Here is a 117,847-nt window from a genome sequence, read left to right as displayed (position 1 = left end):
GGCTGGGACCCGCAGCTATAAAAGAGCAATAGTCGGTCCCAGGCACAGAGAGGGAACTACAGCTCACCCAGACACACTGGGCTCCCTACACCATCTGATTTCTCCACTGAACACTCTAGTGCTTTGGTGCAGTATGTCAGGCTTCCAACTGCTTTAGCCATGAGAGGTTTCTCTCCTGGGCACTGGCAGTGCTTTGAACTAGTTATGTGGTTTGGAAGTGCCAAGCGTTGCTATTGGGGGCATGCAGCGGTGGGCCTAGGGGTCCTTTGGGCAGCACAGGGAGGGGATGTGTCGGGATGCAGCGAGAAGGAGAAACTGAAGAAGAGAGGATGATTCAAATATTCTTAGAGGTAAGGAAGCTTCAGCTGGGTCCTGCCTGCCAGGTGGGACTGTGTGTGGTGGGTTGGAAGAAGACCCACTCCCCTTTGCCATACAACTGGCATGTGCGTGCATAAGCTGGGCCAGGTGCTGACAAGCCTAAGGGGCAGCACAGGCACTGGGCAGGGGGGCTGAGAGAGCACGGAAAAGCAACAATAGCCATCCTCCCTCTATAGCCAGAGAGGAGACACTGGGCTGTTGAGAGCACACACAAAGAGTGGGTAACAGACACCAGCCATGCACACCACATTCCCCAGAGACCTCAGTTCCCTTCCGTCTCCCTACAGGAAAGGCTGAGATATTGGAGACAGGCCACAGCTAGCAGGGGAGGCCTAGGAGCTGAGGCTGGGAGGTGCCCCCGCAGCACTGGTTATTGGACTGTTACCCCACCAGCACACCCTCCTAACTCAGACAGACAGAGAGGACCCCCCGTCACATGCTGCCACCAAAGGGCTCTCACTACAGGCCGCACCTTGGGGCTGTTGAAGCTTACAAGAGCTGCTTCCAGCCTCTGCCACCAGTGGGGGGGGGAGGTAGGGGCAAATGCCACCCCACACCTGTGTGCTCTCAGGCAAAAAGCCCTATGGGAGCTAACGGGCAGAGTGGGCTTGAGAGAAGCAGCAGGCAGCACCTCGGGTGAGGCGGGGCGGGACTCAGTGTGTGGCAACCAGGAGCCCAGGCTGGGTTCTGGGCAGGTGAGTCTGAGTCTATCCTGGATGCAGAAAGAAAGATGGTTAGGGGGCCTGGAACACATGTGGCTCCAGGCCTGTCAGCACACTAACCAGGGGGAAAGGGTTGTGTTCAAGGCTGGGCAGAGTCCCCCACCCCCAATGGTGCCCGAGGTCCGGCTCCCAGCTCTAGGCAGAGCCTCCCCCCCTACCTCCCCCCTCATGGTACCCATGGCTTAGGGTGCCAGCCCCAGGCAGAGCCCACCCGCACTCCCCCTGCCTGAAGCACTGGGTTCCGACTCCAGGCAGAAGTCCCCTCCCCACAGTACCTGAGGCTCTGGAGTTAGGTTCCAGGCATGGCCTAGCTCACACACAGTGCCCAAGGATCTGGGCACTGCTCTCCCCACATGTGGTACCTGAGGCTCTGCGGTTAGGCTCCAGGCAGAACCCACCACCACCCATTGGTGCCTGTGGCTCTGCATCCGCCAGCTCGAACCCATTCAACACAGAGAGGCTGGCAATCTGATAAGTTCCATTTTTTCTTTTTTACACAAATATATACAGGGTATTATACACAGCTCAACACAGACACGGTGCCAGTTAGAACACAGCTCCCTCCCCCGGCAGTGCCCCGGGACCGCGCCCAGCAGCCGCACATACAGAGCAACCACAGCCTGCCTGCCACACTGGGGTGAAGGGGGTGGTGCAGATGGGAATAGGCAGCCAAGGGGCCAGCATCCCCACTGCTCCTTAGTCTGGACACAAGCACTTAAGAGCCCTGTGCTTCATTTCTAGCCCGTCCTGGGGGAAATCAATCAAAAGTAAACAATGTGCATTTCAACAGGGAGCTTGGGAGGGGAGGGGAGGGGAGGGGAAGTCTGCCCGAGGAACCCATCGGGCCCACCCTGTCCCAGCCACTACTACAGAAGAACATGATCCAGCCATCAGCTAGCTGCTAAGAATGAGCCAGCATTTGAGCCCTTCATCACTTTGTCTTCCCACATGAAGGAGCAAGTCCTGCTATTGCCTCTGACTCTGGCATTCCTATTAGAGGGGCAGGGTAAAGGAAGGACATCCGGTCTCGGTTCCAAACTGCCTTGGACTTGCTGTGTGACCTTGGGCAAGTCTCTTCCCTGCTGTGCCTCAGTTTCCCCCTCTGTACCATGGGGATGACGATTTTGACTGCCCTCCTGGGAGCAGAGATGGGGAAGGTTGAGGCTTGACTCTTTAGGGTCTATAAAGTGCTTTGAGCTCCCAGCTGGAAGTTGCTAGCAAAGGACCAAGGCAGATTATTACTGCCCTCCCCGGAGCCAGCTCCGACTGGTTCTGATACACTCACTGGGTTCCCAGCGCTGCTCTGGCTGCAGTTAATTGGAGCAGTGTCCACGTAGGGTGTGCAGTCAGGGCTGTGGCCAGCAGTGGCCAATGAATAGAGCAGCAGGGTAAGGGAGGCAAGGGAAAATAAATACAGCTCACCATCAGGGAGGTTTATTTTGTGCTCCTGCTGCTCACTCTGCCTGGCATGCAGCCCCCTGTGCAAATCCAGCCTAGCGTGGGTGTGATGCTAAGGGTCGGGGGGGGGCAGCGTTAGAAATACGCTCAGCAGGCAGTGATGTCCCATGAGAGTCCCACAGCAGCATGTTACACTCACCCATGGGACCAAGTTCACAAGAGGGACCCAACTCTCTCAGGAGCTGGGAGAAGCGGGGTGCCAGAGGCTGCTTCTCACACTGCCTGAGCAATGGGGACGGGGAGCCGCAGCCCTACGCTGGCAGGAACCAAACACACAGGAGGGGCCAGCCAGGGCTCTGTACCTGGGCCAGGGAATCAGGGTCAGCCCCAGCGCCTGTTGGTAGCTGATTCAGTGCCCAGCGCCACTCCATAGCAGTCAAGGAAAGCTGACCCCAGTCCTCCCCCTTGTTGGCCCCGCTGCGCAGACACAGGACAGCATGGGGGGGCGGCGGCAGCTGGGTGTCAGTTTTTTATTTTTAAGGGGGGGGGGTAAAATGTACAAAATAACGCCACTTAAAACAATGCCACAAGCCCCATGGTGAGCTCCCACCACGGCCTGGCTGGGCTCCAGCTACCACAGACGTGAAAAGGCCGTGTGGGCTGGATAGGATATGCGCCCGTGCTAGCCCCTACACTCCCCTCGCCCTGCGAGGGGTCCTCCCACTATCCTTGCCACCCGGATGTGCTCTCCAGCCATTGCTGAGCCAGCGCGGTTTTCACTGGGCGACACCCGCTCTCCGAACTCAGCTAGGTGCTGCCACCAGCATTGGGCTGCGTGGGGGGAAGAGCAGGAGCAGGCCCAGGTTGTTACACTTCCCCCAAACCAGACCGTGGCCCTCACATCCCACAGAGCCAGGGGCTGGGGAAGGGCACTCACAGACTGATGCACATGCGTGTGCGCGACACAGCCATGGGGCAAAGGGCAGCGCAGCGCAAGGGCACTGCTCCTCCTGCAGCTAGGACCAGTGCTGGGTGCTGGGCTCCCAGCTGCCCGCTACTAGCTGGGGTTGCAATACCTTGATTAAAGCTTTTCTTCTTTTAAATCTAATAAATTATTAGTGTTCAAGATTCCAGATGTGGGGGGCACAGAGGAGGCCACTGGAGACCGGAGATTCCCCCCAACATTTGCTGCCTCAAAGCATCCAGGCTTCTACTGTCCCTGGGTCCTCTTCCCCCCAGAATGGGAGCAGCAAGGGTCAAAGTCATCTTCCTCCTCCTCTTCCTTCCCCCTTCCCAGGGTCTCGTTGTCTCAGTAGGTGTTAGAGAAGGTAACTAGTAAGAGCAGGTCCCTTCTCACCCACCCAGACGGGAGTGAGAGGGAGCGGGGCAGGGGCGGAAGCAGGGAATGGAGAATTTGATGCACGGCCCCTTCCCACCCTTGGAATGGGCGTTAGGGCAGTGGCCCGGGCAGGTGGGAGGGGGCAGGGGCTGACATCCTCCTTGCCACACTCCCGGCTCCATTTGGTTCTCTCTCTGTTCAGAGCGGCCGCCCCAGCTCCCGGGACCGCCCTGCCCCTCCTGCCCTCTGGGGTCGCTACTGGTGGATCTCGTTCTCTATCAGGCTGTCCTCACACGACTGGAAATCCGTGTCATTCATGCCATCTGGGTTGATGAGCTCTTCGTCCTGGGACCCCTGCTCCTCGGACTCGGCAGCATCACCCTCTGGAGAGGAATCCTGCAGCACTTGGGCGATGTACTTTTGCTGCGGAGGGGAGACAAGAGACCTGTTAGCGCTGTGCAGGCTGCTGGAAAGCCACAGCAGCACAGTATGGTGGTAAACGCCATGCAGACAGGAGGCTGAGTGCAGGGCATGGTGGGGCTGAAAGGAACTCCTACTGCATGGAATGCACAGGTTTCAGCATGGCATGGGGGCAGAGAGAGGAACTGGATGATTTCAGGGACGCCGCTTGGATGGGAAATGCTAGCAGCAGGGCCCAGGGTGCAGCTCTTGATGTCCCATTACAGGTAACTCCCAGACCTCAGGAAACATCTGAACCCTCCAGGGAGCCAGGGGTGGGAGTAGTGGCGGTCAGGGCTCCTACAAGACTGGAGAGCCTGATATTCAAGTGGTCTGATTTCTTCCCCCACCCCAAGAAGACAGGTGCCCAGCACTTCCTGGCAATCTACCCCTCTAAGATAGCTCAAGCTGGGCACTCACATATTGAGGCCCTTTGGAAAAAAACTTCCCTGCTGTGGGGATGGAGAGCAGCAGGGGATCTAACCTGGAGGGACAAAGCCACCCCATCAGGTGGCTGGAGTTCAGCATAGGGTACGGACACCTGTCTGGCTGCAGGGCCAATGGGAGCAGTCAGAATTCTGCCCTCCTCCGCTTCCCCAATCTGCAGATCAGCCATGTCACCGCAGAACTTTAACAAACAGGGCCTTTGGTAACTGGAGAGTGCGTGGCAGCAAGACTGCGTGGGCTTGGGAAAGGGTGACAAGGCCACGTTAGCTGCAGTGGCCTCTACACATGCACACAGCCATTCCGATGAGGCCTCATCAGGCCTCCCCCGTACACTGGGGTGAATCAGGAGTCAGTGGTCACTCTGCTGGAGGGGAATCCAGCCCTTCCTTTACTAGTCACACACTGTTTGCTCTCAGGACAAATCTCGACAATCAAAGGATTCACAGCCCCACTTCCTTGTCCCCTTTGTGCCATTCAGAGCACCCTGGCATGGGGAAGTCCCCAGTGGGTACAGGACTGGTGTAGCCAGCTCCCGTAGGAGGTGCAGAGAGCCCTGGTATAGGAGATGAAGGAATGAAGGGCATGGCTGGGATGTGTTGCAGACCGACTATCCCCAGGTGGCAAATGCCCTCTTGGAGATCACTGCCAGCTGTCACAGGTCAGAGCAAGTGGCTCTAACTTACGGTTAACTAACTCTAACTTACGGTGGAGATGAGGGCAGAGTCAGGCAGATGTAACCAGCTCCTTGAGGCTCCTTCCCCCGACCCCTGGCAGATCTTAGCTGCAGCAGAGTATCTGGCCTTGGAAATAACTTGATTATACCAGAGCTGGTTTGCTCTGGAGAGATTTAAAGGGGCACCCTCAGGGACTCCAGACCCCAGAGAGCTGGGCAGGAGGGGCAGGGGTTACCCCAAAGTGTTTTCATTCCATTGGATTGCAATGAAAACAGCTGGCGCTGGGATGTGGCGTTCCAGCCCTGCAGCGTTTGCAGCGTGCACTGATGGGCGAGAGCCAGAAAGTGAAATAAAAAGGGGAACTGACCAGTCTGGTTTCATTTTGCCTCTCTCTCAGCTGGGATAAAGGGAACAAACAGCATCAGGGGCACGAAGGGGGAGGGAGAAGACGGACAGTGCAATTCCTCATTTCAACTAGGCGAGGGACATGCGGAAGGGCATTCTCTTCTGAGCCCCGCCTGCACCCCACGGATGCCAGCTGGGCCAGGCCCGGAGTGAGGCCCTCAGACAGAAAGAGACGTGTGCAGCCCCCTTGCCCTGTCCCAAACCGAGAGACGCAGGGCAGCGGGAGAGCTGGTGACTTACAGCGGATTTGGGAGCTGGCGGCACAGCGGCAGGTTGCCCGTTCACTCTCCCGTCCACGGCGTCCACCTCCGTGTGGTCAATCTAGAGGTCAACAGAGTGAAATGGAGACATGGCATGGGGATGGCGGGGCAGCTGGTCCACTGACCCCGTCAAGCCTTCCCTGGGAGCCTTATCTGATCAGGGAACCTGGGCGCACAGGTGATGGCTGGGCTGCGGGGGGCTGAGCGCCCAGCTCAGGGGCAGCTCCATGAGGCTCCTTTTCCAGGAGGCTGGAGAGGGAACAGGCTCATGGGCCAAAGATGAGGCGTGGCAAGGGAGTGTGCCTCCCACTAAGCTTTCCTGCTGCCCACGAGACCAGAGGCGGTGGCCCTGAGATGGGGGAAAGAGCCCTGTCCCAACGACACCCACCTACATGTGAGTGGGGAGGCAGGAGGTACTAGACAAGGCAGCCCATAATGAAGGGGAAAGGCCCTGTGAGGAGCTTCCCTACCAGCCCAACTTGAGGTAACCCCTCATCACATCAGCCACGGTTCCCTCCAACCGGACACTCCCCACCCCCAGTGCCTCCTGGGGCCTCACCTTGTAGTTGTGAGCACTGAGGTATTTGAAGTGTCCGAAGCAGACGTGACACAGGCAGATCACAATGGTGATCACGAGAACCACAAAGGTGAACATGGAGGTGGGGGCCAGGAACCCTGGGCAAGGCAAAGGGTCACAGTCACAGCAGTCGCACACCCAGCATGCAGCTCCGCTGGCTTCACCACCCTCAGAGGCCTCTGGCCCTTTGCCCGATACCCAGGGGGGAAAGGGAGCCCAAACACGTACTCAGCCTGGCTGAGGAGTGCTATCATTCGGCGCCCGCCACTCGCCCCATTAGCTCCCTCCCCTCGCCCCAGGCTTACCTGTGCGCATGGTGGAGAAGAAGAGGAGCCAGAAAAGGCAGAGAATGGGGGCTGCCACCACCTGGTTCACGGCCCCCGAATGGATCTTCTTGTCCAGCTTGGCTGGCAGGTAAGCGTAGTACAGGTTGTACCTGTCAACCAGGTGCTTGAGTAGCATGTACATCAGCCCTGAGAGAGAGAGAGAGAGAGAGACTGAGCGAGAGCAGGGAGGAGCCACTAGGCTCCAGGGTCAGCAGCAGGGGATAGTGGGAGATCAGGGAACGGCTCACAGGTGCCAGCATGCTCTCTCCGCAAGGCTGCTCAGGGCTGGACTTTAGGGAGACGACTCTGAACTCAAGGTGCTGGGACGCTGGAGTGAGTTAGCCAATACTCACATGAAGCCCTCATAATTCTTCCTACCACGCCTACTGGGAAGGCCCTTCTCCAGTGTCCATCCCATCGCTGAAAAGAGTGGTCAGAGTGATGGGAGGAGTTTCACTCCACACAGAGCCACACTTTCCATAAAAGAAAGGATTCATTCAATGGGGCTAAGGGAGGACTTCCCAGCGTGATCTATTTCCATCCTATTTCACACTCCCCATCCCCTCTCTGCCAGGCTGAGCTGCTGTGCCAGGCAGCTGAGCACCCACAGTGACACATGTACTTGCTGTACATGTCATTATTTGTGCCCCTTAGTGCCAGCAGAAGCCAGGGCCACCTAAATATGGCAAAGCATCGAGTGCCACACCAAATAGACTCAGACTCATAGACTTTAGGGTCAGAAGGGACCAATATGATCATCTAGTCTGACCTCCTGCACAAAGCAGGCCACAGAACCCTACCCATTCACTTCTATAACAAACCCCTAACCTATGTCCGAGTTATTGAAGTCTTCAAATTGTGGTTTGAAGACCTCAAGCTGCAGAGAATCCACCAGCAAGTGACCCATGCCCCACGCTGCAGAGGAAGGCGAAAAACCTCCAGGGCCTCTGCCAATCTGCCCCAGAGGAAAATTCCTTCCTGACCCCAAATATGGCGATCAGCTAAACGCTGAGCATGTGGGCAAGACTCACCAGCCAGCACTCAGGAAAGAATTCTCTGCAGTAACTCAGATCCCATCCCATCCAACATCCCATCACAGACCACTGGGCATACTTATCTGCTGATAGTCAAAGATCAATTGCCAAAATTAAGCTATCCCATCATACCATCCCTTCCATAAACTTATCAAGCTTAGTCTTAAAGCCAGATATGTCTTTTGCCCCCACTACTCCCCTTGGAAGGCTGTTCCAGAACTTCACTCCTCTAATGGTTAAGAAACCTTCATCTAATTTCAAGTCTAAACTTCCTAGTGTCCAGTTTATACCCATTTGTTCTTGTGTCTACATTGGTACTAAGCTTAAATAATTCCTCTCCCTCCCTAATATTAATCCCTCTGATATATTTATAAAGAGCAAGCATATCCTCCCTCAGCCTTCTTTTGGCTAGGCTAAACAAGCCAAGCTCTTTGTGACTCCTTTCATAAGGCAGGTTTTCCATTCCTTGGATCATCCTAGTAGCCCGTCTCTGAACCTGTTCCAGTTTGAATTCATCCTTCTTAAACATGGGAGACCAGAACTGCACACAATATTCCAGATGAGGTCTCACCAGTGCCTTATATAATGACACTAACACCTCTTTATCTTTGCTGGAAATACCTTGCCTGATGCATCCTAAAACTGCATTAGCTTTTTTAACGGCCATATCACATTGGCGGCTCATAGTCATCCTGTGATCAACCAATACTCCAAGGTCCTTCTCCTCCTCTGTTGCTTCCAACTGATGTGTCCCCAATGTATATCTAAAATTCTTATTATTAATCCCTAAATGCATGACCTTGCACTTATTACTATTACTCCAGTTTACAAGGTCATCAAGATCTTCCTGTATGATATCCTGGTCCTTCTCTGTGTTAGCAATACCCCCTAGCTTTGTGTCATCCGCAAACTTTATTAGCACATTCCCGCTTTTTGTGCCAAGCTCAGTAATAAAAAGGTTAAATAAGATTGGTCCCAAAACTGATCCTTGAGGAACTCCACTAGTAACCTCCTTCCAGCCTGACAGTTCACCCTTCAGTACGACCCGTTGGAGTCTCCCCTTTAACCAGTTCCTTATCCACCTTTCAATTTTCATATTGATCCCCATCTTTTCCAATTTATCTAATAATTCCCCATGTGGAACCGTGTGAAATGCCTTACTGAAATCGAGGTAAATTAGATCTACTGCATTTCCTTTGTCTAAATAATCTGTCACCTTCTCAAAGAAGGAGATCAGATTGGTTTGGCACGATCTACCTTTAGTAAAACCATGTTGTAATTTGTCCCAATTACCATTGACCTCAATGTCCTTAACTACTTTCTCCTTCAAAAATTTTTCCAAGACCGTCAAACTAACAGGCCTATAGTTACTCGGATCACTTTTTTTCCCTTTCTTAAAGATAGGAACTACGTTAGCAATTCTCCAGTCGTACAGTACAACCCCTGAGTTTACCGATTCATTACAAATTCTTGCTAATGGGCTTGAAATTTCATGTGCCAGTTCCTTTAATATTCTTGGATGAAGATTATCTGGGCCCTCCAATTTTGTCCTATTAAACTGTTCAAGTTTGGCTTCTACCTCAGATGTGGTAATCTCCACCTCCATATCCTCATTCCCGTTTGTCATCCTTCAATTATCCCTAAGCTCCTCATTAGCCTTATTAAAGACTGAGGCAAAGTACTTATTTAGATATTGGGCCATGCCTAGGTTATCTGTAACCCCCATTCCATCCTCCGTGTTTAGCGGTCCCACTTCTTCTTTCGTTGTTTTCTTCTTATTTATATGGCTATAGAACCTTTTACTATTGGTTTTAATTCCCTTTGCAAGGTCCAACTCTACATGGCTTTTAGCCTTTCTCACTTTATCCCTACATGTTCTGACATCACTAAGGTAGCTTTCCTTGCTAATCCCACCCTTCTTCCACTCCGTGTAGGCTTTCTGCTTTTTCTTAATCACCTCTCTGAGATGCTTGCTCATCCAGCTTGGTCTACAACTCCTGCCTATGGTTTTTTTCCCCTTTCTTGGGATGCAGGCTTCTGATAGTTTCTGCAGCTGCGACTTAAAGTAATTCCAGGCCTCCTCCGCATTTAGATCCACAAGTTCTTCAGTCCAATCCACTTCCCTAACTAATTTCCTTAATTCTTTAAAGTTAGCCCTTGAAAAGTCAAAAAGCCTAGTCCCAGATCTATTTTTGTTTATCCTTCCATTTAGTTTGAACTGAATTAGCTCATGATCACTCGAACCAAGGTTGTCCCCTACAACCATTTCTTCTAAGACGTCCTCACTACTCACCAAAACCAGATCTAAAATGGCATCCCCTCTTGTTGGTTCTTCAACTACTTGGTGAAGAAATCCATCTGCTATCACATCCAGAAAAATCTGAGCCCTATTATTCTTGCTAGCACTTGTCCTCCAGTCTATATCTGGGAAGTTAAAGTCTCCCTTGATCACACAATTCCCATTAGTGTTTACTTCATTAAAAACATTAAAGAGGTCTCTATCCATATCCAAATCAGATCACAGCGGTCTGTAGCACACCCCAAGCACTATCTCAGGGGAGGCTCTAGTAGCTTTCTTTCCCAGTGTGATTTTTGCCCAGACAGACTCTGTCTTGTCCATTCCATCACTTCTTATTTCTTTACAGTTAACCTCATCATTGATATACAATGCTACTCCACCACCTTTGCCTTTATTTGTGTCTTTCCTAAACAGCACATAGCCTTCAATACCTGTACTCCAGTCATGACTACTATTCAACCATGTTTCTGTTATCCCTATAATATCCGGTTTCACTTCCTGCACCAGTAGCTCTAGTTCCTCCATTTTGTTACCTAGGCTCCTCGCATTAGTGTACAGACACCTTAATTTTTGCCGTTTGGCTTCACTGACATTCTTTACCCTGTTAGGAACAGACGTTCTATCACCAGCATCACCTGTTAGTCTGGTATCTACACTACCCTTCCTCCTTATGTCAATTCTTCTGTCCACGGCTGTATCCCCTCTTACTTTGTTTTCTTCACTCTCAAGGTTAAATTCAGGCATGGTGATCACCTGGACATCTCCCAACTATCTCCCCCAAATGCCTAGTTTAAAGCTGTCTTAATATTCAACCTCCTGGAACATTAGTATCAGGCAAACCATTAGCACTGACCACTGTCAAGAGGGTCGCACTTGGTTGGCTGAGAACTTCTGGCCTGGCACACCCTTCTAGGCATGAGCTCTGCAAACATGGCCTCACCAAGAAGGTTTCAGGGACCAGAAGACAAGGCCCATGATAATATTGGACAGAGAAGCTTCTCAACCAGCCAAGCGTGGAGCAATATGTAGCTAGATCACCGCTCTCCACCCTCCTCCGCAGACTATGATCTGCCAGCAAACAGAGTGGTTCAGGGACTCCAGCATTAGCTGGACTGGGAAATAGGTCTATTCGCTGCCCCCCACACACATGCACTTGTCACCCCACAGGGACTGCTGCCAGGGCAGCAGGGGGGACATACTGCCAGTTGGGAAAGCGTTCTTTGGGACAAAAGGGTTTTTTGGGCAAGAGACAGAGCAAAAACAGCTGTTATGCAAAGACGACCGAGGCCCTTTCTCTTCCAGCTGGGAAATCTACAGCTCACTGCCCAGCCTGGCAGATGTTCTCACTGCAGTTACCAGGGGCAGCCATCCCCTGAAATAGGGGGAACAGAGAGCCTCCTGGTAGGGAGCAGGGGGATCATCTTGCTTACCTGGTCTGTGCAATACATGGCCAGGTGAAAAACAGCAGCAGGTATGTGGGTGGAGCTTCCAGCTGGTAACTCACTTGTCTCTTCATTGGGAATGCTGGGCACCAAGGAGGTGCGAGATCCATTGTGTGTCTATGTACAGACTGGCTCTCTGAAGGGTCTCATTCACACATACACTCAAATACCAGACCCAGGTGACTGAAACCATGCCACACTAGGACTCTGGGGGTACCATCAACAACTAAATATCAAGGCCCTAAATCTAAGAAATCCCTCAAAATGTATTCAGAGGGACATTTCTAATGACGTTTCTTTGTAATGGTTCACAAAACGGGCTTGGAATGTAAACCCCGGTTAAAGAAGATAAGAAATTGTGTCATAAAAGAATTGTAGCCCTGCTTTCCAAACTCCCCTCCCCAAACAGATTAAGGGATAACATCTACTGACTTATAACAATGAAATGCAAGTATGCAGGATGGCTAACTGGTCACATTAAAAGCGTGGCTAGTTCTAGGTTAAGGATTTGTAACTCTGGACAGTGAATGAGCACAGACGAGGTAACACTTAGGCCAAGACCTTGGTGGCATAAGTGTGGTTTTGCCAGTTCTTCTTTTACATAGAATTGCTGATCTGCTTAAAATGATGTTACTGCTGACAGAACACAGGTACGTACTGTGCTGGAAGTTTTGAGGTAAAAAGAGAGAAACCTGTGACAACAAAAAAAATGTCTTCATGGGAAGACACAGGGCAGGATGACATAAAATGACATGACCCAGAAACGGCAAAACCAAACAGGAAAAATGCTGAAGCTGGGTAATTAAGGCCTGTGCAGAAGTAACGTCTGGGTTATCCCAAACCCAAAGGGCTAATGTGTTAAAAGCCAACTGAATAAAAATTGAAGTGATCTGTAACGTAGAAATGTATGAAAGACCTACGAGAACATGGGTCCACCCTGGAGAAACACCGTGGCAGAAACTAAAGGAGGGAACTGAAGGACCCCTCCAAGGGATGAGCAAAGGCAATGACTACCATGGAAGGTGGCAGGATTTCCCAGTGCCCCACAATGTGGTAACTTGGGCCCATTTACCAATTCTGTCTTGTCTGTTATTAATTGTCTGGCATAAATGTATATTGACGCTATAAGTGACAATAATTGTCTGAAATTGTACAAATAAAGGTGAAAATTGATTAAGTCTAAGTCGGGTGGACTCGTGACTCAGTTTCCCAACTTTTTACCCTCACTAGGATAATGCCTCCAATCCCACCCTGCAGATGGGGCTCCCCCACTGGAGGCAATGAAAGACACCACCTCCCTCCTGCCTTTGGCTGCAAGGCCTTCCATGCGCAGCGAGGCAGAGGGGCTCTGGAGCACGTACCAAATGGGACGATGATGGGGCACGTGATGCTGTAGGTCATGACCACGGTGAAGACGCACATCATCCAGGCATAGGCGGCTCCAAACTGGAATTCATACGCTTGGTGCTATGGGAGGAAGCAGAGAGCGCATCAGTATGACACAGAGAGCTCCCCACTGCCCTGGTAGTGGAAAGCATGTGTGTATGCACGGGAGCGTGTGTACTGCTCTGTCCGCGTGCATGTCTGTTCAGGCTCTCTGCGGATGGGCCTGTCTGTGAGTGCACACATGGCAGCACCACATGGACTTGCCTTAAGGAGAGCTGTGGGAATCCCCCGCTCTCCCCAGGCTCTCCGGCTACAGCTCTGATCTTCCTGATGCGATACCTGCTAGCAGGCTGTTTCCTTAATCACTAGTCAATGTACACCTATGCGTGAGCATGTGTCTGAATGTGCAGCTTGCACAGGTACAGACTCACGGGTGCACGCTTGCACAAACCTACAACTACAAGAACACACCCAGTTTGTTCACCAGGGGCCTGTCGTGCATCGGGTGCTTGGGGCAGGTCTCCGAGCTTGGCAGCAAACATGCCCAGGATCTGCTAGGGGAGATGGGGTTGGCTCCACCACGTACCCGCTTGACGTTCCTCCGCTCAGCGGCTGAGCGGGCCAGGCAGAGGCGGATCATGTACATGAGCAGGCCGGGGATGCGCAGTAGGTCCATGGCGTTCCCGATGAAGGCAGAGGCGATGACATAGTTCACAAAAAAGGCCCCGTTATCAGGCAAGAAGACACACCTGGAGGGGGGAGGAGAGCAAGACAGGCAGGTAATGCTTCTTAACCTGGCCACAGACATGGAAGGGCATAAGGGCAGAGAGGAAGCTGGCCAGGGCTGGCACCGCCACGGTCACTGTTCCGCCTCTTCCTCCTAACATTCTAATTTCTAGGAAGCTGGTGTGTTTTACCACTAACAGGCCAGTCTCACCACGTTTCCCACCAGAAATAAATCTGGCTAGGAAGAACCAGTTCAACATCTCTAGAAGCAGCTTTGGCTTCGGAAGACCTCCCAGGTGCTTAGGCCCCCTCTTTCAGCAGGAGGCACTGGATGGAACGGGGCAGGAGCACTGGCTGTCTGGGGAACTCTCCAGCTATGCCAGTCCCAGGCGCTCCCAGCAGGAGGTACTGGATGGAACAGGGCAGGAGCACAGGCTGTGAGGCGAGTTCCCCCCAAACTCCAGTCCCAGCAGGAGTCACAATTACAAAAACAGGCTTTCCCCACTCCCTGGTTTCAGATACCACTTACTCAAATCGCACTGCGGCCTCAGCCAGGAATTTTTTGTCAAACAGCCAGCGGAAAAACACATCCAGACTAGGGAGAACAATTAAAAACAAAGAGTCTAGTGTGAATATATAAACGTTTGGAGATCAAGGAGCACAAGCTGTATGCACACATGGTCATGACCCATCTCAGGAGCTGGAACAACAGCTGCTGTGAATACACAGTAATCTTGGAACACTGCTGCACTCAGACACGTGTATCTGTGAGAGAGTGCTGCCGTCCTCCCCTTTCTAGTCTTCAGGACAGTATGTATAGAGAAGGAAATCTTTAGTATATGGTGCAACTACTGGGAAAGAGGGCTCAGACTGTGCTGGGCTGTCTGTGTCTGCCATCCATCCCATGTGCATCACTGTACCTGTACTTCCTCACTCAATTCTGCAGGGGAGTTAGCAGAAACATCTGCTGCAATTCTCTGCTGACCCTGGGGGGAATTATGCCGGGGCCTTAAATGTTTGCTTTAAAGGAAAACTGCACTAAAATAGGAAGTAGTTTCCACTCATTTGAACCAATATAAAAAATGACTAAAACATTTGACATTATATTATGTATATAAAAATGAAAGATGAAATAAGGACACAGTGATATTGTCAGTCTGAGGATTCATATCAAGACTGGAAGAGCAGAATGGTAGGGAACGGCAGACAATTTCTACAGCTCTTTTTAGTGCAAACACAGAGAGAGAGAGAGAGAGAGAGAGAGAGAGAGAGAGAGAAGAAAAAAAAAACATATAAAATGTGCCCTAACAAGAGCTGTGGGAATATTTTGCTGTCTCTGGCTGCAGCGCTGATCTTCCTGCCCCCTGACACATCAGTGGCTTGTGTCTTATGACCCTGAAGTCTAATTAATTTTTTTTAAAAATGGATTTAAAGTAGTTTCAGGCCCCACTCCCTGCATCACAATTTTCTTGTTTTTTAAAACATTTCTCTCTCTGCTGGATGAAAGAGCCACACAAACAGGTGAACCCCGCCTATGCAACGGAAACAGTGAAACTGACTAGCTCCAAAGGCCCAGATCCTAACATCAGTGAGAGTTCGGTGCCCTAATCCCTTTGAGGACCTGAACCAGCATGCCCTCAAACACACACAATAAACAAGCAGAGAAAAAAATCCTTGTTCTTTCTTTTAATTCTATTAGGTTTAAGCCCAAATTTTGCAGCCTATGACCTTGTATGCGCTTATTTGCAGAGCCAGTAAAGGATTCTCAGTCAGAAGCATGATTATTTTAACTGATAGGCTCCTTTTCAAGTGGGAGCCCCCTGGGGTCACACAGCTACTCAGCTGGTATCAGTGGAGACTCAGATACAGCATCAGATATTTTCAGATACTCCTGGGGCACTTCACACTCTCCCTCATTCCCTCTTCATGTCAGTGCAGCCTGGGCTCTGAGGCCTCCAGTGCGGAGGACCTGTCCTAGCAGCAGACAGCTGGTGGGACACCATTAGGGGTGGCTTTGTGAGTGCTGCCATGGAACACTGGCATGAGGATTTGGGAAGTGGGTTCAGGAGAAAGGCTGAAAGAGTGACGCCTCATTGCAACATGTGGGGAGGCTGGCTGCATCCTGCCCCCACCTGGCTAAAATGGGGAATTGGCTGGTTTCGTACAAATGTGCTTATTTAATAGGTTTGTTGTAAGGGGCCAACTGAACAGGATCTAAGCCCTGTTCAACCGGAGAGAGATTACAAAGCTTCCACAGAATTAAAAGGGCCAACCCCATTGCTCCTCAGGCAACTGCCACCATTCCAAGCTCCAGGGCAACAATTCCCTACGTGCAGAGGGAAGGAAACAGAGAAGAGCCAGATGGGTGTGAGGGCTGTCTCCCCAGTGATACAGGACAATGCACTTGGCCAAGGCCATCCTCAGCCCAGTGCTTCATGTGGTGCTGGGTCTCCAGACCTGCCTTCGTTTCCTCCTCACTCACCTGCTCAGGCCCAGCGAAGGCAGCAGCAAGACCATGAAGATGAGGAAGGTGTAGCACTTGTGCATGGTAGTCCTGTTCTCTCCAGACCTGTGGGCACAGGGGAGGCCATTAGCAAGTGGACTGGGAGCCTCCCGGTGGGCGATCACACCAGTCTAGCGATCAATCTCAAGTACTTACAATGCACCTTCTAGGCCCCTTTGGTACTGATTTGTCCATTGTACTTTACTATTATTATTGTTAATTATGTGTATTGCAGTAGCACCTAGGAGCCCATCAAGGACCAGCCCCTCGCTGTGCTGGGCATTGAACAAACACAGAAGAAAAAGATGGTCCCAGGACATGTGAAGAGCAAATGAGTACAACAGATAGATAAGTGGAGGATTGCTGGCATATCTGAGGGCTCATAAGCTGTAATGTCTTTACCCTCGGCAGTGCTGTTATCCCCATGCTCCAGAGGGGGACAGACTTGCCTAAGGTCACACAGGAAATCTGTAACAGAGCAGGGAATTGACCATGGTTCCCTAAACCGCAGGCAGGCACTCTAACCACTGAATAATCCTTCCCCTCACCTAGTATATCCCCTTCAGCCCCAGCACCTCCAACCCTCCAGGGGCTCCTCCTGAATCAGCACAGGAGTGAATGCAGACACCATCATGCCTGGTGCTTTACAGACAGTCACTGAGGCCTAGTCTACACCAGAAAAGATTTGCTGGTGTAGTTGTAATGGTAAAGCTCTCCCCTAGGGTAGACACATCTTATACTGGCTAAAACGTGCTTTTGTCTGTATAGCTTATACTGGTTCACCTTATTTCACACTTTTGTCACTATAGAACCATCACCCCCAGCCAACGCTGCACTACTGGCACATACTTCGAGTGTAGACTTGGGTCTAACTCACCATCACAGATCTCCAGCGGGGGCTGGGATCATTCTCCGATTTGGACAGTTGAGGAAAGTGAGGCCCAGGGAAGGGATATGACTTGCCCAAAGTCACACCCGGCTGCAATTAGACCTCTGGATTTCCAGGCTGCCAGCCCTATGCTCAGACCACTAGAGATGCTGATCGCAGGACTGCAGCTCGAACAGGCTGAGCCATGTGACCTAACAACATGCGATCAGGGCAGCAGGGTCTGACACAGCAAATATTTTGGCTCATGAATACATAATGGTAACAATCATATGCATAAACACACAATGCCTGCCAACCATCTGGAGCCCACAGAGCTTAACAGACTGTGCATATTGCAATCAGTTCATCCACTCACTGAAGTGCAGCCACCTCTGAGGTGGGGTCCAGCATCTGATTAACAGCTGCAAAGCACAGCACCCCTACAGTTTATGCCAGGAAATGAAATTACAGGTGGATCTTAGGTGGAAGGAATGGGACAAGCAGGCCAAAGATGACTGCTCTTGTGCAGGGTGTTGAGAGCACACAGCTGGCAGTAGTGCTCAGGCTGAGAGCGGGTGCTGACTGTCCTTACCTGGTCCAGTGAGCTTCGAAGAAGGCGGAGTAATACACGATGGTTGGCAGCAGAGCAGAGAAGCACCACAACAGCAGGGTGGGGAAGAACTGGGTGATGATGGGGTTCTGGGAAGGCAAAGGACACATTGTTCACTGCAGTCAATGCAAATCTGGAGGCTGGGCACATGGGGGAGGGCAGCGGGCTAACCTGCTGCATCACCAGTGGCAGAGGACAAGAGCAGCCAGCAGAACTGAGCATGACTCCGCCCCTTTGGGGACTGTATCAATAGGGGCACTTTCCTCAACCTGGGAATCCTGGATGGGAAACTGCAGCACCTCTGCCTTATCCCCTGGTGAGAAGCGAAAGTCTGGGAGTTGTACAGGGCGGGGAAATGAGGCACCAGCCCAGGCCCTGCTCTGGGACTCATTTGTCTCCATGTAGGGATCTGTCAGGGTGCAGCTACTCCGATTGTCGGGCTGGGGATTTTCCTAAGTGTAGAGGCAGCCTAATGCAATCACTGTATGCCCTATAGTTTTCCTTCGCTCTCATAACTCTTTGGTCCCTTGGCACATCAGCTGAGTGTTTTCTTGCTCTCCATTATGGTAGGGACAGCCAGGATTTCCTCCCACTTGCCATGCATGCAAAACTGAGCGCTGGCTGCTGGCTGAAGAGCCTGGTAGTCCCTGGGGAGAGTGGGGATTGCCTGTTTGCCCAGGTTCTGACAAGAGAGGGATTCTCAAGGCCTCTTGTAGGGTCCCAGGCAGAATCCTTGGCCACTCACGTCTCTCCTGCAAATGCAGCCACCTCCAACACTCTGGCTCCAACAACATGTTCTCCGTTCTACTCCAACAGGCTCTGTAGTGCCGCAGCTCAGGAGGTGGGACAGGGAGTCTGGCAGCTTTCTGCCCTCATGTAACAGAGCAGTGCCCACACTGCAGTGATGTAGACAAGGCTCTCCCCTCCCCACATAGGAGCACTTGAGACATGTAGGGACCTTGCTCAGCCTGATGGGGCCAGGCCTAGCCCGTCTAGATAGGTGAGGTGGAGGGACCAGTGCACATTCGTGACCCACCCCCACCTCCCCAGGGCTGTTCCATTCTGTGCCACAGGATGGGACAGGAGGAAGCGGAGGGCTCCTCATTCTTGCACTTGTCCCCCTGGCAGGCCTTACATTCAGATACTCCACGGGCTTGGTGACGTTGAATTTATCCATGGTGGTGATGATGATGGCGGGAGTGGTTAGGAAGAAGAGGAGGAGGAAGAGGATGACGTTGATAACCAGGCAGCGGATCCACCAGATGAAACCCCGGATGGAGAGGTGTTCCCTGGGGGGAGACAGGGTGCGGAAGCCAGTCAGGAGGGGATCATGGGGGAGGCAGAGGGGAGCCAGAGACATTGGTCTGTGCTGGGCAGAGCCCAGGACATTAACTCTTCAAAGGCTTGAATCCCCTTTAGAGCCACCCAGATCCCACTGCTCCCCATTCTGAGTCAGACCCATGGTCCAGCTAAGCTGTGACCCTACACCTAGATGTTTCAGAGGAAGCTAATCCCTCCAGCCAGCTGTCTGGGCCTGTCACTGGGGATGCTCCCTCTTCTGAGCCCCCAGCTGCCAAGGGCACTCCTGGACTAGGCCCACAGCCCTGACGGTACCTTCCCTTTACCAGGCTGTTCGTGCCTCTCTAGCCCTGCTGCGCGGCCTGCTCACCAGTAAATGTTCTGTGGGTCGGGGGCATAGGTCACGGTCCAGTTGGAGATATGGAGGGACTCGCTGCAGGAAGAGGCCCGGGGCTCCCCATGGCACACACACCCCTGGCACTTGCACACGTTGAAGTCTTTGAGGATTCTGGAAGCAACAGGAAGAGGGAGAGAGAGAGAGAGAGAGAACAGGGAGGCTGAGCCCAGGCTATCAGGAGGGGATCCTGGGCATTGTTTCTAGCCCCTCACATGCCTGCTTGCAAATGACAGTGACTCTCCCTCCCATCCCCTCCCTAGTCCCATGGTGGGCCCCTTGTGCTCACATGGCCGTAATGGTCTCGTTGTGGAAGGTGACAAAGGCCATCCCCAGAGGCTTCTCGTTCACCTTCTCCTTCTCCCGCTTGTAGTCATCCTTCAGCTTCTCCTCCAGCTTGGTGTAATACTCGATGGCCTCCACCTGGACACACGGACGCGGATCAGAGTCGAGAGCCATGCAACCCCACCAGGCTGCTGCCCTCTCGGGCCCCAGGCCGGTCGCGCCCCCAGAGGGCATGGTGACACCGCTCCTCCCCTGTGCTATGGCCAGCGGTGGAGGGCACAACCGGGCTAATCCGGACCAACCGCTTGGTGCATCAACTCCACTTGGTATTAGGATTGCAAGAATCAGAGTTAAAGAGGCAAACAGGTGGGAGCTGGGATTAGGGGGCTGTTTAGCAAGGAGCAGCAGGGACAGTAACAACGGAGGAAAATGAGCTTCCTCTCCTTGGAGGTCCCCAGAGATGCTAAGGGCAGACAAGAGGACAGCAACATGCTGGTAAGCCAGGATTTGGTGGCCGAGCCCTCCTCTATATGGCGGCTGGGAGCAGCATGGGGGCAGTCTCCCAGCACCCCCAAGCCACTCATGCTACTGCCTAGTGCCCTTCCACCCCTGCCCCCGCACCTCCTCACAGCCCTTGATGACACAGCAGCACAGGTGGCCACAGGGCTTGGGGTTGATCATCGACGAGGCGTTCTCCTTGGTCTTCAGGTTGGTGAAATAGATTTTCCCACGTTCTGCTTTTTTCCTGCAAGAGGAGGAGGCGGGAGGGGAAGCAGAGGCTCAGACAGGCCCTTCCCCCTGCAGTGACTACCACGGGGCAACAAGCAGGGAGAGAGTGTGTGAGAATGCAGGGAGGGTGCTGGCAGAGAGCCCAGGGAGTCTGGGGGACGGATCAGACATGAGCGTGGGGGGCAGGGGTTCTCTCTGCGTATGTGAATCTCGTATATATATATTTTTTAAGAAGGTTCCCACTCGGCTGAAGCAGAGGCTGCTGGGATTTCATTACACCAGGGTGAATAATCAGGGCCTCTAGGAGTGTGTAACTAATTCCCCTCCCTCGCCGGGTGGAAGCACAGCTGCACAGTCCAAAGGTGGGGTTACATCACTAATGACGTCACGGACACTTAAGGCACCACGCTGGGGTGTGGGACAATCCCAGGTTCACTGTGTGACTACAGCAAGTCACTGCCCCTGGGCCTCAGTTCTGATCCTTCCTGGCCTCACAGAGCGGCTGAGAGTCAAATCCGTTATGATCTATGCGGTTCAGACACTGTGGTTGTGGTGCGGGCCATACAAGCAGATTGATAACCCCAGAGCAGCCCAGGTAATTCAGCTCTGCCCTACTCCACTCTTCCATGCCCCCAATACCAATGCTTAATGTTTCCTCAAAGTCCTGGGCTTCTCACACACAGCTCTGCCGAAACCCCCTTTGCCCTGACCTGCAGCCCCCCAGCTATCCCAGCCCTGGACTCCTCAAGCAGAGTCTATCACTTGAGTCAAACAGTCCCCAATTCCTTAGCTGTTCAGTGGTGCAGACAGGGCCTAGGTAAGGACTAGCCCGAGACCACCCCATGCATTTTTTTGGTGACCTGTTCTCTGTAACCCTCCTGTTGCAGAGTCTCACCCTAGATGCATCCCGTGTGCTATCTGCAACACTCCTGGTCTAGGCCTGTTGGAGGGCCCCCCATCTATACCCACCCCTGACTTTACCTCTCTGTATCAAGGAACATCAACCTGGCCACGTTGTAGCAGGGCCGCGCCTCCAGCACAGTGCAGTTGGAATACGCCTCCCTGTGGACAGGAAACAACCCCACGCTCATTAGCGATGAGGTGGAAAGCAGCACTTCAAACAAATCCTCCAGCAGCTGGTGGGATTGGTGGGTGGGAGCTGTGCTGGGTGGGTGGAGGGAAATCGCCCACGCACTCTGCTCTTATGGAGGAATGAGGTGGGAAGGAGAGTGCCTGCTTGTAAAGCCGTGCTCTTGGGCTCCTCTTCAGTCCTTTGCCCCTAGAAGAACCAGGGTCTCATTGTGGGGCTTCTAAAATCAGATGGTGGTGGGAGTCCTCTACTGTCGGAGAGGGTCTGGGTGTACCTCGGCCACCCCCCCCCCCACTCCATCGTCTCCCTTGACATCCCTTGGCTTGGTTCTGCCTAGAGGGATCTCTGCAGGGGAAGAGTTGGCACTGAAGGGTTCAGCATTCCCTCTCCCCTAAGAGCTGGGACTAGGGCTGCTTTCCGTATTGATTTTTTGACAAAAACCCAAAACATCTGAAACCCAAAACCACTCAATTCAGAAATGCCCTTATAGTGCCTCACGGGAGTTGTAGTTTTGGTGCCTTATGCCCACATTCTCGTCTACGAACCAGGCTCCCCGTTGGACTACATCACTCACGATGCATCATGGGAGATGTAGTCAAGCCCATGTAAAAGATTGTAGGTATGAGGCACTTGAACTACAACTCCCATGAAACAATGCTTAAAAAAATTTATTAAATTTTTATAGTTTTTAATTGTTTGCCAAAAAGTTCAATTTTTCTGCAGAGTAAAAATAGTAGCTCAAGCTGGGACCCAGCATGCATGTACAGACTCACTCAAAATGCTTCTTGATCTTCTCCGACTCAGCATATTTTGAGATCCCGTTAATGAACAGAGTTCGCTTCACCTGGAAGAGACAAAGGGGCCAGGGGAGGGGAGGGCAGTATGGGAACCCAAACTAGGGCAGCACAGGACACCAGGCTGTGACCAAGGGGTAAAGCCACATCAGGGTTAATGTCAGGCGACTGGCTCACTTTTTCCTGGCAGTGCCCAGGATCCCACATTTACCAGGTGGTCTCCCATCCCCCACTGGCTGGCATGGGTGCAACCCGACACATAGCCAACATTGGCTCCAGCCCAGGTTCTGTCCTGGTGAGACGGTTCTAACAACAGCTGCCCGAGCAGAGATGGGGTGGGGGCATTAACCGTAGGTGGCGAGGTGGCTTTCAGTGGGGGAACCTAGAACATACCAAGCAGAGGCAGTGCCTAGTGGGAAGGGACAGGAGATTGCATACTCGCCGCTGCAGCTCAACTCACCCAGTGGGGGCCCTGGAGACCCTCGGACTGTTACAGTTGTGTCACGGGTGAGGTGCGGGCAAGAACCCTGCATGGGGAGTCACTCCCAGCATGAACGGGGAGGCATGGCTGGGGTGGCAGAGAGAGGGAGGCTGGAAGAGCAAAGAACCCTGGTCGGAGGCCACGCCAGCCTTACCAAGTCATCCTCTTTGTAGCGCATCTTGGAGGTGTGCCGACGCATGCTGTACACCGTCAGCAACAAGTACAGGAAGGCAAAGGACGTGTGCAACCACAGCAGGTTATTTCTGTTACCAGAGAGACACCACTCAGCTAAGGCCACCTGGTCGGTGCAGTGAACCCACCCTCATCTTGTGCCTGGCCAGTCAGCCAACGTGAGTTACCCTGCTCCCTCCAGGGCCAGGCTGCCAGCCAAGGGCACTGCACCTGGGGACAGTCCAACTGGCTGGCATGGTACATGCATGCTGAAAGGCTGTTACCCAGCGCAGGGCTCAGTGGTGGCATCCCAGAGGCTGCTCCGGGGTTTTTGTTCTGGAGACAGTGGCTGGGAGCTAGCTCTGCAGAGTGAATGAGCTGGGACAGCCTCCCGAGCCTTCCTGGGGCAGCTCCCCTCTGTGGCTCCACCTGAAACACTCCAAGGGCCCCGCTCCGCTCCCTCCTCGACGTACCCAGAATTCAGGTTAGCAATCGTCGTTCTCCCAAAGCTGTAGGGGTTGTTCTCTGCAGAGAGAGAGACAGACAGACACCTTTAATTCAGTCCAGAGGCTAATGGTTTGGGGTGCCTGGGCTGGGGAGACATCGGGCAGGGCAGGGCTGCTCTGGAAAATAGAGTCACCCTGCAAGCCCCGTGAAATGCTAAAGGGTCAAAGGTTAAGTTTCTGGGCTCCAGTTTTCCTGGCTGAGTTGCAAGGGGGAGAGGGCTCAGCAAAACTCACCTCCTCACCAAGAGTAAAGCCACTCCCTCTCCCCACAACAACCTCCCTGCCAGCAGGCACTTCCAGCTGCTACTGTAAGGCCAGGGCAGGAAGCGATGCTCCCTCACCTCAAGAGACCATGGGCTGACCAGCCCCTGCCGCCAGGACTCTTGCTCGGCTGCTGTGAGCAGGGCTGGCTAATTCTCTTCCAAAGGTGGGAAGGGAAGAGGGCCAGCAAGAGCCCACCCTCCCCCCACTCACCTAGCAGGTCCCCTGAGAAGTTCACGGGCAGCACGATGCCCACGGAGAGCACGCCCACAGCCACCAGCAGCCCTATGATGTGCCGCTGGAAGGAGAGATAATGGACTGCGTCGGCCCCGCACTTATCCCGGATCTCATCGTCCCTGGCAAGGACACAAAGGCGGTGAGGCATTACCTAATAAGGGCACGGGGCCAAATCCCAATAGCCCTTCGGTGCCCAGCGCCAGGGGCACCCGTATAGGTCACGCTCGGCGACTTAAGCACCCGGAGCACTAGCCCCTCACACCAGAGCTTAAGGAGTTCTAATGACACTATCGCTTAGAGGAGCTGCGGAGCCCTCAGTCCTAGCCCAGGGAGCGGCCAGTTAGGGACCTCAGCACCTTGCAGTCTGGCCTTGCACACGAATCCACTAGCCAACATCCACCTGCTGCAACTGCTCCCAGCACCTGCAGGATGAGGATGCGAGGCTCACTTGTGGCAGCCTGCCAGGCAGCTGTGCCCACGCAATCCACTATCACCTAAACCCCTGCGAGATCCCTATCTGCCAGAGGGGGTAATGGCGCCAACCCCACAGACTTTAAGACAGCCGTTGGGAGGCGCAGTTCCCAGATGTGCGCTAGCTCGGCTCCAGCGAGCGTGTGGCCGCAGCGGGCTAGCGGCATGTGTACATTCCCAGGGGCCAGGTGAGCTAGCACTTGGGTGGCTGGTCCAAGCCACTGCCCGTGCTGTTGCAGCCACACTCCTGTTTTTAGGCACTAGCTCAAGCAGATCTCATGCATCCATCTAGCCGCAATGGGGACCATGCCTGCATAGACGTACTCTTAGTCTCTTTGTGTACCAATTCCTCAGCTGTAAAACAGAACAGTCCTTCCTTTGTCTGCCTTTTCTAGCTGGCCTGTAAGCTCTGTGGGGCGGGGGCTGTCTCCTACTGCACGCTTGTACAGCACCTAGTGCAAGGGGGCTTTGAGCCCAGGTGGGGCTTCCAGATGCTATGGCAAGCAACGAACAACCACACAGTGACAGGTCTCCACTGCCCGCACTGGTCTCTGGGCCCTGGCAGTGGCTAAGCTCTAGAACCAACACTTGGATTCAAGGGCCACTTACTTTATCCTGAAGATGGCTGTCAGCCAGGAGCAGAAGCCCTGTGTGGAGAGACAATGGGAGCCCCAGGTTACTGAGGGTTCTCTCAGTCCTACTCCCCCTTGGTAGAGCCCAAGGAGACCAGCCTTACTGCTCTCTTCTCCCCAGACAATATAAGGCTCCTCTTCCCTGTTTTCCCCAGGCCCAGTGGTTACCCCTGCCACGAAAGGGAAGCTAAAAGGGCACACAGACCACAAATGCCCAGGTATGTAGGACCCCGTCACAAGTTCTCCCGACACATCAGTCGCTCGCTTGCATATGACACGGGCCAGGCTCAATACCAGCACCAACTGGCTGGTCATCCTCCCAGTTGAATCATGAGGTCAAAGCAGCCATTTTGCTACATTACAGTGGGCGGTGGGGACAGTGTAGACTCCAATGTTAGCACAGGAGCTCTGCCAGGAAGTCAGCTGTCCCAGTGCAGGGTCACATCCCCAGGGGCCACCTCAGCCATCAAACAGGAGAGAAGAAACACATGATGGACTAGAGAGGCAGCAGGAACCAGACCAGGGCTTCTCATGATATGGTGCACACCTGGACAGAGAGCATGTCTCTCAGGAACCACCCTCCTATTTGTCGGCCTACCCAGACCCATCCCATTTCACCAGAGCTGCTTCTGACAGGAAAAGGGGCAGTAGGGAAACATTCAGTAGATATATAGCTTGTAATGGGGTTTAGCAGCTGGATGTGAAGAGGAGCCAGCACCATGTGACCAGTCACCTCTCCATGGATCTACAGTTTGCTAGCTAGACATCTAATCACTGGTTGGAGGGATGAGGCTGGGAGCCTGGACTCCTGGGTTCCCTTCCCAGCTCTAGGAGGGGAGTATTGTCTAGTGGTTAGAGAATGGGACTAGAAGCCAGGACTCCTGGGTTCTATTCCCTCACTCATTTACATGTGGTTTTGGGCAAATGGCTTCCCTTCCTGTGCCTCAGTTTCCCTTCTGCAAAACAGGGATGATGACACTGCTCCATTTCTCCAGGGGCTGGGAGACTTGGCTAACATGTGATGGCCTATCAGCTGCTCAGCTGGCAGGCAGTGGATTAGTTTTTGCTGCTACTCACGTTGTCCCTCTGGTCGAAGTCCACGGAGCTGGAGACGGAGGTGAGGCGCTCATAGCGGTCATGGCTGTCGGAGTGCAGAGCGGATGCCACGCTGAAATTGCAGAGGGGGGACAATCAAAGGGTTAACGAAGGAGGAGAGAGAAGCTCAGCCAGGCAGCAGCACCCAGGAGGTCAGAGGTTAATTCAGGTCAGTTTGCCCCAGGTGAGATGGAGTGAGAAGAGCCTCAGAGAGCAGAAAGGACAGCAGTTAGTGGAAAGCCCCTCCTCAGACAGCACTGTTCAGACTGGAGTACAGGGTGTGTGCTGCAGTGCACAGGGCCAGTCTCACGGACACCCAGCTCTGCCGGCCTTCGCAGGGACAGACAGAGGGAAGTAGGTGTGAGCAGCTTCCCTGTCCTTCCACTCTCCCTGCTAACCCCTCGCTCCAAGGCCTGGCTGGAGACACCCTGCAGCAGCTCAGACACAGTCTCAGAGAACATGACGAGTCTGTGCATATGCACAGGAGAGAGTGAGGACACAATAGATTACAGCCATACCCACCAGTGAAGAGGGGCCTGAAAAGACTGCCACAGGAGGAGAGGTCAGGACTGTTTAGTTTAGAGAGGTGATGAATAAGAGGTGACCCAATAAAGGGACACACAATAACCAATGGTAGGTCAGTAGCACGTAGGTCGGTTGGGAGCTCCAGTTTTCCCCTTTAAAACCCAACAGCAGGGAGGTGCCCCAGGAAATTAAGAGGCAAACTTTAAAACTTATGAAAGGAAGAAATACCCCACACAATGTGAACAGTACCCTCTGGAACTCTCTGCCACAGGATATTATTGAGGACAAGAGCCAAGCAAGGTTAAAAGACAGTAAGAAACAGACATTTATAGGAATAAATATAAACTCACAGTTACTAGCTAGGATAGAAATGTTTAAGGGCTAGAAACACTTCAGCTGATCGTCAATTGCCAGGGCTTCCTATACAGGGAGGTTATTCTAAAACAGTGGTTCCCAAACTTTAACAACCTGTGAACTCCTTTCACCATAATGTCAAGTCTCGCAAACCCCCTCCTAAAAATGAGTATTTCCAGGGATTTTCTCTTTTACCTGAGTATAAGTTATAAAAGCAGTGATCTTGGAAATATAAAATTTGTTTTTATGACATGCTTATTACACACTATTAATTATTAATCATTACACTATTTTTTACTACATTATGAAAATGGCAACACTCTTCCAAGATCTCACTTTCGTAGCTTGTATTACTTTGAATAAGCCTGTTATAAGACAAGGCTCCTATGTTTCATCAAGAAGTATCAGATGTGAAACAGCATGAAGGTATCTAAGAAGCCAACTCTTCTTACACAAGCATTCAGGTCTTGAGCAGTTCAGGTAAACAACACACATTACAACAAAGCTTAAACTTGTTCTTCATAATAATTTTAAAAACAACACTAGCTGCCTATTTCATTTTAAAAACAGCAAAAAATATCCACCTCCCTTTCCATTTCTTATAAGGAGGCTTGAAGTTTAAATCTCCTCAGTGTGATAGAGATGCTTGCTTTGATCTGCTTAGTTCTTGGAAGTCCAGGGGCTTCCAAGCTGCTGGTCCTGTGCTGCCTGGGGTCCCTAGGGACAGCTCTGTCTGCCATTAGGGAATTTTTTCCTGAGAACCCCCTGTAACATTTCGTGAACCCCCGTTTGGGAACCACTGTTCTAGAATTATCCCCTAGAGAGGTTCTCGAACCTTCTTCTGAAGCACTTGGCATTAGTGAACAATGTCAGAGATAGGATCCTGGAAAAGATGGACCACTGTGATGGTTCAATTCCTATGTCCTTCTGGATGAATAAGTGGTTTGGTGTGAGAGTGAATTAAAAAAAAAAGTAGTAGTATGTATGTTAAACACACACAGTGTAGCAAATATATTAATGCAAAATATTATAAAATATTTCATTTCCAAGATCATTCCAAATGGCAGATGAAATTCAATGTTGCTAAGTGCAAAGTAACACTCATTAGGAGAAAAAAATCTCAACTATACATATACAGTGATGGGTTCTAAGTTACCTGTTACTCCCCAAGAAAGAGATCTTGGAGTAAACGTAGATAGTTCTCTGAAAACCACTGCTCAATGCACAGCAGCAGTCAAGAAGGCTAACAGTATGTTAGGAACTATTGGGAAAGGGACAGATGATAAGACAGAAAATACCATAGTGCCATGGTATGCCCACACATTGAATACTGTGTTCAGTTCTGGTCACCCCATCTCAAAAAGCTCATAGCGGAACTGGAAAAGGTTCAGAGAAAGGCACTGAGGTCCCTAACTGGCCACTCTTGGGGGTACCCTAAACCTCTACGAGAAGCTGGGAATGGAAGACTGCATGCATCACTCCATAAATTCTTCCATGATTTCCCCAACTCCTCATGCTGAGTGTCTCTTCCCGTTTTCTCTGATCCTGCCTGCACACCTCCATCATGACTCCCTCTCATCCTCTGCAAGCTGGTTCAAGAGCAGGGGGGCTTGTGCACAGTGGGAGTAGCAGCTTGCCCCCCATTCAAACTGGAAACCCTAGAGCTGGGAAACACAGAGGCAGGTTAAAGGAGAAGTCTGGCTGAGGTTCCTTCCCTGCTCCTCAAAGCCAGGCCCGGCAGGGTTTGCTGCATAGCCTCAGCCGGGTCCGTACTGCAGAGTCTGGCTGGAAACCCCTTCTCAAAGGGCTAGGAAAACAGAGGGAAGACAGTGTATGTAGGGGGCTGGGTTAATAAGAACATAAGAGTGGCAATACTAGGTCAGAGAAATGGTTGATCTAGTCCAGTATCCTCTCTCTGACAATGGCCCTTGCCAGATACTTCTGGCAGCTGAAGGTTTAGTGTCCCTAATCATCTTTGTGTCCCTAACCATCTTTGGCTAATAGCCATTGATGGACCTACACTCCATGAACTTATCTAATTCTTTTCTGAATCAGTTATAGGTTTGGCCTTCACAACATCCCCTGGCAAGGAGTTCCACAGATTGACTGTGTGAAGAAAACTTGCTGTCTATTAATTTCATTGGCTGATTCCTTGTTCTTATGTTATGTGAAGAGGTAAATAACACTTCTTTAGTCACTTTCCCCACACCAGTCATGATTTTATAGACCTTTATCATATCCTCCCATAGTTGTCTCTTTTCTAAGCTGAAGCGTGCAAGTCTTTTTAATCTCTCCTCATGTGGAAGCTGTTCTATGCCCCTAATTATTTCTGTTGCCCTTCTCAGTACCGTTTTGAATTCTAATGTATCTTTTTTGAGATGGAGCGACCAGAACTGCACACAGTATTCAAGATGTGGGCGTATCATGGATTTATACAGTGGCATTATGATATTTTCTGTTTTATTATCTATCCCTTTCCCAATGGTTCCTAACTTTGTAAACTTTTTTTTGACTCAGCTGCACACTGAATAGATGTTTTCAGATAACTATTCACAAGGACTCCAAGGTCTCTTTCTTGAGTGGTAGCAGCTAATTTAGACCCCATCATTTTATATGTATAGTTGGGATTATGTTTTCCAATGTGCACCACTCTGCACTTCGCAATACTGAATTTCATTTGCTATTTCCCACCCCCCTAGTTTAGTGAGATTGCTTTGGCACTTTGCAGTCAGCTTTGGACTAAACTATCTTGAGTTATTTCGCATACTCGGCAAATGTTGCCACCTTTCTGTTCACCCCTTTTCCACACCAATTATCTGGATTAAGCAAATTGTTCAGGGAGTAATAGAAGAGGAAGAGGTAATTTCTGTCCAGAGGAGGTGGTGATGATGGAAGTCAGGATCCTGGAATGCTTTGCAGTAGTAGCATCACAGCTGAGAAGGAAACGAGGCCAAAGAACAAAGTGGGGGACCTGACCATGCACTTGGAGCTTGAGAAAGTGGGAGTTAGGCTGCTGAGGAAGCAAAGGTGGAGCATGTGATTACCTGGGGTGGGACTTAAAAACAGCAGGACACTCAGAGAGTTCTATCAGTGAAGAGGGGAGGTCTGGAGATGGCTAAGCCCTGAAAGCCTCCAGTAGGCAGAGACCTGCTTCAAGGAGTACACAATGGCTGGGATACAGCATACCCTGTGGCAGCTGGGCCTCAGCTCTGCAGCACTGGCCCTGAACCACATAGCAGTTGGGTATGGCAGATTCTGGGGCAGCTTGCTGCTGAAGCATTCAAGGCTGGCTGATGTGGGACATACAGAAGGCCTCTCTTTATGAGCAAAGACCAAGAGGGCTGTTCACAAATAAGCCAGAAGCTGGTTGCTGTTCTGGACAAGATTGGAGCTGTGGGCCAAAGGAGCAGCTGAAGTCACCAAGAAGAGAAACAGTGGGAGAGTCCCAGCAGGCTAAAACTCTGGAAGGGGAAAGGAGGGATGAATTGAAGGAAGTGGGAAAACCTGGCAGCAATAGGAACAGAGAGAAACATAGAGCCATTCAAACTGGACCCTCGTAACAGGCACTACCAGGCAGAGGATCAGATGGAGAAGAGCCCAAGGGAGGTCAGGGGCCCAGCAAGTGAGAAAGAGGCAAATGGTCCTCATTAGCGATTCCCTGGTAAGGCCTATGATGATACGTGTTGCCTGCCAAGTGTCCTGAGAGGAGACTGGAGAAGAGCAAAGCAGCTCTGAAAGAACTTGGCTCTCCCTCCATCCCAGCTGCCACCTACATAGGAATTAATGCCATGAGCGAAGGGTGATTAAAAAAGCTTCAAGGGATATGGGAAGAAATGAGAGCGAAGAGCTGATGAGACAGATGCTTGCAGGTCTTAGGCTGCATATGCAGACACACCCCTCCACAAGGGAGAGTCATTCTCTCCATTGCCCTGGGAGACTTACACTGGGATCCCACGTTCAGCTCTGGGCCCCTCAGTTCCACATGCCTTATGGCCTGGAGCAGGGAGGGGCTAGCTCCTCTCTCTGGCTCCGTAGCTCGGTGACTGTGTTCTGTTCTGAGTTCCTCAGTACCAGAAAGACGACAAACCGAGGGTGTGCAGAGAAAGGCAGCGAGGGACCAATTTAGAGAAAAGAGTAAGGAGGGTTAAATCTGACGAGCTTGGCTCGGCAATGAGAGAGTGGGAACTGAGTGGGGGGAGGAGGAGGAGAGGAGGGTCTGTTTAGGGGGATGCAGAGGCATAACTAGGAGTAATGCTGCAATATTAACAAAAAGGATTATTCCGAATGACACTTGGGAGACACCTCCTGAAATGAGATACACTGGGCTCCCACGGGGCACTGGCAGCCCCGGCAACTAGGACCTTTAACGCCAGGCTGGGCAAAGCTCTAGCAAAATTTGCTGTAGGGCCTGATCCTGCCTGGTCTCCAAGAGACCGTCGAGATGGGACCAGGCAGGCCTTCCCCGCATCTGCATCGTCCAGAATTCGCTTTCTGCGCAGCTATGACTCACTGGAGGAGTGAAAATCCTGTGCACAGGGAAATGAACACATACAGCACCCACCAGGGGGAGCCAGTGGGCAACGTGTTGCCAGGCAGATGAGGAGGTTTGCAGCGGTGTGATGTCGATGTGATGCAGGCAGCGGAGTGGGTGGGGAGTCATGCAGGGCTGTGAGCTCCCAACTCCTACCTGAGAGATGCGGGCTGGTCTCGTTATGGTATGCAGCGGCCTTCTCCTTTGCTTCAGCTGACTCACTGATTGTGCGGGGACTCCCCGGGAGCCAGATGACCGAGAGGCCCAGGGCGGAAGCAGACAGACTGGAGTGTGCAGGGACAGACTGACACAAAAACACACCACATGAAGCTGCCAGATATTTGCTAGCAAGGAGCAATGTGCCAGCGGGAACCTACCAGGCTCACTGTGGCTGGCACTGCCTCTCCGTGGGTGCGATGTCCCAGCCCAGCTTATAACTGGGGGAGGGAAGCTGCTGTCAGCCATGGAAGAGGAGGGGTCTGGACAGGGTTTCCTCCCTCAGCTCCATGACTTGGAGGTGAGCCTCACATCAAGGTTCAAACAGCAGGTTGGGGAGACCCCCTCCAGAGACCACCCACGAGGCCTGTGCCTGCTACTGGCTGAGAAAGAGGGAGGAAGAACTGGGAGAAGCCGCGGAGTCTCTTTGGACGTGTTTGCTCTAGGCCCCGGTAGTGGGTGGTGTGAAAGGTCTGTCCCATCTCTGCTGCCTCGCTCACACTGAGTGGACTCAAAGAGCAACCAGTACCTGCTTGCATCTCCCTGGGCAGCACCCACAGTTAGATCTGCGCCTCCCCCCAGCCAGCACTGTGGCTAGGAGAGATGGGGCCTCTCTCTAGATGGGGCCCAGCACCCACATTGTTGGCAAAAAGGCAGATAAGTTAGTCTGGGAACAGTTCATCACACAGCCTCACCAAGATTCAAACACAAGAAAAGCTGCAGGATTTGGGACCAGCATGAGATGCTCTCTCCCTGCATAGGCGCACATGGCTACAGGCAGCAGGCCTCTCCTCCTGAGTCCTCACGCTGGCAGCGCAGCATTGGCCTGAGTCCCATCAGCCAGCCAGGGCCCACATGCAGGAGGATGAGTGACTGGGCACTGGTGCTTCCTGCATCACCCCAAGTGAGCCAGACACACAGAACGAGGGCCAGACGCTTTCTCAAGCCAAAGACTCAGCTATCAGACCTAAGCCTCTGACCGCCGAACGACTGAGGCTGGATCACTTGATGATCGCCTGTTCTGTTCATTCCCTCTGAAGCATCTGCTACCAGTCACTGCCGGAAGACAGGATACTGGGCTAGCTGGACCTTGGGTCTGACCCAGCGTGACTGTTCTTATGTTCTAGACTGCTGTTCTGTTGGAGATGGAACATTTTTAAGAAAAAGTCAAAATGCAAAGGGACATCCCCAGTGGGGAAACAAGAAGAACGTGTGGCTGTACAAGGGGCTACTCAGAGTCTGGCTGACCAGCCCACATACTTGCTGCTGGGGTCTACAATGCGCAGTGCCAAGCCAAGGTACCAAATGGTGCTGGCAATGGTTCTGTAATAGGAAGCTCATGTCTGCATTATTGGCTGAGCTGGAGGGAGGGATTGGGAAGATGGGACAGTGCACCAGTGCATTATTCACAGCTGCTTATTCTTCGGGTGTGGTAGTTGAATTCTGGCTTCCTTAAAGCTTATATCATCAAAGCCTAGCTCTGAACAGGGGGTGAGAGAAACCCCTTTCCCTACTCACCCCAATAAAACAGCAATAATGACAGGTAGTCTGTATCCAGGGTTCCCAAGTATCCCTGTTGCCTCACTAGCCATAGACACAGGGGAAGGGTGGAGGAAAAGATCTAGGGGTAAGCAGTGTGGGGACCCAGCCAGCCTTTGGAAACGGGCACGATTTTGTCCCTGTCCCAGAACACATATGAATTTGTGGTGAAGCAGGGTAAGTGCTGTGGTACCCTCCCAGGATCACAGTGGCATTGTTGTTGTTTGAGAGGGACCAGAACGAGCCCCGTCCCTTCCCAGCTTTGACGTATGGCTGAAGAATCTGCATTGATCAGGAGACACTAATCCCTGCCCTGAACCCCTAGCCATTTCCAAAGGAAAAAAACAGGAGAGAGAGGGAAGGAAAATACCCTGAAAAAACAACAACATACTATTCCCGCTCCTCTCGCTCCATCTGCCAGCGCCGCCGCCTGGGGGCAGAGAAACAAAAAGGGAGGGTTACAACAATGGGAACTTTGCAGCACCCACAGGGAGCCTCCTCAGCCCTAGCAGACAGTGCCGGGTTGCTCCTCACCATCCTGGGGAGAAACCTGTCAACAAATCAGATCAGAGAGAGAAAATAACGGAAAAACTTCCTTGCAGCACTCAGTTTCCCAGCATGCTGCAGGAACCTCAGGGCAAGGCTCTTCATGTTTGTCTGGAAATCTCATGCACATCTCGTCATAAATACAGAGAGAAAGGTAACAACCTTTATGTATGCAGTAGCATAAAATCCCTCCTTGACAGCTGTACTGAATCGCCTTACCTGTAAAGGGGTAAGCAGTTCAAATAATCTAGTTGGCACCTGACCAGAAGGACCAAGGAGGAAAGAAGATAATTTCAAATCTGAGTGGGGGCGGAGGATTTGTTTGTTGTTCTCTTTGTTTGTTCCCTCTCCGGATGGAGGAAGAAGCCAAGCAGGTACAACATTCCTGAAAATATACCTGGAATAATCAATCTAAAACTACAGAACTTGTAAGTAGGGTAAGGAAATGCGTTAGGTTATCTTTTGTTTTAGCTTGTGAATTTCTGTGATACAGAGGTAGTTTTATTCCTATTTTTGTAACGGTGAAGCTGAGCCTGGAGGGGAGTCCTCTGTGTTTTAAATCTTTGTATTACCCTGTAAAGTTACCTTCCATCCTGATTTTGCAGGTGTGATTCTTTTACTTTTTTCTTTATTATAAAGTTCTTCTTTTAAGAACCTGGTTGATTTCAGTGTCCTGATGACAAAGGGTCTGATCTGTGCTCACACTGCTAACCAATTAGTTGGCATATTATTCTCAAGCCTCCCCAGGAAAGGGGATGAAAGGGCTTGGGGGGATATTTTGGGGGAATAGGGATTCCAAGTGATCCTTCCCTGAATTTTTGTGTAAATCACTTCGTGGTGGCAGCAATACCATCCAAGGACAAGGAAAGGAATTTGTGCCTGGGGGAAGTTTTAACCTAAGCTGGTAGAATATAAAAACTTTGGGGAGTCTTTCATGCGGGTCCCCACATCTGTACCCCAGAATTCAGAGTAGGAGGAGAACCCTGATACCTCTGGTGCTGGCTCCGTCTGTAACACACACCAATGAGATCTGCACTGCAGTAGAGGCAGTCTAGAGAAGGGTCTTTAGTTTGGAGTGGGAGACCCTAGGATGCGCTGGGCTCTGGGAACCTCTCAGATTCTACTTGGGTTTGCATCTAAATCTGGGGTTTTGCAGAACATTTGCCCCATCACTTAAACTACTGCTTCCCCAAACGGAATGAAACAAACATTGTTTTCCCCTCCTGAGCCAGTGCAAACACTGTCTTCAAGGACAGATTAGCTTGCCTGGCCTCAGGGAATTAAATAAGGAAATACACAGCAGCCCAGAACTCAGGGAACCCCCAAAACTCCAGGTTCTGTCCCAAATCTAGAACCAACAATATACAAGTGGCTCCTAAATCTGGTGAAATGAGTTCTCCACTCCCTAGTGTAAGGAGTGTAACGAGTGTAAGGCCCAGGGAACTCACGCGTATCCCATGATGCACAGCTCTTTACAAATGTGCTGAGTAATCTGTCCTGCCATTCCAGCAGAGGGGGCCACCACAACTAGGTGGGACCCTCCTATGGCAGCTAAAAAAGAAAGAGAAAACACCAGCTGATCTTCAGGAACTGTTCTCCCTGGGAATGTCAGCCCAGCTCCAGCCCAGACTGGGCCAGCTGCTGAAGAATCGAGCCTGGTGAGCTGAGAGAACTGCCCTGACTGGGGCCTCTGATCTGGTGCTGCCGTTCCAGGCTAGGCCAAGATCCCTGCAGGGCTAAGTCAGAGGAACCCGCTGGTTCAGCTTCCCTTCCCGTCTCTCTTTTGTTCCTTCCCTTGAGCAGTTCTTGTGCATGGAGGCCTCTCCCTACAGTGCTGTCCGGCCAGCCCAGACTGACAGAGAGGGAAGGAGGCCCTGTGTTTTATGTTAGGAGAGGGGACAGTTTAGGGCAAGCAGCTCTGCCTTTCCTAGAGGCAGAGATCACTGAAGATGATGGTAAAACCCCACTGACTCCCAGGGATGCAGGATTTGACCCAGGTTCCATTGTCTGGTGCATCCTGAATGGGCTGCATGAAAGTGTCACATCACAGAACTCCCTCCTCCCTGGCAGGGGCCAAAGAGTCAGCAGTGACATGAGAGAAGACCAGGAGCGCTGGCGCCAGGGAACCACCTATCTGGGAGAGCCTCAGATCGCGGGTGCTGCCCTCTGGCCCTGGTCCTCAATGCAGCCTTTCCCGCCACACACTGATGCAGCTGACCGAGCTTCCACCAGCAGAAGTGGAGACAAATCAGGGCCACCCACACACAGTGTGCACGGTGCAGCCTATAGGATGGTTTAGATTAAGAAATTAGTGGGAGTTACATTTAGGGCCTAAGTCTGGAGGAGACAGGGGAATGGAGGTTGCGAGTTAGCGAGAAGCCGCAGACAGTAAGATGGGAAAACTGCATTTAGCAAGGACGTGAGCCAGGGTTACGGTGCCGTTATGTTTTGAGCAGGGTTTCTAATGGGTGTTTTTGAGAAATGTGAATGTTTATTATAATTCTGTCTGTTGATAGTATGGGAAGGACATTGGGTCAGATGTTCGTTTACATAATGTGTAATGTAAAGAGCCAATGAGGAGGAGGAGGAAATGTAATTATGGTAAGGGGCAGTGTAATGTTAAGTAGTATGATAATAGATTATAAAATAAAAGGAGTCGATTTGTTAATTTGGAAGGAGCGCCAATAAACATCCAAAGGGCCCCGTTCGGTTCCGGGATCATCAGGCTGCTGTCAGTGGACTGATCGCTCATTGATTACGTAGTAATTGCACCCCTGTTTGCTTAGCGATGCAGTTTGCTTTTGAATAAAGTTGAGTTTTATCATTTTAAAGTGATGCCTACTGGTCCTCTGCTAAATGCATTTTCTGTGTCCCATCTAAAGGCTCACAGCTGAAGATTATGTTGGGCTTTTTTGCACCTTCATCTTTAACAACTCTATGTTAACTGGAAACTTTTCACCCTATGGCTCCCAAGGATCCAGTTGCAGAGATCTCCCATCCCCACTCCTGCCGCTAGACGAATCGGCCCTATGGGACCATTTACTGATGGGGCAGAGCAATTTGCGTTCCCTTGTGATGCGACAGGACTCTGGCTGCCTCCTCTCAGCCCCAGATTTCTTCTTTAACCTGAGGGATGTAATCTCTTCCCATCCACATCAGTAGCAAACATAGGACCTGAAAGAATGGCCCTGGCCTCTGCACCAGCTCCCCACAATTATCTGCACAGGACTGGAAGAGGCATTCTCATCTTCTCCCTGCCTCAGTCAGGAACAGGAGGTGGCCAGAAAAACCCTCACACAGATAATGTTGTTGTTCCAGCTCCTATCTGTTCTGCATGGAGTGTGTCCGTGCTGCGGGTTACCCGAGGGGCAAAAGGTTTGTCTGTTTAATTGAGACGGCAGGCCCCCTGGGGCAGGGGCTGTGTCTCCGTACATGGATCGTACATCAGTGCACAGACACAGAGTGTCTTTGGGCTCTGGCCAGCTGTCACCTTTAGGATCCCATGGGGGCTGGGTTTTTTGTACCAACCCAAAGCTAGCAGCATTTGGGCATCACATTTCATGGGAAAATCCAAAGTGTTCTCCAGGGAAGCAGCATCCCAGTCGCCTTTTCCCTGCTGCCTGCCCCGGGATGGATAGGAGAACCTGGTTGTCTGCTAGAAGGCCAGCATGAAATAGCTGGAAACTGGCACAGTTCTCAAACTAGTGCCCCCCTCAACTCCCCTGCCGGGATCATGGCTTCCTGCAAACTCTCCCATGTAGCCCTTCCCTGCCAGTTCACACGAGCCCCCACCAATGGCTGTGCTACTGAGGCTATGTGCAAACAGATGGGGATGCTCTGCTGCCAATACCTGCTGCTGTCTCAGCGACTCTCCTCCGGGCCTCCTAGTGCCCTAGTTTGCCAGCTGGGCATTTTTTGTTCCGTGTTAGCTGCAGCTCTTCTTCCAGTTGGCAGCACCCTGACATAATGCCAGACATAATGCGGTTATTCACGGATAGGTGCTAGCAAGTGCAGCAGGCTGTCTGAGCATAGGGTGAGGATTCACCTGCTAGCCAAGCTGTGCCAGTGTAATGCCAACAGACCCTGGTTCTCGGCAGATGGGATTGAACTTGGGACCTCCGAAGCTTAATGCATAAGCTGAAAGGCACATGTCTCTTAGCTGAGGCTGCAGCAGACTCATTAATTTCTAAGTGGTCTAAGTGTCATTACAGGAGGACAGAGCACTACACCCAGCAGGCACAGGTTGCACCAGGATTGAATAGGACCTCGCCTGTCGTGTGAGGCGGGGCCCATCCCACACAGAAGGAGGCTCTGAGTGGTCTGGAGGGCACCCAGGTCTGAGGGAGCTAAGTTTGGAGGAAAGATGTGTTGGTGAATGGGTGGGAGGAGAGGACCAGGCAGGGAGATTTGAAGTTTGCACAGTTCTCAAAGGGACTGAGCAAGTCAACAGAGAAAAAATGTCCCCCCTAAAGCTGAAGAACAAATGGGGAACCTGGGAAGAGCAGACCGGGCCAGTTACAAGGGCAGGCAGTTGGTGCTGGGTGTACGAGATGGGCAGCACGACCCAGGCCAGTGTCTCTCACCCTTTTCAGGCTGGTGACCCCTTATTTCTTGTCAAAAAATGTCACAATCCCCCCTGTATAAAAAGGAAGAGGAGGAGATGTATCAATGCAAACAGCGCAAAGCCTGGATAGTTTCATTTGTGGGTGTGGTTGGCGGAGAACACTGGACCCTGAAGTGTAAGGGCATGTGAGATTTCCTGTGCTTTACAGCGTAATAACTCTTCCAATTCCTTGTCATGATCCCGACTGCCTTTGATGCCCCCCTGGGGTTGTGAGCCACTGGTTGAGAAACACTGGTCTAAAGGCCTGAGCTTGGCACTGGAATTAACGTACATGGGTGCAATGACCCAGAGAGCATGGAACCCATTCTAAAGGCCCTCTCTGCCAGAGCTGAGCAGCATCTCAACACACGATCATCTAGCAGTTGGGATTTGAAACAAGGAACATCATGGAATAAGGAGAACAGCGCAGCCCCTGAACCTACTCTGCCTCTTGTTGCTTCACTGTCAAGCTGGAGTCCTGCAACAGACTCATTAACATTCACATACTCTTCTGCCATTTCAGTAAAGAAGGTCCTAACCAGCGCGGATCTTTAGACACCTCCTCCAGCTGATACACTGCACTTCATCATCGGAACCCTTGGCTCAGTCCTTCAGCCAGTTTTCAGTTCACGTGGCAGTGTCTTAGCCTAGCCATGTTCAATTATATTTTAAGACTAAGATTCCACTAGCAGTTAGGGGGAAAGCTTTCCCTTCAGCCACTAACACAGCCATCAATAACTTCCCTGGGATCTCTTCTCCGGACTCCCTTTGCTCACACTTCCAGCTCAGAGCCCTGCTTCTGAGCCATTCACGCTTGGCTATCTTTGCTTCCTCAGATTTAGTGCCATGACCTGTACAGTTAAGAGCTACAGTATCTGAAATCCCAGCCCGTGACTCCCAATCTACTTAAAAAGAAATCAGTACAGAAAAGAAAAGGTACAATCTCCTCCAGCTAACAAAGTTGTTATTGCGTCAGACCTTGCCCTCCCATAGCCTCTTCCCCACCACACCCTCTTCCTTGCCCATCCCTTGCTGGGCTATTGCTGTTCCCACAAGGCAGGGAGCTGTCCTGTGTTGTAGAGCCTGCAAAGTATTGTGCACACTGTTGCTGTAGGAATCATAAACCATACATTACAATCCTACCTTCAGAGCCACCAGAGTTTGCTCCTGCACAGGGATGAAGTCGGAATGACAAAGGACTGGCATGTTGGGCTGCAGGGACTCCTGTTCCTGGGATTCATTGGGTTAGACCAACCTGAGCACTACTCCTTCCCCACCCCCGCTGCCATCTGGGCACAGAGCAGAGGGTTTAACCTTGTACCCCGTTTTCTTCAAGCCCACCCCCATCCTGACCTTACCTGTCAGCATCAGTCACCAAGGCCAGACGTCCATAGTCCCAGGCTACTTTACGCAAGATCGAAAAGACAAACAACAGTGCCTGCAAAAGTGCAAAGGGGAAGCTATGAGACAAAGCCCCTCTGGCTGTGGAAGCAGCCCTCCCTGATCCCGCTCTTCCCCACCGCCCATCTGCCTGGCATGGAGGGAACAATGGCAGGGGACAGAGGAAGCAGCTGGATCTGTGCTTGGCTTGCTTGTATGGCATAAGGAATTGGACTCTTGTCACTCAGGTGCCGCAGCAAGACCTGGAAAGAGAGGAGCTGACAGGGAAGTGGGATCCAACATCACAAGCACGAGATCCTCCCAGTGACCACGTTTGCGCTATCACAGCTTGACCTGCTGTCAGAGGTGGCAGCACTACAGAGCGAGTGTCAGGCTCTGCTTGGGTGTCTCAGCTACTGCAGCTGAATGGATGGCAGCATACGATAGGAGAGCAAAAGCTTCCCTGAGGCCCGCTCTTGGTGGGGTGGGGAAAAGATACAGCGCAGAGGAGAGGGGTGCACTGCAGAACTCCTGGACTCCAAGGGGGCTGCAATCTGCTCTGTTCTGGCTGTGCTGGGTGCAGCCCTGCAGTTCCTGGCAAGGCACCAACATGGCCCTTGTTTGGGCATCCAGACCCAGAAAACGGGAGGGATGCAGGATTGCCCACATCTGTTCCCTGGAGTGAGTCTGTAGCATTCTCCCACCAGAGCCCAGAGCTCCAGTACCTTCCCCAGCTGCTATCCTGCTCCAAGAGTGGCTGGGAACTACACTGCTTGCATATTACAGCTCCTTCTTCTGAAAGCACCCCACAGCAGGGCGTGGCAGCATTCGCCCGCAGCTGATCCTGTCCCAGCCCGGAAATGCATCCGAGCAGGACAGGGGCTGAGAGGAGACAAGCCAGCCATGAGCAGCGTGTGCCCACAGCTTACAGCTGACACAGGCCACGCCAGAGATGTGGATCCAACACAGAGACCCCAGATGAAGAAGCTCTGTGAATTGGGGGGGAGCGAGGGCATTGTTAGCTTCAGGGCCCCACAGGAGCGGCTGCTGGCTGATGCACAGGCAGAGCGGAAGCATGCTGGGTCATCCATTCTGCCAGCAATGCACACAGATCAAGGCTGCGTTTGTCCAACACCTAGCACATGACTAGGGCTCCTAGGCACTATGGTAATACAAACCAATAATAATAGGTGGCGACCTGGCCAGTTCTCCAGAGCACAAACAGATGACCCCCTGCTGCGTCCCAAGCCCCGATATCACTAGCGGAGATTGAGCCATCTGTTCTCGGACTACGCAGTAAGCAGCAGAAGAATCAGAGGGGGGCTGGCAAGGCAGGAAAGCCCATTGCCTTGGCATTAGGTTGGCCCTAGTCGCATAAATCGCCCTAGTGGCCACCCCAAATCTCCATGTTCCCAGCCCCGACACTCTCCCCATCCCTGTCTTCCTGCCTCTCAAGTTCAGGCCACTCCTTAGCGTGACATGAGCTAGGGCTGGAGGGATGTGGCACGAAGCCGGGCTTGGGAGGCCTGAATCCGAGTCTGCTCATCACGATAGTCTCAGCTGGCCCTAACCGGCCCTTTCGTCAGCAGCCCAGCTAGAGAAACCAAAGGACTGAATAGACCATGGAGACTGAACGCCCTGGCACTGTTTCTTCTGGCAGGGCTGCCAGGCAAGCTCGCCCTGCCCGCAATGCGCCGCGTCATTTCAGCAGGGACACAGCCGTGGCATTTTTTTCTTAAAACTATTAAAAAAAAACCTCATTGTGCTTTGATGACTGAGAGCCGGGGTTCCCCAGCTGGCCAGCTACCGCTGCCAGGGGAGGGGGCTGCGTTAGAGCAGCACACGGGTGGGGAAGGAGAGAACAATATTGTGCTTTCTAGGGCTTTGTCAAAGCGCTTGGCAAGTGCTAATTCTTTGAGCTTCAGAACCGCACCACCTCTGGGAGGTCATAATCCCTGCCTCATCGAGGGGAAACCGAGGCACAGAGCAGTCATGTGACCTGCCCAAGATCACAAAAGGTGAGAGGAGAATTCAGGAGTCCTAGCTCTAACCACTCTCTCTCCTGAGCAGGCAACCAGGGCTGGGAGTCCTGACTCCCACGTGCCCCAGCTCTAATCAGTGGATTACACTCCTCCTCCCACATCATGGGATAGAACCCAGGAGTCCTGACTAGTTGTGTCCATCCTTCATCCTCACAGCCGTACACCTCCCTTCCCCCGCCGGCAAACAGCAACAGCACAGTGGTGCGGGAGACTTACCAGAAAGCACATGAAGTCCAGGGCTAGAACGGTGGGCACTCCCCCAAAGGGCAAGCCCTGCAGCACAGTGCTGCGGATGCGGGCACTGTAGCAGTAATCCTTGGTGCTGTTACAGTCGGGGACCTTGCAGGTGGCTCCTGCTGAGCCCAGGGTGGCAAACAGGAAGGGAAGCATCTCTACTGCCTCATCGTCTTACCTGGAGGAGGGGGGAAAAGACACAGTTAGAAACACACCCGACCAACTAGTCTGCAGCCCGCTTAACAGGAGGTAGTGCCAGGTGAGGAGATCCCAAGGCCAGCTCAGCCGTTGCCATCTCCCACAACCTCCATCCAACCTCCTCCGCATAGCGGCCTCTTGCGTTACAGTCTCAAAGGGAGCTGGCTAATGAAGTTACTAACTGGCCAGCGATCACGTGTGGGAAGTCCTGGAGAGCCAGGGAGGTACCAAAGGACTGGGGAAGACGAGACCTACTTTGCTTCAGAATTCTCTCAAAAAATAACATGTGACCAGACGACTAGTGAAGTTACCACAGACAATAAAGGGGAAGGGATGCAGCTCAGAATAAATAAAGAACATGTCAGGGATCTTCTAACCAATTTGAATACATTCAAATCAGCAGGGCCTGATGCTATTCACCCCAGGGTGCTGAAAGACTTAGCTGAAGAAACTCAGAGCCATTGACAATAATATCTGCAAACCCATGGATGAGAGGAGAGGTCCCGGAAGACTGGAGAAGGGCTAATGTAGTGCCCATCTTTTAAAAGGGGGAAAAGGAGCTGGGATCACAGTGGATCACAGTTTCAGAAGCAGTGACGAGAAACAGCATTAGGGTGGTTTATAAAGGACCAAGCACCACACTGGGACATTGGTTCATTACTGACCAAGAGGAAAAAGAGTACCCCTTGCTGAATGGTCAACACTACTTCCTGGAACACTTGGGTTTTTCTTGAACATCTCTCATCCAAGTCCCAAGCCAGCCCCACCCTGTTTAGCTTGGGAGCTTGGACATCATCACCCAGAACAAGGCTGTCTGGACACTGGCCCATGGGAAGGGAGATTTGCTGCTGTGTCCCAGGAGCTCTTTCTTGAAAAAATAATTCTCCAGTGGCTCAGCTGAGACCTAGTCACATGGATTGTAGCTGGTGGAAGAACTGTAAACAAAAGGCCATGACAAACAGCAGCGTATTGATTGGCTAGTGGTGTCCAGTGGCAATTGGGAGGAGGCTGGGATTTTATTTAAGAGTATCACTAATGATCTGAAAAAGAAGCCAAACATCACCTTAAATTAAATTCACAGGTGAGAATAAGAGAGAGAGGGTGCTGACATCATTAGAGAGGAGAGGGGAAAGCAGGACAGCAAGGGCAAGCTGTGACAAAGTGATCAGGGACGAATAACATGAGAGGCTGCCAGCTTTATTCATCCTGGCAAAATGAATCAGAAACAGATACTCTGTGGGAGGGAGAGACCTGGGCAGCTCAGAGCAAACGACACGGGAGCCTGCAATGGAGTTGAGCAGCAAAATTAAATAAGGACCCCTGCGATTTTGGGCTGCGCGTAGATCAGAGAGTGGAGGCTCTGTCTGATATAGCACTGGAGAAACCCCACTTCAAATACTGCAGCCAGCTTTGAGCAAGACCTTCACAATGGGGCATCAACAAACCTGGAATGCCTAGAGGGCCAGATCCAACAGCTATTGGAGTCAATGGGAATCTTTCCACCAACTTCAATGGGCTCTAAAGAGGACCCTTATGGATCATCTAAAAATGGTAAGAGGCTGGAGGGAAATATGAAACTGACAACGGAGAAAATGGTAACAATCTGCTAGAAATCAGAGCTATGAACATCGGGGCGGGGGGGGAAGCGACTGGAGGAAGAGTCAAGGAGAAGCGACAGAGTGAAATGACAGACGAGGAGCATCAGAAACCTTGGCTGAGATCTAGGAGGCTGCGCACTGTCCCAAGGGAAGGGCTAAAACTCCATCAGTCGGGATGTTCACAACTAGACTGGATAAAGGACCGGAAAAAGTGCTGGAGGGAGCAGTGCACAAGTGAGTGTCAGCCACTCCAGGGGATCCGGAACGGGCAGAGATTAGTTATTTATAGACCTGAGTCAAAAGAGAGAAGGAAATAGCCCCATCACCCTCACACAAAACACCACCACTGTCAGCAGGAACTAGCTCAATTAGCATCGATTAGCCCTCTTGTAGGCAGCTTCACTCTAACACAGAGGTGGGCAAACTATGGCCTGTGGGACCCTCCTGCCTGGCCCTATAGCGCCTGGCCCAGGGGGCTAGCCCCTGTCCCGTCCCCACTGTTCCCCCTTCCCTGCAGCCTCGGCTGGCTCGCTCTGCTGCCGGCGCAATGCTCTGGGTGGCCAGGCTGTGAGCTCCTGGGGCAGCGCAGCTGCAGAGCCGGGGCTGACCCAGTGTTCTGCGCTGTGCAGTGGCGTGGCTGGCTCCAGCCGGGCGGCATGGCTGTAGTGCTGCCAGCCACCGATGCTCCAGGCAGAGCAGTAAGAGGGTAGGGAGCAGGGGGGTTGGATAGAGCGCGGGGGAGTTCAGGGTGGTGGCCAGGGGGTGGGGGCGTGGATAGGGGTTGGGGCGGTCAGAGGGTGGGGAACAGGTTGAATGGGGGTAGGAATCCTGGTGGGCCGGTCAGAAAGGAGGGGGAAGTTGGATGTGGGAGGGTGGGGGACAGGCAGGGGCAGGGGTCCCAGGGGGCTTTCAGGGAACAGGAGGGGTTGGATAGGGAAGGAGTCTGGGGATGGCTGTCAGGGGGCGAGAAGCGGGAGGGTGGGGAGGGGTTGGATATGGGGCAGGGCTGGGCCACGCCTGGCTGTCAGGGGAGGCAAAGGCTCCCCGAACTGGCCCTCCATATAATTTCCGAAACCCTATGTGGCCCTCGGGCCAAAAAGTTTGCCTGCCCCTGGTCTAAGGACTGCATGGGCAATGGAGATCCATCTTCTCTCTAGAGGTAGGTCCCTCCAGGGCAGGGCATGGGGGAAGCTTGCTTTGTCCAATGGCCGCCCAGGCTCTGTGTGTCAGATTCTCCAGCTGTGTCTATCAGATCCATGCATGGGCAGAGGTGAGGATGGGAGCAGCGCCTGGTCAGAAGGGGGCAGGGAGCGGTAGAAGGAGGGACCCTGAGGAGCTGTAAGGGCTAAACCCTTAAAAAGCAAACCCAGGTCAGGCTCCAGAGCTGGCTAGCTTGAACGAGCCTTGCTCTGAGGATCTAAGTAGGTAAACCAGACTGCTCAAGGATCAGCCATGTATCCTGCAGAGACAGGGCTAAGCTTCCTCACAGCTCAGACTATAGTTTCCTCTGAGACTCACTCCCCACCTCTCCATGCAATATCTGCAGCTGCACAATAATTAGCCTCGCTTAGCTCAGCCACAGCCACAGTAACAGAGCTGAACGGCTGTCATTACAGCCAATTAGATACAGCTCAGACAAGAAAGGACCATGGTAGCAAGAAGGAAGAGGAGCTTGGGGCACCTGACAGCCAGGTGCATGTGAATACCTGGGCCAGGGGAGCCCTGGACGCGCCTCCTGTGCATCCTTGCCTCCCAAGGGTCAGTTCCACGTGGCCCAGAAAGCCCTTCACTCAGTTTGGTTCTGCCTGCAGCTCCCAACGACAGACAGGGGCAATCACAAAGGCACCTGGGTGCTCATGCTAGAGCGGCACTGGCAAAGCCACAGGCCAGTAGACTCACTCAGTTGCAGCATGCCGCTCTCAGGAACTGGAGCGTGCAGACCATCTGAATCCCCAAGAAACCATTCACAGGATTTCCAAGGAGAAACATACTGAGGTGGGGAGGGGACTCCAGGCAAAGCTGCCTGAACCCAGGAGCCAAACACAAGCTCAGAAGGTGGAGGAGAGGTCAGAAGCTGGCTCTGGGGATCTTGCAGCAAGAGTGGGAGCCTTAACCTCCGAGACTCCAGTTTCCTCCTTGCCCCAGGTTGCAAATGATAAGACAACGGCAGGATGGCTGTTCAATGGCCCCTGTGTGAGATGAGTTGGGAACATTGGAACAGACTCACAAAAGGTATTAGGCTCCTAACTTCCATTGAATTCATTTGTCATTTGCAGTGAAGAAGAGCTCTGTTAAGTTTGTCTCCTCCCCCAACAGATGTTGGGCCAACAAAAGATATTACCTCCCCCACCATGTCTCTCTCATTGGATTCGATGGAAGTTAGGAGCCAAAATACCTTTGTGGATCTGGAACACAGTGATTGCCATTCTGGATCAGCCCAGAGGTCCATCTAGCCCTGTATCCTCTCTGTGACCAGACCAGATTCTTCAGAGGAAAGTGTAATGATCCCTGTAATGGGCAAGTGTGGAAAAAAACATCTACAGGGAAGCGTCTTCCTAGCCTTGTCGGGTGAATGCTGGCACATGCCCTGAAACAGGAGGGTTTCTGTCCTCTTCAGTGTAACTCTGGATGGTCTCATTAACAACAGAAAGGCCAACACTTTTTTTGAATCCTGCTACACTCTTGGCCTCAATGACTTCTGATGACAGTGAGTTCCACAGATTAATTATGCCGAATCAGACCATATTCTTTTATCCATATTAAAATCTATTCCCTTTCAATTTCCTTTCACTTGTGTTATAAGAAAGAGTAAATGAGCCTATGTCTACATTAGAGACCTCACAGCAGCACCGCTTTACTGATGCAGCTCTATGCTTACGGGAGAGAGCTCTCTCATCGGCATAATTAAACCACTCCAATGAGCAGCGGTAGCTATGTAGGTGGGAGAACATCTGCTGCTGATATAGGGCTGTCCACACTGGTGCTTCTGTTGGTTTAACTTATGTCAATTGGGGGTGTGTGTGTGTGTGTTTTTCACACTCCGACCGACAAAAGCGCTAGTGTAGACATAGCCTAAGAGCATCCACTCTCACTTCCCTAGACCATTCTTTGTTGTATACACCATTATGTCCACATATATGTGCCTCCTCTCTGAGCTAAACAGTCCCAGTTATTTTGATCTCCCTTCATGCAAAGTTTTTCCCAGCCTCTGCTCAATCTTCTTGCCCACCTCTGAATACCTCCTCTGCCTGCAAGGACTTTACTGACCTACCAAATGAGGCTGTGCCATTGATTTACATAATGAGATAATATTTTCAGTACTTTTCTCTATCCTATTCCTCATGCATCTGAGGATCATGAGCAGAAGTTGTTAATGAACCATACCACTCTTTCCCCGAGTATTACAGTTAATTTAGAACCTGCGATGGCTGAGCAATATACAAGTTATTCCTTTCAGTGTGCATTCCCTTGCATTTTTCAATATTGAGTTTCATCTACCATTATTTTGCCCCTTCACTTAGCTATATGTCATGTCACTCTGGCGTTCCTTAGTCTTGTCTGGTCCTGACTAACCTAAAAAATTCCAGGTCATGTGCAGATTTGGCTACTTCTTTGCGCACCCTCCTGCCTAGAGCATTAATAAATATATTTAACATCATCATCGTAGTACGGAACCTTGTGGTACCCTGCTTTCAACCTTTTGCCATGTTGAAAATTTGACCATTTATTCCAATTTTTTGTTACTGGTCACTTATCCAGCTTCTGATCCATGACAGTACATCTCCTCCCATCACTAGTTTCCTTAATAGCCTTTTTGTGAGAGACTTTATTAAGGCTTTTTGACTGTTTCAGTAAATTAGGATGACCAGATCTCCATTACCACTATTTTACTGACATGTTCAAAGAATCCCAATTGATTAATGAGACATGATTTTCCTTTGTGGAAGCTATACTGGTTAGTCCATAGCTAAGAGTTTTATAATACCATTTTTAAATTATTCCAACCAGCTAGGCTCACTGGTCTGTGGTTCCCAGGGTCACCCCAGTGCCTTTAAAAAAAACCCAACAACCTACCAGGCACAGCTCTTGCTTGCTTTGACTCCTCTCATACAGAAGTTGATTGAATTAGTGCAGAGCATTAGTATTAATTGGCAGCACATTTTGAAAGCATTTATTTCTTAAAGACACAGCCCAAGTTCTGGTGCATTGCTGGAAGCAAAAGCCTCCAGCTCTCACATGGATAAATGTAAGTGTTCTTTGGCACCAGCACTGCAAGTTCAGACAGGCTTTGCTTGGATGCGCTCAGTTTTTCTTGCATAATCTCTAGATAGCAGTGTGGAGAGGTACTGGTCAAGGAAAGAAGTAAAACTGCCATGTCAGGTATGCCATATTGTGGTTCAGGTCAGCTACAAAGACAGACAAGCGTGCAGAAGGGAAGCACTGGTTCTGACACTAGAGGGCTTCCAGCTGCCTAAGTGGTCTGGAGAGTCTGCAATGACTCCAAAAAGGACTTCTCCCCTCCTTTTCACCCCCCCCCCCAAGCTCTCTGGAATTTAAATAATGGAGATATACCTATCTCATAGAACTGGAAGGGACCCCGAAAGGTTATCGACTCCAGCCCCCTGCCTTCACTAGCAGGATCAAGTACTGATTTTTGCCGCAGATCCCTAAGTGGTCCCCTCAAGGACTGAACTCACAACCCTGGGCTGAGCAGGCCAATGCTCAAACTGCTGAGCTATCTCCATATATTATCTGAAATTTTTTTTATGGGGGAGGGATATACCTATCTCATAGAACTGGAAGGGACCTTGAGTCCAGCCCCTTGCCTTCACTAACAGGACCAAGTACTGATTTTGCCCCAGATCCCTAAATGGCCCTCTCAAGCAGGCCAATGCTCAAACCATTAAGCTATCTCCCCTGCCCCTCCCTCCAAAAAAAAAAATCTCCCTTGCTCTGCTTCCTAATGGGGACATCTCAGGTGGTACACAGACCAGAAATGATGGACCCCAACACAGTGTCAACACTGAGTACCTACCTAGTGCTTTGCAGCTTCAGAACCTTTCACCACTAGCTGATTAGCTCAGCTGGTCACCACCTGGTCTTGCGGCTTGAAACGAGGTCTGGGAACCAGGAGGGGCCAGGTTGTCGCCTCGTGACTCACTGGGCATTAACAACTGGGAAATCAGGTAATGTCAGGGAGCTCAGTGACTAAGTAATGCTGAGTCTGCTCTGTGTTTCCGGAGGAGCGGAGGAGAGGAGAGCCCAAGAAGCCCGGTGCCTTGTCAGCAGTGGGACATATTGGGCACGTATGGCCTGGGTGTTAAATAGCTAGTTCAAGGGCGGAAGCTGTGGCTGGGTTCTCGGAGAGATGGGACAGGTTTATCTCTGGTCCTTTCTCATCCATCCCTGGTGCAATGTAGAATTATTCACTGCTATTTCGTTGCATTGGTACACCTGCCTCTAGTGACAATTCCCGTCTCCTTCATGGACAGCGGACGCTACCATGCCCATTGTCAGTTTTCTCCCAGCCTGGCTGAGGTGGGGGATTTCCTCCCCCTCCTCTCTCTGAAGCAACTCCTGAAAAGTGTGGTGTGTGGTCAAGGAGGACAGAAGGGGAGCTGCCCTCAAGCCTAAGCCATTGGGCAAGGATGGAAGATAGACAGGACAACTGTTCATTTAAAAGCTGTCCTCTGCCCCAGCCCAGCCGTGGCACTGGCGTGCCAGGTGCAGCATAACCAGTGCTGATGCAGCAGGAAGGCCCAGCCCTGGCACAGCAATGGGCAGTGACATTTACTCCCGGCCAATGAACTGAGGCGAGAGAAGAATCCCAAGAATGGACCAAGCCTTTATGGCTGGCCGGAAGCAAGGTCCCTCAGTCTGTGAATGCCTGTGGGACTAGGAGGGGAAGCACTGTGACCATTCTGGGCAGCGCTCATGGGGGGAGGATTCCCTGTGCCCCCTGGAATAGACTCTGGGTACAGGTCTGGGGATCGGCTGGAGAAATGCCACTTGCCATTTCTGTCCCAGCACCACCCACATCAGCCTTTTGCTTGGAAGGTGAAAAGCAGGTCTTAGCTGGATCGACACTTTCACGCAACCTGCCCGAGCAGACAGCTTAACACACACTCGCTGTCCACGTCTGCTCCTGGATCCAGCCTCAACAGCTGGCTAGCCAGAGCATTAGCCGTGGGCATGGCTCTCCCAGACAGCTGAATCAACAGGAATTGCACCAGTTGGCTATGCTCCCTCCGGGCACCAGACATCTCACGCTGTTCCTGCTGGAGACGGGACCACGGGAAAACACACCTCTGCCCTAGTAGGGTGTGCGGGCAAAGACACATCTGTCTTCCTCACAGCTCTGGTGGGGGTGCCTCAGTAACCAGTGTCATTTCTCAGAAAGTGCCCAAACCCATAAGTGTCCAGTCAGCAGGACCTGAGAACCACAATTAGATCCACCAGCACCAACCATATGCCGGCAGCTACAGATCGGCCTCCCTGAGGGGTTCTCCTCCATCTAAGAGACTTGGGAGTCTCAGGTCAGGAGGCTGATGAGCAAGTTAGATCCTACTTCTCTACCCAGCTCCGTGACTGTAGATTGTTCCGCTTCTCCCAAGGTACACTGGGTATAACAATGCTCTCTCACAAACACACCCATCACCGGACTTGCTCAGAAAAACACCTTTGTGCTCCATGTGTCCCACTCGTATTGCCTGGGTCTGAGCTGGACTACGTGGCTGGGATTGTGCCTCATGTGTCACTGGAGCAGATGCTTGGGAGTTTTAAATGCCCATCCCGCCAGAGAAAAGGTCTCTTCACCTCTCCCAGGCTTGCCCAGAGTTTGATGATTCAGCGTGTAAAAGGATAAAGGAATGAGGAAATAAAGCAAAGAGAAAGGGAGGGAGTCCAGGCTTCTTGGATGGGAATTAGGATCAAACCTTGCATGACATTCCTAGCAATCAGCTGCCGTGACAGAAGACATTCCACAGACAGGATGAGCTCCTCACTAACCGGGATACAGACCTTGCCCCAAACAGAACAGTTCTACCAGTTTTGGGCAACTCCCCTAACACTGCTGCTACCTCTCGCCTCCCTACTGTGCTTGGCTATTGCAGAGCACATGCTACGGGCCTGGGACTGTGCAGCTGACAGATCATCATACATGGCAGCTCCAGGGACACCAGGAACAACAATGTGGCCTGTGACACTTCACAGTGGCTTCTGGGTGCCCTGCCTACTCATCAGCACGATGAGGACAGTGTCAGTCAGAGAGTGTGTGTGTGTGTGTGTGTGTGTGTGTGTGTGTGTGTGTGTGTGTGTGTGTAAACATGGGAGGTGTGTTGGCATGTCTCCTACTATCAACAATAAAACATCCCATGTTGCAACAAGAGAGGCCCATCCCTGCACCCAAACTCCCCACCCCTGATGTCTGTCTCTTCCCCAAGGTGCAGCTCTGCCCTGGAACACAGAACCATAGGACACGGGAACTCCTCTCTCAGCCCTTCCTCCCACCCCAGGCTAGGAAGTACATATGGCCATACCAACACAGCACAGGGGAAAGCATCCAGCATCACATGCTGCAGCCTGTCATCAAGCCCACTGAGGCCTGTGCATGTCTGGAGGGGCAGGGCCCAGCAGGTGGAGGGAAAAGGGCCAGGACAGGGCAGTGACGTGGCAACAGTAAGGATGAGACTGCTCAGTGCTGCACAGGCATTAATGGCACAATTCATTCATCTGTGTCACAATCTGCAGTTTGTGGCCATTACCCAGAGTATATTTCACCCTCCCACCCAGTGGGGGATGACGATCCAGCCTCTAGAAATTCCCTGTAGAAACCTCACTGGAAACTCCAAGGGCGGGGAGAGACTAACTACCCTATCTACATTTTATAACCTGCAACAGCTGCCTGGCCAGGGGTTCTCTCAGGGTATGGCTACACTTACAGTTGTACAGCGCTGGGAGTTACAGCTGTCTTCGTACAGCTGTGTAGGGAAATGCTGCAGTGTGGCCACACTGACAGCTACAAGCGCTGCAGTGTGGCCACATTTGCAGCATTTGCAGCGCTGTTGGGAGTGGTGCATTGTGGGCAGCTATCCCAGCGTTCAAGTGGCTGCAACGTTCTTTTCAAAAAAGGGGGGTGAGGGGAAACGTGTGGGGGGGGGGAGAGAGAGAGGATTTTTGGATCTGTCAGCTCCCTGCCTTGCAAGTTCTAAGGACTGGAACATACACATCACCAACCTGCAATCAATTTAAAAGTTTCGAGCCCTTCCCCCACCCCTCTCTTATTCACTAAATGCAAATTATGCACTCCTAAATAGCCTTCAGACCTCATAAGCAGCTGCTCAACACGGACTCCCCCCGCCCCCTCTGCCGTGTGACTTCTCTCTTCAAGCAAACAGCTGTGAACCTTCCAAAGCAATTCCCCTGCCTGCCTCTGCTCGCTTGCTTGAGCAAACAGGAACTGTGTTTGTTTTTTAGATAAGCAGCTCGGAGTTCAGCCATTCTTCCGGTTTGTTGTGAGCAGGCATTCTGGGATACTTCCTAATACCCTGGAGGCCAATAACAGCACTTTTGGCCAAACTTGATGAGCAGCGCTGCATTACCAGCGCTGCAATCGTTACACCCCAAGCAGACCAGGTGTACAGCCAGCGCTGCAGCCAGGGAGTTGCGGCGCTGGATGTGCCTTGCAGGTGTGGACAGTTACTAAGTTGCAGCGCTGTAAACCCACCACCAGTGCTGCAACTCTCCAGTGTAGCCAAACCCTTAGCCACAGTTCAGCCACTTCCAGGGAACACCTCCTGGGTCGTTAGTGCTTGTAGGCAAGCATGGAGCTGGGGGGTAGAGGGTAGGGGTGGTACTATGGGCTTCAGACTCAGCCAGGAAAGGAGAGGAAAGGTGGGAGGAGAAGGTAATGTGCACGTTAGCATACCCTCATTGTTTTATTGGGAGTCCAACTCCATCCACACGGGATCATTACAACCGGTTACATTTCTGTAGTCACAGAACACTCAGGAGCCAGCTGAAGGGCAGAGGGAGGGTTGCAGGTGCCAGCATCTTAGAATGACTCCTCCTCCAGCCCTTCCGGCCCCAGACACCAAAGCACTGCCTAGACAATGAATTTAGCTTTCCAGTAGGGTGCGTAGGGCAGGATCATTCCTCCCATTTCACAGAACAGAAAACTGAGGAATTTGTGACTGAGCCAGAAATCAAACCAAGTTCTCCCAAGTCTCCATCTTGTGCTCTGGCCCCAGGACCACCCTGCTCCTTCTGCACTCACTATATGACTCTCTTATATAGACTTGTTTACAGCCCCTTACATGCCAAGTGGATTGTCAAATACATATAATCCATTCATCCTTTCATAATGAATAACACTGCCCCCACGCCAGGCACAAAAGGGCCAAGGCCTTGGAGTAGCATTGCAGAGAGGGCATGTAATTGTCTCATATTCCACAGTAGTTCATGGCTTGAGTTCCCCCAGACCAGCACCCTCCGTTAGAAGTCTCTTTGTATTGGGAACGCATCCTCACTGGGGCCTTTAACACTTTCACACCTCTGCAGGCATCAAGAAGAGAGTGAATCCTAGAGCCAGATCCATTCACAGATCTCAGGCCAGGCCACTAAGCTGCAGTGCTCCAGAACATACCCAGCTCTAACGCCAGCCCTAGGCTGCAGAAATTAACCAGCACAGGTCTCCTCCACCCAGAGCATCAATTGGTTTATAGCATCACTGGCTATGCTCTACAGACTCCATCTGAGCACTGAGCAGCTCTATAGAGGCAAGGTGAATGGGGGTGGGGAGAGAGTAGGAGAGGTTGGAGAGGATTGGGTGAAATTCCTCAGCCCAGCACCTTGCGGACTGAGACACAGTGGCAAAAGAGGCTGACTCCCATTCAGTCAAGTCATTGGCATTCCGGGCAGCAGAGGCTGACACTAGACGGGCTCTGGCAGGGCAGCTGACAATAAGCTACTTGTTGAGGGAGGACACAGTCTACCCTAGGACTGAACTCCACTGTGGCGGAGAGCAACCCAGGCGCACAATAATAATAGCAGCCCCATCCCTCTAGACTTGAGTGCCTTGCAGATCAGCCGACCTTAGAATCCTGGCCCTTGCTCCTGCTGGGATTCTGCGAGCAAGACAGACAGAAGCCCGCTCTGGAAAGTGTGGGGCTTAGCACTTTGGAACAGCAGCCATGATAGCCTCCATCCTAACACCTCAGCGAGGCGGGCCTTGCTGAGGTGCCCAAGCGCTGGACTAGCAAGTCCAGAAACCACGGCGTGGTCAGCCAGCCAGCCGGGGGGCTGCAGGAGCAGGCGGGGAACTCTCTCTCCCCACACCCAGCACCCCATGGTCACACAGGCTCATCTACTGAGCTGAGCAGCGCACGTACTGACCACAGCACATCTTGACACTGAAACCAACTGTGGGTTTGGAGAGGCCACAGCCTCAGCCAAGGCACTGAAGGCAAAAATGAAATGAAACCCCAACCTTGTCCTCCCTCAAAGGCCTGGGTCTGACCTTGCTAGGGAGCCAGTGACTGAGGGATACTAACACTGGGATCACAGGGCCTGGCCCCAGGTGACAGCAGCAAAAAGAGGCTTATTCTGTGTGTGAGAGGATGCTGCTGCTGACGGGGCAAGGCCCATGGCACCAAGGTCCCCTCTGCCTCTCTGTGGGCTTCCCAGTGGGCCCCACAGCCCAGGCTCTCTCTCAATAACACTGCTGTTGCTGTCGGCACGGAACAGTTAAGCACGGAAAGTCTTGTGCACATGCTCAGCAGCAGCCTCCCATCCTAGCTACTCCTGCACTGTTCTGTAACATCCGCCAGGAGCTTCACCATGCTGTTCCCAGTCCGAGACTAGGCGCTCAGCAAGCAATGACAACTCAGCCCATCTTTCTGGTGGTAGCCACTAGAGTACACAACTCCTCATGGCACATGAGCTACACTAATCCTCAGGCCACGTTGACACTGCAATTAACAACCCGTGGCTGGCCCGTGACAGCTGACTCAGGCCCGCAGAGCTCAGGCTAGGGGGCTGTTCAACTGCAGTGTAGACCCTGGGGTGTGGGCTGAAGCCTGGGGTCTAGGATGCTGGGAGGGTCCCAGAGCTCAGACTGCAATTTGAACCCACATATCTACACCCCAATTAAACAGCCCTGCAGCCTGAGCCCCAGGAGCCAAGTCAGCTGCGGGTGTCTAATTATAGTGCAGACGTACCTAGAGAGCACTGAACTGCTGCACAGCTGCGGCAATGTAGCTGATGATGATCGGTGCATTTTGGGAGCCTTTTCACTCTGTTAGCAGTGAGCCTGGGGAACTCGCTCAATGGAACTTTGTACAGAACATATAATCTGCAAGTCACACAGAGCAGAAAGATACTGCCCATTAAGAATGATCCTTGGGGAGAACAGTATGGCTCTGTGAGCAGCTGGTTCGGAGGCTTGCAAATGGCTGAGCTTGCTAATTAGCCAGGAGCCGCTAATGCCAAGACAGCAGCAAGAAGAAAAAGCAAGTATCATTTTGGCTGCAAGCAAGGAGGCATCACAGGATGGCTGGAGCTGCCCATGCAGTATGACTTAGCTGTGACCAGACCCCCAAACCCAGCATTCACTGCTGGGCAATTCAGTGCTAGAGAAGTATCGACAATCTGGAGAGAGTAGGGAGAAATGCAGTCTGCTAGGCTGAGAAGTCATCTGCTAAGGGGAGCAGCAGAAACCCCATCACTTGGGATATTGAAAACTAGATTGGACAAAGTACTGGACAGTATACAGAGGGAACAACCCTATGGTGGCTGGAAATGGGGTAGGACTAGGCAGAACCTAGTAAAGCACCATCTAAGAGCTAAGCATTACTTCCATTGAAACCTCTCCATGGACTTAGTGGGCTCTGGATCAGGCCCCAGATGCCTCACTCCCAGCACAGCTACAAGTCCTGGGCGGGCCTGTACAGCCTAGTTGTGCTGAGGCTTCGCTGCTATTTTTTTTTTTTTTTAAATAAAAAGATACAGCTAGGTCCAAGCTAACTCAGGAATGTTTGCTCATGCTGCAGTCACACCTCTGACTGCAGCCTGTAGACATATCCACAGACACGGAGAAGAGCTTTTAGAAATCTAACCCATCAATGGTGCCCAGTACAGGACTGTGCCATACAGTACAAGGTCTAGAGCTCTGGCCAGAGCAGTCTGAAGGGTGCCAAGCAATGGGCTTCTCTCCCCTGCCTTTGGGAGATTATTTCCCAGCCTGAGTGATTTCACAGTCAGGAAGATGATTTTTATTTTTATTTTATTTTTATTTTATTTTTATTTTTTGGAGATTCAGCCTAAAATAATTTCCCTTTCTTAATTTCATCCCAGTTCCTCCAAGTTAAATCTCCTTGTGCCAGACTAATTCCTCTCTCTCCTTTGTATCTGCACAGTTCAGCCAAGATTTTCACAAGCAACTTGTGATTTTGGGTGCTCAGCTTGAGAGCCCTAAAGGGGCCAGGTTGCTAGAGGCAGGTGTTCAACTCATTGTGAAATCAGGTTGGACACCCAAAATCACCAGTCGCTTGTGAAAATTGTGAGCTTCATATAATTAGTACAACATTTCATTCCCTCTTCTCTCTTTTATAAATTGTTGCCTAGCTGAGCTACATATTTTTAGCTCTTTTCAGGTCCTCCAAAACACTAGTCATTCTAATTCCTCTTTGCAGAACTCCTGCCAATCTCCCAATAGCTTTCTACTAAAGGTTCCTAGAATGCAATGCAGGATTCCAGGTGTGGGTGAATCCAAGCCATACCATGGCTTAAAGCCTCTGCATGCAGAGGTCTTTTTCTCTGCAATCTCTCATTGTAGATGCCTATCAATCTGCTGTCAGCCTGAAGTCTTTCAGCCATTACTGTTCTGGATAGTTCCATGATGTATTAGGGCCATTTCGTCTCCATGGTCAATCTCAGTTATTTCCTGCCTATTTTTCAGTTTTCTCCAAGTCCTTTGGATTTCCTGTCCTCGCTGGCATTCTCAGCTCCTCCCAGTTTAATATCCCTTATGAACATCATTCATGTGTTGTTTGCTCCTCCCTCTAGATCATCAATGAAGATATTCTCCATGACAGAAATAACACTGCTCCCTTCAGTCTTCATGCGGTATCTTCCACTTTGGCTAGATCTTCATGGCCAAAAAGATGGGGTTCTTTATAGTGAGATAATTAATGTAATATTCTCTCGCTGTCAAATCTTAGTGGACACAAAGGCGCTTGTAGCTTTTACCATGTTGTAGCTAGGCAAGATCAGCACTATTCTCTGGGCCATGGTTGACCTTATCTAGTTCATCTTACAGTAAAAACTATAGGTGCCTTGTCTCTACTAGGATTTTACTGCAGGATAGCTAATGTGGATTAGTTATCCCTCAGTTAAAATACCATTTTTTTTTAAAGCAGTGAAGGCAAGGTCTTGCCATCCAACTGCTTCCTTGTGTTTGTGATCCTTCAGCCACTTTTCAGTCCACACAACAGCACCACAGCTGAGCTGACTTGCATTAAATCTGGAGCGTTTGGTTTCATGAGTCACTGAATCAAACACCTTACTCAATTCCAAATACATCCACCTGTCACTTTCCCGTCAGCCATGCCATCTGTTATTCTACCAGAAAGCCACCAAGTTCATCTGTCTAGCTGCACTTTATCACATCCCCCCTTGCAAATACTGTGAATTGCCCAGGTTCCCATTACCCTCTAAAGTGCTCAATGATTTTTTCTTCTAAAGCCAGTAGGGTTCTAGAACAAAGAAGTCAGATTTAAGGGGCAGTAATTGTACTTCGATTGTAAACTCTTTGGAGCAGGGTTTGTCTTTTCCCCTGTGTTTATACAGCACATAGTACAAAGGAGTCATGATCCATGACTGGGGATCCCAGGTCCTATGGAAATGCAATCAGTAAAATAAATAAATAAATAGTTGTTTGGGTAACTTTTTTCCTGCTTTACAAAGATCACTACTAGGCACGTTTTGCTGTCCAGGAATCCATTTCCAGTCCAGATTTGTGAGTCTTCCCCCCCCAACCCTCATCTCTAAATCAGATTTTTGATCTCGTCCATCAAGGTCACATTGGCTGCTTGTTCTTCCTTGCATCTTCAGAAGAGCCCTAGACTCTTGCACCTTAGGCCTTATCCATACTGGGATTTCAGCTGCTGGCATAGTTGTATCACTGCTGACTTCTCCAGTAGACCCAATTAGTGCTGCTGCAGTGCGATTTGCATTGCACACCAAGGTAAGCTGTACGAATGCAAATCCTGAGGTCCTGGTTGATGAAATCCCAGTGCAGGCAACGCCTTAATTCTGGCGCTTTTTAGGATCACACAGCCCTCTCCCATATGCATGGGCCTTAAAATGTCATCTCATCAGGCCTTATTCACTGAATGCCTTCATTTTTCAGAGTTTGCTTTTCTGAAATCTCACCCCTTCCCCCCCCCGAGTGCTGGTGAATTATGAGGGTCCCCAATTCCTCACTGGGCTGGGTTCAAGCAGACTGGAGTTCACTAGTACTGAGTTTCCCTACTAACATCACATCTTCAACAGGAAGAAAGATCCCAGATGGCTTCTCTCTGTCTTTGTACATCACACTCGGTGGTGTGGGATCTCAGCTGGAGTTTCCACTCTCAGAATCATACTGGCATCTTCTGCCCAACACAGTAGAATTTGTTTGATAACGCCCTTTTGGCTGTTGCTGTGATCCCACAGTGGGAAACCCCAAAAAAGTCCGGTGTCTTGTGGTTCCGAGGAGTAGCTCTCTTAACAAGGCACTCCATTAATATTACGATTTGTATTTCCAGAGCACCTAGGGGCTCCAGTCTTGGCCAGGACCCCGTTAGATGCTGTGCAAACACAGAACAAAAAGGCAATCCCTGCCCAGGGGATAACAGTCTTTCTTCATTCACCTGGAAAGCTGCACTTGGCAATTCCGAACACAAGAAGCTGGGGCTTCATTTCCAGGATTGTGGCCAGAAAATATTTAACATCCTCCGCAAATTGGCATGAGGTGCTTTATAGTTCACAGTTATCCCCTCATGCTCCCGAACTGTTCAGTCCTCCAGCTGGAAAATTGAAGAGGTAAAGGAAAAAGGAAGGAGAAATAAAAAGTCTCCTGAACGGGCTGGAGGCAGATGGTTTCTAGCAGCTAATGCAGGCAGCGATTTGGAGCAGAGTCCAGGACACTGCATTGCCTCCAGCTCTAGCTATTTCTCAGGTCTGCTGGCAGGGACCCCGGTACGTGATTCCCTACGGATGCTTTTTAGTTTCTGCAGTTAAAGAGGCCGTTTGCAAATTGCAGACCTTTTTATACACTTCATTAGAAACCAAAAGAAATACCACACACACACGCTATAGTTCAAAGTGTTTGCAGGCGGGAGATGCTCATGCCCCTTTTCCCCATCCCTGCTGCTCCTGGGATGTGCTTGCTCAGGGACTCACACGTGCAGGGAACTGTCTGGTAGATTGCAGTGGCTCAAGAGTGGAAAGCAGAGGAGTGAGGTCAGGCAAGGTCGCAGAGTCAGGAATCTTTGTAGGACCAACTAACTATCTAGCCAGCGTCAGATACTAGCTTGTGAAGCCAAACAACAGGAACCAGTTAGCAGATGGATCCACTGCACAGGACTGTGCAGAGGAAAGGTGAACACAGCCACTCCCCAGCAGTGGGTAGAGTCCGACTCCCCCAGGAACCCCTCCAAGAAAAGAGATTTGGCAGCTGAAGCACAGGAAGGAACGAGATCAGGAGCTCCTGACTGACAGCCGACATCAACAAAGGGCCCTTGGTGCCAGAGACCACCCCACAGGCCAGGATGATTACAGGGCAACAGGAGACCCGCTCGGGACAGTCGTGCCACGTCGGCTGAGGAAGATTAACAGGAGCCAGAGTATCCAATATGCCCCTCAGCTACCTCCACGAGTCAGACAGACAGACAGACACACACACTGATCGGCATCCAAGAGAGACTGACAGCAATGACAGCACGGACCAGCCTGGGGCAGAGCATAAAGAAAAGCATGCAGGCAAAGCACAGGTCCCCAGGTACATCCGGGACCAGGAGTGGAATCTAAACCCTGCCACTGGACAAGGATCTGTGGGGTAACAAAGATCACAGTGAAGGGAAGTGTCAGTGTGGCATGCAGGCTCTGTCCCTACCCCTTCAGTTCAGGCACGGCCAGTCCAGCTGCTGCCACAGATCTATCCACCATGACGTGATCCAGTGGCTGGAGAGGCTTCACCTGAAGTGAGTTAGGAGGTCTCAGGCCAGACCATACTCAGCCCAATCAGCACTAACCCCGGGGCCCTCTGGGTGCCAGTGTCAGCAGTGACATACCAAGGAGTGACAGGAACACAGAGCATGAATGCCCTGAGGGAGGATGGTGCCAGGGCAGGGGAGAGGGTGGTAGGAGGAAGCTTGCCCTGATGCTGTACCTGCTCCAGGGGTAGCCAGAGAACTTCAGACCAACCCCTTTTGCTGGCTGTGAGGAAAGTGGGAGAGAGCTGTACCTACCAGCTGGTGTCATGGTGGGACTCTGCCAGCTGGTGTGAAGGAGTCAGTCGCATGTCCCAGGAAAGCAGTTCAATGACTTCAGAAAGCCACCAACACTTAGAAGACAATGACTGGTCTCCCTCCACACCAGTGTGCTCACCAGAGCCGTTTGGCAAGGGGAAGGGGCCCCAGCTTGGGGACAACAGAGAACAAAGGGGCCTGCCTGGTTTTAAAGAGACACCCCCTGAAGCTCAGTGGCAGACCAGGGACTCAGAGGCGGCGTGTTCAGGGAAGCAGCCTGAACCTCAGTCCCCAGCAGGCCTAAGCTTTGAGGGAATGCTAAGCGTTAGGCAAGTCCCAGGGGTGCTGGCGGGTGGTTGTGTTAACCCGCTGTTCCCTGAGTGCTATGGTCATATGGATCAATGAATGACACTTTATTTTGAAGAGGCTGTTCCGTGTCACTGCAATGAATGACAGGTTACAGCTCCCAAAGGGAAGTCTCTTGCAGGTGCCACATCCAGCTGGTGCTGCTGAGGACTCCTGGTTGGTACACAGAGGTGCTGTAGCCTGGAGACCCAGTTGAAAGTGAGGTGAATGGCAGGATTTCACCCTCAGAGATGTGCAGGCCCCGGGCCTGTGACCTGAAAGGGTGTCCATGGAAAGACAGAAAGAGGTCAAAGGTGCAGTTAGACTTGACTCAAACTTCGAACTATGCTCACTGGAAGGAGAAGCTTTGCCTCGCTGCCAACGAGTGACACTAACGTGAAGAGAACACCAGGGACCGTCCTCCAGGGCCTCAACAGGTATGGTTAGGAGGCTACTTGCTCCTCAGCCCCAAAGGGGGCATAACAATGCAGTGCATCATGAAACTTTGGTGCCTTTCTCTGATGCACCCAGCACCGGTCCCTGTCAGAGCCAGGATACCAGACAGGCGGACAGAACTCCTGCCTCCAAACACAGGCCCTTTCCATTGGCCTGCAGGGAGAGGTCTTGCCCTCGAAGATCACAACCCACCACAAGGCAGGCTGGGCACCAAGAGGCTGCTGCCCATGGACGGCTCTGCTCCCAGCAGTATATACCTCAAGCCTGAGCTGGGGATCACGTATAAAGGAACCTCAAAGCTTCCTCCTCTTGGTCTGCCAGGCTTGTTCCTTAAGCATGGAATATGAACTACCTGCTCTGTGGGCCCACAGGTGCCCAGTTCTCAGGGAGAGCAGGTAGTAAGCACAGGGTGACCTCTCCCTTGTAGCCAGGTCACGCTGGATTTCTGTGTCAGCCCAGTGCCAGCACCATGTGTCACTCAAAGGGTTCCTTTCCCTCAGAGCTCCCTGCAACTCTTCCCTGCACCCACTACACTTCACTTCACACCAAAAGCGAAGGGCGTGACCGCAGTGATGGCCTGCATGCAAACACTCTGCCTCAGGGTGGAGCTCAGACCCTGCTTTGCCCCTCTGCCCTAGTGTCCAGCACTGGGCTTGCTCACCACATTAGAGAAAACAGAACAGTTTGACAGTCTGGTGAGAAAGTCACTCCCTCCTTGTAAGCCTACCCACCTCTGCCAGGCTTCCTGACACAGCCCTGGTGGGTCTTACATTACCCATGGTGGGAAAAAGGGATTTCCTGGCAACCTGGGCATTTCATGGCACCATAAAAAAATCAAGGGCTTCAGATCCTATCGATTCCTCCCTAAAGCGCCGCATGGAGCAATGCATCCTGGCCTTTAGGGCAGGGAGGCAAGAGATGTCAAATGTCGCTCAGGAACTGGCAGAAAGATCAGTACACCTGGTCAAAACAAGAGCCACCAGCCCTGCAAGACAGCAACCAGGCCTAGTGACAGGCAGCGAATCTCCTGGGAATGGAGACAAATCTACTCCTCCTGCATGCACAGGTAAGTTTCAGATGCCACATCCTTGCTCTAAGATTTCATCCACGGCCAAACGTGACGCTGGATCAGGAGACGCGCCACATACCTTACAGGAAATAACTGTGAGAGAAAGTGTGAGAGTGCTGGCCTTTCTAGCTTAAGACATCACTGCCTACTACAATGCCTCCTGTGGTATCACTAATGAAACGACATTCACCAAGACAGGCATTAACGGAAGCTACACCCAGGGAAGCTGTCACTGGCTTGTAGCATGCTGAGAGATTAATTACTGCCGAGAAATAAAGCGTACGCGATTTACTGCTTATTACAGGAGATTCCACCTAGTAGCTCTCTCGGTGAGTGGCAAAATGTTGCCATTATCCAACAGTTGCCAATGAGCAAAAGACAGTTTTGCAGGACTGTAGCCAGGAAAGGAAGTGCTGGGACGTGCTGAGACCCATCCACAGGTGGGTTCGTGGGGCTGCAGCCCTGTTAGGAAGAGCTGGGGCAGCACGGTACCTCTCCCAGTGTTCTCTGGGCTGTGTCCTGCCTTGGCACATCCCAGTACCCTTGCTCCCCATGGAAAGGCCCAGCCATGATGCTAGGGCAGGACACAGCCTGGAGATCACAGGGAGAGGCATCGTACAGTCCCACGGCCTCCTAGGTTACCTGCTCCCTGTGGAAAGCCTTGTCATCTGGGCAGCACCTCCCACCCCAAGGTCCCAAATCAAGGAAAGCATCCCCATCCAGGAATGCTCGTAAGTACATGCTTAACCTTAACCATGGCCCATTCAAGTGATTGGGACTTAAGCACATGCTTAAAGTTAAATGCTCACCTGACTCAAGATGGACTCGAGCATGTGCTCAAGTGCTTTCCTGAATTGGGGCCCTACCTTTTGTGAGGTCATTAACCAAAGCAGCACTGTATACAGCTGGGATGCTGGGAACAAAACAAGTCCTACTCAGGCAAGGATTGGCTAGATCACCCAAGTCTTCTTGGCAATGCAGGACTGGTCCCTATGGGATCACTTGTAGTGGCTAGTTTAAACAAAATCCCAGTCCATGACGCTTTCATCCCTTCTCCAGGGCAATGGTTCTACAGTCTCTTAGAACAGGAAATGTCTCCCAACAACCTACATTTTCCTTTTCTTAATTTCATCCCATTACTGCTGGTTCTAGTCCCATGCCCCATGCTTAAACAATGCTTTCCCCTCCTTTGCCTTTACACCCTTCCAACATCTGTAGATTTAACAACCCATCCCCCTTTGCTGTCCCCAAGCAAGTTGCACACATTTAGCTTTTCTAACTTTTCTGGTAAGCACGTCCCTCCAGCCCCCTGATCATTTTCACTGCCCTTCTCTGAACTCCTTCCAGTACGTCAATATCTTTATGGTAAGGAGGTGCCTAGAATAAATACAATATCCCAGAGCCATACAGAGATGGACTGTCACCTCCCTGATATGGGACATGACAGCTTTACACTCAGGGCTCAAAATGTCCTAGGCTTTTTTTCATTCAGATCACATTGCAAATGTCAGTCTAATTTCCCGTCCACTATCACATCTAGGTCTCTTTAAGCACTGAAGCCTTCTTGATCTCTCTGGCTTGTCCAACCTTGGAAAAAAGTAGGGCTATCAAATGATTACAAAAATTAATTCTAACATTGATTTTAATTATAACACAGAATAGAAAGAGTACAATACTCACTTTATATTTTTGATTACAAATATTTGCACGGTGAAAAAAACCACCAGTATTTTTTAATTCACCTAATACAAGAAATGCAGTGCAATCTCTTTATCATGAAAGTTGAACTTACAAATGTAGAATTATGTACAAAAAAAACTGCATTCAAAAATAACAATGTAAAACTTTAGAGCCTACAAGTCTGGCTGAAGTAAAACTGAGTAATCAGACAAACAAATTTGGTTACAATTTGCAGGCGCTAATGCTGCCCGCTTCTTGTTTACAATGTTACCTGAAAATGAGAACAGGCATTTGCATGGCACTGTTGTAGCCAGCATCACAAGATATTTAAGTGCCAGATGCACTAAAGATTCATATTCCCTTCAAGCTTCAACCACTATTCCAGAGGACATACATCCATGTTGATGAAGGGTTCTGCTTGATAATGATCCAAAGGAGAGCTGACCAACGCACGTTTATTTTCATCATCTGAGTCAGATGCCACCAGCAGAAGGTTGATATTCTTTTTTGGTGGTTCGGGTTCTGTAGTTTCCACATCTGATAATTACTCTTTTAAGACTTCTGAAATCATGCTCCAAATCCCATCCCTCTCAGATTTTGGACGGCACTTCAGATTCTTAAACTTTGGGTTGAGTGCTGTAGCTATATTTAGAAACCTCACATTGGTACCCTCTTTGAGTTTTGTCAAATCTGCTGTGAAAGTGGTCTTAAAACAAACAACATGTGCTGGGTCATCATCCAAGACTGCTATAACATGAAATATATGGAAGAATGTGGGTAAAACAGAACAGGAGACATACAATTCTCCCCCAAGGAGTTCAGTCACAAATTTAATTAAGGCATTATTTTTTTTTAAATGAGCATCATCAGCATGGAAGCATGTCCTCTGGAATGGTGGCTGAAGCATGAAGGGGCATACAAATGTTTAGCATATCTGGCACGTAAATACCTTGCAATGCCGCTACAAAAGCCATGCGAACGTCTGTTCTCACTTTCAGGTGATATTGTAAATAACAAGCAGGCAGCATTATTTCCTATAAATGTAAATAAACTTGTTTGTCTTAGGGATTGGCTGAACAAGAAGTAGGACTGAGTGGACTTGTAGGCTCCGAAGCAGGGGTCGACAACCTTTCAGAAGCGTTGTGCCAAGTCTTCATTTATTCACTCTAATTTTGCGTGCCAGTAATATATTTTAATGTTTTTAGAAGGTCTTTTTCTATAAATCTATAATATATAACTAAACTATTGTTATATGTACAGTAAATAAGGTTTTTAAAATGTTTAAGAAGCTTCACTTAAAATTAAATTAAAATGCAGACTCCCCTGGACTGGTGGCCAGGACCCAGGCAGTGTGAGTGCCATTGAAAATCATGGGCTGCCTTCGGCATGCGTGCCATAGGTTGTCTACCCTTGCTCTAAAGATTTACATTGTTTGGTTTTGAATGCAGTTATGTAACAAAAAAACCCCTACATTTGTAAGTTACACTTTCACAATAGAGATTGCACTACAGTACTTGTATGAGATGAATTGAAAAATACTATTTCTTTCATCATTTTTACAGTGCAAATATTTGTACTGAAAATAATGTAAAGTGAGCACTATACGCTTTGTATTTTGTGCTGTAATAGAAATCAATATATTTGAAAATGTAGAAGAACATCTGAAAATATTGAATACATTTCATTTGGTATTCTATTGTCTAACAGTGCGATTAATCACCATTTTTTAAATCCCAATTAATATTTTAAATTGGGATTACTTTTTTTATTTAGTTAATCGTGAGTTAACTGTGATTATTGACAGCCCTAGATAAAAAGTGTTTCTTTAAAACATAATAGCTTAACACATCCAATTATTATTATTATTAGTTGTTACATGATTGTCCTGGTTACACTATGATTGTTTGCAATGTCGTAGCCATGTTGGTCCTGGAACAGGAGAGAGGTGGTGTGTGGAGTAATATCTTTTATTGGACCAACATCTGTTCATGAAAGAGATAAGCTTTAGAGTGCCACAGAGCCTGAAGAAGAGTTCTCTTCTTGTCTCATTCGCTAGCATAAGCTGGGTCAATAAAAAGATGTTACCTTAGCCATCTTGTCTCCCTGCACTAGGAGCATTAGCTACCACAATTTTAAATAACACAACCATTTCCCCTTAGTATGGACAAGCCCCCATTGAGTTCTCTGTTTCAGCTCTCAAACATAGTACGTCAGATCCCCAGAGATGACATCCCACATCAAACATGGTGCTTTGCTTTCTATGTAATTATTACTATGCAATTATCTGAAAGGAAGTAATTCCAAAGTCTAAATAAATCTCCCTGCCCTGAAGCGTTGAGAGTGAGGGTCAAAGGGTCTCATGGCGCTTTGAGCTGTGTCTAATCATTTCACCCAACAGGTGCAACAATCAGAAAAGCTGTCTGCATTCTCTCCAGATGAGGATACCTGCAGATACCGAGTGTCAACGAGAACTTTATTACTATGCAACAGAAAAGCAGCTTCCTGGCATCTTTATCTGGGTTTCCAATAACAGAGCAGAAAAATATACCCTGCAAGCAAGAGATAAGCCGAGAATCTTATGACAGTGCTTCGCTTTTTACTGCTGGTGGGGGAGGTGAAGGAATGGGAAAGAGCTGGCAGGGCAGCGTCCCGGCACTCAGGTCAGTCCAGTCTTCTTCAAATAGAGTTTCTGCTGCTCAGTTTCCTCTGCATCTTGCCCTCAGCTTGGAGGAAACGTTTCAGTGATGTCCATCCAAACCCCATGTTATGCGGCCTGGACCAGTGCAGCATTTCCTGCTCCGTTACTGCTGGTCACCCTGGTGTGCAAGTGCTCAGGCACTCCCCTGTGTCATCAGTCCCTTTTGCTCCATGAGCCATCCAGTGTGTGAGAAATCTGCTGCTGTTCCCTGGCCACATTAAGCCAAGGGAGTAAGGAGCTGTATGCCACGAACAGGCCAGTTTGTGAGAGATAAGCACAGATATCAGCAGGGCCAGAGCCCACAAGGCGAGCCCATCCCCCTCCAACCAGCTCTTGGGTTATATATAGTCCGCCACAGTCTGAAATGGAGAAGTACAAGGATCCATGGGTGAGGGTAACACCATGTCCAGCCTGGCGGCTTGTTTACGCTCTATTTCTGTCACTTTAATCTTGCCACAGACCTGTGAACAAGCAGGCGGGATGGAATTTCATCCCGGGCAGCCTGCCCTTTCTTACGTCATCACCAGCATCCTGAGGAATCCCAGAGCACAGAAACAAGGCCTCCAAAGACCAGTGGGCACAGCAGCGAGTGGCTGGCTGCCACCCCTGGATGGCACAGGGCAGTGCATTCCAGCCCAGTTGGTGAACGCCTTGAGCCAGGTGCAGGCCTGGTGTGAGTAAATACACTGGAGCACGACTTCACTGAAGTCGAGTGGGACAAACTACAGTGAGCCAGATCCAGCCCTGGTATCTGCATCATAAGAAGTACGGTATGTGGATGGGAGGGGTAGAATCAGAGATCCAGATAAAACACCCGTTTGGTCTGTCTAGCAAACACCCCATAGGCCCAGGGCAGGATGGCTACTTGCAGTCTATTCCCCCATTCAGTTTTAAGAAACAAACAAAAGGGTTTCCACCCTTTCCCTGCTCAGATTGTTACTCAGCTGCAGAGATGTCAGCATTAGGAATACTATGGGCATCCAGCCTACATTTCCTTCCACTCGGTTTTATTCCATTACTCCTAGTTCTACCGTCGTGGGCCTCTAAACAAACCTGCTGCCCCTTGGGCACAGCTGGCATTGAGCCAAGCTGTTTGCACTCAGTTATTTCCTCCCAAGGAGAAGAGCTTTTATCACCCGTCTTCTCTCTCCCTCCCATGCTCTACACCTGGCATTTTTCTAGCTCTAGGGGCCCTGAAATGATTCCATGCCTGATCTCACTAGGGCTGTACAGAGAGAAGCTAGCGGCTCTCCAGCCTGGGATAACACTAAGTGCAGTATCCCACGGGTGCCTGCACCAGAATCACAAAGAGATGGAGCATCACCTTCACACCTCCCGGCATGCCTAGCCAAGCTGCAGCTCTGTGCATTGGGGTCCCCGGCTCTCCGTCCCATTACACATCCGCAGTGTTCCAAGCTCCTGTAAGTTAGCATCAGTTGCTCCTTTAATAAACATTTACTGCCTCCCAGATCGCTAGCTTGAAAGAAAAGCACAGTGGCCTTCAGATCAAGGCACAGCACTGGGAACCAGGAACTGCTGAATTCTTCTGCCACTGAAGCACTGTGGCACCTTGGGCAAGTCACCTGGGGACTGATTTTTCAGAGGTGCTAATCACCTGCAGCTCCTACTGATCTCATCTGGAGCAGTGGGTGCTCAGCACTTCTGAAAGCCAGGCCCTTAACCTCTTTGTTGATCAGTTTCCCTACCTCTAAGGGTCTGGCTACAGTTGTACAGCGCTGGGAGTTACAGCTGTCTTCATACAGCTGTGTAGGGCCAGCGCTGCAGTGTGGCCACACTGACAGCTACCAGCGCTGCAGTGTGGCCACATTTGCAGCATTTGCAGTGCTGTTGGGAGTGGTGCATTGTGGGCAGCTATCCCAGCATTCAAGTGGCTGCAAAGTGCTTTTCAAAAGAGGCAGGTGAGGGGGAACGTGGGGGAGAGAGAGAGAGAGGATTTTTGGAGCTGTCAGCTCCCTGCCTTGCAAGTTCTAAGGACTGGAACATACACATCACCAACCTGAAATCAATTTAAAAGTTTCTAGCCCTTCCCCCACCCCTCTCTTGTTCACTAAATGCAAATTATGTACTCCTAAATAGCCTTCAGACCACATAAGCAGCTGTTCAACACGGACTCCTCCCTCCCCCTCTGCCGTGTGACCTCTCTCTTCAACCAAACAGCTGTGAACCTTCCAAAGCAATTCCCCTGCCTAACTCCACTTGCTCGAGCAAACAGGAGCTGTGTTTGTTTTTTAGATAAGCAGCTCAGGGGGTAGCTCAGAGTTCAGCCATTCTTCCGGTTTGTTGTGAGCAGGCATTCTGGGATACCTCCTAATACCCTGGAGGCCAATAACAGCGCTTTTGGTGGCCAAACTTGATGAGCAGCGCTGCATCACCAGAGCTGCAATCGTTACACCCCAAGCAGACCAGGTGTACAGCCAGCACTGCAGCTAGGGAGTTGCAGCGCTGGATGTGCCTTGCAGGTGTGGACAGTTACTAAGTTGCAGCGCTGTAAACCCACCACCAGTGCTGCAACTCTCCAGTGTAGCCAAGCCCTAAGAGCAAGAGAATAACACTTAGGCCATGGCTACACTTACAGCTGTACAGCGCTGGGAGTTACAGCTGTCTTCGTACAGCTGTGTAGGGAAAGCGCTGCAGTGCGGCCACACTGACAGCTACCAGCGCTGCAGTGTGGCCACATTTGCAGCGGTGCTGGGAGTGGTCCATTATGGGCAGCTATCCCAGCGTTCAAGTGGCTGCAACGTGCTTTTCAAAAGAGGGGGGTGGGGTGGAGTGTGACAGGGAGCGTGGGGGAGACAGAGAGAGTGGATTTTTGGAGGTGACACTGTGTCAGCTCCCTGCCTTGCAAGTTCTAAGCACTGGAAGATACACAGCACCAACCTTCAATCATTTTAAAAGTTTCGACCCCTTCCCCCACCCCTCTCTTATTCACTAAATGCAAATAGCCTTCAGACTAGCAGCTGCTCCAAAACAGACTCCCCCCTCCCCGCCCCGCCCTGTTGCATCACTCCTCAAGCAAACACTATCAAGCTGTGAACATTCCAAAGGAATTCCCTTGCCTGCCTGTGCTCAAGCAAACGAGCTGTTTGTTTTTCAGATAAGCAGCTCTGGGAGCCCAGAGTTCACAACAGCAGAGTGGCTGAACAGGCATTCTGGGATACCTCCAAATACCTCGGAGGCCAATTACAGCGCTTTTGCTGGCCACTCTTGCGGAGCAGCGCTGCATCACCAGCGCTGCAATCCTTATACCTGAGGCAGAGCAGGATTACAGCCAGCGCTGCAGCCAGGAAGATGCAGTGCCGTATGTGCCTTGCAAGTGTGGACGGTGAGTAAGTTGCAGCGCTGCAAACCCACCACCAGCGCTGCAACTCTTCAGTGTAGCCAAGGCCTTATTCCTGCCTCTCAGGAGGTGGCTAGCATTCAGATCGGTGCATACAGTGCTCAGGAGATGAAAAAATGTTACATGAAAAGTTAAATAAAAACAGACTCAACACTGATCTCTGCAGCCCCCACAAGACACCTCCCCACAACTCCAGTCAGCTTAGTTTGGGGACTGACTCTGGCTTCTAGGGGTACATCTATCTTTCAATTAAACAGCAGTGGCTGGTCCATGTCAGTGGGCCCATGCCATCTTCTTAATGGGGGATGGTCCCAGAGCCCAGGCTCCGGTATGAGCCTGAATGTCTACACTGCAAATGGACAGCCCAGCAGCCTGAGCTCTGCAAGCCCAAGTCAGCTGATGTGGGTCAGCTGCAGGTGTTTTATTGTAGTGTAGACATACCCTCAGGGTCCTGAGCTGAGCGCCATGCTGGGTGCTTGGAAATAGTCCCTCGTGTTTCAGAGCACACAATGTTTTTGAACTGGATGCATAGATCACAGCCTCAAAGGCCATCCAGATGAACTCAGCAGTGCCTACCCCGGCTCTTCCCAGAAGACCATCTGATTAGCTGCTCACTCTCTCTTGGACGAGTCCCATCATCCAATCACGCTGGGCCCATCTTTAGGACCCTGCACTTAGCTGTCCCTCTAAGCGAAAGCTAATGTCTTCCTGCTTGACAGACAGACAGAAATATTCCACTCAATTATTATTCTGTAATGGATCCCCTGGCTCCGTTCCTCCTCTGTGCTTCCCAGATTCATTTCCCCCCATGTTGTTAGGCTGCTGGCTCAGAATCCTTGCAAGGAAGAGGATGTGCTCCTAAGGGGGAGGTCAAATCAATTTCTGGGCCTCAAAACTCTGCCTGCAGGCGCCACAACAGTGGGGCAAGCGACCCCATTAGAAGGCCTTGTACGTGGGTTGGAAGTTTGCTCAGGGCTGAGCTTGGAGCACAGGGCCCTGGCTGGGGAGCCCATGTTAAAGATATACATTCTTGTTCCAAACGACTCCAGACTGCTCATGACAAGGGTTAGAGGATGGCACCGGGGAGGACACGTGAAGGGAGAACACAGTATATAAAACAGCAAAAGGACCTGGCTGGATTTTCTGCCCCCAAATAACCTTCACCTCTCTACGTGCTGTGTGAATAACGAGCAAAGCAGAGCAGCACACACATTTTGGGAGAAGAGGAGCAAGCTCTAAGCAGAGAGGCTGCCTCTAGAAATTGATCCCCAGCTCTCCATATTGAGCCCAATGTTCTCTTTTACCTTGGGGAGCGGGAAGAACCTCATTGGAGGACTTCAAGCCCTCGCAGACCGGCCCTCCATTTAGTCCTCACTCCCAGTAAGCTTCCCCAGGGTTTCACTTTGCAGCTCCTCTGGATGAAAGTCGTCCTGACTGTTTACATACAGGTCCTTCCCCTCCGCCCCACCTGCCCCCTGCAGCTGAGTCATTCCCACCCCCCCCCATTCCCGTGCTCATCCATTCACCTCCTCTCATCTTCAGAAATCCTAAAATGCTAAGTCATGGATGTTTGCAGAGCTACCCAAGGTGACAGTCAAGTAATCTACAAGCTCCACACAATTCTGGGTATCACTCTGCGGAATTCCCCATTCATCATACAAACCCCTGGCTATTTATTCACAAGCGCACATGTGCTACAAAAGCCTCTGTTCCTGCAACAGCTCAGGCTTCCTGTGGAAGTGACGGAGGTGTCTCTAGGGCTTAGATCACATGGATTTAGAGTTCAGCGGGTAAGCAGCATGGGTTTGTGGCTAATGAACTCAGGAGAGTCAGTGGGTCTATTTCTAATCCTGCCACTAACTCACTGTGTGGCCTTGGGCAAGTCACTGCCCCCTCTGTTCCTCAGTTTCCCCTCTGTCAAATAGCCGCCCTCCCCAGGGTGTTATGAGGTTAACATGTTAGTAGAACAACCTGTGATTCTCAGATGGAAGGTGCTAAATAATGATAATAGCAGCTTTCATCAGCAGATCTCAAAGCACTACCCAGTCTTTTAATGCATTTATCCTCACGCTACCCCCATGAGATAGGGCAGTGCTATTATCCCCATTATACAGATGAGGAGCTGAGGCACAGAGACACGGTGAAGTGACATCCCCAAGGTCACACAGGAAGTCTGCGGCGGAGCAGAGAGTTGATCCCTGATCTTCAAGACCTACGCTAGTGCCCTAGCCCCTGAGCCATCCTTCTGCTAAAGACAGACGAAGGGTTATTATTTCAGACGGTGGTAAACCAGGGCATGACAAATCACTAGGAACCTGCCCTAAAGTGTCCGGACAGCTCTGCAAGTGGTGGGGGTGAGGCTTGTGTCTGCTGCTCTGCTGCCCTTCCTCCTGCCCAGGCTCCCAGAAGCTGTGAGTGGGGATTCTTGGATGGTCAAAGGGTGCGTCTACACTACAGTGGCCACGGCAGCACAGCTACAGTGTGGTAGCTCTTGCTGCAGAAAGTGTCTACACTACAGCATTGATGGAAGCGGGTGTCAAACAGATAGTCAAGGGTTAATAGAACAGAAGTACTTCATGTCTCTTTTGCCTGTAAAGGGTTAAGTTCAGTGAGCCTGGCTGTCACCTGACCAGAGGACCAATCAGGGGGCAGGATACTTTCAAATCTTGAAGGAGGGAAGTTTTTGTGTGTGCTGTTAGATTTTGGTTGTTGTTCACTCTGGGGGCTCAGAGGGACCAGATGTGCAACGAGGTTTCTCTCCAATCTCTCCGATACAGGCTCTTATAAGTTCAGAATAGTGAGTACTAGGTAGATAAGGCGAGTTAGGCTTATGTTTGTTTTCTTTATTTGCAAATGTGTATTTGGCTGGAAGGAGTTCAAATTTGTATTTTGCTGAAAGGATTTTACTTTGTACTTGTATATTTAGGCTGGGAGGGTATTCCCAGTGTCTATAGCTGAAAGAACCTGTACCTCTTCCATTTTAAATTTACAAAGATAATTTTTACTGTTTTTCTCTCTTTAATTAAAAGCTTTTCTTGTTTAAGAATCCGATTGTTTTTTTTATTATGGTGTGAGACCCCAATGGACAGAGTCTGGATCCACCAGGGAATTGGTGGGGAGAAAGGAGGGAAGGGGGAGAGAGAGGTTAATTTCTCTCTGTATTTAGGATTACTTTCTCTCTCAGGGAGAGTCTGGAAGGGGGAGAGAGAAGGAGGGGGGAAGGTGCATTTTCCTCTCTGTTTAAGATTCAAGGAGTTTGAATCACAGTGATCTTCCAGGGTAACCCAGGGAGGGGAAACCTGGGAGAGGCAACGGTGAGGGAAAGGGTTTACTTTCCTTGTGTTAAGATCCAGAGGGACTGGGTCTTGGGGGTCCCCGGGCAAGGTTTTGGGGGGACCAGAGTGTACCAGGCACTGGAATTCCTGGTTGGTGGCAGCGCTACAAGTACTAAGCTGGTAACTGAGCTTAGGGGAATTCATGCTGGTACCCCATCTTTTGGACGCTAAGGTTCAGAGTGGGGAATTATACCATGACAGCGGGTTTTTCCATTGCTGAGAGATGGTAGCAAGACCGATGGAAGAATTCTTCCCTGGACCTAGCTGCATCTACAGTGAGGGGGTTAGATCGACCGAACTACATTGCATAGGGTGTGTAATTTTTCACAATCATGAGCAATGTAACTAGGTCGATCTAATTTGCATGTGTAGACCAGGCCCTACCCTCTCCCAGCCTCCACACTTTTGGATCCTCCTCCCTTATGAATAGCACCTGCCTCTGCTGCTGCTCAGAGCTTGACAAGCTGCAGGATTACAACCAACATGGTTCTGATCAGTTTCACAGCGGCCTGCAAGATTCTGAATGACTGCAGTGAAATGGACCAGAGTGCACTTCCTGCTTTTGCTGCATAGGTTTAGCTCTTACAGCAGGGAGACTCTGGAATGGCCTGTCTGCAGGCAACGTGGCACCTGTGGAATGTTTTTTTGTAAACATGAAGATTGAAAGGTTAATTTTTTGAAAGGAGAAAAGCTTAGCTTCTTCAGAAATTGAGAGCTTAGGTACTCCCCACCCAAAAACTTTCACTCGTTAGGGGAAGATGCCAAGTGGTGTTTTCAAGCCCTGAGGTACACAGTACTCCCCACTGATGCTACAGCTACACTACATCTTAGGTCGATATAACTTATGTCACTCAGGGGTGCAAATAAGCCACCACCCGAGTGACCTAAGTTACACTGACCTAAGCACCAGTGTGGACACCGCTGTGTTGGCGGGACAGCGTCTGCACTAGAAGCACTACAGTGGCACAGCTGCACTGGTACTGCTGTGTAGCCATAACCTAAATGAATTTAAGCGGTAGCTTGAATGGGCTGGCGCGCGCACACACACACGTCTGTGGGAAGCTGGCTTGACTGTCTTGGGAACTGTAAATATTCCTTGCGGCGCACATGTGGCCGAGAAGCAGATCTCACTCAAAAGCAACAAAGTCCTGCCCTACACATGTGATAGCCTGGGGGAAATGAACCTTTACTGTAACACGCTGAGCTACAGTATATACTGCATGGCTCCCCGCAGATATTCCTACAGCCTTCCTAATAGGAAAGTTTCTACTAGAATGGTAGATGTCACCCACTTGTAGCAAGACAGCTACAGTGTTGCAGGAAGTGACTTTGCCTAATACGAATTTACTTGAGACGGCCAATTAAGAATCACTATCAGTCTGCACCCCGACACCACCTCCTATTTTCTTCTGCTGCTGCCTGCGCCCTCTTCCTCTCTCCCCCACACAGCTAGTTAAGAAGAGATAGGCAGAGGGCTCCCCATTCAGCTCTGAGAGTTCCACTGGCTGCATTATTCACTTATGAGACCCAAGCAGATCCACCCAGAATGACAACGCACCAATTTCATAAACTATTTGATCGGCTTCGTGAGAGGGGAGGACGTGGGACCTTCACAGTGCAATCAGGTCAAAGAACTGGCAGCTGGCCAAGGATACATGAAAGATAGGGATACTTCTGCAATGTAGGCTGCATGGGCATATTTCTCCCCTCACGTATAGGGAAGAACTACTCATGGTGAGTAGAACTCAGACACATTATAAGCCCAAACCAAAATCCACTAAAGTCAATGGGAGCTGTATGTACATGCCCTATGCTTCGTATTTCATTCTTATCTGGGACTATATCTGATGTTTAACAGTTAAAATAAGTAAGGTGCAAAGTGTGCTTAGAATCAGGAAAGCAACTGATACACCTCATGGAAGTACTACCTTTGTTATTTCTCAGCAACATCTCCTCCACCTTCCTGACACGTCTTGCTTCTGTTTTACCAGGCAAAAGAGTCAGGCCTGCTTTCCCATCGCTGTATCAGCTCCCCAGGAGTAAAACCTGTTTGGGTCAGCAAAGCAAGCGGCTGTGACTCAAAGGCACGTGAGGTGCAGAGATGTTGAGTAAGAAGGGGCCAACTGCTTGTCTCTCCACAAATGCTCTGTCAACAGCAATGCTTAGTGTAGGGGTCTCAGGCCTGGGCTTCTCTCCTGCTAGGATTACTCAGGGGTGGGAGGAATTTTGCAGAACAAAAGCCAACAGCAGATGGCTCCGAAATGCCATTTGTAAGGGAGGGGGACATACCAAGCAAAACCCCTCAAACTCACTTCAAACCCAACCAGCAGTTCATTCAGAGTGGATAAGATTCACTCCATGTAGAGGCCCAGCATTGTACAATCCAGTGAAGCATAGTACTAAGAATTGCTTCTTGGCATGGGAACTTGCAGGGCCTTGTTCCAAGCCCATGGGGGCAGCTGATTTGTGATCACGCAAAGGAGGAGGATAACAATGCAGGTGTACGCAGGCTGTACACTTGTGTACGTACCTCTAGGGGAGGCGAACATCAGGTACACGGTAAGTGCACAGGTGTTGGAGTGGGCGGTGGAGAACTGCAGTGAATCTACCCCAAAACTAAATCAAATCCTTATTTGTCCCACTATAAAGGGTTAATAAGAGATTAGTTCTGGATTTAACCTGGTACAGCTCCTCAGGAAAAAAAAATTGAACTTTTATAGAACAGGTAGGCAGGGAGAAGTCATCAGGACCAATCTGCACTCTATAAATAATCCATGAATAACAGCTAGGGAGGTACAAGGTCAGGCTGCTCTGAAACACTAGGGCTATGTGGGAGTTAATTAGAGGCTGTTTGGGGGACTGTTAATGCCGACAGGAGGGGTTAATCCACCTCCCCCAGTGGCAGGAGGCAGAAGAATCCTTCTGTCGACCTAGCGCTATCTACACCAAAGGTTAAAGAGGTGTAACTACGAGCAGTGTGGATTTTTGAGCTGGGTCAACTTAACTTTTATAGTTTAGACCAGGCCCAAGTCTGGGTGTTTCCAGCATATGTTTACATTCATCCAGGCCAACATTCTTTTTCTTTGTTATTAGATCATCACCACTGATGTTATAGATAGGTATAAAACCAACCTAGTTAATTCTGCTATCCCTTTCCCCAACTGCAACACTGCATAGACAACAATGCATATAAAACATGCACAGCATTTTATAGAACACAGAAAAGACACTGAGCTGCCTATAACTGTATTACTTCTCCATCTATAACAGTGCATTTCCAGTCCTCCTTTTATACCTATGGAGCAGCCTTTCCTATTAGGGTGATCAGACAGCAAGTGTGAAAAATCAGGACAGGGGTGGGAGGTGGGGTAATATGGTGCCTAATTAAGAAAAAGACCCCAAAATCAGGACTCTCTCTGTAAAATCAGGACATCTGGTCACCCTATTTCCTATAGATCTTCAAAATGGGCTCCACAGAACTGCACATATCCTACATTTTTGTTAATCTCTCTTTATGAACCCCTATCTGGCTTGTGCAACACTGCCGTAACTGCCAGGGATCTGTCAACAGCTGCATTCACCTGCCATCCCACAGCGTCTTGCGTTTTTGTCTCAGCCACCTGTAGCGTCTTGCCTTTTAAACTGTAAGCTTTACACCAGGGACTGTCATTCTCTATAAAGTTTGTATAATGCCAAGCAAATGGGGCCCAAACCTAGTTGAAACCTCTAGATAAAACCTTATTTAAATGTCAGATAACACATAATGCGTTACACCGAGCAAGGTACATATATGGCAGTAAGAAGAGGGTCTATAAATACATTAGGAGCAAGAGAAAGATGAAGGAAAGTGTAGGTCCGCTACTTAGTGGGGAAGGGGAGCTAACAACAGATGACATGAAGAAGGCTGAAGCGTTCAATGCACATTTTGCTTCAGTCTACTCTTCACTAAAAAAGTTAATTGTGTTTAAGCATCTGGTCACAATTAACATTAACAACCGGGGGAAGCAACACAAGCCAGAATAGGGGAAGAACAGGTTAAAGAATATTTGGATAAGTTAAATGTATTCATGTCAGCAGGGCCTAATGAGGGTCACCCTAAGGTACTTGAGGGGAACGAGCTGAAGCAATCTCTGAACTATTAGCGATTATGGGAACACAGAGGATTCGGGGAATTATAAACCAGTCAGCCTAACTTTAGTACCTGGAAAGATGCTGGAACAAATTCTTAAACAATCAATAAGATGGGTGAACTGGAGCGCCTCGTGATGAAGGAGGATATTGATATAATAGGCATCACAGAAACCTGGTGAACTGAGGACAATCAATGGGACACAATCATTCCGGGGTACAAAACATATCGGAAGGACAGAACAGGTTGTGCAGTGGGAGGGGGGAGTGGCACTATATGTGAAAGAAAATGTGGAACAAAATGAAGTAAAAATCTTAAGTGAATCCACACGTTCTATAGACTCTCTACGGATAGTACTTTCATGCTCTAATAAGAATATAACAGTAGGGATCTATTATTGGCCACCTGAACAGGATGGTGATGGTGATGATGAAATACTAAGGGAAATTAGAGAGGCTATCAAAATTAAGAACTCAATAATAGTGGGAGATTTCAATTATCCCCTTATTGACTGGGAACATGTCATCTCGGGACGAAATGCAGAGACAAAATTTCTCGATACTTTAAATGACTGCTTCTTGGAGCAGCTGGTACGGGAACCCACAAGGGGAGAGGCACCTCTAGATTTAGTCCTGAGTGGAGCACAGAAGCTGGTCCAAGAGGTAATAATAACAGGACCGCTTGGAAATAGTGACCATAATATAATAACATTTAACATCCTTGTGGTGGGAAGAAAATCTCAACAGCCAAACAGTGTGGCATTTAATTTCAAAAGGGGGTACTATGCAAAAATGAGGGGGTTAGTTAAACAGAAATAAAAAAGATACAGTGACTAAAGTGAAATCCCTGCAAGCTGCATGGGCGTTTTTTAAAGACACCATAAAAGAGGCTCAAATTAAGAAACCCAGTAAAAGAATTAATAAAGAGCCACCGTGGTTTAACAACCATGTAAAAGAAGCAGTGAGAGATAAAAAGACTTCTTTTAAAAAGTGGAAGTCAAATTCAAGCGAGGTAAATAGAAAGGAGCATAAACACTGCCAAATAAAGTGTAAAAATGTAATAAGAAAAGCCAAAGAGGAGTTTGAAGAACCGCTAGCCAAAAACTCCAAAGGTAATAACAAAATGTTTTTTTAAGTACATCAGAAGCAGGAAGCCTGCTAAACAACCAGTGGGGCCCCTTGACGATCGAAATACAAAAGGAGCGCTTAAAGATGATAAAGTCATTGCGGAGAAACTAAACAAATTCTTTGCTTCAGTCTTCACGGCTGAGGATGTTAGGGAGATTCCCAAACCTGAGCCGGTTTTTGTAGGTGACAAATCTGAGGAACTGTCACAGATTGAAGTGTCACTGGAGGAGGTTTTGGAATTAATTGTTAAACTTAACATTAAATAAGCTACTGGGACCAGATGGCATTCACCCAAGAGTTCTGAAAGAACTCAAATGTGAAATTGCGGAACTATTAACTAGGGTTTGTAACCTGTCCTTGAAATTGGCTTCTGTACCCAATGACTGGAAGATAGCTAATGTAACGCCAATATTTAAAAAGGGCTCTAGAGGTGATCCCAGCAATTACAGACTGGTAAGTCTAACGTCGGTACCGGGCAAATTAGTCGAAACAATAGTAAAGAATAAAATTGTCAAACACAGAAGAACATAAATTGTTGGGAAAAAGTCAACATGGTTTCTCTAAAAGGAAATTGTGTCTTACTAATCTATTAGAGTTCTTTGAAGGGGGTCAACAAATATGTGGACAAAGGGGATCTAGTGGACATAGTGTACTTAGATTTCCAGAAAGACTTTGACAAGGTCACTCACCAAAGGCTCTTAAGTAAATTAAGTTGTTATGGGATAAAAGGGAAGGTCCTTTCATGGACTGAGAACTGGTTAAAAGACAGGGAATAAAGGGTAGGAATTAATGGAAAATTTTCAGAATGGAGAGGGGTAACTAGTGGTGTTCCCCAAGGGTCAGTCCTAGGACCAATCCTATTCAATTTATTCATAAATGATCTGGAGAAAGGGGTAACTAGTGAGGTGACAAAGTCTGATGATACTAAAATGCTCAAGATAGTTAAGACCAAAGCAGACTGTGAAGAACTTCAAAAAGATCTCACAAAACTAAGTGATTGGGCAACAAAATGGCAAATGAAATTTAATGTGGATAAATGTAAAGTAATGCACATTGGAAAAAATAACCCCAAGTATACATACAATATGATGGGAGCTAATTTAGCTACAACAAATCTGGAAAAAGATCTTGGAGTCATCGTGGATAGTTCTCTGAAGATGTCCACGCAGTGTGCAGAGGCGGTCAAAAAAGCAAACAGGATGTAACGAATCATTAAAAAGAGGATAGAGAATAAGACAGAGAATATATTATTGCCCTTACATAAATTGATGGTACACCCATATCTTGAATATTGCATACAGATGTGGTTGCCTCATCTCAAAAAAGATATATTGGCACTAGAAAAGGTTCAGAGAAGGGCAACTAAAATAATTAGGGGTTTGGAGAGGGTCCCATATGAAGAGAGATGAAAGAGGCTAGGACTTTTCAGCTTGGAAAAGAGGAGACTAAGGGGGGATATGATAGGGGTATATAAAATTATGAGTGATGTGGAGAAAGTGGATAAGGAAAAGTTATTTACTTATTCCCATAATACAAGAACTAGGGGTCACCAAATGAAATTAATAGGCAGCATAGGTTTAAAACCAATACAAGGAAGTTCTTCTTCACGCAGCGCACAGTCAACTTGTGGAACTCTTTACCTGAGGAGGTTGTGAACGTTAGGACTATAACAAGGTTTAAAAGAGAACTGGATAAATTCATGGAGGTTAAGTCCATTAATGGCTATTAGCCACGATAGGTAAGGAACGGTGTCCCTAGACTCTGTTTGTCAGAGGGTGGAGATGGATGGCAGGAGAGAGAGATCACTTGATCATTACCTGTTCACTCCCTCTGGGGCACCTGGCATTGGCCACTGTCGGTAGACAGGATACTGGGCTAGATGGACCTTTGGTCTGACCCAGTACAGCCGTTCTTATGTTCTAATTTGTAAGCATCTAAAGGATAATAACTATTGGCCAACATGGATTTGCCAAGAACAAATCGTGCCAAACCAACCTAATCTATTTCTTTTACAGCATTACTGACTTAGTGGACAGAGAGGAGAAAAAGTACATGTGATAGAACTTGATGTTAATAAGGTTTTTGACACATTCTCATTAGCAAACTAGGGAAATCTGGTCCAGATGAAAGTACTATAAGGTGGGTCCACAACTGGTTGAAAGGCCATACTCAAAGAGTAGTTATCAGTGGTTTGCTGTCAAACTGGGGGATGTATCTAGCGGCGTCCTGCAGGTCTATTCTGGATCTGTACTATACAATATTTTCATTAAAGAGTAAGGTAATGGAGCGGAGAGTATGCTTATAAAATTTGTGTGTCACTCCAAGCTAGGAGAGGTTGCATGTACTTTGGAGGACAGGATTAGAATTCAAAATGACCTGAACAAATTTGAGAACTGATCTGAAATCAACAAGATGAAATACAATAAAGACAAGTGCAAAGTAATTAGGAAGGAAAAAAAATCAAATGCAAAAAATACAAAATGGAGAAAAACTGGTTAGGTGGTAGTGCTGCTAAAGAGATCTGAGGGTTATAGTGGATCACAAATTGAATATATGAGTCAACGGTGTGATGCAGTTGCAGAAAAGGCTAATATTCTGGGATGTAATAACAGGAAGGTCACTTGTAAGACATGAAAGATAACTGCTTTGCTCTGCTCTCCACTGGTGAGGTTTCAGCTGGAATATTGTGCCCAGTTCTGGGTGCCACACTTCAAGAAAGATGTGGACAAATTGGAGAGTGTGTCCAGGGGAGAGCAGCAAAAATGATAAAAGTTTTAGAAAACATGATCGATGAGGAAAAGCTAAAGAAACTGGGTATGTTTAGTCTTGAGAAGAGATATCTGAGGGGGGACCTAAGAACAACCTTCAAATAAGTTAAGGTCTGTTATAAAGAGGTCAGGAATCAATTGTCCTCCATGCCCACTGAAGGTAGAACAAGAAGTAATGGGCTTAATCTGCAGCAAGGGAGATGTAGGTTAGATATTAGGAGAAACTTTCTAACTAAAAGGGTAGTTAGGCACTGGACTAGGTTACTAAGGGAGGTTGCAGAATCCCCATCTTTGGAAGTTTTAAAGAACAGGTTAGCAAACACCTATCAGGAACAGTCTAGGATTTAGGTATAGCTGATCCTGCCTCAGCATGTGATGGGGATAAGCGGGTGTCTGTGTGGACTAAAAGACCTCTCAAGGTCCCTTCGTTTCTAGAATTCTATTCTTATACCTTCTGAGTTGCAAAGCTGCTTCAAGGACACTCCTACTTTATCCTGATATGATCGTAGGATTATTTTGTTATCACTGTGCTTGGAGAGATCCACATTGCTATTTCACTTGACACTCCCTTTGGACACACTCCCTCTCCCCCTGACAATTACATCTGATACCTCCTGGAATACTGATCTTCCAACAAGAACACAAGAACGATCTTTGCAGTTACTTCCCATAAGTCAAAATTTTATTCCCACTCAAATAATGGAACAAAGATTCAAAGGAAAAAAAGAAATAATTAACCACTGAGGGAAGGGAGAGGCGGAGTTTCAGAAGTATAAATAAGCACCCAACTCCTACTGACTTTCAAAACAGGATTCAAGAGCCTAATTGGACTTTGTAAATCCCTCCCTTCCCATAGAACATAATGAAACATGCCTTGATACTACAGCACACCATGAGCAACAGGCAGCATGGATTTATCTATGAGATCTTGCCAGACAAATGGGATCATGTTTTATTTTGAATAGCATTAAAGTATTAGTGGACAAAGGAAAAGCTGCATCCTAATATAGCTGGAGTTTAATAGAGCATTTGCGGCAGTGTATCAACAGATCTCACTCTCTATATTAATTCAAACAGGCTTGAATAGGAACTCTGTTGCGTACACTGGAAACTGGTCCCTAAACAATGGGGAGCTATAAATGACAAGATACTGAATTATGGATTGTGGTCTAGTGGGGGTTGCAGGGACCAACGTTCAGTTTGGTTTCATCTGACCTCACTAGCAATCTAGAAGACTAGCTTGGTGTGTGTTGGGAAGGTGTACGTGCAGTACTGGGACCTGTGTTGACTGCTCTCACAGATGCCATGGAGATGGGCACACTACAGAAACCTAGAGAGCTGGAATGTAGGTGGGTAGGGCTGCATACACTGCGAGGTTTGGATAAGGTGTATGTGTAAAAGGAGTGAACATTGCAGAACAATTCTGGATGGACAGACAGCAGAGCTGCCTGGACTGAAGGAGCCACCATGCTTGTACCTCCCATCTGATGACTCAACAGTAACAACAGGCAAGGGAATTTGGCTGAGAGGGAAGCAGACAATGAGGCAGCTACCTCAGGAAGTGTGGAGGGACTCCTGCTGGAGCTGGAGGGACTTCCTGACCGATAGTACTTCCCTCTTTTCTTGCTGTGGGGTGCTGTAAGAACAAGGAGGTTCAATGGCTAACCGAGAGGGGAATTACAGGACATGCTCCCTCCGCCTGCTAGCCTAGGAGCTCAGTCATGTGCCCCAGTACATTGGGCCCAGCGGGGAGGTGCCCAGCAGATTACAGAAACCAGGCTGCATTCTGGATGGTGGGGTGACACTTCCTGGGCCGGACCAACCAGTCTGGATGCAGAAGGGCTCAGCATGTGGAAGCAAACCCTCCCCCCAGCCTTTGTTCCCACAGGCTTCATTGTCTTATAAGCACACACAAAGCTGTTAGGTGTATAGAAAGGAAAGTAACTCAGTCCTGGCTCCTTGACATGTGAGTCTCACCAGATTACTCCCCTCTGACTCATGGACAGTGTGTTAATTACATGTCAGTAAGTGGGTCTTAGGGTTCATCTACAGGAGCCAGTCACTTGTTTCACCTAAGGTGTGAACTTACACCAATATAGTTAAAGCAGTGCAATCCCCCGTGTGGACACTCTCATTTTAGTTTTAGAATGGCTTTTTTGGGACTAAGCAAACTATAAATAAACCACTCTTAATCTGAAATAAGAATGCCCACACAGAGGATTGCACCAGTTTAACTAAACCAATGCAAGTCTGTGTGTAACCGAGGCCATAGTCTTAGGGAGTCCAAAAGCTCCTCAACAAGCATAAGTGACACACGTGTGTGTATGGGGGTGGGGGAGGGAGAGGGCGGAAGGGATGTTAGTTACATTAACTTCATCTCACCTTTGAACCTCCATAGCTCACCAGCTTTGCATGGAAGGAGACAATGAGTCTCCGACAAAGGGATACCTAGATACTGCGGACAGAGGCAGAGGCAGCAGAGACCTTTGGGATCTGAAAATACCTGCACCTTTGGTGAAATAGCCTGAGATGGTAGCAGGAGGATTGCCAAAGCCACATTTCCTTGGGAGTTTCTATCAGGTTCTAGCCCCAGCCCGTGAATACGATACCTTGGTGACTATTTCACAGTGCAATAAGCATTGGCCTGTTGCCATCTGAGCTTCCCCTCTGCAAGGGAGTCCAGTGGTGAGCCCAGAATTCCTATTTTGCTCACTGACTTTGAGAGGCTGCTGGGGCGATTCAGGGACAGTGACTGCTGAAGATCTCTATTTAATTAGTAAATTCAGGATGGACCAGCACATGATCCTCTCCTCTGTTGGCACTGGAGTTTTCAAACTTCACCCAACCTAGAGCTGCAGCAGGAGACGAGCAAATTGGAGCTGCCTTCCTTCTCAACACATAGTTGGTCATCAGAGACCACAGAGTGCAGCATGCAATGCTCTCTCTTGATCCAAGCAGCCTGGCCATATTGCATGTTGGGATACAGGATCTTCAGAGATCACATCTCAGACAGGCAACCATGTGCCCCATTGCTTGTGAGTCACACTCCACCCTCTGCTGGCACAGCCAGCAAACCTGCAACTGGGACGGCGGGTGAATGCAGCTATTCACAGATCTCTTGCAATCATGGCGGGGCTGCTTTGTTCAGCACGAGCCAGAACCATGGCTGATAAAGAGTCTGTAGGTTCCCAGCTCCCTCACCTCCAAGAGACAATCCCAGGAGCTCCTCACATCTGCAGACTCCTTTCAGGGAAGAGGAGGGGCTCATAACCGGCGAATACATCACAGAGAATCAGAGGAATCAAGGGCGAAAAGAAGAGGTTGAAACGCAACAAACAGAGCACATCCAATACGACAGCATGTACTAGCCTGGGGAGGGTGGTTGTTTCAGAGAGAGATCAGATCAGTAGCATTGAGGTTGAACAGACAGAGAACAGGAATCTCACTATCCAAGGGTTCAAGGCAGGAGCAGAGAGGTCCACACAGGTCACTTCTCTAGGAGGAGACTATAGGGAAGGGGAGTATGAAGAAGAGACTTGATTGAGATCATTGTACTGAATGATTATAGAGCAGCTGCTCTGGTACCTGGAGCTTTCAGAAATAAAATACTGGCTGCAGTTCTCCTATCCTCTAGTGCTGATGTAACAAGCCTTTGGGATCACGGCCATGCACAGTGCCCGAGGAAGAGCATCCCCTTCCCCTAAAGTAGTGACATTAGCACCTTCCCAGAACAGACCTCACAAGTGGGGCTCCTCTAAACTCATTCATACATTAGTAAGAGGCTGGTGGGGGGAAACGGGGGAGGAGGAAGGCAGGGGTATCTCTGCGGATCTGGGGAAGAGCAGGAATAAATCTTCAAGCACTGCCTGCTAGGTTTGTGAGAGGCTGTATGATGGGGTGCATGTGAAGATGAATTATGGAGCAGAGAAGAATTAACATGGTACGTTACAGGATGGAGAACAAAATTCTACACTTCACACTGTGGGTCATGGGTTCCCTGCTGCTAATTTGCATTGAAACAAGTAGCTGATGCCCAGACTAACTCTGGGACAAGAATAAATTGAGAGGGGGACTCCAGGCTGGGGCAAGGGATTGGGGTGCAAGGGAGTAAGGACTCTGGTTCGGGGTCTGGACTCTGGGTTGGGGCTGGGGATGAAAGACTCTGGGTACAGGAGATAGCTCAGGGCTGAGGCAAGGTGTTGGGTGGGGTCCTGGCAGTGCTTACCGCAGCTCCCAGGAAGCGGCTCCTAGGTCTCTACAGCACCTAGGTACATGGGAAGCCAGGGAGGAACCATGACCAATGGGAGCTGTGGAGCAGGTACTCAGGGCAGGGGCAGCATGCGGAGCCTCCCTGGCAGCCCATGCGCCTAAAGGACCTGACGGCCACTTCTGGGAGCAATGAAGAGTCAGGGCAGGCAAGAGCCTGCCTTAGCCTCAGGCCCGTGCCGTGCTGCTGACCAGACTTTTAACAGCCCCAACCAGAGCCGCGAGGATCCCTTTTCGACCGGAATGAATACCTGGCAACCCTAAGCTTAATTGACTCCGTAACTCCTGTTCTTTGGGTGGGGGAGGAAATGCTTCCATGGGGCAACTTTAGCACTTTGTCCCCGGTAAATCCCTCTGTACAGCATTTGCACTTCTACTCATATTCAGTGCTGCACTGCTGAGAAGTTTCAGGTCCCCTTTCTGCAAATGTACACAAGCCTGAAAGGGAAAGCTTTTCTTGAAGCCACACCGTCAGCCAGTCCAATTAATTCCCTGAGCTGCAGTATCTCCATTGTCTCAGATCAGAGCTCTGAATGTATGGTCCCCACCCATTGAGGTGGGGACAGTTGAGCCTATTCAGCCGTGGCAGTGAAATGCATTCCTCCTGGAGCCCAGACCATCCACAAGCCTTTCAGATACAGCAGAAAGCAGGAGATTCAGCTCTGCACTGACCAGACCTGCTCAGTTTCATGTGGCATCTCGGAGAAAGTGCAGTTGCACCATTAAGAACTGCAACCATCCTGCCCCTGCCCCCCGGCCTCCAAGTCCATCACACACGATCTGGGATTCTGCAGAGCTAGTTCAGAGGTAGAAGTCCTGTCCTTTCAATTTCAGCTTTCCACAGGCCTTTAGTTTCCTTCCTGTGGTTAGCAGATCATGTTGAAAATACAGGGCAGAAAATATGCATCAAGAATTGGATCCTATTTGCGCTTTTCTCTCCTTGCCCTGGCTATGCCAGCCAGCAGATTACAGGACTGGGCCAAGGGCATGGTGACCTCCTGCATGGCACACACTGGGAGCACCAGCCTCCTGCCTTCTCCTAGGCATCCCTAGAAATCCCAGCTGCCATCTGCTTTAACAGCTTCCTGTGAGCAGCCTCACCAAATTTTAGATCGGAAACCGGCCAAGGATTTCCCATCATTTAGTTCCTCACTTCTGATCAGAGTTTCCAGTCCCCTTTAGAAGCTCCTCACTGGAGTTTGCTTCCTTAGCAAAGCTCTTTGGGGCAGACGCAGCCTGGATTTGTATGCATCACGCAGTACTGAGCATACAAGGAAATAACAAACCACCCTTCACAAAATGGGCTTGGCTGCAGACCAGTTTGTTATAGGGTCTGCTTGTGAGCGGGGAGCCAAGCAGGATCGTTTGGGACAACTTGGTGCTGGGGAGATGGGGGCGGGGGCGTCCTCATTGCTGTCAGGGCAGCACAGGGGTCCAGGGCTGTGTTTGCTGGCTTGTAACCATGGGGACAGAGATGCAGGCTGGCATGGTTAGCACACATTTTAAAATAAAACATCCAGACTCTTGGGCTGAAAAAAGAATAAGGTTACAGGGGCCTAGGGGGAAAAGTAGGGCAGATTCTGGCCTCTGTCCAGCCTGTTTATTGATTATTTGTCTAATGCTAAGTTGCCCGAGGCACTTCACAGGCAGGAATATGCAAAGCCTTGAAGGGCGAGCAATTAAGTGACACAGCTTCCAGATGAGTTAGGGGAAAGGGCTGCAGCAGGATCCCAGGGAGCGACTCTTCCTGATTAAAGGGGTAGCACCAAGGGCGTGTGTTTAGATTTGCTCTCATCTGTTTTGTTCCCATGTTTTGGAAGGCAGCTCTACAGTGGATAGGCTTTGCCAATACATTTATTAAAGGCCACAGATGCAGTTCAGGGGGGTTGTGCTCTCCCAGGACTGCTAACCAGAAAAACCTGGGAGCAGATTTACCCCAAACTCCAGTAAGCCATGGTGTGGGAGGGGAGGCATCAGATTCCACAGCTCACAGATCCTTTGATATGCAAACTGGCTTTTGGAGCCGCAATCATTGCTTGCCTGCAATTAACTCAGTGGGGGGAAGGGGCTCCCAAACAGAGGCTGGTAACTAAACAGGGGTTGGAAAATAAACAGAAGCCCCAGGGCTGGACATAGTTACATCCAACAGAGCAGATCCCAGTTGTCTTGGCTACACTGGAGAGTTGCCCTGGTGTAAACCCACCACCAGCGCTGCAATTTACTCACCGTCCACACTTGCAAGGCACATACAGCGCTGCATCTCCCTGGCTGCAGCGCTGGCTGTACTCCTGCTCTGCCTCGGGTATAAGGATTGCAGCGCTGGTGATGCAGCGCTGCTCCGCAAGTGTGGCCACCAAAAGCGCTGTAATTGGCCTCGGAGGTATTCGGAGGTATCCCAGAATGCCTGTTCAGCCACTCTGCTGTTTTGTTGTGAACTCCCGGCTCCCCGGAGCTGCTTATCTAAAAAACAAACACAGCTCCTTTGCTTGAGCAGAGGCAGGCAGGGGAATTCCTTTGGAATGTTCACAGCTTGATAGTGTTTGCTTGAGGAGAGAAGCAACACGGTGGGGTGGGGCAGGGAGTCCGTTTTGGAGCAGCTGCTTATGTAGTCTGAAGGCTATTTGCATTTAGTGAATAAGAGGGGGGTGGGGGAAGGGGTCGAAACTTTTAAAATGATTGAAGGTTGGTGCTGTGTATCTTCCAGTGCTTAGAACTTGCAAGGCAGGGAGCTGACACAGTGTCACCTCCAAAAATCCACTCTCTCTGTCTCCCCCACGCTCCCTGTCACACTCCACCCCACCCCCCTCTTTTGAAAAGCACATTGCAGCCACTTGAACGCTGGGATAGCTGCCCACAATGCACCACTCCCAACACTGCTGCAAATGCGGCCACACTGCAGCACTGGTAGCTGTCAGTGTGGCCACACTGCAGTGCTTTCCCTACACAGCTGTATGAAGACAGCTGTAACTCCCAGCGCTGCACACCTGCAAGTGTAGCCAAGCCCTTAGCTGTAATGCGGAGGTGCCTCCTGCAGAGGCTAAAGGCTCATGGGGCTCAGTCTGTGAGGCTATAAAACTGCAGTGTAGATGTTTGGGCTCAGGCTGGGCCAGGGCCGCCCAGAGGATTCAGGGGGCCTGGAGTCCTCGGCAGCAGGGGGCCCCCCACTTTGGCAGTAATTCGGTGGTGGGGGTTCCTTCTGCTGTGGGACCCGCCACCGAAGTGCCCCGAAGACCTGCGGTGGGGAGCCCCTGCCGCCAAATTACCACCAAAAACCCAGCTCTTCAACGGCAGGTCCCAGAGCAGAAGGACCCCCCCACCACTGAATTGCTGATGACGACCCAGAACGGAAGAAGCTCTGGGACCCCCGGAGCGAGTGAAGAACCCCGCTCCAGGGGGCCCGAAACACTCTCATGGGGGCCCCTGCAGGGCCCAGGGCAAATTACCCCACTTGCCCCCACCTCTGGGTGGCCCCGTGCTGGGCTCTGGGATCCTCCCCCCTTGCAGGTATCCAGAGACCAGGCTCTTGCCCCAAGCCTCAATGTCCACACTGCCGTTTTACAGCCCGATGAGCCCAAGTCAGCTGACAAGGGCCAACTGCGGGTGTTAATTTCATTGCAATGTAGACATACCGTATGGGCCCCAGCATGCAATGTGCCATCTGGACTGGGTGGATGAAGATAGAGCACTGCATGCTGGGATGTGCACTCTTCCCAGGCTGTATCTCAGTATTAAAGGTGAAAGTGGCAATATGGGCTGTGGGAGAACTCCATGAGGCTACCTGCAGCCTGAGGCACTTCAGCCTGGCTCCATGAAAGCATAATTAGCACTGGACAAAACTCAGTGCTGCCAATGTTAGGGCTTAATGACAAATCTCATGGTATTTGGTGTTTTTCTTAAAGCCCCAGCTCCTGGAGGCAAGTGTTAAGGGGGGGAATCTCATCTCTCTCTCTTTGTAAAAGTCTTCTAGTCTCACAGCTGCAGAGAAACGCTGGCAAAACAAATTGGGGGCACAAGAGGCTCAGAACCAAACGTTTTTTAAAAATTCCATGATTTTTGTACCCGATTCATGATTTTTAGATGTTTGAGGTTGGCAATATTGTGTCAAAGGGGAAGAGGTACCAGCATGCAAAGCCCCAGGAGAGATCTCCTGACTACAGAGCTAACAGCCAAAATACTCAGAAAATCCCATAGTCTCAGTTCTTTCCAAGGTAACTTACTACAACAAAAACAAAAACACACAGAACATTGTGTAACACAATCTACCCACCAGGCCCCACTAGGGTCTCTTCCCTACACTCTTCAGTGCCTCATTTCCACATAACTCCCACCAGCGCTAACTGGATGGCTAAGGTAGAATAGACTCCCTCCCTCAGTGACAAGAGAATATTCTTCAGGCAAAAAGGTTCTAGAGGAAAAGGCATCTTCCAGGTAAGACATGAGCTAATTGCAGTCATTAGAGATAATAGCCTTAATGCTTTGCTATTACTGGTTTGCATGGAGTCCTCCTGGAGTTACTTACTAGCTGAGTGGTTGCTCTCTGCACAGATTCTGAAATGTTAGAGAAGGATAAAATGCTATTAAAGCCCATCTAGTCTAGCCACAGGTCACAAGGCGGGGTTTATCCCTACAATGTATTCTCAAAGGTTTTCTCCAGTCATGGGGTGAGGCATCTGCAGAAGTCAGGATACATTGTCCTAAAGGGGACCAGAACTAACACAAACCACTTGCTCACTATGAGTTACTACTGGAAATGGACATTCCTCCCAAACAGCCCGTGACCATCTTCTCCCCCAAATTAAGGTGCTCCATGAACCAGAACAGGCAGAGGTGGGGGGGAGGGTTCCTGGTACAGCATGTACTGTCCATCTAGATCAGTGTTTCCCAGAACCAGACACACATAGCGTTGGGCTTCAGGTCTGTGTAATGGGCACCCTAAGTTCCTCTTCCCCCCTATACACGACCCCAGTGCATTCCTCACGACTTGTGCACCATTCAGTTGGAGCTCTATAACCAGCAGTGGACCTAGAGCTGCCCACAGTCCTATCCCAGATGCTCTGTGTGGCATTTACATCCCTTAGTGGACAAGCTTTTGGGTAGGAAGAAACAACGTGGTCTAGTGCAGTGACACTCAGCAGCTTGTCCTCTCCTGGAGTTGACACCTCCTCATCCATTGTTGGGAGTGGACTACATCTACCCTGATTGTATTGGCCCTGTCAACACTGGTTCTCCACTTGTGAGGTAACTCCCTTCTCTTCACGTGTCAGTGTGTAATGCCTGCATCTGTAATTCTCACTCCATGCATCTGAAGAAGTGGGTTTTTTTCTACCCACGAAAGATTATGCCCAAATAAATCTGTTAGTCTTTAAGGTGCCACAGGACTTCTTGTTGTTTTTACTCAGACCTTAGTGGGTCAGGAGCCAAATTAACGATCAGCATTACCCATAAGAGCCACGGTGGTGTGAATTTATTGTTTCATTTACTATAATACTGTATATTCATATTTAAATAGTATGACGGGAAATATTTATGTTATATATATATATATATATATATATATATATATATATATATATATATATATATATATATATATATATATATATATATATATACACATACATTATTCTCACAGCAAAATGACTGAGCACGTATTATTATTTTAACAACTACAGTTGGTTAATAACATAGTAAAACTATCCTGTTTGGTTAATAATTAAGTCACGCTGTATTTTAATATCATGCTGCAAAGAGCCGCAGGAGACACATTAAAGAGCCACTTGCGAGCCACAGTCTGAGTATCACTGGCCTAGTGGTTGGAGCAGGGGACTGAAGGACAGCAGAGTGAGTCCTAGCCCTGGCTCTGTCTTGGTGTACAACTATGGGCAAGTCCTTTACGCTCCATGCCTCAGTTTCCCCACGTGCAAGACAGGAATAATATTTAACCTTTGCAAAGTGCTTCAAAACTCTTGGAGGCTCTAGAAGTGTCATCCTCCCCCTAACCTCTACATATCTGCCTGACACTCTTATCTGCCTGCATGCCCTCAATCTTAGCTCACTCCTAGCTGCTGTCAGTCTTCACAATGGTGCATTGGGGGAAGAGAGGCAGGTCTCCCTGGTGGTCATGACCATTCCACACACAAGCTTTATAGAGTAATGTCAACATCTCAAATTGCACTTGGAACGGAAGAGGAAGCCACTGGTGTAATGTCACCTTTGGCTAATAGGAGCTACATTCTGTGCCAGCCGGTCCTTTCAAGGCCAGCCCCATGTACAGCACAGAAAGTCAGAGGCAAGGATAAACAAACTAGGGAAATACAGCCCAGATGGATCTACTATAGGTGGGTGCATGACTAGTTGGAAAAACGTTCCCAGAGAGTAGTAACCAGTGGTTCACAGTCAAGCTGGAAGGGCATATCAAGTGGGTGTCCCCCCGTGATCAGTTCTGGATCTGGTTCTGTTCAATATCTTCATCAGTGATTTAGATAATGGCATAGAGAGTACACATATAAAGTCTGAGGATGATGCCAGGCTGGAAGGGGTTGCAAGTGCTCTGGAGGATAGGATTAAAATTCAAAATGATCTGGACAAACTGAAGAAATGGTCTGAAGTAAATAGGATGAAATTCAATAAGGACAAATACAAAGTACTTCATTTAGGAAGGAACAATCAGTTGCACACATACAAAATGGGAAATGACCGCATAGGAAGAAGTGCTGCGGAAAGGGATCTGGGGGTCATAGTGGATCACAAGCTAAATATGAGTCAATAGTCTAACACTGTTGCAAAAAAAAAAGCAAATATCATTCTGGGATGTATTAGCAGGAGTGTTGTAAGCAAGACACGAGAAGTAATTCTTCCTCTACTCTGCGCTGATATGGCCTCAACTGGAGTAATGTGTCCAGTACTGGGTGCTACATTTCAGGAAAGATGTGGACAAATTGCAGAAAGTCCAGGGAAGAGCAATAAAAATGATTAAAAATCATGACCTATGAGGGAAGATTGAAAAATTGGGTTTGTTTAGTCTGGAGAAGAGAAGAGTTACAGGGGACATGATAACAATTTTCAAGTACATAAAAGGTTGTTACAAGGAGGAGGGAGAAAAATTGTTTTCCTTAACCTCTGAGGATAGGACAAGAAGAAATGGGTGTACGTTGCAGCAAGTGCTATTTAGGTTGAATATTAGGAAAAACTTCTTACCTGCCAGGGTGGTTAAGCACTGAAACAAATTGCTGAAGGAGGTTGTGGAATCTCTATCATTGGAGTTTTTTAAGAACAGGTTGGACAATCGCCTGTCATGGATGGTCTAGATAATATTTAGTCCTGCCATGAGTGAAAAGGACTAGACTAGATGACCTCTCGAGGTTCCTTTCAGTCCTATGATTCTACAATTGTGGTGAGTACTCAACAGACAGACGCCTTACCAGAGATAAATGAAAAAAAAGGTGCTTTCATTCTGCAGCCATGGTGGTCAGTCAGGGACCCAAAAACACCCACAGACTGAAAACCTCCCTCAGTGAAGGGGCAAGAGTTACCTCCACACTACTGACACACCAGCATCATCTGTCCTACCTGGGCTGAGCTTCAGCCCACTCACTTTCATCCAAGTCCAGGGTGTTGAGATAGCAAGGAACTGCACTGTACAGGTCTTTTGTCTGTCACTAGGAGGAGGTCAACAGCCAATGAGACCAAGCCTAACAGCTGTTCCTTCAAGGGAAGCAGATATCTTGCCCTCCTGCAGGGAACTGTCAACTATTACAACCAACAAATGGTTCAACTCGCCTCTTTTTCCTTTTACTAGCTGTCAGGGGTATAGGTACATCATCATATTGTTAGACTCCTGCTAGTCACAACTGGGTTTGGGCCCTCCAAGTGATATGGATATACATCATGCTATATGCAAAGGATAAGATGCTATGACCGTCACTTGTGTAATTTATCACTGAGGGGGGGATCCTATGGTATAGCTATAGGCATCAACTTTTCATGAGGAATATGGTTTCTTATGTTACTTTTGTAGCTGCAGAAATATTGCAAGGTTTCACTGATTACATACATAAATATTTATGCATTCTAACCCCACTACATATAGTCCTGAAACTGTAACCCATGGCATGTCATGCAGGTGCAAGGGTATCCCCATTTGGATCTGACTAGAACGAGGGCCTTAAATTACAAGCTCTTTGAGGACAAGGTTACGTTTATTATTTTTCTGTTTAACTGGAGCTGGAGAACTAGTTAATAATACATATTTGACAGTTAGAATCTCCACACAGAAAGGACTAGTACTTAGATAAATGGGGATACCGTGTGATTTACATTTTTAAATGTTGATGGCAATAACGTCAAAGAGGCAAAGCCTCAACACTTCTTGTACAGTTCAGCCTGTTAGTGGGACGGAGACACACCGTTGTTAAGAAGGCGCTAACTTCAGAACCAATGCCATCAGTACCAAAACTGATAGCCAATCACATCAAAGTTCCAAGAGCCCCACAAGGCTCTTGGATGCTCCATTCATGCCCCTCCCAGTCTTTAACAGCTCCTCCTTCCCCATTCACACTTCCCCCCTTACTGTTCAAAAAGGCCATACACATGTAGGTTATGTTATACTCTAGCATCAAAAAAATTGTTTTAAAAATATTAAGCCATTTTCCAAAAGTGTGTGGCCAGAAGGGCCATGAGATGACCCCTAAATACTTTTTTTTAATTGCTCACTACAAATTCGAGTTTTTTAGTATTTTGTTTACAATGTCAAAAGAATAAATTGCCTCCATAATGACAAATCTGAACAAAGCTGGGTTTCAACTCCACGCCATTTAATAATACATAATAGTGTGCACATATCTGGTACTGTACATGGCTCAACATCAGCTAATTCATCCCTGGGGTGGGTGGGGAGGAAGCGCAGGTCAACACTTTGAGATGGTGACCCACATTAGCACACCATGACTTGGAATAAAATTAGACAATGTTGCAGTCATTAATGGAAGGAGGAAGGTTAAAATGCACAATTCTCAAGTCACAACAAACAGGAATGGCAGCAGCTCAGGATTCAAACCACAGCTCTCCTGGTTGCCTCCTTTGCTTTTAAGCCAATTTTTTTATTTATAGCAGAGCAGCAGGAGAAACACACTCTGGAAGAAAGTGAGGAGGAGGATGAGGAGGTGGTGAAGCACTAGTGAAAGGAGAGAAGAGAAAAGTGGTGGGGAGAAGAAGTAAGCAAGTAAATAGCTGAGATCAGTATGCAGCAGATAAAGGGTTTAGCAGGTGTAATCTAGCTTAACGTAAAATAATTTCTTTGCACCCTTGCTTGGGATGAGAAGAATAGTTGCCCCATAGAGTCCAAACCAGCCAGAGGAAAAGCATCTCTGGTGCCTCGGTGTCAGGTCCCTGATAGAGATCCCAGCTGTCTGTTAGCTGCACTCTCATTGCCTCAGAGTCTTTTCAGTCCAGCCAGGCACCATTCAAAGGATCGGTCTGACTGACAGACAACAAGCTACTGGACAGAAGCAAGGAAGTTCTTTAGCTCCCTGAAGATGCAGGGTGGATTCAGTTTTGACTGAGGAGGATGATGGTGGATTTTGCCTCCAGAACCCTGATCTTCCAGGCCTCTCTCCCAGGAATACTGTTACAGTCTGAAAAGCTGCTCTGGAGTGGGATTGTAGCATGAAGTAACTCCTCTCAACTACACCTTCCATCAGGGAGAAGGAGATTGTAGCACCATGAACCAACATCACATCACACTACCCCACCCCACCAAAAGGGGAGAACAACAAAGAAGCACTCAGCCTCCTCTTGCCATCTTGAATCACACACACACACACACACACCGCCTGACAGTAAAACCTGAATCAATCCTAACATCCAGCCTCAATAGCATGAAAATACAGCGTTTCCTCCTTGGCGATTTGCTTCCGACATTTGGGGAGAGTCAGGGAACTGCAAGGAGACATGGCTGGGCCAGGTAAAACAAGAAAAAAAAACAGCTAAAAATGGTGAATGAGTCATTGTGTTTATTTCGATGAGGCTAGTATGTGTCAGCGGGCAGCCCTAGATTCCCGGTATCGCAGTCTCTGAGCCCGCTACTGGGCTCCGTAAAGGTGTGTGGGGGGAATCACACAAGAAGAAATGGGGCATTTGCAGGAGCCACCTCCCTAGCGATCCCGCTTCCATTGTTCCAGAGGCAGGCAGGCTAAGCGACGCGCACACCCACAAATCTATTGGAGACCGATACTGGAGCGGGGACGGAGAGAGCCGTTCCCACGGGTGGGACAGGTGCACACAGAGGGAGACATTCACATTTCCAGGCTGCCTTGGAGACAGGTCCTTGTAGTTGCTGCTGCGGAGGGAAGAAAGGCGGGGGGCGGAGGGAAGGGAAAGGAACGAGCCATTGCAATGCAGTGTATGCCAGGCTACTCACTTACTCCAGTGTCAGACACGGACCGGCTCCCCACTCCTTCCGCTGGACTCCCCAAGGGCTCCAGCTGGCCCCGCCGAAGCAGGGAAGGCAGCACCGCACTCACACACGGGAGGCTCCCCAGCCCCACACCAGCTCAGCCTCCAGCCACTGCCTGGCTCAGCTGGAAGAACGAGGAGCAGGAGACAGGGAGCGAGGGGGCGTGGCCTCCCCCTGCGCAGGAGGAGGTGGCCGTGGCAGTGGGAGGGGCTATTCCGGCGCTCCTCTCCAGAGGCTGATGCGCATGCGCCCCCTCACCTGGGGCGATCAAATCATTCCCCTCTCTCTGCCCGCAGAGGCTGTCCTTTTTGCGCATGCGTGCTGGGAGATCGAGCCGGGCGCGCGGGGAGCCTGCGGCCTGTGAGTAAGTGGGGGAGCGGGGCGCGCGCTGGCCCCTGGCCATGCGCGGAGGGAGGATGGGGGGAGACCCGGACTCCTGGGTTCATCGAGTGGCCTTGGGCCAGCGCCCGCTGCCCGCCCCGGCGCTGGTGGATCCGCCCCGGGAGGGGCCCGTTCCCTGCGCCACGCGGGGCAGCCAGAGCCGGCCGCGGGCCGCTCTCCGGGCGCCCCGCCGGGCTGGGTCGGGGCACCCAGCGAGTGCGGGGCGCTGCAGCGTCGGGAACGCTGCCCGGCGTGCCTGGCTGTAGGCAGCCTTGGGGCGGGCCATGGCCGCCTGCTGCTACACCTGGGTGCTGCCGGCTTGGTGCACAGCTGGGGGCTTCGAGGGGAAGATGGTCCTCACCAGATGTCCTAAAACCTTTCTCGTTTCCCAGCCTAGGCCGCCCCAGAGTCTTGCTGCATCTTCCTCTGCGCGTCGCCCAGTTTTCTTGTTTGCTGTAGGTGCAGGGTCGCTATAGATCGGAGGAGTCCGTTATTTTTTGTCAGGGTCCAAATTTCCAGACTCCAGGGGAAAAATTAAAAAACAATAAGTAAATGAAAATATTTCAGGGTCTGTTCAAAAGTATCTGGTGGTCCAGATATGGCCTGCAGTCCACCTATTGACTATCCCTGCATGGTCTTCTAGCCTGCAGTGCTTCTATATCATAATGCCAACTTTTCCCAACCTAGTGCTAGAAATTTCCCAAATCTGGTGAAAATTCCCAGATAAAGTTTTTTACAGTGCTTCTATATCCTGGGAAATTTCCCCAAACCTGGGAATTTGTGAGTAAAATGTTTCAACTTGTTTTACTCACAAATTCCCAGATTCTGGGAAAATTCCCAGGATATAGAAGCAGTGCCAGCCTGTCCCCTGTAAGCACAGAGTCTCTGTTTGTTTTTCTTTCCTGTCTCAATAGCATGTTCACAAAAGTAAACTACTAAACTCTGCAGCCTCTCTGTTACACCTGGCATGGCCCTTCCTTGTAACCTTTCTGGTGCTCAAGGGACACTTAATTCAGGTTTACATAGGGCTTGGTGAGGCCATCCTGGTTATTCTTTTGTATCATACTAGTGCTCCATCCAAAACCGGGGGCCATTATTTTAGTACTGTACAGACAAAGTAATAGACAATCCCTGCCTCAGTAAGCTTACAGTATAACTAGAGAAGTCAGACTCTCTCAGAAAGTCTGGTTTGGATATACCATGTGTATTACAATTTACAAAATTTGTTATTGAGAGCATAAGAACAGCCATACTGGGTCAGACCAGTGGGCCATCTAGCCCAGTATTCTGTCTTCTGACAGTGGCCAATGCCAGATGTTTCGGAGGGGATGAACAGAAGAGGGAATCATCAAGTGATCTGTCCCTGGTCCCCCGTCCCCCATTCCCAGCTTCTGGCAAACAGAGGCTAGGGACTCTTAAGGATCAACAAATGGCAACATTTCTCAACTGGTGTGACCATCAGGAAAATTATTGAAAATGTTATTGCAGTCTAATGCAAAGAAAATCTTGGTCCCCCCCACTCCTGGACCCTGAAAGATATGCCAGTATACCTCCCTCCCCAAACATTGTTTATGTTTAGTCTTCTAAGGATCAATGCATTTTTACTCTTACAGTAAATAAATAATAGGGGTTGTAAACAAACACCTCTGTCCCCTCCCCCCCCAAGGGGCCACCAGCCTGAAAGTGTGAGAATCATTGGCCTCAGGTAATTCATAGAATCATAGGACTGGATCTAGACCATCCCTGACAGGTGTTTAACCTACTCTTAAAAATTGCCAATGATGGAGGTTCCACAACCTCCTTAGGCAATTTATTCCTGTGCTTAACCACTCTGACAGGAAGTTTTTCCTAATCATAGAATATTAGAGTTGGAAGAGAGCTCAGGAGGTCATCTAGTGCAATCCCCTGCTCAAAGCAGGCCAACACCAACTAAGTCATCCCAGCCAGGGCTTTGTCAAGCTGGGCCTTAAAAACCTCTAAGGATGGAGATTCCACCACCCATTCCAGTGCTTCACCACCCTCCTAGTGAAATAGTGTTTCCTAATATCCAGCCTACACCTCCCCCACTGCAACCTGAGATCATTGCTCCTTGTTCTTTCATCTGCCACCACTAAGAACTGTCGAGCTTCATCCTCTTTGGAACCCCCCTTTAGGTAGTTGAAGGCTGCTATCAGATCCCTCCCTCACTCTTCTCTTCTTCAGACTAATTAACCCCAGTTCCGTCAGCCTCTCCTTGTAAGTCATGTGCCCCAGTCCCCTAATCATTGTCATTGCTCTCTGCTGGACTCTCTCCAGTTTGTCCACATCCCTTCTGTAGTGGGGGGACCAGAACTGCATGCAATACTCCAGGTGTGGCCTCACCAATGCCAAATAGAGGGGAATAATCACTTCCCTCAATCTGCTGGCAATGCTCCTACTAATACAGCCCAATATGCCGTTGGCCTTCTTGGCAATGAGGGAACACTGCTGACTCATATCTAGCTTCTCGTCCAACCTAAACCACCCTTGCTGCAATTTAAGTCCATTGCTTCTTGTCCTAGCCTCACAGGTTAAGGAGAACAATTTTTCTTCCTCCTCCTTGTAACGAGCTTTGGGATATGCAGAGTTAATTAAGTTGATTAGCACCCTGGTTAGCTTAACCTGGGTGTGAGCAGCCACAATGCAAAGCCATGCCAAAGTTACTGTGTCCTCCCTACTGCTGCACTCACCTGGGTGTATCACTAGGACTTCCAGGGCCATGCCACATGGTTCTTTGTGCTGTAGTATGCTGAGCCTGTCTGATTCTGTCCCAGTGGATTGTGGGAGAATTTGTCCTTTGGAGGGAACTGTGGGAAGGCATCAGAGGACTATCAGTGCTCAAATGAGTTAGTCCTCCCTGCAGAGTGGGTAAGCTACCAGCCTGAATGAAAATGGAACCAAGATTCTTACTCATACTTCCAGCTGTGCCAGCTAGCCTGGGTTGAAAGCACCATGAAACTTTGGGAGACGGGATTCTACCTGTTGATAGGAGGGGATTGGGCAGCACCCATGTAAATGCTTGGGCCAACTGCAGTGAAGACATACCTGTAGGCAGTTAATGCAAGGTGATAAATGCCTGGTGAAGACAAGCACAAAGAGTCTAAGGTGGAGATGGGCAAACTAGGGCCTGCAGGCCACATCCGGCCCATGGAACCATCCTGCCCTGCCCAGCCCAGCCCAGGAGGCTAGCCCCCAGCCCCTCCTGCCCCTCCCCTGCAGAGTCACGCTACCTCATGGGCAGCGCTCTGGGTGGCAGAGCTGTGCGCTCCTGCGAGCAGAGCAGCAGTGTATCTGGCTCCGGCTGTTATGGCAGTCAGACATTCTGCTCTGCATGCTATGCTCAGCATGGTAAGTGGGACGGGGCATTGTATAGGGCGGGGGGCCCTCGGGGGTAGTCAGGGGACAGGGAGCAGGGGGCAGTTGAATGAGGTGGAAGTGGGGGGGAGGTCAGGGGATGGGGAATTGGGGGGGGTTGGATAGGTGTGGGGTCACAGGGGGCCTGTCAGGGGGTTGGGGGGTGGATGGGATCGAGGCAACCAGGGGACTGGGAGCAAGGGGGTTGGATAGGGGGTGGAGTCCCAGGAGGCGGTCAAGGAGCAGGGGGGGATTGGATGGGTAAGGGGTTCTGAGGGGGGCAGTCAGGGGGTGGGAAATGGGAGGGAGCAGATAGGGGATGGGGGCCAGGCGGTATGGGGAGGCACAGCCTTCCCTACCCGGCCCTCCATCCAGTTTTGCAACCCCAGTGTGGCTCTCAAGCCAAAAAGTTTGCCCACCCCTGGTCTAAGGTGAAATGGACAAAGACAACAAGGAGACCGGTGGCACCTTAAAGACTAACAGATTTATTTGGGCATAAGCTTTCGTGGGTAAAAAACCGCTTCTTCAGATGCATCTGAAGAAGTGGTTTTTAGTCTTTAAAGTGCCACCGTTCTCCTTGTTGTTTTTGTGGATACAGACTAACATGGCTACCCCCGATACTGGACGAAGATAGTTTTACATCAAGATACCTATTTCTCAGTAAAATCCCAGTGGAGACAAAGCACAGATAACTTTTACCTGGATGTAGCCAGTAGAGGTCAGCCCTGTGCCCCGACCTGGGTTTGACCTCAACTAGTTACCTTAGGGTAAAAACTAGCCTGGTCTGCACCAAGATTTGATATTAAGACCGCTGACTCAGTTAGCTATCTCAGGGCAAACACCACCACGCCCCCTCCTTTTTTTTTTTTTTTTTTTCTTTTTCTGTGAAGACAGGTCAGTGGATAACAGGTCAGTGGTAGAACTGGGAATAGACCCAGTCTTCTGACTTCCTGTTTATTGTCCTGTCCACTAGACCTCACTAATCTTTAAAAGAGAGAAGTTTATTTTGAGATTTGAGGTGTATATATGGGCATGTGCATGCTCTGTGAGGACTAGAAAGCAAAATCCAGTTTGCAAACTAATCCAGACGTTAACTTGCATATTCCAAAAGATTTGAGTGGGAATTTTATTAGGAAAAAGTTTTCAGGCATATGTAGCACTAAAAAGAAAGTCCTGAATCTCAATTTGGAACACCATTTCTTTGTTTTTTTCCTGGTTAATTATGATCCTGACAACCAATTCCAAATTTTTGTGATTCACTTGGAAACTATGCAAAAGTAGAATTGTTCCTTCTCAAAACACAGGTATAATGAGTTTCTATTATTGCCTTGAACCAATAAATACCCTGGTTAATAACCAGTCCTATTCATAAAACTTCCTATTCAGAAGAATTAAGTCCCTCTGTGAGAGTTTTGGCCTCTATAGTCTGTCATTAATGTAAAACCAATTATGCCTTTGTAATGAATATCTCCTGTGTTTTTAACACATACAAGCTCTTAATCACATCTCTCTTTCTGAAGAAAACTCTGAATCGGTTGAGCTCCTGTAGCTCACAGTTGGCTCTTGTAGAGAACCTTGGCAGACATTCTATAAATAAACCCATACACTGCTGCTGCAGGTTCAGACATCTGCATTGTGCATCTTGAGTTCATTGCCTTCGTTTTAATGATGAACAAATAACTCATTTGAAATCTGTACATCCTAGTGCCCAGAATTTGACTTTTTTTTCAGTCTCAGTTTGAGAGAACAGTCAGGCTAGACCCTGCAAAACTGATTATTAACATAAGATTACTACAGTTGAGAGTGAGTAAAGATGTTTTTCCCTGTCTTTCTGTTTTGTGCATTTAACAGCAATTTTGTGCTTAGTTGGTTTCAGTGTTTGCCCTTTCACCTAGCAATATGGGACAGGAAAAAGAAAAGTTATAAATAGGAAAATGTGACTGTGAAACTACAAACATTCCCAGGGGATTTGGAAGCAGGTAGTTAACTCAGGCCATGTCTACATCTACAATTTTGCAGCGCTGGTTGTTACAGCTGTATTAGTACAGCTGTATAGGGCCAGCGCTGCAGAGTGGCCACACTTACAGCAACCAGCGCTGCAAGTGGTGTTAGATGTGGCCACACTGCAGCGCTGTTGGGCGGCTTCAAGGGGGGTTCGGGGAACGCGAGAGCAAACCGGGAAAGGAGACCAGCTTCGCCGCGGTTTGCTCTCGCGTTCCCCGAACCACCCTGCAAACCGCAGGGAAGGAGACCTGCTTGCTCGGGGGTTCGGGGAACGCGAGAGCAAACCGGGAAAGGAGACCAGCTTTGCCGCGGTTTGCTCTCGCGTTCTCCGAACCACCCTGCAAACCGCAGGGAAGGAGACCTGCTTGCTCGGGGGTTCGGGGAACGCGAGAGTAAACCGGGGAAGGAGACCAGCTTCGCCGCGGTTTGCTCTCGCGTTCCCGGAACCACCCAGCAAACCTCAGGGAAGGAGACCTGCTTGCTCGGGGGTTCGGGGAACGCGAGAGCAAACCGGGAAAGGAGACCAGCTTCGCTGCGGTTTGCTCTCGCGTTCCCCGAACCACCCTGCAAACCGCAGGGAAGGAGACCTGCTTGCTCCGGGGTTCGGGGAACGCGAGAGCAAACCGGGAAAGGAGACCAGCTTCGCCGCGGTTTGCTCTCGCGTTCCCGGAACCACCCAGCAAACCTCAGGGAAGGAGACCTGCTTGCTCGGGGTTCGGGGAACGCGAGAGCAAGCCGGGGAAGGAGACCAGCTTCGCCGCGGTTTGCTCTCGCGTTCCCGGAACCACCCAGCAAACCTCAGGGAAGGAGACCTGCTTGCTCGGGGGTTCGGGGAACGCGAGAGCAAACTGGGAAAGGAGACCAGCTTCGCTGCGGTTTGCTCTCGCGTTCCCCGAACCACCCTGCAAACCGCAGGGAAGGAGACCTGCTTGCTCGGGGGTTCGGGGAACGCGAGAGCAAACCGGGAAAGGAGACCAGCTTTGCCGCGGTTTGCTCTCGCGTTCCCGGAACCACCCAGCAAACCTCAGGGAAGGAGACCTGCTTGCTCGGGGTTCGGGGAACGCGAGAGCAAACCGGGGAAGGAGACCAGCTTCGCCGCGGTTTGCTCTCGCGTTCCCGGAACCACCCAGCAAACCTCAGGGAAGGAGACCTGCTTGCTCGGGGGTTCGGGGAACGCGAGAGCAAACCGGGAAAGGAGACCAGCTTCGCTGCGGTTTGCTCTCGCGTTCCCCGAACCACCCTGCAAACCGCAGGGAAGGAGACCTGCTTGCTCGGGGGTTCGGGGAACGCGAGAGCAAACCGGGAAAGGAGACCAGCTTTGCCGCGGTTTGCTCTCGCGTTCCCGGAACCACCCAGCAAACCTCAGGGAAGGAGACCTGCTTGCTCGGGGTTCGGGGAACGCGAGAGCAAGCCGGGGAAGGAGACCAGCTTCGCCGCGGTTTGCTCTCGCGTTCCCGGAACCACCCAGCAAACCTCAGGGAAGGAGACCTGCTTGCTCGGGGGTTCGGGGAACGCGAGAGCAAACCGGGAAAGGAGACCAGCTTCGCTGCGGTTTGCTCTCGCGTTCCCCGAACCACCCTGCAAACCGCAGGGAAGGAGACCTGCTTGCTCGGGGGTTCGGGGAACGCGAGAGCAAACCGGGAAAGGAGACCAGCTTCGCCGCGGTTTGCTCTCGCGTTCCCGGAACCACCCAGCAAACCTCAGGGAAGGAGACCTGCTTGCTCGGGGTTCGGGGAACGCGAGAGCAAGCCGGGGAAGGAGACCAGCTTGATTACCAGAGGCTTCCTCAGGTATGCTGCGATACCTGCTTATTCCACGGAGGTCAAGAAAAGCGCTGGTAAGTGTCTATACTTGATTACCAGCGCTGGATCACCAGCGCTGGATCCTCTACACCCGAGACAAAATGGGAGTACGGCCAGCGCTGCAAACAGGGAGTTGCAGCGCTGGTGGTGCCCTGCAGATGTGTACACCTCCTAAGTTGCAGCGCTGTAACTCCCTCACCAGCACTGCAACTTTCTGATGTAGACAAGCCCTCAGACAGACTAGATTTCAAGTTAATTATGTCCCTTAAAAGTGGATGTTCTGTCCTCTTGTTTTAAAAGTTTCTTTTAATCCTATAGTGACCTAATGTGCCATTAGTAAACACTTTTGCAGAGTGCTCTCCAATCTGTATCTGAGTGCTTCTGTCAGTTGAATTGAGCTATAGGAATGTATATAGTAATAATGGTTACTGTCTAGACAGAGTACCTCTGCAATGAGCATTAAGGTTTTATCATAGAAAATGGAGTTGAGAGGAGGTAGTCTTGCAACACGTCACTAAAGTGGAAAAAAAGCCACCTTTCCTATTGGCAGACTCACAAATAAAATTAAGAGAATTTGAAGACTCAAGTCTTGTTTCCCACGTGGTTTGAGTCCTGAAGAAGGTACTCAGCAACTTGTGGATTGTTTGGCTCCCTTTGGGAGTAAGCACACATGGTCACTGCTCTTTTAGTGGTAAGACAGCCTCAGATCATATTAATTAAATGAGGCAGCCCATGTGTGTTAGATAAAATATTCCGGGTTGTCCACTTTGTTTGGTATAGTGGAATATTCCAGAACTGCAATGTATTTGCTTCTGTTGGAAAACACTTACATTTACAAGATTAATAAAACATATCTTTATTCCCCAGTGGAGAGGGGGTAAGGTAAGCTGGGAGTTTTAATACAGCACTTGGAAATGGTACAGTGCATAAATATCCTTCAGTGGTTTGTGACCAATGAATGGTTCTTCTTCCTGTGCAGTATTTGAGCTTTGTGTAAGTCCGCTGAAGGCCTGTTGAAGTGGGGAGAATGCTGCAATACACTTGAGAATGGAATGTTTACTGCAGTGTGTTAGTGCACATTCAGACTTAATCAGGAGACTAGGATTTGGGTCACTTGGGTGAGCGAATATTTGATTAACTTTTTTTTTTCTTTCTAAAACTTATTCCAAAAAAAAAATTGCATTTGAGGCTGCAGCATACCTGGTCAGGTTGGGTGTCAGGTGGGTAAAAGAGCTTCAGGGTCCTGGGTTTACAGACTTGGACCCTGTCAATATTAAATAAAAGTCATTGCTAGAGTTAGCTGCAGCCGTGTGACCTAAATTAGAAAGGACGGATTTAACATGTAGTCATCGTTTAAGTGCGCTAGACATGTTGTTGTGTTGCAGTGCCGCTATCATTTCTGTGACTAGAAGCACCTCTTGTCATAAAACTCTATACTGTATGAAATTGGCTTTTGGTTTGGTGGCTATCTATAGTCTTAGTTTTGGGCAATGGCCATGATGAAGATGGTACAAATGTTAGTCTACATGAAAACTAGCCTCTTCTGTACTAGCATGAACGAGTCAACAATCAGAAGAATGTTAATATTTAACTATTAAACAGTAATATTCTCTTGCCTTTCTCAGATATTATAAAGCACCCTCATGTGCTGATTGGGCAATAGCACCCACAGGTGAGTGGCCCTTGGAAGTGCCCAAAGAAACAATGATTGCATTGTATAAGGCTTCAAAGGGGCTGGGAAGAGCCTCTTACAAACACACCACAATGCACCGAAACATGGACAGAAATGACACTGGAAAGCAAACTTAAGAAGAAAATTAAGTTAATTTGTTATTCACATGGTTGCGGTTGCTTCTATAATAGAATGTGCCAAATGCTGTCTCCTCCTCTCTGGTCCACTTTGAAGATTTGCCAGTGTGTGGTTACAGCTCTCTGGAGCGTTGAAGTGTTCTGTGCTGCAACCGGTGGGATGGATTTTAGTGCTTTATAATGACTGCTAAACCAGCATTAAACCAGGTTGGGGAAGAGGGGATGGAAGAGTTTCTCATCATTGTTATAAAGATGCAATACTGATCACACATAGTTCTTGAACACTGTCCACTTTAACAGGGCAGAGGCTGTCTTGGGTGAGTGGCTGTGTAATCTCATGCCACACAGAGGATTCGGGGTTAGAAACATCTGAGGGCTCAGTGTTTTCCAGGAGTTCACCACCGATGACAATTTGTGGGAGAAGGGGGGCAGTTTATGGTGGGGCAGGTTGGTGGAGCACCTTAGTCTTCCCAATATTGAGGGAAAGTCGCAGGCTATGATAGGCACCTGAGAAAAGATCTAGGGTGGATTGCAAATCTGCCTCAGTGTGCACGAGGATCGCACATTTGTCAGCATACTGAAGGTCAATAATAACAGTCCTGGTGACCTTAGCTTTAGAATGAAGACACCACAGGTTGAAGAGCTTGCCGTCCATGCAATATTCAATCCCAATTCCAGACGAAAGGTCACGAATAAGAATCAAGCTCCTAGCAAGATAGATGGAAAAAAGGTTTGGGGCAATAACCCTGCTTAATGCCAGTCATGGTAAGACCTGCAGAGGAAACGCTACAAGGACACCCTGAAAGTATATCTTAAGAAGGGAGGCATTGACCCCACGAATTGAGAAGAGCTGGCTGCCAATAGACTGCTGTGGCATCGCATCATACATCAAGCCTCAGCCCGTTTTGAAGAGAATCGCCTTGCTCAAGAGGCCGAGAAACAGCAGCGGAGGAAGGAAAGGGTACAGCATCCTGGCCAGCAGTTGTGCTGTCTCCAAGCAACCACCTGTCATAGATATATGAAAAAAACTGTAGAGCACTGATTGACTCCTCAGCCATCTGATGTCTCATCAATGACTTTTTTCCCCTTGGCATCCTTGTATGGAAAGAGAGCGGTTGCTGACAGATAGCAAATTTAGAGTTTAAGTAGACAGTATGGTACGGGAAAGGGACAGACAGGCACTGATATTTCTCATTGATGCCTTCTGTTGGAAAGATCCATGGCTTGCCTTAGACACAGGCTCTAGAGGTAGTGAGAGTAACCTGCACACACTCATGTATGTGCTTAGTTTTGCTTCCATTTGTAAAATTAAGCATATATAGGAGTGTTAGCAAAACTGAGGACAAAGTCTCTCTCCACTACAGGGAAAGTTGTGTGTGTTTACGGTGAGGTCACTGAAGCTCTCTTGCTGTAAAATCCTAATGGAGTCAAGGCATAGGTAGTCTTACCCTTCGTGTAGCTAGGCAAAATTACTATATCTCCCTGCCATAGTTGAGCTTGCCTGGCTGCATCAAAGTAAAAATTAAAGAGTCTTATTCCTTCTAGTATTTCACAGCAAGATAATGTTAGCTCTCTTGCTTTAAAAAAACACCTTTTGGGGCAGTGAAGATGATTGCCTTAGGAATAGTGGAAATACTGGTAATTTATTCCAGGATCTGTTATCACCTCCTCCCTCCCCACCCCCAGGTTTTGTTTTGTTTCTTTGCCACAAAAAATACCACACTTCCAATGTGGTAAGCCTCTTATTCAAAACCTGCCCACGTGATGTGCGAGGCCACTTGCAGCACAGTTAAAAATACATGCTATACTGTGTGTGTGTTGGCGCAGAAGTGATGCAGCAGATTTTTTCAGATGGTCCTTTAAATGTGCCAGTATACAGAACATGGCCCCAAGGTTATCAGAACTGGCTAAAAGACAAGTGGCAACTGTATTTTAAGGGCTGCTTCAGGAAGAAGAGAGGCAGAAGGGAGCCTTGTTTGAAAGAGTCCAGTTATTCTGTATGGTCATAGATGCAAAGGAATAGAAGCACCTAAAATATAGGCCTGGGAGAAAGTCAGGGAATCTAGTTTTGATAGTATTTTTGGTATCTGATAAATTCTTGCCCAAGTCTTTACAAAAGGCTATAATGAGGTTGGAATGCTGCAAAGACTTAAGAATAGCAATACTGTTGAAAGGTGTGGCTCCTGAAATAACTTCTTACATTGCAGGAGATAGTTTCCTGTGGGCACCGCAGGTGGGGAAATATTGTCTGAAATAGTATTGAGGTCTAGAAACAAGCTGAGGAATGCCCGCTGCTTGCTGAGATTTGGAACACCATCAGTGGCAGCTGGCGCTTCATTCCTTTCATGTTCTGTAGTGACTTGCTTCCTGTAATCCACAAACCCACAGATTTTATATTGAAACCCACGTTAAAGGAATCAGAATTTTTTGGGCCTTTTTTAGAGAGAATTTTAGTAGCTGTTAATGATTGAATAAAGTCTGTTACATAGTGACTATGTTCGCTCCATTCATGCCCACAATTCCCAAAATAATGGTTACGTGGCTTGCGTTAAGAAGGAAAAGGCACTACAATGATATGTTTCCCCTTAAGTAGAAAACTGCACTGCAGTGATATTGAACATACTGCCTATGCATTATGTCTGAGTTCTACTGACTGTCGGATTCAAATAAGGACTATTGCTCTGGTTTGTACAATGCTGAGGATGTTGTCAGCACTCAAGTAATGTATGCCCAGCAGTGCAATGTACTGTATATCCCAAATGTATCTTTTAGGTTCTAGCCTATGATTTACCTCTTTTTAAAAATTGCAATCGGCTCTATCCAGTTTCCAGAATCCATAATTCTCTTGTTTCTCATGCAGGGCTTGTTATCAGAATCTCAATGGCTTTCTTGAGTAGGCGACTGGGCTTGCTGTTAACCCAAGTAAACAGAGCAGTCGAGCAGCGGCACTTCAGGTACTTTTCAAATACTGCGAGCCTGTTGTTATTTTTTTTACTGAGTGTTTTTCGTATTTAAAGGGACATTGTTAAGTAGCTCTAATACAAAATGTCATCATTCTAATTTCATAAAAACAGTGGAAGAGAAAAATTGTCATTACAGTCCATGAAAAGCCATTCAAAAGATTGCCTAAGCAATCCAAACACAACGGCGTATGCTGGTGCCTGGCAATCAAGACGTGATAGTAGCTGTGAGCAGATCTTGTGCTTGTGTGCTGAGTAGGTCTCAGAGTCTTCCTGTGCCCATCTGATTGCAAGATCAGGGCGTGGGAGCAGAAGGTAAAGCTGCTTTGTTGCTATTGCCAGCTGAGTAAAATGCAGAAAAGGTAACAAAATGCTCCATGTGCTGAAAAGTCAGTTACATACTTAGAATTTTTCTAGTGTTAATTGTCTGGTATTTAGACCAAAAATAATTTAAAAAATTCTTTTCTTGTATCTTGACAGTGTCCATTTCATTGTTTTCTTTTAATTTAAAGTGCCTGTCTTTGCCTCTAGGCACTTATTCATTAACTTCACATACTGCAATGCATTGACTAGCCTTTAAGATCTTGATCCTGCAGTATGCTCTGTGTGGGTATGTGGAGCCACCAACACAGGTCTCATTGCAGGGTTGATTAGAGCCTAGTTTGCAGGGGGATTGGTGTTTTAAATTGACTCATTTATTAGTCATTCATGTCACACCCATCAATGTAGTATCTGGGCTCAGTATCTGAGGCAAATAAGGACAGTTTCCACATAAAAGGAGCTTAGTACCTCACCTCTTTAGTACCATGGGCTACATTTATATGGATATCTGGAATGAGGACCATGGACTGCCACTTACACTGGGGTAAATGTGATCAGAATTTGTCCCCGAGATTTTTAAAAGGATAGTGGCAAAGAAGGTGTTGATGGTAGATAACTGGGAAACTGAGAGGCTCTGGAGCCACATGGTGCTAACAATATGAGGCTGTACCCGTTATATGGGGACCATCTTGTTGTTCTGTGTCTGTGCAGCACTGGGGCATAAACCCCCTGCCTCCCGGCACTCTTTAAAATGCCTGTTTCATAAATGTGTGCTGCACTTGATGAGTCAGGAAGTTTGTGCCACTCTTTGTGGGGGCCAAAGTTGTGTGCACATACTCTCCATCTTCAAAAGGAATGAGGGATCTAGGGCCATGTCTACATCTAAAATTTTGCAGCGCTGGTTGTTACAGCTGTATTAGTACAGCTGTATAGGGCCAGCGCTGCAGAGTGGCCACACTTACAGCAACCAGCGCTGCAAGTGGTGTTAGATGTGGCCACACTGCAGCGCTGTTGGGCGGCTTCAAGGGGGGTTCCGGGACGAGAGAGCAAACCGGGAAAGGAAACCAGCTTCCCCGCGGTTTGCTCTCTCTGTCCCGGAGCCACCCAGCAAACCGCAGGGAAGGAGACCTGCTTGCTCGGGGTTCCGGGACCGAGAGAGCAAACCGGGAACGCCGCGGTTTGCTCTCGCGTTCCCGGAGCCACCCAGCAAACCGCAGGGAAGGAGACCTGCTTGCTCGGGGTTCCGGGACCGAGAGAGCAAACCGCGGCGAAGCTGGTTTCCTTCCCCGGTTTGCTCTCTCGTTACCGGAACCCCGAGCAAGCAGGTCTCCTTCCCTGCGGTTTGCTGGGTGGCTCCGGGACCGCGAGAGCAAACCGCGGCGTTCCCGGTTTGCTCTCTCGGTCCCGGAACCCCGAGCAAGCAGGTCTCCTTCCCTGCGGTTTGCTGGGTGGCTCCGGGACCGAGAGAGCAAACCGCGGCGTTCCCGGTTTGCTCTCTCGGTCCCGGAACCCCGAGCAAGCAGGTCTCCTTCCCTGCGGTTTGCTGGGTGGCTCCGGGAACGCGAGAGCAAACCGCGGCGAAGCTGGTCTCCTTTCCCGGTTTGCTCTCTCGGTCCCGGAACCCCGAGCAAGCAGGTCTCCTTCCCTGCGGTTTGCTGGGTGGCTCCGGGACCGAGAGAGCAAACCGGGAAAGGAAACCAGCTTGATTACCAGAGGCTTCCTCCTTCCACGGAGGTCAAGAAAAGCGCTGGTAACTGTCTACATTGGATTACCAGCGCTGGATCACCAGCGCTGGATCCTCTACACCCGAGACAAAACGGGAGTACGGCCAGCGCTGCAAACAGGGAGTTGCAGCGCTGGTGGTGCCCTGCAGATGTGTACACCTTCAAAGTTGCAGCGCTGTAACTCCCTCACCAGCGCTGCAACTTTCTGATGTAGACAAGCCCTAGATGTGGTGATTTAGTTACTGTATAGTTTATGCTCTATAAAACTAGAAATAACCAGAGTGGATAGGCTGGCCTTTCATCCTGAAATGGTCATTGTGTAATTTGAGTGGTCATTGTGTAATTCACAAACAAACTACTGGGTTGATGTCTGCCAGCAGTCAGATCGTATGGGCCTTAGGGGCCTGGTTAAGTGGATTTGCACAGGGCCTTTGTTTGTAGTGGTGAGAGATGTTCCTAGACTTTGGCCAGGTGTCTTCTTTTGAATGGGGCCAATAAACCACTTCAAATCTGATATTTTAAAGACTAATAAAAAAAAGAACAAATGTATTTTAAAGCGATGTTCTATTTTGAAAAACGACCATGTAAAAATGACCCCTTTCTGTACAGATCCGCCCTGCCCTCCCCGAGTGTATTCAGAATCAGATCTGCTGATTTAACAAACACATTTGTACTTCTTTTTATTCTCGTTAGTCCCAATATAGCTAAGAGACTCCAGCTCAAACTCTGTTCCTTCTTTTGAATTGTGAAGAGAATTTCCTACTAAGTGACACCTGTGCACATTCGCAGAAGGCAGTGGGACTTCACAGGTGTCACTGAAGGGAGAATTTATTCTACAGAACCTTTAGTACTAATGAGGACATGCAAGAAACAAAGAGCCCAGCTTGATTCTCAGATCCCTGGTGCTGTTTGTGGCACTGACAAAAAAAACCCCAAAATCCTTTCACTTGTAAACTGAACACATTGCATCTGGAGGTGTTAAGGGGTGCAATAAACAGGAGGCTCCACATGGTCATGTTTTAAAGGCACATTTCAGAGTAGAGTGGCCCTTTTGACTCCCGGTTAACATGAATAATTTGTTTACATTTAGCAAATTGTATGTGAAGCCCAAAGTAGCACCTGACTTTCAAAGAACACTTTGCACGCAGTAGATGTATCACCAGTATGGTATGTATTTCTCTCTGACTCCTTATCACTGGGTCATGTGACAGCTTGATTCTGTGCTGGGCTTTGCCCTTGGTCCCCAAGGATTGTTTGAGAAGCTCTGTCTAGCATTCTTACTTCTCTTTTGCCAGCATCACTGGAGCATGCAGTGCGATACAGAAACTGACCCGCGTGCGAGTGGTGGACAACAGTGCCTTGGGGAACACGCCATACCATCGGCCGCCCAAATGCATCCATGTGTATAACAAGACTGGAGTTGGTAAAGTGGGGGATAAAATTCTCCTGGCTATCAAAGGAGAAAAGAAAAAGGCTTTAATTGTAGGTCACAGGATGCCTGGCCCTTGCATGACACCTAGATTTGATTCTAACAATGTGGTGCTCATCGAAGACAATGGAAACCCAACGGGGACTAGAATAAAAACCCCAATACCCTTGATCCTGCGGAAGCGCGAAGGAGAGTTCTCTAAAGTGTTGGCCATTGCCCAGCACTTAGTGTGAAGACTATGAAAGGTCTCAGGCTGTCCTGCTACGTGATCTTTGAAAGAGTAAGTGTTCCATGTGGTTCAGCTTAACCTAGAAGAGGATCCAAGGAGAACTGAGGTTCATTGGGAGGCTTGTCTTCTACTCATGAATTAAGATCTATAGCTGAATAAAAGATTTTGAAGACACTGAGTATTTTTTTTTTTAAGATTGCTTCGGCAAAACCATCTAAAAGGACGTGATGCAGTTAGAAAATCATTTATACTGTTTTTTTTACTCGTTTGTATTTTTCAGTTCTGGCAACTTGCACATTGAGAATGTGTTTTCTTATGTGTAACACACAAGTAAGTACAGTTCCTGCCCCCAAGATCTTGCAAGTCTAAATGACCCAGATAAGACACAAGGGGAGACCCAGAGAAAAGTATATGCTTGAAATGAAATGTTGGAGTGCTACGGGCAGTTAAGTTATGGGCTAGTCTCTGTGGACCTTGCAGAAAAAAGCAGGTCATCAAGAGGAGGGATTGTGGTGAGGACAGCGTTAGGGGACTGCTCACATTGGTAGTGAGTAGTTGCTCCATGTTTGCGGGCACCCCAGAATAAGGTGAAGAGGTGAGAACTGGAGAGGAAACAAATGTGGGGGCATGAGGCAAAGTGATAAGATCTGAGATGCAAGCCAGGACTCAGGTGAGTAGGATCTTGTAGGGAAGGACAAGAAATGTATGTGTGAGCCAGAGGAAGGCTTTGGAAATAACTAGTCAGTTTCATTTTCTGGTTCTCTTCACTAGCTCTTGGGTTCAGGTTGCAAACACTGCTGGGCAAGGCTTATATTCAGTCTGTTTCTTGAGTGTGTTTCAACCTAATATTTTTCATTTGTTTTTAAAACTTAACCTAAAGGTTGAGTTTAAATTAGACCCAGTCTCTTTTAGAAAACTTCCCTTTAAAGCCTTTCAAGTTCCTTTTTGCACCTCCACACTTTCTGCTTTCCAGGTCCTCAGCCTTGTGGCGAACAGAAGAGAAGACTCTAACTCTAGCTTAAACTGAGGGCAGTTTCTCCAGCTCATTTGATAGCAGTCTCCTTCCAAACAAACCCCTCCCTGCTTTGAGGGGACATTTATGTCATTCTTCAGTGCCAGACCTGTTGTGTCTTTGGGCTTGTCTACATCACAAAGTTGCAGCGCTGGTGAGGGGGTTACAGCGCTGCAACTTAGGAGGTGTACACATCTGCAGGGCATCACCAGCGCTGCAACTCCCTGTTTGCAGCGCTGGCCGTACTCCCGTTTTTTCACGGGTGTAGAGGATCTAGCGCTGGTGATCCAGCGCTGGTAATCAAGTGTAGACACTTACCAGCGCTTTTCTTGACCTCCGTGGAATAAGCAGGTATCCCAGCATACCTGAGGAAGCCTCTGGTAATCAAGCAGGTCTCCTTCCTCGGTTTGCTCTCGCGTTCCCCCAACCCCCGAGCAAGCAGGTCTCCTTCCCTGCCGTTTGCAGGGGGGTTCGGGGAACGCTAGAGCAAACCGCGGCGAAGCTGGTCTCCTTCCCCGGTTTCCTCTCGCATTCCCCGAACCCCCGAGCAAGCAGGTCTCCTTCCCTGCGGTTTGCAGGGGGGTTCGGGGAACGCGAGAGCAAACCGCGGCGAAGCTGGTCTCCTTCCCCGGTTTGCTCTCGCGTTCCCCGAACCCCCGTGCAAGCAGGTCTCCTTCCCTGCCGTTTGCAGGGTGGTTCGGGGAACGCGAGAGCAAACCGCGGCGAAGCTGGTCTCCTTCCCCGGTTTGCTCTCGCGTTCCCCGAACCCCCGTGCAAGCAGGTCTCCTTCCCTGCGGTTTGCTCGGGGGTTCGGGGAACGCGAGAGCAAACCGCGGCGAAGCTGGTCTCCTTCCCCGGTTTGTTCTCGCGTTCCCCGAACCCCCCTTGAAGCCGCCCAACAGCGCTGCAGTGTGGCCACATCTAACACCACTTGCAGCGCTGGTTGCTGTAAGTGTGGCCACTCTGCAGCGCTGGCCCTATACAGCTGTACTAATACAGCTGTAACAACCAGCGCTGCAAAATTGTAGATGTAGACATACCCTTTGATAGAGGGAAGGGCCTCTTTTCTAACTCTAAGGACAGTTAAGCTCTGGAGTAGGTTTCCACGGGAGGTTGTAGAATTCGTGTTGTTGGAGGTTTTTAAGACCAGGTTGGACAACCACCTGTCAGTGATGGTCTAGTTATACTTGGTCCTCCTCAGTGCAGAGGGCTGGACTAGATGACCTCTCAAGGTCCCTTCCAGTTCTACATTTCTGTTATTCTGTGGTTGATAGGAACTCCACTTGTGATGGTTTACAGTGATAAATGCAGCTAGATTAGATGCCTGAACCTGTTCGCTATGGTTCCACCATAACGTAGGGAGTTGCAAACGTAGGCTTTGTATAAAGTCCTTTTTGGTTGAGTGTGGGCCCAGAACTAAAAGGGATACTTTTAGGGAGTCTCAGCTGCTGTGAATGTTAATCTAAAAGCAGCATTGAAATGTTCCACAGAATGGCATAGGTATCCGCTACCATGGGAAGCAAACACCTGTCCTATGATGTTGCATCAAGGCTTAGGAAGTGTGGGCTAAGGACTGGGGGAGATTGCATAAAGCTGATGCAATACAATTAGGGCTCTCCTTTGAAAAAGAACTCATGAAAATCCCATAAGTTAAATCACATCTGTAACCCTTTTAAAATGCTCCACCTAGAGGAGTAGCAGTGGGTGTTTTATTTGTTATAACAATATTACTGATCCATTTTAGCCATGGGCAGAGGAAATGACCCTATTAGTTCCTAAAAGGAATCACAAAATTCTACTTAAAGGGAGTGAAGACTGAAGCATTCACTATTTCTGCACTCCTGGTGCCCTCTAGTGGCTCCATACCACTTGAACGAGTCTTGCGGCTGGGGTTTTATAACGCTGAAAGCCATCTTTATAATCTGAATTGCCTATTTATAAACCATATGTGGAGGCAGTCCAGACATTCAGCATTGCTTCTCTTGGGGTGGGGCAAGCTTTGCCATCTTTAGCAGTTACTTGCTGTGCCTGTTGCAGGTTGGTTCATGCTGTCAACTGAAGTTAAATATGCTAAAGTTGGACAGAGAAAAGTAATCCTAAATTACTGAATTCCACTGGCCCAAACCAAAAGGTAGGTCCAGCTGCCCAGTAGTAGTAAATACAAAAGGCATTTAGAAGCTGCGTTTGCTTAAAGTACTAGCTTTTCATCGTAGGTGATTATGAGCTGAAGCTTGCATGTGTGCATTGCAAAGCCTTGTTTTACTACTAAGCATTTGATGCTTTGTGTGAAGGCCATTCTTGAAAAATTAACTTGAACAATGATCTGCTGCCCGTTTAACCCAGATTCCATTCCCTGAAATTAAATGTTACTCAAGTCAAAGCGAGCCATGAACTAAAATGCATTGTTCAGCGTGTAACTTGTGTGGTGGTTGTCGCTGATTTACAGAAGTAACTTTAAAGGATTACTGTCAAATGGTTCCAAGACAAACTTTTCCCTGTTTTAACGTTGTTTAGAATCCCAGGAGATCCTTACACAGATCATAAATACGTTAGACTCTGCTGCGATTGAGCATACTTATGTTTAGGAACTTTGAACAAAGGTCTACCAGGAAAAATAGAATTCTTGGTTTGTGGAGGATTTCAGTGCTGAGTGGTTGAATGTTTATCAGAGGAACCTTGCTAGTCTACCTGGTTCAGGGAGCATCAGGCTTGCAGGGCTAAATCCCTGCTCCTGTACAGCTTCTGCCACTGCAGTTACAGTTAAAATGACCTGAGTTAAACCAGCCAAGGTTTAGAAAAATCAGAACACCATGGTATAATTTGCTACTAGATGATTAAAGTTAAAGTGCTTTCGAATACAGCTGTCTGAGTGCTCAGCATAACCGTGTGCTACTGACTAAAGCCTTTCAAGTAAAAACTCACCGAATGAGTATATATATTGCTAAATATTCCACCATGCTACCTTTAGGAAACCTTCCTCTGACCTCAACAGCCACCCTCATCTCCAGGAAGCTGTATTTCCTATCAAGTCCCATCAGCTCAGTTGTCCTATCTATCCTTCCTGAAGACATGGAGAAGTCAGACTTCCTCCTAAAGTAAATACTGTTTGAAAGGGAGACTGAAGTAGGGGGAAATGAGGCATGTGCATTGGAAAATTGCTATACAAGCGCTTTCACTGGGTCCAGAACTTGCAAGGATGAAAATATGTTTCCAAAGTGTGTCCCTTGCCACTGCTTTAGGCTTCTGCAAGGAGTCCATCCTTACCATCATGATTAAGAGTATAAGATCCATTATGGGCAGGAACTTAGGACAGCCAACTTGTCTTATTACTTTGTAAATCTTTTAAACATCCATTTCATTATATGTGTTCCTTGCACAAGCAACCACTCAGGTCTTGCAATCATCTTAGAAAAGGTTGGAGTCTCTTAACAGTTTGCAAACACTCTCCAGTTTTTAACCTTTGAACATCAGACTTATACCTTTCTTTTGGGATAAGTGGACCCTACTGTTAGGATATTAAATATTTCACAGGGGAGTCTCAGAACTCCCCAGTGTTTTGCCTGGAGGAGGGGGAAATGGACAAGACAATGGAATGTATTTAGGATTAAACAGTAAAGAGACATTTTTATTTGCAAGCAAATAAATATGTGGAACTAAATCCTTAACAGATGAGATTAGTAAGCAGACATGCCAGACAACTAAGCTAATATCCTGTATAGAACCTACTGCTGTTTTTTACCAGTCTTGTCCCAGCAAGGAATGACTTGCTGGAGAGTGGCCCACCAGAAATAAATGTGACCCTGGTGTAATGTGCTCTGGCTTCAGTCCTTTTGCTTGTAGTGATTTCATGCCTGGTAGCAGTTCTTGCATCTGGGCTGGTACAGGGGAAAAAAAACCTGTGTGGCTTGCAGAGAAGATATTAAGTAATTTCTTTGTGTCCTACAAAATTCTCTTCTGCTCGTGGCTGGGAGAGGCACATGTCCCAACAGGCTCAATGCTAGTGTGAATTATAGGATCCCCAATAACTGGGGGTTGGGATAGATATAGAATTAACATATTGAGGTAGACAGGCTGCTTCCCTCTGTTTTCTGCCTGGCTCCTCCCTTGATCAGTCCAAAATTTCTATCTCCTTTGTTGCTGGTTTTCGTTCAGGGCAATATGGGCTTCGTTTTCTTCCTCCATTTTCATTTTTTCTTCCAATGTTCTTCTCTTGCCACCTATGCTCTCTTTATGCGTGTTTGCCTCTGCTGTGTGCAGGGGAGCCTAGTGGGAGTCCTTCAGATGGAGAGAGAGACTACCAATAATTCAGTATATAACTCCAGTGGGGAACTCAAGGCCTTGTATCTTGTTCAGGGCTGCCTGTTAACTTTGCATCAAGCATCCTCCACTAGTTATACTTTGGGGAAAAAGTTGTCACCTGGAACATGTCTTTTTTTAGTGTCCACTCTCAAGCAGCCGCCCAGTAGGAAATGCAACCAAGGGCCCTAGAGGTGGAGACAGAACTGTCCAAACTAGAGTTCTACTATGCATCTGCACTGCTCATGGCTC

General features: G+C 49.3%; 2 protein-coding genes across 11 annotated transcripts; one reads left to right on the top strand and one right to left on the bottom strand.

The window, feature by feature from the left end:
- Window positions 1-1,560: 1,560 nt before the first annotated feature.
- On the bottom strand, window positions 1,561-96,420 carry TMEM63B (transmembrane protein 63B). Of its 3 annotated transcripts, none has more exons than XM_030557201.1 (24): window positions 96,221-96,420; window positions 42,251-42,446; window positions 39,971-40,050; window positions 33,855-33,893; window positions 26,281-26,371; window positions 25,181-25,218; window positions 24,077-24,219; window positions 23,570-23,621; window positions 23,080-23,188; window positions 22,424-22,494; window positions 21,542-21,622; window positions 20,453-20,576; window positions 19,836-19,969; window positions 19,523-19,660; window positions 18,989-19,142; window positions 17,836-17,942; window positions 16,355-16,441; window positions 14,402-14,467; window positions 13,733-13,895; window positions 13,122-13,227; window positions 6,965-7,132; window positions 6,642-6,757; window positions 6,063-6,143; window positions 1,561-4,260 (listed from the first exon to the last, which is right to left on the bottom strand). In XM_030557201.1, exons 2-24 carry the CDS (start codon window positions 42,422-42,424, stop codon window positions 4,093-4,095), a joined length of 2,490 nt encoding a protein of 829 aa, XP_030413061.1. In that variant the 5' UTR covers window positions 42,425-42,446; window positions 96,221-96,420; the 3' UTR covers window positions 1,561-4,092. The 3 variants fall into 3 exon arrangements, with proteins under 3 accessions (XP_030413061.1, XP_030413060.1, XP_030413062.1); XM_030557200.1 differs by having other exon boundaries at window positions 96,225-96,420; XM_030557202.1 differs by lacking the exon at window positions 33,855-33,893 and having other exon boundaries at window positions 96,225-96,420.
- Window positions 96,421-96,505: 85 nt separating this feature from the next.
- On the top strand, window positions 96,506-112,462 carry MRPL14 (mitochondrial ribosomal protein L14). Of its 8 annotated transcripts, none has more exons than XM_030557203.1 (5): window positions 96,547-96,620; window positions 104,795-104,933; window positions 105,441-105,487; window positions 108,485-108,578; window positions 111,925-112,462. In XM_030557203.1, the coding sequence occupies exons 2-5, from the start codon at window positions 104,863-104,865 to the stop codon at window positions 112,289-112,291; spliced, it is 579 nt and encodes a 192-aa protein (XP_030413063.1). In that variant the 5' UTR covers window positions 96,547-96,620; window positions 104,795-104,862; the 3' UTR covers window positions 112,292-112,462. The 8 variants fall into 8 exon arrangements, with proteins under 8 accessions (XP_030413070.1, XP_030413065.1, XP_030413066.1 ...); XM_030557204.1 differs by having other exon boundaries at window positions 96,551-96,616; XM_030557205.1 differs by lacking the exon at window positions 104,795-104,933 and having other exon boundaries at window positions 96,507-96,620.
- Window positions 112,463-117,847: the final 5,385 nt, after the last annotated feature.

The sequence above is a fragment of the Gopherus evgoodei genome, chromosome 3 (assembly GCF_007399415.2).
Source record: "Gopherus evgoodei ecotype Sinaloan lineage chromosome 3, rGopEvg1_v1.p, whole genome shotgun sequence".
NCBI classification, from domain to species: domain Eukaryota; kingdom Metazoa; phylum Chordata; order Testudines; family Testudinidae; genus Gopherus; species Gopherus evgoodei.
This window is presented reverse-complemented; position numbering and strand designations above follow the sequence as displayed.

Excerpts from the sequence above, each read along its gene's own strand:
- TMEM63B (XM_030557201.1), bottom strand. The coding sequence starts at position 42,424 with ATGCTTCCCTTCCTGTTTGCCACCCTGGGCTCAGCAGGAGCCACCTGC. Across the intron at positions 33,894-39,970 it reads TTGGTGACTGATGCTGACAG|GCGGCGGCGCTGGCAGATGG; the intron begins GTAAGGTCAGGA and ends CTCTGCCCCCAG. Across the intron at positions 26,372-33,854 it reads GAGCGAGAGGAGCGGGAATA|CGTGGCATCCGCTCTGCACT; the intron begins GTATGTTGTTGT and ends CTGCAATTTCAG.
- MRPL14 (XM_030557203.1), top strand. The coding sequence starts at position 104,863 with ATGGAATGTTTACTGCAGTGTGTTAGTGCACATTCAGACTTAATCAGG. Across the intron at positions 104,934-105,440 it reads CTAGGATTTGGGTCACTTGG|ATATTATAAAGCACCCTCAT; the intron begins GTGAGCGAATAT and ends TGCCTTTCTCAG. Across the intron at positions 108,579-111,924 it reads GTCGAGCAGCGGCACTTCAG|CATCACTGGAGCATGCAGTG; the intron begins GTACTTTTCAAA and ends CTCTTTTGCCAG.